General features: G+C 37.9%; 1 long non-coding RNA gene across 1 annotated transcript; it reads right to left on the bottom strand.

The window, feature by feature from the left end:
- Positions 1-29,033: 29,033 nt before the first annotated feature.
- Positions 29,034-97,388, bottom strand: LOC140524155 (uncharacterized). The gene is made up of 3 exons (XR_011973584.1): positions 97,277-97,388; positions 68,471-68,639; positions 29,034-29,349 (listed from the first exon to the last, which is right to left on the bottom strand). It is a non-coding gene; the product is annotated as an uncharacterized lncRNA (long non-coding RNA).
- Between the last annotated feature and the right edge of the window lie 6,789 nt (positions 97,389-104,177).

Below are 104,177 nucleotides of genomic sequence, written 5' to 3' on the forward strand. Positions count from 1 at the left end.
TAAACAAAAAAAAAAATGTCCTTTTACCTACTCAAAAAAAAAAAATCAATCTAGGAGGGGAAGACCTTAGGGCTTTTGGCCAGAACAGAAATAATTGCTATTTACACTCTGTCTGAGCCAATGAAACACAAACAATGACCAACTGAGGCTTGAGTTGGGAACCCTTATTGGCCAATCAGTGAGAGCCAGAGCAATTTGGATTTTAGGCATAGTCAAGTACCTCCAATTGAATCTGAATGGGTTTTATCAAAGCTTGGTTTAACTGAGCTGTATTTCAAGAAATTTATATTGCCTTGCAGAGTGCCCCCATGCAAGTGTATGATTGCCCATGTGAATGGAGGGAGGGAGGGAGAGCAAGAAGGAGAGAGGGAGGGAAGAAGAAAGGAAGGAAGGAAGGAAGGAAGGAAGGAAGGAAGGAGCATTGTCCAGCTGGAACTGGCCAGGTCAGTGTATACGCTCCAATCACCAAAGGAGATGAAGGATCTTGTAGGTATGTGTCACGTTCTTTCTATTCAAGGCTTGACTAAGTCGTTAGCACCACAGACACAGACACAGACACAGACACAGACACACACACACACACACACACACACACACACACACACACACCCCTTGAAATGATTAATATTCACTTTATATTCATTTTGAACTTACTTATATGTGTACATGCTGTTTCTCCCTGTAGACTATCAATTCATTAAGGCAGGGACTAATTAATTTTTTTTCTTTATATCCCTAGTGCTCACAGTAATGCCTAAAACATAGCAGGGATTTAATAAATTCATAGTGAATTGAAGTGGAATTGTGTCCTTTAAATATTTGATAGAATTTACTTGTAAATCCATCCAGGAAAGGAGTTTTAATTGTTTTTCTCCTCTTGAGAATTAATTTATTATTGTGTGATTTATCTTTCTGAGGTTGAGTTTAAAGCTTCAAATACATATTTTTTTTAATCTGTAATTTTACATTGTAACACCAACTCTGGGTTGACCCTGCTAATTCACACTTCCAGACTGGATTGGTTTCTCTCCATAGTTTAACTCTCTATAGCTATGGCTAACTCTCAACTTCAACTCTCAACACCCCTCTTCTTCTGCTTATACTCACTACCGTTTGATCCCTATTGGATGTAGTGTCTTCTGTTGGGCAAGCAGTTCTCCTGGATGATGTGGGGGTGGCAAGAGAAAAAAATCCCTTTCCTTCTGCTCCTCCCCAGGGAAAGAATGGTTCCCCTGCCAGAAGCCAGGTTCATTTGCTTACATTCCCCCCTACCTTGCCTCTATTCCCTTCCCCCACCAGCAATTCATTCAAGCTTAAGACAAAGAATTTTTTAAAAACAGAAAAAACTCTGAAGAAACATATAATATGTCAAGGAAAAAAACTGACATCTTATGCAATATTCTTCTCTTGTGGATTGCCCACTCTTTAGAAGGAGTGGCAAGAGGTGTTTCGAGGTACTTGTACAACTAATTCTCTTTGATCAGAATGTACACTCTGCAGAGCACTCTCGTGACCCAATGTCTTGCCTAGAATGTGTCTTGATTTTTAAAAGTCAAGAGGGTTGTGAATATTTCTTAAGTCATTCAATGATTAATTCTATCAATTTTAACTAGAGAAATTCTTCATCCATTAAAATGGAGTAGCAAAGTATAGACATTTACTTGCACTTTGTTTAATACTGTACCATCTAACAAAATCAATTGTCCAAGGGTGTCTTGATCAATTCACCTCACTACTATTGGAAGTCCTGTACACAACAGACATTTATAAATAGATCTGGAATGTCCTACCAGGGGTAGCGAGCCCATGACCTCCAGGCCACATGTGAACTTCTAGATCCTTGGGTACAGCCTTTTGACTAAGTCCAAGTTTTACGGAACAAAGCATTTTAGTAAAGCGATTTGTTCTGTGAAGTTTGAATTCAGTCATGATTGAGGACCTTTTTTGCGGGGAGCAAGAAGGACATACCTTTGCAGGGAGCAGGAAATCAGTTGTGGCTGCATAATTAATACCTTCATCACTCTCCTCTCTTCAGAAAGGATTTTCTACTTGGAATAATGTCTATCAGTCAGATATTTGAAGTCTAGTTGCATGATTCTTTTGGAATTCAGGAAAAATAAAACTACCTTCCCTGTTTCCTTAAGGGGGAAGTCACTCTGCCCTCAACCTGAAGACTAATAATGAGCTTAATATTGGGTAGGCAGTTTAGCTACCCCTCTATACCCATGATATAGTTATTATACAAAAGACAATCATGGAAGCAAACATATTTATCAAAGCAAGAATTAAGACAAAAATCAAGGAAGACATATAGATCAATGCTCAGTAACCCTACAGGGAAATGACACCTCAGTTCAGTCAGAGGGATAACAAATACACCAATGCATTTTTTGCAGTCTGGCATCTCAGGTAATAGGAATCAAAGGATGGTTTGGGGTGTGACTTCTCTCCATATGTCTGCAATGGGGTCTCCTGTTCACCATTCAAAGTTCATGCTTTGTCTCCTTTTCCTGTCCTTTTCTAGTTTTCTTTATAGGCAGTCTCCTAGCCATAATGAAGCCACATTCCTTACCATACACTTTGTCACCAGACTGCATCCAAAGGACCACCAAGCTCACCTGGAGTTGAAGCTATTTTTGTATTGCTTAAAATATATATTCATCTGCTTCCTTTAAATTCTTGATTTCATTGGCATCTAACTTGGAATTCTGATATTTTTTTTCTTATTTCCTCTTCATTTCTTGTTAATTACTTTATATCAATGGATCTCTCTCTGTCTCTCTCTGTTTCTGTCTCTATCTCTCTCAGTCTCAATCTCTCTCTTTCTCTTTCTTTCCCACTCCTTCTCCTCCCTCTCCATCCCCTTCTCTTCTTTCCTCCTTTCCCAAATAAGTAATTAGTTAACAATTTATCATTTATCTTTGGTAAAAGATCTCTTTCTTTTATATATAAACTCAAAAGTCTTTTCATTTTTAATTCTGCTTTGCTTTTAACTTTCAAAATGTCTACTGTTTTTCTTACTTGAGTTTCACTACTTTGTTATTTTTCTTACTTTACTCAAGTCTTCTCAATAGAGAAAATGTACTTTCAGACTCTCAGAGTCCTAGGTTTGTTTAAACTTTCCAACCTTCATTTTCCTCATGTAAAAAATGAAGATAATAAAACCCATACTATGTTTCTTGAAAATTTATCACAGAATTCAAATGAGAAAACGATGCCAAGGGAGGCCTTTGTGTCTTCTTGTTAGGAGGCTCAAATGAGGTAATAAGTCCAAGGAAAGCATTTGTATGCTAAAGGATGGGGACTGAATGGTCAGATCATGTGTGAAGGTGGAAAGGTCACATAAACAAAAACACATAAATATTAATGTATCATTTACAAACTTTAATATAATAAACAAAAGAGAAAGTGAATAAAAATAACTGACAATTGTATAGGACTTTAACGCAAGTTATCTTATCTAAGATAAAAATTGTTCTCTAGACCATTTTAGTTGTATGCTTTAATTTTTGTCTTATTAAAATTTTATTATGTATTAATCCTACAATTTCTTCTTGACCTACAATATTGTTTACAGGTAAAAAAAATTCTTTACCCTTTTGAGATAATGAAGAGAATAAAAGCACAGATATGACATCTTGCACAATCATTTGGCGGAAGATTTTTGTGGGTATGTGTGTTTGTATTTACATATATATGTATAGATATATATTTCTGATTTAAAAAAAGAAAATGGATTTTACACTCTAAAAATAGACTAACCCAAATGGCAAAAGAGATCCAAAAAGTTAATGAGGAGAAGAATGCCCTAAAAACCAGAATGGACCAGATGGAAAAGGAGATCCAAAAGCTCTCTGAAGAAAATAATTCTTTAAAGATTAGAATGGAGCAGATGGAAGCTAATGACTTTATGAAAAATCAAGAAATTATAAAACAAAATCAAAGGAATGAAAAAATAGCAGACAATGTGAAATATCTTATTGGAAAAATTGATGACATGGAAAATAGATCCAGGAGAGATAATTTAAAAAATATGGGACTACCTGAAAGTCATGATCAACAAAAAGAGCCTAGACATCATCTTTCATGAAATTGTCAAGGAAAATTGTCCTGATATGCTAGAACCAAAGGGTAAAATGAATATTGAAAGAATCCACTGATCACCTCCTAAAAGAGATCTGAAAAGAAAAACTTCTAGGAATATTGTAGCCAAATTCCAGAGTTGCCAGATCAAGGAGAAAATATTGCAAGGAGCCAGAAAGAAACAATTTGAGTATTGTGGAAATACAATGAGGATAACACAAGATCTAGCAGCTTCTACATTAAGGGATCAAAGGGCGTGGACTATGATATTCCAGAAGTCAAAGGAAATAGGACTAAAACCAAGAATCACATACCCAGCAAAACTGAGTATAATACTTCAGGGGAAAAAATAGTCTTTCAACGAAATAGAGGACTTTCAAGCATTCTTGATGAAAAGACTAGAGCTGAACAGAAAATAAGACTTTCAAACACAAGAATCAAGGGAAGCATGAAAAGGTAAACAGGAAAGAGCAGTCATAAGGGACTTACTAAAGTTGAACTGTTTATATTCCTGCATAGAAAGATAATATTTGTAACTCTTGAGACTTTTCTCAATATTTGGGTAGCTGGAGGGATTATACACATATAAACAGAGAGCACAGGGTGAGTTGAATAGGAAGGGATGATATCTAAAAAAATAAATTTAAGGGGTGAGAGAGGAATATATTGGGAGGAGAAATGGAGAAATTGAATGAGACAAATTATCTCTCATAAAAGAGGCAAGAAAAACCTTTTTTCAATGGATGGGAAAGGAGGGAGGTAAGAGGGGGAAAGCGAAGCTTACCCTCATCACATTTGGCTTAAGGAGGGAATAACATGCACACTCAATTTAGTATGAAAATCTATCTTACATTACAAGAAAGTAGGGGAGAAGGGAATAAGTGAGGAGTGGGAGGGAATGATAGAAGGGAGTGCAAAAGGGAGGAGGGAGCAATCAGAAGTAAACACTTTTGGGGAGGGACAAGGTCAAAAGAGAGAATAGAATAGATCGGGGGCAGGAGAGGATGAAGGGAAATATACTTAGTCTTTTACAACATGACTTTTATGGAAGTCTTTTGCATAACTACACTTGTATAACCTATATTGAATTGCTTGCTTTCTCAGTGGGGATGGTTGGGGTGGGAGGAAGGGAGAGAAGTTGGAACTCAAAGTTTTAGGAACAAATGTTGAGAATTGTTTTTACATACAACTGGGAAATAAGAAATGCTGGTAATGGGTATAAAAATCTATCTTACCCTACAAGAAAAGAGAGAAGATGGGGATAAGGGATGGGAGGGGTGTGATTGAAGGGAGGGCAGATTGGGGGAAGGTTTAATCAGAATGCATGGTATCTGGGGTGGGGGAGGGGAGAGATAGGGAAGAAATTTGGAACTCAAAATCTTGTGAAAATGAATGTTTAAAACTAAAAATAAATAAATTTTAAAAAGATAATACACTAAGGATGGAGTCAGTAATCAGCAAGTTATTGATAGGTTAAAATATTGAGTCTATTCCAATAAATGACATTTAATGAGAATGTCAAATCTGAACAAGGCATTCAAGTAGTTGATTTCACAGGAATTTAAGACAGTAGAAAGAAAATTAGCTCTGGAATTAGAAAACCTTAAGTTTCTTGAGAGAGTTTTTTTTTTAAATTTTTTTCATCTTTGTGTACACAGCTGCTGTTTCATAGTAGGGTCTTTATAAATGCTTGTTGATAGCTGACTTGATTCATATCCAGCTTCTGATACTATTGGTATGAACTGGAACAAATCAATTAATTTCTTTGTTTCCTTGAGCCTAATATGCAAAATGAAGGGCTTGCATGTAGTAGATGACTTCTTAGGTAGATTTCAGCACCAAATCTATGGTCCTGTCAGCCTAATTTAAGAGGAGAGCCTGGGAACTTTAAAGTTCTCTCACTGTGTCTAGATGAGAGAATGGTGGGGAGGGGAAGGCGGGGAGGAGTAGCAAAAGAGGGAGAGAGTGCTGAAGAAATGATGATCTGCTAAATAAGTTCATCTGGCAAAGTAAGTTTGTGTGACAGGCTAGCATCATGGCAGCTCCACTTTATGGAATAAATTATCATCTTTTATTGAGAAATGTGGCCAATGTGAAGAAAGTTTTCTCTTTGTCCTTCCTCCTTATGCCTAATCATTGTCAGCTTGTTTTCCCACATTTCTCTAAGCTGGTTTTTACCCTGATTTTACCTTTTATCCACATAAAATGTATGATTTCCTATGAATGCGGTATGTTTTCTGTTTATGTATACTGTTAATACTCATATAATTATGTTTTCTGTTTATGTATACTGTTAATACTCATATAATGTGGGAAAGCTAGTGAATAATTTGGCCAGTAAGTCTCATTTTCTAGCCTGGATACTTATGAGCTTGTACTGCTTTTTTGTTGTTAATAATTGGTGGGTATTTTTAAAAGTTTCTGATCTTTGCAGAGAAAAAAAGGTTATCTTATCCACCACAGGACAAAAGCCATAGATGTATCTTCTAAAATATTTCACCTAATGAGATTGCTGAATGGGACTAGTCAGATCCACTCAAGGGGAAAAGAGAAGAAAGTTGTGACTAGAGGGAAGGCTCCACCCACATCCCTATAGAGAGCAGGGTGGCATAAGAGAACAGGCTGAAACCTTTCCTTTTGGAGAAACCAAACTATACCCTCCACAGAGTCATTTGCTGGCAATATCAAGACAGATCAACATTGTGATAATGTACCCAAGAAAGCTAAGGCAATCTTAAGCAACATTATGACATGTAGCATTCCAGACTAGAAAAATGAGAACTCTACTATATCACTTGAAGTATTTGAACATTTTCCAGGTATGTTGTTAAGGGAATTCTGGTTCAGATATGGATGAGGCTTAGTAGAGAGTATCCGAGGTGCTTTCCAAAACAGATTCTGTGTCCAAGGTGGGAAAAGAAGTGATTCTATAATCCAGAGACCTTGATATGATTCCCAGTTCTCACATTTAATAGCTATATGATTATGAACAAGTTAAGGTTTAAAAGAGGGGGTAACACTATTTGCATTATTTTCCTTACTGGGATATTTGAGGAAAGCATCTTGTAAACCTTAAAGCACTATAAAACTACAAATTACCATTATAACTGTGAAATTCTTTTTATTATGATGTTTTGGCCTATATTTTTAGAAAGAGTAATGAATATATGAGACATCACTGTTATAGTCATTCCATTATAGAAGGGACAGACTGGAAGGTTTACATTTTTTCCCCCTCTTATCCTTCTGGAACATGAGAAGAAACTACTTTATAATTGGATGTGTTTGTGTTTCAGTGCTTTATAATATTGTTATTATAAAGGTGTCCTTGTCTGTTCCTTTCTGGTATTTTAAAAAGCTTTCATTTACTGTTTGAGCAATTCCAGGAACTACTCACCTGTGGTTCATGGTATTGAAAGGGCTTTATAATGCAGTCCAATTTGCAGGGTGATTGCAAACCTTTGTGCAATTTTCCAAGAAAACTCTGGTGTTACACTGTGATGGACAGATGCCCAGGGTCTCTTTTTGATACTCTCAGAGGGAGATACTCATGACAATATAACAGCAAGGATTCAAAGTAATATCCAGGAACTGGGTGAAGAAAATGCTTCAGAGGACAGTTATATGGGAAACATGGAATAGAAGGAAAACAGCTGCTTGCAAAAGTGGTAGGGTACCATGCGTACACCCAAAGGTTACCTCTAATCCAGTCTAGTTAAGGGATGCAAGCTTGGGCAACTTCTAGAAGTACCAATTCTAAATCTACCTAATAGTACTATGAGGTTGTATTATAATAAAAATGATAATAATATAACAACAATTATACAGCGATTTCCAGTTAGCAAACCCTTTGAGGAAATTTAATTCCACTGGGATATGGGGAAGTAGTTACAACATGTACACAGATAATGGAATACAATACACATTCAAAGCAAATTCAGGGTTTATGGAAAAGCCTAAATGACTGGAGGCATCGGAGAAATTCTTATGTAGGAGGTGCCTGACTACTTAGATGAATCTTGAAGGAAGCCAGATTCCAAGATGTAAAAATAAGGAGAGTGGATGTTCTAGGCAAGGGGACAGTCTGTGCAGAGGCATAGATATGAAATAGAATGTCCTCTGTGAAGAAGAACAAATAGGACAGTTTGGCTGGAATGTAGAATATGTGAGAGGGAGTGACGTAAAGTGGGTCTGGAGGATAGGCTAGAGCCAGATTTGGAAGGAATGCCTAATAGCAGACTTTGTATCTTCTCCCCAAAGCAATGGGAAACCACAGAAGTTTCTTCAGCAAGAGAGTGACAGGGTCAGACTTGTCCTTTAAGAATGCCAGTTTGGCAACTTCTACCCATAATTCCTAGTTCTGCCCTCTGGGACCAAACAGAACAAATCTAATCCTCTTTCCACCTTTAGAGCTGGGACTCCTAAGTCCCAGATCCAGTATTTGCTATTATCTATGAACGTCACAATCTCTGATCTTCAGACTTCTTATCTGTTTTATAGAGATAATCCTATTTGCACTGCTTATATCCCTGAATTGTTGTGAAGAAAATCCTTTGCAATGCTTAAGTATTATTTAAAATGAGTTAAAATTCTTATTGTTATTATTATTATGACACACACAGCTATTGTGTGGCAGTGTATTGTGTCCATTTTTTCATGGCAATAATCTTCCTAACCTATACTTGCCATATTATGAAAACTTGATACTAGAATCCAAAAGGGGTAAGAACACAGCCCCATTCCTGACCTTGGACCATTGAGCAACCAGCCAAGTATATTGATAATGCATATTTGCTTATTGTTAATATAATTTTGCTTTTTAATAGGAAGGTCTTTCCCATTCATTGATAGGCCCATGTGACCTGTTTAAGTCACATGGAAGCCTGAGTCACATGAATCAAGTCACATGAAACAGGAAGAGGCAGAGCTGCAGCAGAGCTGAGAGGAAGTTAGTCAGAGAGCAATCAGAGTTGGGAAAGGCAGCAACTAGCATGAGTGGGGGAGCTGGTTTGTGGGAAGCCTAGCGACTGGTGTTGCCCTCTACATTGTTACTATATTTAGATGTCTTTGTTACTATGATGGATGTGGCTTTCTGGTGCCTGAATAAATGTTTTGGTTCTGTCTTCCATGTGGAGAGAATGTTGTAGTTCATGATTCAGAATTGCTCTGGGATATTCATGGCCCGCCGTAGGTTCTGTGAATATTGTGTTGGTGCTACACCAAGTCAGCAAATCCTAGACCAATGAACACAAACATGGGACCAATTGTAAAATATGAGAGCATACATTGATTAAGGATGACAAGTTTAAAGAGATTCAAAATCATGGAAGACTCTCTTTTAATACTACAAGCATGATTGATAGAAGTGGAGAGAGATTAAGTTCTGGATGAGTGATCTCCTTAGTGTAAGAAATTCTGAGCATGGAAACTCTATCCACTGATGTACATGATCAACCCTCTGTAACTTAGATTTGTAGACAGTTTTCTGTTAATATTAATTAATCCCACTAAGTGTCTTTTCCATGGTCATACAGTTAGTATGTGTGTATTTCAATAATCACAGGGCCCAAAGACAAGTGGGAGCCAGGTGGTGCAGTGGATACACTTCACAGTTTGTTTACAGCTTTTTTCCAGTGATGTGGACATCTTAAATATGGTCATTCACAGAGTAAGGAAAAACAAATCACAATTGGTCTGTAGCTATTTTCCTGGTGCAGGGGATCAAACAGGAATTTTCCAGGATGCTTGCCTGGGTTATTGAGATGACTGGGCCAGTCTGGGCTAAACCAGACTATCTGGTCACCTTAAGTTACCCAGATGATGTTGAGTAACTCCCTTTTGTCAATGTAGCTGAGTGCTAGGAGTCAGAAAGACTCAGCTTGGTGATTTCAAAACTGGCCTCTGACACTTACCAGATGTGTGACACTAGGAAAGTCACTTAACCCTGTTTGCCTCAGTTTCTTCATCTATATAATTAGCTGGAGAAGGAAATGGAAAGTCACTCTAGTATCTCTGCCAAGAAAATCCCAAATGGGGTTATAGAGTCAGACTTTACTGAACAGCAACAAAGAAAAACAATCAAATGCCATTCCAGGAATAACTAGCTGCTGGTCTCAGGGAATACTGCAACCATTGATGCCAGAAAAATTCTAGAAAGAAGCACAGTTAAACTCTATTGGGTCCCACTGTCATCTCATTTTATCTTCACAATTATTATTATCCATAATTTATAGATAAGGAAAGTGAGTCAAACAGAGGTTAAATGATTTGCTCAGGGTTACTAAAAGGTGGGATTTGCAGTTAGGTCTTCCTAACTCCAGGTCCAATGTCCTATTCACCGTACCACTTAGCTAAGCCTTCAGGATTGGATACCTTGGCTCAACTTCTGGTTATCTTCACTTTCATCTCCCATCTGGAGCCAGGTCTCCAAGCAGTTATGGGGTTAGATGGCACCGTTTCATACTTGTAACACTGACTGGCCTATAGTGCCAATGTGGAAGTGCTAACTTTGACTCAGGATCCCCATTTACATGAGATTCATATGCTATGGCATATATTCAACTGTTCCCCTTTACTTCTCCTAGCTCAATGATGATAAAATGAATTCTGCCCAAGCAAATCTGCTACTACACAAAATTTCTAGATGAATAACTAGTTGGAGCTGGTATAACTGTTCTCTTTAACTGAACACTACCCCCAAGCAATCCCTCTAGAGTGACAGAGTGAGACTGAAATATTTAGATTGTATTACTGGTAAACTTCTCATAGACTCATTCAGTCTCAAACGCAGATGCTGCGACTTGAGCCTTCCCACCCTAGCCAGGTCTTCTGTGTTTCTTTCTAGAAAATCCATGGGCCTCAGAAATGTGTCATTCAGATCTAATATCTCCTATAGCTTATTATCTAATTCATTCAGATCTAGTATCTTCTATAGATTATCACTATCACCATTCATATACCATAATTTGTGCAGCCATTCCCTAATTGATGGGCACCTCCTGAGTTTCTAATTCTTTGCTACAAAAAACAAAGCAAAAACCTCAAACCCTGTTATGTGGATTTTTATGTATATGATTACTTTTCCTCTTTCTAAAATCTCTATAGGACTAATAATAGTATTATTAGGTCAAAGGGTGTGCATATCTTAATGATTTATCAGATGTCAGAAGGGTATAAGACTCCATTGCTTTAAGAGTAGAATATAGACTTCTTAGAGGTAGAGTTTTGTCTTTGTCTTTCTATCCACAGTTCTTAAATAGTCCCTGTCTTTTAACAGGTACTTAAATGCTTGTATATAGATTGATTGGTCAAGGTCAGGGGGCAACATAGCTTAGTGGATAGAATGTTGTGCTTGAGCCAGGAATACATGGGTTTGAATCTCACTTCTAGTACTGGCTAGTTGTGTGACAAGGGCAAACCACAACCTTTCTGAGCTTCAGTTTCTTTATCTGTAAAATTAAGGGGTTGAATAAAGGTTAAATGGCCTCTAAGGTCCCTTATAGTTCCAAATCTAAATCTCAAAATCCTATAATATATGATTTGATCTTTGAGACTAAACTAGAATTTGTGTATGGTAAAGGGCAGCTAGGTGATGTGGTGGATAGAGCATCGAGCCTAGAGTCAGGAACACTCTTCTTTGTCAATTCAAATCTGGCTTCAGACTCTTACTAGCTGTATGACCCTAGACAAATCAATTCAATCTGTTTGCCTCAGTTTCTTCATCCACAAAATGAGCTGGAGAAGGAAATGGCAAACCACTTCAGGGTCTTTGCGAAGAAAACCACAGTGTCACAAAGCTTTTGATATGAATGAAAACAAAATTAACTGAAATGGAGAGTCAAGTCAGGGTCTGCTAAGATACATATCCAAAGAGTAGGATTTCAGGCAGGGCAAATAGAGCTGCTCCTTAAAATCTGCAAAGTTACCATTCTTAAAGAGGTAGGGAGACAAGAAGTTGTCAGAGAAATTACAATTTATTCCATGCATTGTGATATGATGGAAAGAACCCTAAACCTGGATACACAAGACCAACCAACCAAATCAAAATCACAGAGTTGTTGTCTCCTACTTGGGTAAACTCTGGGAACTCTCATTTCCTCATCTATAAAATCTAATTTACTTCAACATACACCTACATTTCTGATGACCTACTTTGTGCAAAGCACTGTGCTAGGCAAAAATAAAAATAAAAAGTCCTGGTCCTCAAGGAATTTCATTCTATGAGAATAAGGGATTATATCTAGATTATCTGAAATTACCTTAAACGCTTAAACCTTATGGTCTATGAACTTTCTTGCTAAAGAAGAGTTTTATTTTTAATGTCAAGGAGTTGGTTGTTCTTTTATTTTGTTTTGTTTATTTGTTGTTGTTGTTATTATTACATAGGGAGCTGTGGAATCAAAACAAGATCTTGCGAGAATCAAGGTCCTTGAGGGTATACTTAAATACAAAACAACATTCAGAACCTAGGACTACATCATGGTTTGTATTCATCAATCTCAGACTATGTTTTCATAGCTGCAGAGACACATCATTTGGACCTCTTTAACTGGCTGGCAAGATGGCAAGTCATCTGGTAGGCAGACAACATTGTTGCACAAATAAGCACAGAACATAAATAACTTGGTGTAATTTGTTTATTATAATTAGTGAAGTCTGAAAATATATCCTTTTCTTGCCTGACCTCATCTACTAATCCGCCTAACAAAGACTGATTATACCCTGGAATAGTTAGAAGAACCTATGTCTGGTTGTATGTCATAAATTATGATAGAAAAAAAAAATCTAAGGTGCAGAACCTTTTTGGAATAAGAGAATAACTTCTTATGTACAACAAACATTCCAAATGCTGAGAAAAAAAATGTATGATTTTGTGACCTGCTGTTTTTGAAAAGTAGGATTCCAAATAGCTATTAAAATGTTAAGATTAAAAAAGGAAAAAAAGAATAATATAATGAGTTTCTTATAAAAATATTCCTCTCATTTATTATATGATTTTACTTCCTTGGTTATGCTGCTTCCATTCTTAGGTTCTCAAGATCCATCTGCATAATTTTTATTACAGGTATTGTATATTTTTCTAAATGATGAGAATATTGTTCCCTAATATTAAAGGAGGTGTGCTTCACAGAAGCATACAGTTCCAAAGTTGGAAAGTACCTAAGAATCCACTTATTCCAACTCATACAAATATGCCTCCTTTCTACAACATACCAAACAGTCATCCAACCTTTGCCTGCAGACCTCCAATGATGGGGAACTCACTGCCTCTGCAGGCAGCTCTAATTATTAGGAAAATTTCCCCTATATTCAACTTAAATTTGCCTTTTTGTGATTTCTACCAATTGTTCCTAGTTTTACTGTTTGGGACCATATAAAACAATTTGAATTTCCCACATAGCCTTCCAAATACTTAAAAACAGCTATTTTGTTTGTCATTATTTTTTTTACTCCTCAGATTAAATGCCCTATTTATTGATTGATTTTTTTTTACAATCCCTCTACCCGTTGTAAAATCTTAAGGGTTTTTATCATCCTGGTTGACCTTCTCCATGTTCTCTGGCTTATCAATGTTCTTCTTAAAACATAGTGCCCTAACTTGAATACAGATATTCCCTCTACATCGTGACTTTCCTCATTGCAATTTCTATATTGTTTCTATATTGAGTTGGCATAAGAAATTAAATGGGAATTTTGGGGGAGTTTTGTGGAAGCCAGGCAACACAGAAAAAGTTTAGCAACTCAAAAATGCATAAAATATATATGACATTGTATAATATCAAGAGATTTTATATTTTAATACCATAATAATTCAGACTTTTTCTTAGGTACAATGGGAGAGCCAAAAAATTGTATACAGATTTTCCAGATCACAGGGACACCAGGCCACTAACACATGTGATGCGGAAGGGATAACTGTACCATTCTCCAGCTGTGGTATGCAAAAGGCGGTAGAAACAGATAATCTGATATTCCTCTTCCTAGGCCTAGATACAGTAGTCTTAAGTAGATTCATGACTTTTTTTTTTTTTGGCTCACATATCGTATCTTGTGATTACAGTGTCCTGGAACCATCAGATAACTTTCAGATAAAGTTTGTCCACCCATGCCTACCTAATGTGGTACATGTGAAATTTATTTTTTTTAGTTGAAGAGTAACACTTTTACATTTACCCTTATGAAATTCCATTTTCCTGGAGCTATCAAGTATTCTGGCTTTGTTGACACATTTTTTACATCACTCTGTCATCCTTTGTGTTAACTGTCCCTCCTAAATTTGTGGTAAATCTGTGTACCTGACCTGTAGTCCTTCATTTCCCATCTCCATGCATTTTCACTGGCTGTCTCTCTTGTCTGAAATACTCACCCTTCACATCTCTATCTCATGGAATCCCTTTCTTCCTCTACGACTTAGCTCAAGTGCCATCCACTATTTAAACACTTCTCTGATTTTCCTCAGCTGCTAGTGCCTTCCTCTCTTAATATGCTTTATTTAAATACAGTATTCTGCACACATTTGTTTTTACATTTATGATATATTCATTTATGTATGTTCTTTTCTCCTCTGTTAGAATATAACATATGAGTGAATAGAAAATGGTTTCATCCATTACATTTGTATCTGGCACATAGTAAATACTTTAATTAATGCTTGTTGTCTGAATGATTGATGACATGAAACCTTCATGTACACTTTGGGAGATTTTCCTATTCTCCTGACTCAAAATCAACCCAGGAAACCTAAGAAAATGGATCACATGCATGGTATCCCCCAGTATACTGAAGGTAAATCCCCATTTCTCAGGGTACAGATCACAAAATTGAAGACATAATTTTAAAAATAAAAGCAAAACAAACAAACTCACAACAGATCTCTCAGAAAATAAATGCACCACACAGTGAGCATTCGTCCTTCAAAAATGTCCACAATGTCTTTCTCACAGTAAATGAGAAGGAAGGTTTCTTACTGGCTTCTACCAGCAAACTTGGCATTCTCAAACCTTCAGTGTCTCTAGCAGCTTTGTTCAGATAATTTCTTAGTCACAGTTAAACTTAAGGATGCAATAAATTTCTATTCTGATAAAGCCTTTGTATAGGTGTGCTGTGTGTGTTGTGTTGCTCATGTAGGTTATATGGATTTACATGAGTTTGTCTAGATGTGACTCACAATGACGTGGGGGAAAAGGAAGAGAAAGGAAAGGGAGAAGGGGGGGAGAGAGAGAGACACAGAGAGAGAGAGAGAGAGAGAGAGAAGGAGGGAGATTCATCTGCTTCCTTGGTGCCAGAGGCTGGTCGCTAATCTCTCCTCAGAGAAGTTTGCACTGGGCTAGAATTACATCTATATTCCCCCTCCACAAATAGTGATAGTGTTGGGGAAATAATTTTAGGTTCAAACTGTGCCCTTGATAGCTATCCCTTAATGGGGAAATAGTACTCCAAGCTATACATACAAGGCTTGACTCCCTTCTCACCAAATGCTAGTTACCAAAGACCACATGTAGTGAATAGAAAATAAACTCATTTATCCAAGATGACAGCAAACAGAAATCAGAGGAAGTACACAAGTAAGGACATAATAGACAATACACAAAATGAATGGGCTCTCCCACTGGGTGTAAGATAGCTGAACTTAACCAAGAGAAAGAATCCCAGTTCTCATCCAAAGGGAAATTCTCCAAGTCTCTAGTGTAGTAAGCTAGGGAAAGAGAAATGACTGAGGAGCTAACTCCTGTATAGATACACATATATGCATATATATACACATATATACATATATACACATATATATACACATATATACATATATATATTTATATATATACATATACACATATATAGAGAGAGTGCTCCCTATCTGATTGGGGATATGATTCTCTGGTAAAAAACAAACAAACCTATTAGACTTGGAATTTCTATTTGTGATTATTTTGTACCCCTACCATTAAACTTGGCTTCACAAAACATTACCCAGGGATCAATAATCCTCACCATATGTTAAAAGAGTACCAGTCACTCACTCCAGATTCTGGTATGGTGACTATGAATTTGCAATACTTTTCCACTATCAGATGTCCAGAGTGAAGGTTAGTCTTACTAGTGAGAACATGGGTCAGGTGGACCAATATACTCTGAAGAAGGTGGGGGGTGGGGCAGAGCTGAGCATTCCTACTGACCCTTCCTCTTCTCCTCAGAAAAAAAGCCAGGGCGGAGCCAAGATGGTGGAGTAGAAAGACGCACATACACATAGCTCCAAACCCACAACCCATAGAACATCTGTAAAAAGGAACTCATGATGAATTCTGGAGCAAGAGAGGCCACAGAACAGTGGAGTGAAGGAGATTTCTGTTCCAGAGGGACCTGCAAACTTCTCGCAAAAGGTCCTTCTGGGCACCAGGACTGGGAGCCAAGCACAGCCCTGCCGCGCCCGCGGCACCGAGAGGAGCAGATCTGAGCAGGCTTAGGGACGGGATTTCCAGCAGCCACGCGGGTCCCTCGACCCACAGGTGACAGGGGTCAGTGAGAGGGTCTCTTTGGTGGGTTGAGAGGGGAGTGGGGTGCCCCCATAACTCAGGCCCCCTCGGGAGGCAGCAGCTGAGGCAGCGGCAGACCAAGGCTCCCCAAGCAGGCAGGAGCCTGGATCCATTGTTGAAGGTCTCTGCATAAACCCCCTGAGGGAACTGAGCCTGAGAGAAGGCCCTGCCCCAACCTCAGCACCTGAACTTAATCTCACATTGAATAACAGCCCCACCCCCACCAAAAGCCCTGAGGCTGGGAAGCAGCATTTGAATCTCAAACCCCAAGTGCTGGCTGAGAGGATCAGGAGGCGAGGTGGGTGTGAGGAGAATATTCAGAGGTCAAGTCACTGGCTGGGAAAATGCCCAGAAAAGGGAAAAGAAATAAGACTATAGAAGGTTACTTTCTTGGTGAACAGGCATTTCCTCCCTTCCTTTCTGATGAGGAAGAACAATGCTTACCATCAGGCAAAGACAGAGAAGTCAAGGCTTCTGTATCCCAGCCCACTCAATAGGCTTAGGCCATGGAAGAGCTCAAAAAGAATTTTGAAAATCAAGTTAGAGAGGTGGAGGAAAAGCTGGGAAGAGAAATGAGAGACATGCAGTCAAAGCATGAACAGCAGGTCAGCACCCTGCTAAAGGAGACCCAAAAAAATGCTGAAGACAATAACACCTTGAAAAATAGGCTAACTCAATTGGCAAAAGAGGTTCAAAAAGCCAATGAGGAGAAGAATGCTTTCAAAAGCAGAATTAGCCAAATGGAAGAGGAGATTCAAAAGCTCACTGAAGAAAATAGTTCTTTCAAAATTAGAATGGAACAGATGGAGGCTAATGACTTTATGAGAAACCAAGAAATCACAAAACAAAACCAAAAGAATGAAAAAATGGAAGATAATGTGAAATATCTCATTGGAAAAACAACTGACCTGGAAAATAGATCCAGGAAAGACAATTTAAAAATTATGGGACTACCTGAAAGCCATGATCAAAAAAAGAGCCTAGACATCATCTTTCATGAAATTATCAAGGAAAACTGCCCTGAGATTCTAGAATCAGAGGGCAAAATAAATATTCAAGGAATCCACAGACAACCACCTGAAAGAGATCCAAAAAGAGAAACTCCTAGGAACATTGTGGCCAAATTCCAGAGTTCCCAGGTCAAGGAGAAAATATTGCAAGCAGCTAGAAAGAAACAATTCAAGTATTGTGGAAATACAATCAGGATAACACAAGATCTAGCAGCCTCTACATTAAGGGATCGAAGGGCATGGAATAGGGCATTCCAGAAGTCAAAGGAACTAGGACTAAAACCAAGAATCACCTACCCAGCAAAACTGAGTATAATACTTCAGGGGAAAAATTGGTTTTTCAATGAAATAGAGGACTTTCAAGCATTCTTGATGAAAGACCAGAGCTGAAAAGAAAATTTGACTTTCAAACACAAGAATGAAGAGAAGCATGAAAAGGTAAACAGCAACGAGAAGTCATAAGGGACTTACTAAAGTTGAACTGTTTACATTCCTACATGGAAAGACAATATTTGTAACTCTTGAAACTTTTCAGTATCTGGGTACTGGGTGGGATTACACACACACACAAGCACACACGCATACACACATAGAGACAGAGTGCACAGAGTGAATTGAAGAGGATGGGATCATATCTTAAGACAATGAAATCAAGCAGTGAGAGAGAAATATATTGGGAGGAGAAAGGGAGAAATGGAATGGGGCAAATTATCTCTCATAAAAGAGGCAAACAAAAGACTTATTAGTGGAGGGATAAAGAGGGGAGGTGAGAGAAAAACATGAAGTTTACTCTCATCACATTCCACTAAAGGAAAGAAGAAAATGCACACTCATTTTGGTATGAAAACCTATCTGACAATACAGGAAAGTGGGGAATAAGGGGATAAGCAGGGTGGGGGGGATGATGGAAGGGAGGGCATGGGGAGGAGGGAGCAATTTGAAGTCAACATTCATGGGGAGGGACAGGATCAAAAGAGAATAGAAGTAATGGGGGACAGGATAGGATGGAGGGAAATATAGTTAGTCTTATACAACAGGACTATTATGGAAGTCATTTGCAAAACTACACAGATTTGGCCTATATTGAATTGCTTGCCTTCCAAAGGGAAGGGGTGGGGAGGGAGGGAGGTAAAGAAGTTGGAACTCAAAGTGTTAGGAACAACTGTCGAGTAATGTTCTTGCCACTAGGAAATAAGAAATACAGGTAAAGGGGTATAGAAAGTTATCTGGCCCTACAGGGCAAAAGAGAAGATGGAGACAAGGGCAGAGAGAGATGATAGAAGAGAGAGCAGATTGGTCATAGGGGCAATTAGAATGCTTGGTGTTTGGGAGGGGGAGGGGAGAAAAGGGGAGAAAATTTGCAACCCAAAATTTTGTTAAAATGAATGTCAAATAAATTTAAAAAAAAAAGCTTTGAAAAAAAAAGAAAAAGAAAAAAAAAAGAAGGCTCCAATTACAGAACAGCTATCTATCTGTACTGGAAGCTCCTAATACAGCTACATGGGTCAGTGATTTCAAAAATAAAATGGGTAACAAATATAAAAAAAAAAAAAAGCCAAAGTTAGCAGTCCTTTATAGTGGCTGCCATGTAGTGACCATACATTTTAGGTACATATATGAATGTAGTAGAAAGAACACCAACTCTGAAATCAGAAGAGCTAAGTTCAAAGCTTTTTCTCTCTCACTGTGTCTCATAAGTCACAATGGGAATTAAGTGGGTGGTATTATGGAGAGCACTCTAAATCACCAACCTATCTAACATGGAATAGGGTAAGTGGGAAAATTGTCTACTCTTCTAGCTCTCTATAATATTTTCTTTCTAGGACATTAATTCTTTGGGAGAGGAGGAGTAGTTTTTCTATTGCTATGCTAAGATGCCTTCTTAATCACTAGATGCCATTGAGCACAGATTTCTTTGTAATATGGAGACTTGCCTTATTTATGCAGCTGCTACTAATAAAAAAAAGTGGAATCCTTTTGTAATGCTGCCATTGGAGACAGGATCATCAGGTTTATTTTCCCATGTGTAGTGAATGGTTCTATTTCAAGAGGTGTTAATTTGACCTCTGTTTAAGTCAAGTCTGTGAAATAAACTGCAGAAAAACCTTGTTCTCCCCTCTATTATTTTTCCTAGATGTGATGATCCAAAAAGAATCCATGAATTACTTGGGTCATTAAATCATTCTCTTCTTTCCCTGCCCCTCAGCATAAAGCATTTATGGATAACTTAATGTCTAACACTCTCCTGTATCTACAGAGGGCTTTGTAAAGCAATGCTGTCTGTGACTGGCACTGTGAGGATTTAGTAATAATATTTTGGATTTATAAAACTCTGACAGTTCCTACCAAGCTGCAAATGCTTCATGTATAGCTTAGGAAATGGATGGACCACATGTGTGTCATCTGAGAGTCAGCCTATGTATTTTTGAGAGACTTATCAAAAGACTGTTGGTCACCAAGTGACAGATTTTCTTGTATAATCATTTGTAGAAGCTCCCTTTTAGGGCTGTTGTGAGAATCAAATCAGTTAATGCACATGTGGCAGTTGATAAAATTTAAAGCACTCTACAAATATGAATAATTATCAGCTGAAAGATAGTCTTCAGGCTGCGATTTGCTTGACAGAATAAAAAAATGTCTTATTTTCGGTAATCAACAAACTATAAACATAGTAAAATCTTACATTTGCTGTACATTTCAGCTAATTACGTCACTGTAGAGATCTTAGAGATTGCTGTAGGAAATTGTTCATGAAAGCCTGCTGTTCTCCTCAAGTCTTCTTCAAGGATACCAAGTATGTATACAGATCATTCTCAGAGGTTTCATGAAGATGAGTAAGTGGGAACATGGGTTCATATTGAAAAGTATGCTTTGATAGGGCTAATAATATCTTCAAATATTTTAATATCATCCCCTTCCTGAGATATTTTTATGATTACTCACTATATTATCTTGGTCTGATTCAGCCCCACTTTCTTACTTCACATTCTTTTCAGATTCTACTTTTTGTACATTTGAGATTGAGTTATTTAATATTAGGGTCCAAATGTTATGGTTTCATTGTCAATGAAGATGAAAATAATCTTTATAGAAACCCAGATAAATTTGTTCCATTTATCATATTTCCAGAACCGGAAAGTAGCTCAGGGAACATCTAATCCTATTCTTTCATTTTACAGATGAGATAACTGAGACTCAAGGAGGTAGTGACTTGCCCAAGATATGTAACAGAAGTAGAATCTATTTGTTGTCCTCCTTCCAAATTTATTGATGAATATTTACAGTATGATGTGTGGCTCAGTTAGGTCTCATACAAACTTTTCTTGTTTTCTTGTTTCTTGTAGATTTGTTTTTACACATAATGTTTTTCACTGTTATTATTCATAGTCCCCTGCCTTTCTTTTTATATTTTACAAATGAGGTTGTATTAAAAATTGTATATACCTTTATTGCCATATTTTTATGTCTGGCAAGGCCATCAAGTGTTTTCTTCTTGAGGAAGTTTTTTGTTTTTTGCTGGAGGGGAGGCCGGTAATTGCTTGGTCTTTCCATTGTATGAGTTAACATTTTGTGGGAAATGGTGATAAGAAGGCCTGTTTTCTTTTCCCTTTATTTTACGAGTTCTCATTTTTAAGATCAATGATTTATTGGATATGATTAAATAATCTATTATTTGCAAATTCTCATCTTTATTCTTCTTATTTGATTTTGATTTTTACTTTAGATTTAGATTTTTACTTTAGTCTGAGGTTTCACTACACAAGCTGATTATGATATGAATCCCACAACTGTAACTAGTCATTAACTCTCATTAAGGAGAATGAACATCTAGAAAAAGAAACAAGGATTCATCTCTTTTAATATATTTATTTTATATTTTCTTGCCTAGTACCATCTTCTTTTTCTGCTTCTTTTTTGACTCCTTTTTTCACTCTCCTTCCTAATCTAATCTGGGATTCTGCACAGGAATAATAGGAATAAAGTTAGAAAGGACTTAAGATACTATCTAATCTAATCTCTTTATTTTACAGGTGAGGAAACTGAGGCACAGAGAGTTTAAATATTTTGCTCAAAGTCACAAGTGGGAGAGGTTAAGATTTCATTCCATATCCTTTGACTCAAAATTCATTGTTCTCCCACTGTACCAGGCTGCCTCATTGTGTGGAAACTTTCAAGATAGAAACTGGTAGTTACAAACCAACAAATGGTTTCTTACTACTTCCATGAATGTAAACTCAAAAGAAAGAAACCCAATCAGTTCTGTTTGAAAATTCTAACCCTCCTGTGCCATTGTAACTGACCTGATCTTATAGTTGCCCTGAAAGAAAGAAGAGTTTGGTTTAAAAACTTGCCAAGTCCTGGGATTAGCCTTTTGTCTATCATGCATTCCATCCTTCTGCCAAGGTATTTGAAAGTGTCAGCACTGACTCTTGTGTATTTTTATTGTATTTGGGGGCAGGGGGAAGGAGGGTAAGGTATCCCAATCTAACCATATCACTTGTTTCATCACAGTGTGGTGATAGGAGGGTTGATTCTTCTTTAGTACACTTCCTGCGTTGTTCTGCCTTGCCCTCCATTCTCCGTTCAATGTGTCTGGTGAAGCCACTTGACCATTCATTAGGCATACCAAATAAAAGGGTCAATTGTTTTTTAGTGGAGCAGCACAGTCAGGACATTTGAAAGATCATGGGAAATAGAAGAGGTACCATGTCAGAGAAGAGCAAATGTCACACTTTTTAAAAAGGGATGCAACCATAATCTACAAATTATAATTCAGTGAGTTTGATCTTGATTTCTGGAAAACTATAGAACTGAGCATTAGGTGGTTGATGAATATCCAGAAAACAAAGTAGTGATTTTAAAAAATTAGCATCACTTCCTCAAGAACAGATTCTACCAAACCAACTTCATTCTTTTTTGGGAAGAGATTACTAAGCAGAATACTATGGATATCATAGTTCACTTAAATTTTAGTGAAGTTTTTGATAAAATAACTCATATTCTTTTTTTTGAGAATATGGAGAAATATGGATTAGATGACAACACAATTTGGTGAAATCAGAAATGGTTGAATGACTACACTCAAGGATGTATTGTTAATTGTATAATGTCAGCAAATTAGGAAATCTCTAGTAAAATATCCCAGGAATTTGTACTTGACATTAAGCTCTTTGACAGTTTTATCAGTGATTTGGATTAAGGGCCAGATGGCATATTTATCAAATTTCCAAATGACTCACAGTTGAGAAGGATAGCTAATATCCAGAAAAAGAGTCAGGTTCCAAAAGGATATTCTTAAACTTTTACTTTTAAGTCCCCTTATGTTCTTAAAAATTATTGAAGACTCTCTGCAAGAATGTTATTTATGTGGCTTGTATCTATCAACATTTACCATATTAGAGAGGGTCATCTCCAATCATCCTCACCTATATCTTGCCACTGGACCCAGATGGTTCCAGAGGAGTAAGTGAGGTTGGTGACTGCACAACCCTCCCTCACTTAAATTCAATTCACTTACATGTCATGGCATCACCTCCCTGTTGTCATTGTACTCTTCTAGAATGAAGGAGAAATGATAATAACAATACCACCATATTAGAAATTAAAATGTCATAGTATTCCTGCTCTGAAAATAGTTTTTTAGCTCACTGATCTCCTGCAATTTCTCAGGGACACCAGGGAACCTTAGCATTCTGTTTGAGAACCACTAGGCTAGAGAATTTGGCCAGATCTAATAAGATGAAATGCAGTTACAGCTAAATGTGAAGTTTTGTACTTGGGCACAGAAATTAGTTTCATAAGCCCAAGATGGTGGAAGCATAGTTACGAAACCATTGTTATAGAAAGGATAGAGAGGTTTTAGTGGACTGTCAGCTTTATTTTGGGCAACACTGCTATGACATGCAAAAATATATACATCTTGGTCTACGTTAAGAGATATAATGATATTTTCAATAAATAGAGAGCGTGAGAGTGGATGTCCCACTGTACTGTGGGCTCATCAGACCTCACCTGGAGAATTGTCTTCATTTTGGGGGTATCACCAAAGAATAAATTTGATAAGCTAGAGAATATCCACTAGAAGGCAACCATGATGTCAAAAGTCTTTCTTGAGTCCATGTTCACATGCAGATCAATTGAAAGAACTGGGCATTTTTTAGCCTGGAGAAAAGAAAATTCAGAGAGAATATGATAGCAGTATATGAAAGTTCATCATGTGAAGCACTGATTAAATTTCTTCTATTTTGCCCCAAACGATAGAAAATGAGGAGCAATGGGTAGATAGAAAAGGAAACCAGCTTAGTTTTGATGTTGGAGGAGAACCCTAACAATTAGAGCTGTCCAAAAGTGGAATGGATTGCCTGAAAAGAAGCAGTCATTTATCCTAATAGAAGTCTTTAAACAGAGGGTGGATTATCATGTGTCTGTTATGTTATAATGGTGATTCTTTTTATGTTTGGATTGAACTAGATGACCACTGGAGTATTTTCCATCTCTTAAATTCTGTGATTCTCTTACTCTATGGATGGTTGCATAGCATGAGACTATATATATGGGTTGTGATCTTTACATTTGGTATAATGGCATAGTTGATTCACTGAATTATATAGGTATTGACAAACTAGAAGATAACTAGGATGGACTGGATACTGTGTCACAGAAAGATTGGCTGAAGGACCTGAAGAAGAGAAGACAAGAAATTTATGAAAGATGCCTTCATGTATTTGAAGAACATCATATGGAAGAGGAATTATAATTGCTCTATTTAGTCAGAAACAGAAGTAATATGAGGAAGTTGAAACTAGATCTATTTTATTAAAAAGCAAAACTTCCTAGAGTTATCCAAAAATGGAATGGATTCAAATCACTGCAAGTCTTCAAGTGGAGACAGAAGACTGTTTGTCATAGAAGTTGCAGAGGGGTTTCCTATTGAAGCATGGATTAAACTAAACAACCTTTGAGGTTCTTTCCAGTGCTAAGATTCTTTTCCATTTTTGATTTATTGTCTTTTGCAACTCACAATGAGACCAACAGAACTTTAGATTAACATACGTGAGGTTGAGCCAACATTCCAATATCATGATCTACTAATCCTGCGAAAGTGACTACAGAAACCTGGCAAAGTGGTGAGCTTAGAATCATTCTTATCTGCTTACTGAAGGTGGCTAAGAATCTCACTGAATTTTTCGAAGAAATACCACCACAGGCCAAGAGTATTTCATGCCAGTGGCAATAGAATTCCAACAGGTTGATGAAATGTGCTTTAGACCAGTAGTTTTCAAAATAGTGGCTTTCCAAGTCCCTCTAGGTGGTCTTGTGAATAGTTCTTAAGCTTGCCACAAATTTCTTTTCTTTTCTACAATAAAAAATATATTTTTAGAACTAATGTATTCCATCATCTCTTTGATTTTACATTTCAAAGCACAAACATAAATATTACAAAAATTTTAAAAAGGAATCACCAAGTAGAGATTAGATGTCTGGGTTTAAAGAGCTGTTAGACAAAAATCTGTTTTCCAAGGGTGGTAAGTAGTGTTTCTGATTATGATCCAGGGCCTTTAAGCTGATCTTTCAGGAATGTTCCTACCATGGTTATGGCAACAACCTATGGAAATATCATTAAGGCATAGTATGTTGTGAAAACACTTAACTTGGAGTTAGGAAATACATTTTCAAGTTCTAATTCTACTACTTATTAGCTGAATGAACTTAAGCCAATCACTTAAACTCTGAGCCCCCGTTTTCTCATCTGTAAAGTGAGGGGATTTGACTCAATGTCATTTCTATCTGATTCCTATGATCTACTTTGTGCCTTGTAACAGTCCTGTTCTGTTATTATTATTTCCATTTTTTCAGATGAGGAAATTGAGGTTCAGAGTGGTCAATGGAACTGCACAGAATCACCTTGTTACTAAATGTTAAAGGCAAAATTTGCACTCAGGTTTTCCTGATTCCAAGTCCCATACTCTATCTACTACTATTGCTTACCTCACAGGGTTATTGTGAAGAGTGAATAAAATAATCTTTAATATTTCTGGGCATCATGCAATTTTATCTACATTCCAATGGTGGTATCTTCCAGAACTTGTGTTGCACTTTTGTTCCATGTATGGAGAACCAGCCCATACTTTCAAAAGCCACATGGAGATAACCCCAGTTGGAAAACATAAAGACATCATAGCATGTGTCTTTAAAATCATTAGTCCTCAGATTTCTTCTTATTATTATAACTGGGCAATTAATACATATTCCTGTGGCTATAAAACTAGGATGCTGTATTTAAAACTGGGTAGGCGGAATGTCAATGCTGTCTTTAATGGGAACAGATTCAGTTCCTTGTAGTTTTGAGCTGAGGATGGTCTTTAGGGTAGACTAATACTTAAATGGTGTGATGAGCAGATTACTTGGAATGTCCCCCTCCCCCAAAATATCTCCTAGTTTAATAGTATTCAGACCTGAAATTCCACCTTCAGAGATTCATTTCCTTGGATCTTTATTGGACCTTGAACCTCTTTTATTTTATTGCTTCAAACCAGAGGTCTTTCCATCATTGTGAAAACTTCCTCCACTGACATAGATTGTAACCCCATGGTCTTCATGAGCTGCTGTGGCCAAAATCATTTATCAGCTGGTAGGTGAACTCATAATGAACATCTCCAAGTTTATCTCTGCTGGGACTTTGCTGCCAGATACAGATTTTATCACCATACTTGAAACCTGTCCAGGAGACTGTGTAATGCAATGGAATGAACATTGAATTTGGAATCAGACATGCTAAGTTCAAAATCCATCCCTGCTATTTACTCCATGTGCAGTCCAGGGCCTATTTCTTACCTGTACAATGAAGAAATTGAGTGACATCACCCCAAAGGTCCCTTTCAGCTCTAAATCTATGGTCTTCTGGCTTGCCAGAGCTTGTGCTTTACTAACATATTCTTCCAAAATTGTCCCTTCTCTTACACAGTCTAACATTATGGTAGGATTTCAATGGAATGGGAAAATATATTTTTTTCAAATGGAGATAACCCAAAGAAGACTGATCTCTTAAGTAATTATCCACCAAGACACTAGGAAGATCAGTGTAGCTCATATTGACATAGCCCCTTGGGACTGGTGCTGGATGGGACCAGGGAGAGAGAGCCAGTTCGGAATCTTGGGAATGCTATTAATGGAAAAGAGTGACATATTCCTTTAATAGGTGGACACAAGAGCAGGGTTAAAAGGGCAGGATAGGGCAATGAGGGCCTTTAGGAAGAGGATTTTATCTCAGAGGAGAAGGAGATGAGTATCCTGACTAGAAGCAGAGACGGGAAATGGGTGAAGCAAGAAGTCCCATCAAAGAATGAATTAATTAAAACATCAGTGAAGTGCTTGGTTGTTGGGATTGGAAGCTCAATTCCGTGTGGACAGTCTCGGGCTGGTAAAGGTGGGAGCTTCTAAATCTTAGAGCTCTCATGAGACCCCCCCCAGGAAACGGCAGGGAATCGAGGTGAACCAAGCTATCTCGAGTAATTCCGCCTCTTCCCGTGAGAAACGTGATGGGAGAGAGATCTCCCCGCCCTCGAGATTGTCCCGGATCTGGGCACACCTAGTTACCTAACAGCACGGTATTCAGATGCAAACTATGCGGTTGAAGGTTAAGTAGGATTGAGGAAGCCTGAAAGCGCTCTTAGCACGTGAGGAGCCAAGAGGACAGTAGGCTCCGGTTTTCTTCTTTCCTCTCTCCCCTCCCCCTCTCTCCCCGCTTGTACTTCTACTTCCAATCCCTTAAGATCCTAGCCTCCTTAGGAAATCTCCCCCTCTTCCTCCTAAGGAAGACCCCCCTGCACTTGTAACTGAGACCCTGAAATAAAGCTCAACCCTTGTTCGACTCTGGAACGTCCTTTCTCTCATATGAGCATCCGGTTTTGGCCAACCAAAGACCTCGGAGGTGAGGTAAGAAGACTCAGGTAGCCCACACAGGCCTCTAGGCCTGGCACTTGGTATTTCCAAACTACTATGCTAAGTACCAGGGACACAAAGGACTGCATATTTGTTAGAAGGGTTTTGCTTTTCTTAATGTTTGTGAAATGAAAAAAAAGAATAAAAATGAAAATAAAGAAAAGGAAAGGTAAGAGAAGTGAAGGTGGATAAAGGAAAGGAAAAGGAAGGGAAGGAAAAAGGGAAGGGAGGGATACATAGTGAAAGAAAGGATTCCATATTAGGAGGGAGTGGGGAGAAAAGTAAGAGAGCCCTTGCTCTCAAAGCTATCACATGCTAAGGGGGAGAACAGCACACACACACACACACACACACAAAGCAGACAGAGAGGTCCCCTGGTTCTCAGGATGCAGCAGCAAAGCAGACCTTATTACTTTAGTTCTTTCTTTGTTGTACTTTCTTTTTGTAAAACCCTGTTCATTCTCATGTTTAACCATTTGCTGGGGCTATGGATTTTAATAGTAAGAACATTTTTTTTCTGGATCCTTACTTGCTGCAGCTGACAAAGACTCAGGGCTGCAGCATCTGGAGAGGCAGGGGTTAGGTCATGTCACTACCAAAGCTGCTTCCCTGGAGGATGGCCAGGCTGAGTCTAAGGCTGGTATCCTGAGGCTTGGTATTGCTTGAGCTTGCTTCCCTGCACATCAGTGACATGTGGATGGTGGTTGGTGTTCATGGTGCTGAGAATGGAGCTCCCCATCCCCCATTTCCACTCCCATGGACAATGTCTACAGGCCTAGGGAATACTGCCCTTCTATGCACTTTTGGCCTTAGGGTCCTGAGCTGTTATCACTGGGTTTCTGAGGGGAGATGGAGATTGTCAAGACAGTAGCAATGGTTTGGTCCCACCTAACTCTCTCCCTAGGACACAATGCTTCTTGGGCTAAGCTTATTTGTCCATGTGTGGTGCCAGATGGATGACTTGTACTGTTAATTGTGGTGGGCATGGAAGGCCTATGTTCCCAGCGTCACTTCCATCCTCTAGAGGCTAGACTGAAAGCAGGTTTGCTCAGGGCTCTCCTCCCAATTTGTTCACCTTTAGACATGAATTAGGTCTGAAACCCAATTTGGAAAGAAGGGAAAGACCTCTATGAAAGAAGAAGTCATCTCCACATTACAGCAGAGGGGACAGAAGCCATTATCTTTGCTGCAACAAAGAAGGTAGAAATAAAGTATAACAAATCAGGAGAGTCAAAACTAGTTCTAATGTCAATGGGCATGCACTGAAGTGTAAGTCAAGGTCACCAGTCTAAGTAGATACAATAGCAGTTGAACAAGAATAATGTAAAGATGACCATGAATTTTCCGTATAAAAACAGCTCAGTTTTATAGATTGAGCATTGAAGCACAGAGGGGTAAACTGACTTTTCCACAATCATGAAGCCAGGGAATACCGGAGCCACAATTCAAATGCAAAAATCCTTTGATGTGGAATCTTATGTTTGTTTTTTATTTCTCTCTTAAGGCAGCTAGGTAGATAAAGTGGATATATTGCTGGGCCCGGAGTCAGAAAAATTCGAGTTCAAATGCAGTCGTGGATAATTTTTAGCTGTGTGACTCTGTTTGCCTCAGTTTTCTCATCTGTAAAAGAAAATAGCAAACCACTCCATTATCTTTGCCAGGAAAACCCCAAATCAGGTCACGAAGAGTTAGGCATAACTCAAGCAAGTGAACAACAACAAATGCATATTCCCTTTTCTTCCTTTTTTCTGCCATGCTGCCCCGACTCCTAGGTAGAGCTGGAGCTGAAAAAAAATGAAATAGGATAAAGTTGAAGGGTTCGGGATTATTAAAAAATAACAACTGCCTTTATACATTGCTTCCTCCCATTAGTGGTAGACTGTTGAGTACCTCCCATTCCTCCTCACTTTTATAAAGACAGACTTCTTAGAATATAAAAGTCCTATAGCCCAGTTTGCCCAGCAATTTTCCCCAGGTTTAACCTTGATTTCAGTGCATAGGAAGAAAGATGACTAAAGCCTAAACACAGCTGTTTCCTTCGCACACTCAAGCAAGCCTGGGAGTCCTTTCTGGTACTAAGATGAATGTCCCCTGGAAACCTGGTAAGGGGATTTCCTAAAATGGGAAGGAGCAGAAGGAGAGAAGCCCAGTTTTACAAACTTGATTTGGGAGTTAAGAGTCTTGAAAGATATCACTTTCCAGGAGCATTTGGAATTTATTTGGACTTTATGACAACAATGCTTGTCTTTGACAAGTTACCTTATACCTAGTATACATGTGACTATTTTCACTCTGGATTTGTTGATTTACTGTACAGCTTACTTCCCTTAATTTTTCACACTAATGTAAAGTTCTGAGAAATTAAGCTTTTGAGAGAATATTTTGTTTATCATTAAAACACTGATCAGACTTTTTTTCTCAAACTATACATTTTCTTACTTAACAGGAGAAATCACTGGGCTTAAAGAAGACCTGTGTCCAAATCCCACCCCGACAATTGTTGACTAACCAAATCATTTCATCTTTCTGAGTCTCAGTTTCTTTTTCTGTAAACTGAAGATCACATTTCTCTCAAAGGGCAAAGTTAAAGTGTTAATGTTTTAAAGTATTTTATTTTTTTAATTTAATTTAATTATTATCATTTTTTAATGTTTTACAATCACTGCCATAAAATTAAGATTTTATCCCCCCACGCCTACCGCCCACAACCCCCCTCCCTCCCCACGACAGCATACAATTCTGTATAGATTCTACATACACTTTCCTATTGAGTACGTTTTCACTATAGTCATGCTATGTAGTAGAACTAAAATAAATGGAAGAAATCATATAACAAATCAAAACTTGATACAAAAAAACACACACACACACACACAAACATCATCTACTACATTCTGTGAATGACTTCCATATTTCTTTCTCTGAGTGTGGAAGGCATTTTGCCTTAGAAAACCACCATTGGGGGTTTTTTTAAAATAAGTTCTTGCGTTATTGCGAAATTCCAAGTCTACCAGAAAAAACTCTCCCACACTGTGGTCGTTACTGTGCACAAAGTTCTCCTGGTTCTGCTCCTTTCACTCATCATCAGGTCATATAAGTCCTTCCAGGCCTCTCTGAAGTCTTCTTGTTCATCATTTCTTATGGCGCAATAGTACTCCATTACATTCATATACCATAATTTATTCAGCCATTCCCCAATTGATGGACATCCCCTTGACTTCCAGTTTTTGGCAACTACAGAGTGCTGCTATAAATATTTTTGTACATGTGGGACCCTTTCCCATTTTTGTGACCTCTTGGGGATACAGTCCTAGTAGCGATATTACTGGGTCAAAGGGCATACACATTTTTGTAGCCCTTTGGGCATAGTTCCAAATTGCTCTCCAGAATGGTTGGATGAGCTCACAGCTCCACCAACAATGAATTAGTGTTCCAACTCTCCCACATCCTCTCTAGCATTTATCATTTTCTTGTTCTGTCATGTTTGCCAATCTTATAGGTGTGATGTGGTACCTCAGAGTTGTTTTGATTTACATCTCTCTAATCAATAGCGATTTAGAGCATTTTTTCATCTGATTATAGATATCTTTAATTTCTTCCTCTGAAAATTGCCTGTTCATGTCCTTTGACCATTTATCAACTGGGGAATGACTTGTATGGTTATACATTTGAGTCAGTTCTCTATATATTCTAGAAATGAGGTCTTTATCCCCGAGTTTAGCCATAAAAATTCTTTCCCAATTTACTACATCCCTCCGAATTTTGGTTGCATTGGGTTTGGTTGTGCAAAAACTTTTCAGTTTAATGTAATCAAAATTATCCATCTTGCATTTCATAATGCTTTCTATCTCTTCTTTATTAAAAAATTCTTCCCTTCTCCATAAATCTGATAAATACACTATTCCTTGCTTTGCCAGTTTATTCATGGTATCAATCTTTATACCTAAATCATATACCCATTTGGACTTTATTCTTGTGTACAGTGTCAGGCATGGGTCTATGCCTAGCTTCTGCCACACTGTGATCCAGTTTTCCCAGCAATTTTTGTCAAACAGTGAGTTCTTATCCCAGAAGCTGGGGTCCTTGGGTTTATCAAACAGGAGGTTGCTATATTCCTTGCCTACTGCATCTTGAGTGCCAAGTCTATTCCACTTGTCTACCTCTTTGTTTCTTAGCCAATACCAAGTGGTTTTCATACTTGCTGCTTTATAGTACAATTTGAGGTCTGGTAGCACTAGGCCACCTTTTAAAGTATTTTATTTTTTTTTTATTTTATTTTTTTTTATTTTGTAATGTTTAACAATCACTGCCATACAATTGCGATTTTATCCCTCCCCACCTACTCCCCACTACCCCCCTCCCTCCCCACGACTGCATACAATTCTGTATAGATTCTACATATACTTTCCTATTGAGTATATTTTCACTATAGTCATGCTATGTAGTCAGACTAAGATAAATGAAAGAAATCGTATAACAAATCAGAACATGATACACAAACACATACACATACACAAACATGATCTGCTACATTATGTGAGTGACTTCCATATTTCTCTCTCTGAGTGTGGCAGGCATTTTGCCTTGAGATCCTCCATTGGGATTTTTTTTTTTTTTTTTTTTGGTAAGAAGTTCTTGTGTTATTACAAAAATCTAAGTCTACCAGAAAAAACTCTCACACACTGTGGTTGTTGCTGTGCATAAAGTTCTCCTGGTTCTGCTCCTTTCACTCAGCATCAGGTCATATAAGTCCTTCCAGGCCTCTCTGAAGTCTTCTTGTTCATCATTTCTTATGGCACAATAGTACTCCATTACATTCATATACCATAATTTATTCAGCCATTCCCCAATTGATGGGCATCCCCTTGACTTCCAGTTTTTGGCAACTACATAGAGTGCTGCTATAAATATTTTTGTACATGTGGGACCCTTTCCCATTTTTATGATCTCTTGGGGATATAGTCCTAGTAGCGATATTGCTGAGTCAAAGGGTATGCACATTTTTGTGGCCCTTTGGGCATAGTTCCAAATTGCTCTCCAGAATGGTTGGATGCGCTCGCAGCTCCACCAACAATGAATTAGTGTTCCAACTTTCCCACATCCTCTCCAGCATTTATCATTTTCTTGTTCTGTCATGTTTGCCAATCTTATAGGTGTGATGTGGTACCTCAGAGTTGTTTTGATTTGCATCTCTCTAACCAATAGTGATTTAGAGCATTTTTTCATATGATTATAGATAGCTTTAATTTCTTCCTCTGAAAATTGCTTTTAAAGTATTTTAAAATAAATTATTTTGCTCACTTAAAAAGTGACTTGATTGTTCAATTTCCTAATTTTTTTCTTCCTTGATATCCCATCTCTTTCACTTATTACCTTTGTGTTAGGGGTGTAAACTCAGTTTCATGAGGACAGTCTCAGGCAGGTAAAAGTGAGGACCTCTAAATCTTAGAGTTCTCATGAGGCCCCCCAGGGAACAGCTGGGGATTGAGGCGAGAAACACAGGCTATCTTGTGTATTTCCACCTCTTCTCAGTGGAAACTTGCTGGGGAAAGCATCCCATCTGTGAGGGGCTGAAAATGGACCCCCTAAGTGGGAAGGAGACACCCTGGTGTTGGGACCCGCCCGAACCCTGGACTGCCACGTCGCGAAGGCTACGCGGCCGCCGAGAACGGGTGCTGGGGAGGCACCATAAAAGGAGATGGCTTCACCCTTGGGGAGGATCCGGGACGGACCCTGGAAAGAGGAAGGTATATAAGACAACGCCCTAGGGAACTCGGGGGGACTGGACTGAGACACGCCAAATAAACGCTTGCTCTACCCTACTCTGGTCTCTGCTCGATTACTGCTCCCTTCCCTTGTTCCCCGGGAGGGAGCCCGGAGTCCGGGTCCGAAGCCGCGGTGTGCGGAGTGGAGAAAAGACCTCGCTCTCAGGGATCGCGAAGGTGGTCGGTGGTCGGTGGTCGTCGCCCGGCCCGTGACAGCTGGCGCCCGAACAGGGACCTGAAAGAGACCCCCGCGAACGAGAGGAGGTGAGTTATACCCAACCCGCTGGTCGGGGTGGAAGGATCGAGCAGCCTAGGAGAGCGTAGGAGAAACCGAGAGTAAGGACTCCACGCGACACGGTCCTTCCCGGGACTGCTCCTAGAAGGCAGTTAGTTATGGGGCAGTCACATGTCTCTGCCCAGATCAGACCAGAGGACAAGGGAGTTATAGCCTGCCAGCTCTACAAGCTGTGCAAGAGTAATGGGATAAAACTACACATAAAAACCTGCCGGGACTGGGTCGAAAAAATTCAAATTATCAGTCCATGGGTAGAGCATACAGGTATCGACCCGGCTCGCTGGGGCGTGGTAGGACAGCAGATGGCCTCTTATCATAAGGAGGATCCATCATTAATCACCCCCCAGGATTTTGTCATCTACTCGGCAGTAGGTGCAGCTTTAAACCCGCAGCCACCCCCCATTCCCAAGGATTTCGCCGCCCAGGTCGGCGACTCTCTCTGCGGCTCCGATGATGAGGAGGAGCCACCGCCCTTGTACCCATGGGACAGCCTCCGCAGACTGGCAGAGAGGGGCTTAAACCCCCCACCGACCAGCCTGCGCGAGGAAATAGAGGAAGTAGACCAGGGGTCCCGTGGGAAAAGCAGAAGTACAGGGACACAAGGAGAGACAGGGGTAGGGTCTCGCGGGAAAAGCAGAAGTACAGAGCTTGAGAAAAGAGGAAGTGAGTTGAGACACAAATCACAAAGACCCCTCCCCAGAACCGTCTGTGAAAAACAAAAATATGTCAGTGTCCTCCAGAGGAGTTTACAGGGGGCAGTAGAGGATGGGGAGACAGTGGATTGGGATGAGTGGAATGCGTTCCCTGTCTTTATGCAGGTAGGGCAGGATGGCCAGCTAAATCGGGTACACAAACCATTGCCATACAAATTTCTGAAGGATCTCAAAGAGTCTGTGCAAAAATACGGGGCGGGATCGGCTTTTGTAAAAAGGCTCTTCACCTCATCTGTAGCGGTGGCGGGGTGGATCCCCTATGACTGGATCGAGGTTACTCAGGCCGTCCTTGATCCCCCTCTGTTCATGACGTTCCGCGCCTATTTACAAAGATGCGCCCGTCACTACGCAGAGGAGATCAATGCTCAAAATCAGGACGAGCTGGTCAATCAGATCACAGCCTTTGGGGAGTGGGACGCAGCAGATCGGCAGCTCACTTACAATGAGGACCTTATGAGGGCAGTGCAGATAGTACATCTCAGGGCATTGGCAAAATTAGGCACCAAAGGTGGCAAATCTATCCAGAATCTAAAACAGAGACCTGGGGAGGCCCCGATTCAATTTATTTCCCGAGTTCAGGAAGTAATAGAGGCCCAATACGGAAGATCCGAGGTTGCGGTACAGCTTGCCATACAACTGGTGAAAGAGGGACTAGCCCCCAAGTACCGAGGAATCCTCGCCACCCTCCCTGCCGAACCCACCTTGCAGGAAATTATAGATAGATGCCTAGATGTGCAGGAAGAGGACCCCAAGGCCATGGTGACACTCTCCGATGCGCTTTCCCTCATGTCGGTCGGCCGGTCGCAAAACAAGACATGCTTTAACTGCGGAAAATCAGGACATTTCCGCGCGGCCTGCCGACAGCCAAAGAAGGGAACAAAGTGTTATAACTGTGGGAGGGAAGGCCATGTCTCCCGATTCTGTAGAAACAGAAGGAAGCACGGACCAGGCAAAGACAATCAGGCTCGGGGAAACGGGGGATCGGGGGTCCCGCAGGGGATGGGACCCCCGACGAGACTGAATCCCCGCAGCAATCCCTTTACCCCAAGAAACTGAGAGAGGAGCTCTATGCCGTACAGGCGTTGAGCTTGAGCCCTTGGACGACGGTACCTGTTAGAGTCCTACCCTCGAAATTCCCCAGATTGGTAGTGGGCTCGGAGCTCCATCCCGAGGTAATTGTGCACACACAATATCTGGCCCCGGGGAAGAGAGAAATATACATTACCAATCCACATTCCTATTCCGTGCCTTTAGAAAAAGATAGAGAGATCGCCCAAGCCATCCACCTTCCCTGGATGGATGCAAATCACAGCCCCGAAAAACGCCAGCCCTTTGTGGCTTGGACAACCGCCATAAGGCGGGAGAGACCAACCCTTGTAATGGAGATCGAGGGCTCATCCCTAGAGGGCATGATTGACACAGGAGCGGATGTCTCTGTCATAACAGACAGGGATTGGAGGCCCCAGTGGGAGAAACAAGAGGACGCCCGACAAGTCTCCGGGGTTGGAGGGAGCCGAACAGCCTACATCTCCGCCCGCCTGCTTCGATGGCGATGCGGCGATGCAGACGGCTTATTTCGCCCCCTCTGCCTGGTCGGCCTCCCCCTGAACCTTTGGGGCAGGGACATCCTCCAACAAATGGGAGTCCAAGTTACTACAGATCCTTTAAACTCGTAGGGGCCACACTCACCCCCTATAAACCAAAACCTATACAGATGAATTGGAAAGATCCTAACCCTATCTGGGTTGAGCAGTGGCCCCTCACTAAAGAAAAGATACAAGCCCTCCAAGACATTGTCCAGGGCCTACTGGCCGAGGGACATGTCGTACCCTCAACAAGCCCATATAATTCCCCCGTCTTTTGCATAAAAAAGAAATCAGGAAAGTGGAGAATGCTTATTGACCTCAGACAGGTCAACGCCGCCCTTGAGCCAATGGGGGCGCTCCAACCAGGGCTTCCCTCACCAACCATGATCCCCAAGGATTGGGAAGTTATAGTGATAGATATTAAGGACTGCTTCTATAGCATACCCCTTCACCCTGCTGATGCCCCGAAGTTTGCCTTTTCTGTTCCCTCTATTAATCTTCAAGAACCCTATGCCAGATTTCAATTTACAGTTCTCCCCCAGGGCATGGCTAATAGCCCCACCTTGTGCCAGATGTATGTAGCAGCGATCATTCAGCCGCTTAGAGGAAAATACCCTGAAACATATATAGTCCATTATATGGATGACATCCTGATTGCTCACCCTGAAGGAAGGAGGGTCGAAGACATACTAAGAGAGACCATCAGGGAACTAGGGAAGTACAATCTAGTAGTGGCCCCAGAGAAGATCCAGAGGGGAAGAGAGTTCTCTTACCTTGGGCACACAATACAGGGCAATGAGGTTTCTAGGCCCTTCCCAAAAATAGATACTAACAAAGTGCGGACATTAAATGACTTCCAAAAACTTATAGGATCCCTACAGTGGTTGAGGCCAACCTTACCCATTACCGATAAGGAAATGCAACCCCTCTATCAGATCCTATCAGGGGATCCCGCACTTAACTCCCCCCGTCAATGGACCCCTGAAGCACTGCAGACAATAAGAATTGCCCAATCTAGAGCTAATCAAAAGGTGCATAGAGTAGATCCGAACCTCCCCCTTGCGGTCACTATAATGACGCAGGAACGAACCGGAGAGATCGCCGCGATCTTTCAGATTCAGGGAGTATTAGAATGGATTTATGGAGAGAAGAAGAAAAAGTGCATCCCCAATGAGATAGAGGAGAAAGGGAAGCTCCTATTAAAAGCTAGTGAGCGAGCTAGGCAACTGAATGGACAATACCCAGTTATCTTCTTGGGAGCTACTCCTACGCTCCTTGAGGAGCTGGCTCAGGAACATCTTGTCTGGGCGATATTAGTCACCCGGCAGCAGTTCACTCAGGCGGCTTTGCCACCGGCCTTAAGGGGCTGGAGAACTATTCCACTGGTCAAACCCCCTCCAATAGTTTCCACAGAACCTGTAGAGGGCGTCAACGTGTTTACGGACGCCACAAAGGCCAATCGGGCAGTAGTGTTTATCCCTGAGAAGAGAATTTTGAGAATTGTACATACCTCCTATGATTCTGCCCAGAAGAATGAGTTATTCGCCATCTATTTGGCACTTCAGCTTTTACCTGATGAACCCTTTAACCTTGTTACAGACAGCATGTATTGTGCCCTGACGATTCCAGAGCTCCCAAGCGCAAATTTAACCACCTCTTCCTCCACCGTCAGAGATATTTTAACAGACATCCAAACCCTCCTTCGATGCCGACAGCATTGCATTTATGTGCTACATGTCAGGTCTCACACATCCTTAGAAGGACCCATATATCACGGCAATGCAATCGCTGATCGAGCACTAACCGAACCGGTGGACATATTTTACAGTTCACCTGACCTTGCCCATAAACACTTTCACCTTTCTGCACGCACTCTGCGACATTTGTATGGTCTCCCCCGCGAAGCAGCGCGAAACATCGTCAGACGCTGTGCCCACTGTGTTCCCTTTCGCCCACCTCCCCAAGATCGAGTAGAGAATCCCCGAGGCCTCTATCCAAATGAGCTTTGGCAAATAGACATCACACATTACCAATCCGCGGTCATTCATGTGGCCGTGGATACCTTTTCGGGGTATATACTTGCCACCTTGCAACAAGGTGAGAGCACTCGCTGTGCCATTCAACATCTCATGGAGTGCTGTGGCAAGGTCGGACCCCCCAGAATCATAAAATCTGACAACGGACCCGCCTACAGATCCGCGGGCTTCCGCAAGTTCTTAGAGGAGATGGCCATTACACACATTACCGGGATTCCCTATAACCCCACAGGCCAGGCAATTGTTGAGCGAGCCCATCAAACCTTGAAACGCATTTTGCATAAACAAAAAGGGGGAATCCCAGGGAGATTAACAAGATTGCTCCTAGCAAAAGCAGAGTATACAGCAAACTTTCTTAGCTTTAATGATGTAGGTATATCCCCCGCTATGAGGTTCTTTACCCCACCACAGAAAAAACTCGAAGACACTCTTTCACAACCGGCTTCCACAGCAAACCCCTCACCCTCCACCTCCCAGGCTCGGGAGCGGGTGTGGTGGAGAGATGAAACCGGTAACTGGCATGGGCCCCACCCCATAATGACAAAAGGGAAGGGATATCTTTGTGTCTCCACAGGTACAGGCCAGGATGGACGAGATGGACACCGATGGGTCCCCCTCCGATGGACGAGAGCAGCAGGCCCCCCTGACCCGACAGAAAAGGAAACGAGGCCGGAGGATAAGGAAGAACCGCACCCAAAGGGCCCTGCGAGACAGACTCATTGACAGCCTGGTGACGCTCGCGCAGCTGCATCTAGTGTTGTGGCCACTGCCTAGCGCCAAAGCTATCCCGTGGGAACACGTCTCCATTGGGGAGGCGACCCACTGGGCGCTGACACCCCTGCTCCCGATACCCCAGCTAGTGACCTGGGAGCACGAGGCCATACCCCTCTATGCTGTAGGCAACATCTCGGTCCTGGTCCCGGGTGCCCGCATACTAGCCCCTGTAGCTTACAGACGTCTAAATGCGTCAGTCAGCTTCCCAGCCTGGTCCCTTCCCATCTGTATGGGGAGGGTAGATAGGAAATATTGCGCCAAACTGGGCCCCCTTACCATCTCCCAGATCCCACACGGCTCCCGTGGTACATACCCCAAGCAAACCCCCATCTTCCCAGGCAATATGGGAGTAGAGCTAATGTCCTTTTACAAAGGGAACATCACGGCTCCGCACCCTTACCAAGGGTACCTGACCGGCCACGGCGCCTACCTCTTTTACAATACCACCACCAAAGTGACTGGGTGGCTCCAAGGAGTGGGGCCTTCACCCTTCCCCCCATGCACCCCCACTCCATGGGTCCTCAGTCCCATCCAGACATGCTCCTCTGGGTACCCACGGATTGGACAAAATATAAGTGGGACACAACTGTATTTCTGGGACGGGGCGCCCGTCCCGAACCTGGTGGCGCCGGCTCCCGTTCCTGTTCCTGGACGGCCACAGCCACACCTTTGGAAAGTCGGACTTGCATTCGAGGACACGAAGGTGTGGATCCAGACTTACTCAGCGTCAAGTGACTTTTTTGAACATCCCGACGTTGTAGCCAAATGGACTCACGCCCTCCATTCACCACCCTGCGATAATAATAAGAAGGTCTGCGCCAACTTCACCGCGCAGGTGCAGACAGGCCCCAATGCATTCTTTATGCTCTGTAATGACACTGATATCGGGGAGAGTAGCGGGGTGTTCAATGTTACATGTAACAACGGCGCCGCCCTTACCAACACTATTAATGTAACCACTTTGGCCGAATGGGGGCGAAACCTCACGGTGTTTCTCCTCCAAATCCCGCACTTCACCGCTCACCCGGTGAAAGCCGAGAGATTTGCCCTCTCGAGAGCCGATGCCCTGCTGCAGGAAGTGGTGGAAATGGGGGGAGCGGGGAAGGGTTGGAGGAGGGCACGAAGGGACTTGGGAACAACGGACGTTCTGGCACTCATTAACCTAGCCATAAACATCATTGAGGAGATACAGATACACGAGCTGCAAAACCAGGTCGCGTATGTAGCCAGCACACTCCAAAAGTTTATGCTAGATAATGGGTTAGCTTGGAGACACCAAGAGCACATTGACAGAATGATACTGGAAAGGCTGGACGCCATGACCGAGGTGCTTGAAATTATGGCCCAACAACAAGCCCTCATGACCAGATACATGAGAATGCCTTGTCACTACAAATATTACCCAGTTTGTGTTACACCCATTCCATTCAATGACTCGACATTTGAAGAGATAGAAAAAATCCTTAAGAATATCACCTATACCAAAAACATCACTCAGGAGCTCGAGCAGTTAGACAAGATAATCTTGGCTATGGATAATGCCACGCTCGAATACTCAAAACGTTGGGATCATGACATATCATATTCTATTTTTGATTGGATAAAGGGATTGACCCTCAATGACCTACTACATTATGCATTGTTAGGCCTAGGGGGCATTGGACTCCTCATGGTCATGCTTTGCTGTTTGCCCTGTCTGATGTCCCTCCTGATGAAGGCCCTCCGAAGGTCCCTAGAGGCAATGCAGGCAGACCTAACCCCCTTAATTAAACAAAAAGGGGGAGTTGTGAGGGGCTGAAAATGGACCCCCTAAGTGGGAAGGAGACACCCTGGTGTTGGGACCCGCCCGAACCCTGGACTGCCACGTCGCGAAGGCTACGCGGCCGCCGAGAACGGGTGCTGGGGAGGCACCATAAAAGGAGATGGCTTCACCCTTGGGGAGGATCCGGGACGGACCCTGGAAAGAGGAAGGTATATAAGACAACGCCCTAGGGAACTCGGGGGGACTGGACTGAGACACGCCAAATAAACGCTTGCTCTACCCTACTCTGGTCTCTGCTCGATTACTGCTCCCTTCCCTTGTTCCCCGGGAGGGAGCCCGGAGTCCGGGTCCGAAGCCGCGGTGTGCGGAGTGGAGAAAAGACCTCGCTCTCAGGGATCGCGAAGGTGGTCGGTGGTCGGTGGTCGTCGCCCGGCCCGTGACACCCATCCTTGAGATTGGCCTGTGGTCTGAGCACACCTGTTGTTGACCAGCTAGGGGCTGAGAGCAGGCACGGTATTCACGTGCAAACTATGTGGTTGAGAGAGCTTAAGTAGGGACAGGAAAGCCTGAGGCGTTCCTTTTGCACTGAGGGGCTCTTAGAGGGAAGAGGGTCCCTCCCCTCTTCCACTCCCATCCTCTTGCTGTACAATCCTTGCCCCTTGGGAGGGAGAAGGAAGATTCCTCTCTCCTGAGGAAGAATTCACCCTGCACATGTAACTAAGACCCTGAATAAAGCGTAACCCTTGTTCAGCTCTGGAAAGTCTCTTCTCTCAACACGTTTATCCGGCTGATCTCCAAAGACCTGGACGACAGATAAGAAGGCTCGGGTAGCCCTTCGGCCCTTCAGCCAAAGGCTGAACACCTTTGTGATCCTGGACAAGTAATTCAAGTTCTGTCAGGTCACTCCCCTGCTGGAAACATTTCAATGAGTTCTAGTACTTGGTGACTAGATTTCAAGCTCCTTACCATTGAACCCTGTTCCCTCCCTTGTAGTTTTCCAATCTCATTTTATACTATTCTCCTTCAAATATTTTGTGCTTTAGCTAAAGTGGTCTACATTTCCCTTACTTTCCCCTGTACATACCTCCAGAAGTCTCCATAATTTTTGCTCATGGTATTTCTTATACTTGTGTAGTATCTCCATTTCCCCAAAGTACACTCCATCACAAATTTGAGCCCCAGAGGGCAGCTAGAACTTCCTTTGGAATTCTAGGAATAATCATGAAGGGCTAGAGTGTTTGATACTATTTTTCATGAGCCCCCAATAATGTGCTCCCAATTAATTATCAGGCAAACTTAACTTAGAGAAAAAGGTATTTACTAAAACGTTATATTAAGAACAGTAGTTAAAACTCTCCCCTCAAGCCTGGGGTTATACTTGTGTCTTCTACAAACAAAATAACTGGAGCAAGTGGGTGCAGTCTTAGATTTCAAAAATAGTCAGATATATTTAAAGGACACAGAGGATACTCTCAAGGTTTCACTTGAGAACTTAAGAATTGATTGTGTGATGTGGGAGACACTGACATAGGAATGCCTAGCATGGCGTGCCCTCATCATAGAAAGTGCTGTGCTCTAGGAGCAAAGCAGAATTGAAGTAGCTCAAAAGAAACAGGAGAAGCACAAATTTAGAGAATCTACCCCAAATGTTCACATGGACTATTTGTGCCTGACCTGCGGTAGAGCATTCCAAGCTCATATCGGAGTAATTAGCCACATACACCTTGTAACTTGACTCTAACATAGTGATGTCATTTTGGTCCTCCTTGAGGCCAAAAGATAACAACCAACCAAAGGATCCAAAGAACTGAAGGGTATCTCAAAATTCCTGGTCCTCAGATCCTGAAGTCCTTTTCTACTTTTATAGACTCCAAGTGAAATTCCATTAAGGTGTAGCTTTCTGCTGAGCTCCAAGCATTATTAATTGCTTTTTATAGTCTATAGCCAACACTTCTCTCTGTCCCTAGAGTTCATGATCAACCATCACCATCCTTCCTGACTGTCTTTTCACATCTGTATATAGATGACCTGTTTATCGACTTTTATCATTCTACCAGATTCTCTTACAAATTCTTGCTTCTGGTGAGACCTCTGATGCTTTGCTCTGAGGCTTTGCTTGTGGATGTTTTTGAGTCGTGCTCTTCTGGGTTTGTGTCTTGAGGTCCTCTGCCAACATAACAGTTCTTAATAGTGAATTTTGTTTGTTTACCCAAGCTTCCAGGGTCTTTCCTAGTTTCAGACTTGATTTGAAGGCTAGGTTCTACAGTACTTCTGGAGGGAAGGAAAGACTGGACTGGACCTGTTGTTGATTTCTTAGGTTATTGAGTATATTATCCCAGGATCTCAGGGACAAGCTGAGGACCTGTGAGCTTTTAGTGCTCCCAGAGTATTCTGTTTCAATGCAAAGTCTGATTGCCACTCCTCTGTTTTGAGTTCTACCTGCCTGAGTTTAAATCAGAGCAAGGATGAATTGCAGCTGGAGTCAATCCTTATTATCCAGCTGGAAAGTTCTGTTCTGGAAAGTTCAGAATGGCAGAATTGTAGGCTCCCTCTCCATTTTGGGCAACAAAGCCACCAGTTTATAGCTATCTAATACTAGTGTCCATTATGGGTTTGGTGGAACCCCAGTATGAGTCTTCACCACTTCTATGAGTATGAGGTGAAACATAAATATTAAGAAATACTTAAAACAAAGTGATATCAGAAGTAGCAGTGGATGGAGTGTTGGGCTTGGAGTCAGGAAGACCTGAGTTCAAATCTGCCCTCAGACACTTACTAGCTATGTGGCCATGGACAAGTCACTTAACTTCTGTTTGCCTCAGTTTTCTCAAATGCAAAATAGGGATAATAGCACCTATATCACAGGGTTGTGGTGAGGATCAGATGAGATCATATTTGTAAAGCACAGCATTTGTACGTAGTAGGTGCTGTATAAATGATTATTCCCTCCCCTTATATTCATATGTGTACATATATATACATTTATGCACATTACATATGCATGTATAAATATATAAATACATGTGTATATGTGCATATACATGTAAACACACATGCATGTATATGTGTATGTGTGCATATGTAATATATCTATATATCTCCATATATACTCACTCACATGCATACGTGTGTGCATATTCACCTAGTATATTCTCCAGGGAGGTAAGGTCAAATTTATATGACCAACAGAAATTTCACAGTCTTATAGGTATTATCTGAATGATTCACAAAGTTCAGATCTTCTGGTCACCTAGGCATGGCCATTCAGTCTCTTTGGGTTTAGGATAGTTAGACATTTCTCCTTCAATAATTTAAGTAGTTGCAGAAACATCTCTCTATGACCAACTCAGAAACCCAGGAATCTTAAACTCATGAGGTAGTTACCAGATGGAAGCTTCCTCTCCTTGTGACTGCTATTTAGTGACTTACCTACCTGATTTCTGCATAATGTGTTCATAGTTGCCCCAGTTGCTGAAAGGTTGGTGAGGAAATAAACCCTTCCCTTCACTGGAAATCCAAAGGGAGCTTGGACTAGACCTGTCCCAAGAAAGGCTAGCCCAAAAGAGAGTCTGAGTCTGAGAGTCCTCTGAGGAGATTCCTATACCAGAGCCAATCTTCCACAATGCTCTGTGGTCAATCCTCTTTGAGTTGACCAAAAGTCATAGGAACACACAGGGACCAATCAGAAGTTACAGTATCACCTCAACATAGTGAAGTTTCTGATATTGCCAAGTAGCTGGTATGCATGTTCATCCCTATAGGATCATTATTTGAGATATCTCTTTGGCTAAACAAACAAATAAGTAAAGCACTCCAGGAGTAGAATGTGAGAGCTACTAATCAGCGCCCATCCTTTTAAAATTTGAAATTTTGGCTTTTGAGCCTTCCCTGTGGTTACAAAACAGAGCTCCAGGGTGATATACTAGTGAGCCAAGGAATGCAGTGACCACAAGAACCACAGGGGAAAACATGTCCCCATAATTTTTCTTTTTCTCAGTAACACCTGAATGAAGTCCCTAGGGCAGAAGAGAGGAGACTTCTTGGGCATAAGAAGGAGGAGGACAAGCAAGTTGTACTACCTTGGTAAGAACTGTATTCCTCTAAGCAAAAGTACTGGAGCAGATGAGACGATACCATAGAGAGAGTCTGGGAGAGGGTCATAAAGAAGTCCCATGCTTCAGGGCAACCAAGTCATTAGACACAACTCCTTCTCTCATACTAGCTCCTTCTCTCATGCACCAGAAAGAAGCAGTAGTAGCTACAGTTGTAGAAACCAGAGGTCCTCAGAGACTGGGAACACTGTACTACTCTCAAGAGACTTAGGGTCTCAGGTCACCCCACCAGTGGCAAATGGTGCTGTGAGTATACCAGATGGTATAATCCACATCAATGTGGATAACATCTGTGAGATTTAAGAAACTCCATGGAACACCACATGGCAAAGATCAGGAACGCAGAAAATACAGAATAAAATCACAGAATAGAATGAGAGGAGGAGTTTACTATATGTGTACCTGCCTGGTGGCCTCTGCAAAATACATTAATTTTTACTTCTAACTACTTTTGAGGGACTTGGAAGGGAAGGCCCCACAACAGGGACAGAGCCAGAGCAGTGTCCTTCACAGAAAGAGCTTATGATCCCTGGCTTTCACCGACTGTTAGTAAAACTGTCATTGTGATTTTGAGTGCGTTCGTTCCCTGATATAAAGTACAAAATTCAAGGGAAGCTCTATTTCATTTTTATGAGGAAAGAGGGCAGGGAGAGGGCCTGAACGACTATTGGTGCCAACACATTTATCTTAGCAACCAAAGGGAGAAGGTTTGGTTTTCCAACTGAAGTAAAACCAGCGAAAGGGATCTCTGTTCTATATTTGTGCTGTCTTATTCACCCATTCATTCATTTCTTTACTTGTTTGTTTGTTTTTAGAAGAGAAATAATCTTTTCTCTAAGGATCCCTTTGCCCATGGGTACAGCATGGTTCCCTTTTACAAAGCTATGCTATTTGCTATGCTAGAGCACATGTAGCATGGCCAAGAGCTTGCTTTTCCGCCACCAGATTTAGTGATTGAGATCTAGCAAATTTTCCTTCTGTATCCTATCTACCTCAGGTCTAGTCTTTTCTCCTGCACTATCTGTGTTAGAATTACTTTTCAAATGCCTGAAAGCACTTGTTATGACATTCAGAAACCCTTTGAAGAGGCAGTGTTATAAGAGGAGCTGAGGGATACGTCTAGAGACTACAAGCTCTTCTAGTAGAATGGGAACTTTAAGAGGGAAAGTATGTTTGTTTGTTCATTTTGAGTGTAGCATTCTCAGTTTGCATGCAGTAAGAGGAGCCTCATAAATGCTTGTTAAACTGCATTTGGATTACTTCAGTTCTTAGCATAGCACCTGGAATATAGTAGGCACTTAAAAAATGCTTGTTGAATTGAGTCAGATGGGATGTCAGTATTCAAGTTTCAACTCTGTCACTAATTCAGTATGTCAACTTGGACATGTCAGAGTGGACAACAACAGTACCATCACCATTATTATCATCACTAATGCTATATATTTTATCATTATATAAACTGATAGATAATGTAATGTCATTGTAATATAATAAAATGTAACATAACATAATGACATGACATGATATAATACACTAACATAAAAACTATAATATATTATATTCATATGTAATTATGATACTATATAATTATTATTGTCATTCTAGCAGCTAATATCACATAATATTTCATAGCACCTTAAGGTTTGTGAAATGCTTTACATAAATTTTCCATAGGCAGTATGATGCAGGTGAAAGCATCCTGTACTTGTTAGCCCCTAGGTACCTGAGTCCAAATCATTTTTCTTACCTAAACTAGATTAATGACCCTGAAAAAAGTCTTCATTTAACCTCTCTGAACCTCAGTTTCCTCAAGTTGAAAGTGAGAATAATTACACACACACACACACACACACACACACACACACACACACTCACACTTCTAAAAGGAAAATAAAAGTTCATTATGAGCCTTAGAGCGGCATGTAAACGTGAGCTAATATTATTATGGAGACTGTAAGACTGCTCTTCCTGGTAGTGGGGAATGTGTGTGGGTGTGGAAACATTTTGGCAATCTGGTGAAGCTTATGCATCCCTTCAACAACCTGATTTTAGCTCCCTGATAGTCCTTTCCTCTTCTGTCAGATTCTTCAGTCTCTTCATCACACCAGCTTGAGTCTCTGTCTCCCATAGTATTTACTGGTTTAAATAAAATGTTCCTGACTCTTAGTGACTCATCTTTCACTTGAGAGATAACCCCAAATTTCACCTACAAAAATTGATAATCACTTTAAAATCATACCTGAATCTCCAGATAATTATTATTTCTCATTTTTTTGTTTTATCCTCCTGAATTGTAGAGAGTTATTTGTAAATGAACTGTGACCATAATTCCCTGTGCCTCTAAAGTCAAGAACATAGTCCCAAATCTCATTCTGTATCTTTGAAACTATTCTTTCCCACTCAGATTTTGCCACTTTTTAATAAATAGAAGTTCTCTCTCTGTCTTTTTAAAGCACTAAACCATTTAAACCATTCAAGCTAGGCTTCATCCCATATCACTTATTGGGTGATACAAGTATATAATATATATATATGTATATATGTGTTACAGTTCATTTTCTATTTTAAACCCACCAATCTCATATGAAAACCATATTTCTTTACACAAGTATTTTAGCAGTTTTTATCAGACCAAAGTAGTTTTCCATTTATTTTCAGTAATTGAAATCTACATCCGTAATAGCCATAGTATATTAAAGCTTTAGCACTTGATTTAAATATTTTTCTTCCCAAAAGAATTTGTTGCCCTTTTCGGTACTAAAATTATTTATATATTAAAAAAAAAAAAACCCTTAAAAGAACAGCACTTTAAGCCATGAAAAAGCAAAATGACACAAAATAAGGGTTATATCAGACAATTTTAGAGAATTAAATAGTTAACATTCTCACTCACTCTCCCCGTTCCTATCCCACTCTTTATTCTGGGCAGTCAGTGAAAATATCCTCATTAGTTTCTATTTCAGAGTTTGGTTGTGGTTTCTCATGTTTTATTCTTTCACAAAAGGGATTTAAACTACTTCACCTCTATTTCGCATACAGTGGAAAAGGCTGATTTTGCATTGCACGTGAATCGATCTGTATATGGGAGTGGAGGTGAGGACTGGAAGAAGAAGCAGAAGTTACAACATAGACCTGGCTAAAGAAGAAACATTTTCTATAAACTAGGGTAAAAAGTCTAGAAAACTAATCAGGGTCAGTCTTATGTCCATGGAGATGATATATCTAAGAAGTATTATGCTAGGGGAAAAAACAAACCAAAGAACAGCAGTGGAAATAAGATTTCCACAGATTCCCCAAATATCATGGTTTAATAGCAAGAAAATCCAAAATAGTCCAAAAGAGAAATAAAATTCTTAAAAGAAGATATCAGCATAGCAACGAGACCATAAGTCAGGGCCTTCATGTGAGAACCAACAAACACAGAATGGAATAGTTAGAATACACAATGGAGTCTATTTCCCAAGGAATAAATAATGATATATTTGGAACTTAAAATTATAGAAGTGGAAGAAAATTTTGGAAAAGATAATTAAAAGATAACAGCAAAACACATAATGCAAACAATTTCTATATTAGCCAAAGTGACTAACCTTGAAAACAGGATAGCTACATATAACTTAAGGAAAATAAGCTTTTAAAAAATTAATAAATGCAGAAAAACTTGATTGCAGCACTACAGTAAATGTGCAAGAAGACCTGCTTCACAGAACTTTTGGTGCATGTAACTGATTGATCAAATTTATCCATCACAAGAGGAAAAATGTTTAAAATTTCATAGTAATGAAATTTTAGTTTCAACATCAAATAATAAATATAGTATCCGTGTAAGAACAAGTCTTCCATCTATAAAAGAATCTCCTTTCAAACTATCAAGGATTAGTTTGTATCCATCAAATAATAAGAGAAAAATGGAAAATAATACTTTAAAAATCAAGAAGCTCAACATGTAGTTCAAGCTAATAATAATATACCTTGAAAATCTGAGTTTGATCACCAATGAAAATATATGGACCTTCAACAAAATAATTCATTACAGTTATTTTATAAAAAAAAAAAAAACAACTGAACAAATTATTTGGTTTGCAAAAAGCATGAAATCAATTATTTCATAGAGGCTACTCTGTGTGTGTGTGTGTGTGTGTGTGAGAGAGAGAGAGAGAATGAGCGAGAGAGAGAGGGAGAGAGAGAGAGAACAGAAGAAGAAAATTAGGATAAGGAAGAAGAAGAGAAGGAGGAGGAAGAGGAAGGAAGGAAGGAAGGAAGGAAGGAAGGAAGGAAGGAAGGAAGGAAGGAAGGAAGGAAGGAAGGAAGGAAGGAAGGAAGGAAGGAAGGAAGGAAGGAAGGTGATCAAGTGCTAAGATAAGATCAAGGAGAAATCATCAAAGGAAAAGTATTAAAAGAGACAGAGTCAGGAGAAGACAATGAGGAAGATTTAAATTAATACGCTAGGCATTAACTAAATTCAACATTTTTCTTTAAGTGAAAGAATATCACCTGTATGTAAGTTTTGGGGGAAAGAGGATAAGAGTGGGAAGCCATTTCAGTGGGGAAGGGGGAAAGTAAGAAACAGAGGGGAGCCTGAAAGTGAATAAAGGAGCGGTATTAATTGTCTTGGTGTCTTAAAAGGTGTGTAGGTCTGTGAGAAAGTAGAGAAATGGAGGGAAGGAACCAGAAGAGAATGGATGGAGAATAGAAGGGGTGGTCTCATCCTAGAAGGGGATATGAAAAATGTGCTGCTAAAAAAGAAAAAAACTTCCGTGAATGAGATATCATGATGACTTGATGAAAGACAGGAAATTTATAATAGTTTCATATGAGAGGAATGGAAATAATGTAAGCTTGCCCTTTCTAAACAATACAAGGTTGTTCTTCTTTCTGTAACTCATTCCCTGAAGGTGAAAGTATAGATTCCTAATGATAGTTAATACCAAGTTTTGTAGGCAAGAGACCTCATGGTATACAGTAATAAGTGTGTTAGAGTCTGTGAACCTTGGATGAGACTCCACCTCTGACTATGTCATGTGGCTTTGGAAAAGTCACTATATCTCCATAGAATTCACTTTTCTAATTTTTAAAACAAGAGGGTTGAATCTGATGAACTTTGAGGTTGCTTTTAAATTTAAATCTATGATCCTATAATATATTCCAGAGATAGGACATTTAGTTAGCAAATATATAGAAATATATATAGTAAATATATAGTTAGTAAATAATCATTGTAAAAGAAAGATATAGAAGGTAGAAACAGAAAGGTATAGAAACTCATTTTATTATTCATCATGGAGTGATTTCTATCATACTTCAGAAACTCATATTTCTAAGAGAGATATGGCAGAAACATCGCTTAACTTAAGCAACCAAATTGTGATTGGTTGTTCAGATTTTTGAGTCAAACACTCATCTAAGTGAAGAGAGGAATAGTTCAAAACAAAGAAATAGGTAAAAATTTGTTTACTTAATATATGGATAAATGAACAAGATTTTTAACATATGATTTTTTTGAAGATTTTGATCATCTTTGAATACAAAGAGCACACTGATATACAATGACACACAGTAGGGTTTTCCCTTGGTTTTTCTCAAAGGCACAGCCCCTTCTCCTTTTGATCTAGATTTTCCTTTTCCTATTTGTATATAATTCTAAAATCAGCCTAGCCTTATAATCTATACAGCATATTCTTCTGCTTGTGAGATTCCAATTTTGTTGTCAATTAGAAATAGTGATTACTTTTAACCTTTTGTAGCATGAATTTGCAGCAAGGCTTTGAGGCTAGAATTATAAATCACATGTTTTAGAATTTGTTTGTGCATTATATTCATTTAATAGGTGGAATTAGATGCACTATGCCAGCTCCTGAAAATTTGGGACATTTCCCTCCTCCCCAAAATTTCCCAAAGATACTACAATATCTTCCACTAGTAGTTAAGGGGGTAGTAGCAGTAGAGTATATATGATGAACTCTGCTAGTGTGGTAAAGGAGAAATTAGCCTTCTTGAATATTAATGAAAAGTATATCTTTGAATCAAGTGACCCAAAAAAGGATATCAATAGAACAACTAAAACACAAAAGGTCTTATTATAAATATATCCATAACTTAAGCACAAAACAAAATAAAACTCACAGAGATTTACAAGTCTGAAGCTAATATCTGATTGTCATGGTAATTTTAAGAGCTCCCAAGAGAAGCTGCTAACAAGTGCTGCCATGTCTCCACTCTACTGCTTCGTCTATGTATACAGCTACATTATTTCCACAAAAAAATAATGTTTTAAAATTTAAATTTAAATCCAGGTCTTATTTGGTTCAGACTTTCATCTAAGAGGTCATCTAAGATCATGATTAGTAACAATCTTTGGGAGTTAGCATATTTCTATCTAGTAGCAACACAATGGTACTGATAAATTTAAGGATATATAAATTAGTGGAGAAGCTGTCACCTGTATGGCCACAGATGCCATCTGCGGACCAATTGCCACCAAGAACAAGGTATCCAAAGAACCCAGGACTAGGCACTGAGACACCAGTCCTGTTGACCATCCTGTTTCCTGCAGCCATTGTCCAGACCAGTAACACTTGTTGAAATGTGACCTGATGGACTAATGATTATAGAGTCTGACTTCTCAACAGCCATCCTCTCCTCTTCTCTGCTCTCCTCTCCCCTCCTGACCAAAAGCTGCCTATTTTTCCTTTGGGTTTACTGGCTACATTTCTTGCTCAAAGACCTAGAGTTAAACCTAATTCACTCTGGAGCATCATAGACTGGACACGTCCCCACCCACCTAGCACAGAGTGAATTCAATAACTAAATAGTAATTGTTTCTTTTACCCAAGAACCCTGAAGGTCTTCCCCTCCCAGTTTGATTGTTTTGTTGTTTTTTTTATTAAAGGGGCCACCCTCGAGTAACTTAAAGAAGCCTATTCATTGAATGGGCGTACCTCAAGCAAAATGAGAATGTGATATGACCTTAGCTTGAAAAGGCCAGGGTCTCCAGTTGCATCCTGAGTCATCTCCAGTCATCCTGATGAATATCAGGCCACTGGACCCAGATAGCTCAGGACAAGAAAGTGAGGTTGGTGACCTTGCACAGCACTTCCTCCCTCAAATCAAAGTCAACTGCAAGTCATGTCATCATCTTGATGTCATGGTCCTCTTTGAGAACGAAGGACAAACACAAAGTTCTGAATTGATAAGATTTTTGTTTTTCTGCAACAACATTTTGGCTTAATTTATAAAGTACTTTTGTTCTACAATGGTGTCCTCCACCTGCCCCGATGTTGTATGCCACCTCCTTGCAACCCTGAAAATCCTGTGGTCCAGGTTAAAAACTTCTTCTTGTATTGTGGTTGTCATCTCCGAATCCCTCCTGTGCTCTTTCCAGATCCTCCCTAAACAGTATCATCAGAATTGTGAAGTAGACTAATCCCTGAATGTAATGATCCTTCTGCAGAATGGAAGTTTCCAAAGGAGAACCACTCACATCGCTTCTTTTAAGTGTGTGTGTGTGTGTGTGTGTGTGTGTGTGTGTGTGTGTGTGTGTGTGTGTACACACACATAGGTATAGACAGATATAGACATATGTACATATACACTTGTATGTATATATGCATATCTATGTATATGTAATGTATACATGTATATATGTATATATGTACAGCTCTTAGCTACACAGAGAGATTTATGTGCAGGACAGATAAAATAGATATAATTGATTTATATTTTTTAAAAAGCCAAAACTTTAAATAATCTAAGCATAGGAGAACTATTTGAATAAATGTATATATACCTAAAATCAAACATAGCCTTATTTGAAATAAGGGAACTGAAGTACCTTTCCTAATAAATGTGAGTTTTGTAAGGATGTCTTCTTTTCCCACTACTATTTGACATATGAATGAATGTGTGAAAAAGTATTTTTAAGTGTTTGCTATGTGCAAAGCACTGTGCCATCACTAGAGGTATAAATTAAAGAGTCACCATGCCAAAGGACTTCACATTCCAGTGTTATAGGGTACACATATAGGAGGTTGTAGCTATAAGGTTCATTGAAGAGTCCAGTTGGGCTTAGCATATAATCACAGAACAGATAGTAATGCTTCTTCTTTAGTTTAATTTCTATTGACAAAACTGTGTCTATATTTGATATTAAACCATCTGATAAGGCCAAGAGCTTTGCAGGTGAGACATTTTTTTTCTGAGTCTTCAGTGACTATGGCTGTTGAGAAGTGAGAGACTCTATAATCATTAGCCATCAGGTCACATTTCCACAAGGGTTGCTCTTCTGGACAATAGCCACAGGAAACAGGATGGTCAACATGGCTGGTGGCACAGTGCCTAGCTCTAGGTTCTTTGAGTACCTTGCTCTTAGTGGCAATTGGTCAGCCAATGGCATCTCTGGCCATGGGGGTGACAGCCCCTTCTCTACTGGAGTTGAAGCCCAAGGTGATCAGCTTTTGGGCCAGGGTAGAAGCAGGTTTGGTGGTCTGAGATGCTGTTCATGTATATAGTGCTGGTTCTTTCAGGATCTGAGATTGTTTACTGTTTCTTGGACACAGAGTAAAGTAAGTAGTACCACAAGGATAACACACACTACTACAATATTGTTATATATACCCACATATATACGTGTATATATGTATATATACACGTATATATGTGGGTATATATATGTATATATATACACACACGCACACACACACAACTGCATTCTGTTTTTTAAGTAATTTGGACCCTGAAGAAAAGATGATAACATGTAGCTCCCTCATTTCTTTGAGAAGTAGGGTACTATGGGTAAGATCAGACACTGGTGGATATACTGGATGTGTTATTTAATTTGGCTGAAGTTTTTTTTTTTTCTTTTCTACTACAAGGGAGGGCTCAGTCAATAAGGGGGAAGGAATAGTTGGTATTGAGTGAAGAAAAAACAAAAAGCATAAATAAAACTTGAATAAAAAGAAAATAATTAAAATAAAAAAAATTAAAAGAGATGAGTAGAAAAAGAAAAAGAGAATAGACAGGGAGAGAGGAAGAGGAAATACAATAGACCTTGATGTTGTGTTATACATACATTTTTGTCCGAATTGTGTTTGACATAAAGAATTTCTTACAAGACACTATTTTCACTTGAAATGGCTATATCTAAAGAAGCTTTAGTAGTTATCAGTCAAGCAGCTTCTCATATGGAAGCCAAGAGGAAAAAAAAGGAATATTTGGGTTAGGAAGGTAAGTTTCAGAAGTTATATTCTAATGTACATAGCAATCATTAATGATTTTATGTCTTTTTGCATTTAATGGTTGGGGGGGAATAGCATAGCTATATGCTATGGACTCTGGCTAATTAATACGTAGCTATATTTACTAGAGATACAAGGACAAAATTGAAACTTGCCTGTCCTTGAGGAGTTTAATTTATTCAAAGAGATGACTTAGATATGTAAATATATACCAAATAAATATAATTTCATTTTGAGAGGGGGATAATGGCAGCTGGAGGGAGAAGGAAAGGATTCATATAGAAGAAGATATTTGAGCTGTGTCTTGAAGGAAAGTGGGGGTTCTAAGAGGTAGAGGTCAGGTGAGAAAACTCTAAGCATGGGGGATAATCAGTGAAAACTCAAGGAGATAGCGATGGAATAACACACATGAAAAACAGTAAAAAAAAAAAAAAGCCAGTTTGACATGACTATAGAGTACATGAAGGGGAACAACGTATGTCAAGACTGAAACAGTGGGTGAAGGACAGGTAGTAAAGGGCTTTTAACACTATAGAAACAAGTCGTATTTGCTGCTAAAGGTGATAAAATGTAATTGGAATTTATTGAGTAAGGGAGTGACAAAGTCAATCAATGAGTCCAAGAAAATCACTTTAGCAGTTATGTGGAGAATGGATTGGAGAGGAAAGATATTGGAGTCAGAACATTTAGGTGTCTACTGTCACACATTCTTCAGTTTATAAAAAGAATGATGGTCAGAAACTGTGCCCAAAAGGTTATTAATTGTGCATGTTTTTTGACCCAGCAACAACTACTACTGGGTCTATACCTCTAAGAAATCAAAGAAAGAAAAAAATGACCCATGCATATATAATATTTGTAGCACCTAAGGGAAAATGAAAGAATACATCATGATATAAGAAGGTAAAGAATGTCATTGTATTGTGAGAGAAGAAGAAAAACATTTCAGAGAACCCTGGGAAGCCTTTTATGAAATGATGCAGAGTGAAGGGAGAAGAAACAAAAGATCAGCTTATAGTTTAACATTAATATTGTAAAAGCAAACAATTTTGAATAACTTCAGAACTCTGATCAAAACAATGATCAACCATGAGTCCAGAAGACTAATAATGAAGAATGCTACCCACCACATGACAGAGGACTAATGGACACATTCAGAATGTGATAAATTTTTTGACATGGTCAACGTGGTAATTTTTTTTCACTTGACAAGTTTATTTGCTGAAGAGATTTTGTATTTTTTTTTCCAATGTGGGTAAGGTGGAAGGGAGAAAAAATGGAAAAATAAAAATAAAAAGAGAATGAAGGCCAGAGAATCTGTTCTTCCTCTGACAATCACAGATCATCTGTGCCATTTCCTGATGAGGGATGCCAGATGTGAAAATCTGTGTTTCATTTTACATAATATTTGTTATCTGATTATTACATAGGCTCATATTTCTTGAATGCTAATGTTATTTTACAGTAACTTAAGATACCAAAGAGTTCTCCAACGCTTTAGCCTGACAGTGTTCCAGTGATTTAAACATACTATTTAGTTTTATGAGAAGAGGAAAAAAAGGATATTGCTTAAAAAGGATATGAGTTAATAGCTTTGCTACATGATAAAATAGTCCAATAAATACCTTACCTCAGGATGTTCACATATACATACTAATAGCATATACCTCTTGGCATTCTTTTGCAGCATCTCTGCCCATTTATAAAAATTTTTCCATATGAGGATTTATTGAAGGGATTAGTAATTTTAAAAGAATCTGAAGAAAAGAAGACAGACAGGAAAGGAGAGTGGTAAAAGCATTCTTTAAATATTTGAAGGTTATCTGTAAAAAAAAGAAAAAAAAAAGAGGTGGAGGTGGTGGCAATTAGACATATGGTGCATTGCCCCCAAGGCAGACCTATGCCCAGTGAGTCCAATTTTCTTGGTTTCAATTCCTGAGAACAATATGTCCCTCTCAAGAAAAGATAATCACTTCTAATCTTATCATCCGGCTAATTCTAGCCTAGATGCCTCCTCTTCAGTCTTCTCCCCTCTAATTAGAAGCTAGAGGGTGTTGTACTGAACTCCTCCCAATGCCTTCCTTTATACGAGGTAAAAATTGGACTCCCAGATCATTCTACTTTGCATCTGCAGCTGTGTGATTTAAACATTGTGGAACAAAATGACCCCAGGATGTACCCCCTGGTGTCACCCTCTTCTCCCCATCACCCTGCCCCTTTCCACTTCCTTTCGTGTTGTCTTCCCCATTAGTTTGTGAGCTCCTGATGTTCAGCACAGTGCCTGGCACATAGTACATACTTAATAAATGTTTATTGAATTGAAGTGTAGGCCCAGTCTAGAGAATTATATAACAAAAAATGTATTCATTTTTCAGTTATGTCCAATTCTTCATGACCTCATTTGGGGTTTTCTTAGCAAGGTCACTGGAGCCATGTCCTTCTCCACCTCATTTTACAGACAAGAAAACTGAGGTAAACAAGGTTAAGTGACTTGCCCAGGGTCACACAGCTTGTAAGTGTCAAAGGCTCAATTTGGACTCAGAAAGATGAGTCTTCCTGACTCGTCTGACACTATCCACTGTGCCATCTAACTTCCCCCAGAAATGTTATTAATTGATAATACAACCAGAGATTTAGAGATGGAAAGGACCTTATAGGTTTCTAGTTTAACCTCTTCATTTTAGAGAAGAAGAGATGATGGATGTTCAGGGAAGTGGGGTGACACAACCAAGGTCACCAAGGTTGTAAATAGCAAAGCCAAAATAGGAACCCAACTTTTTGACTGGAAATCAAGGGCACTTTCTATTGGATTATTATCTTGCCAATCCCCCAAGATGGTAATCTAAGTATCATATTCAATTTCTTATTTTCACTTACCCAACCTGTCATTCCATCAGTTACCAAATACTGTTGATTTTACCTTAGCAACATCTCTCACATACATCCACTTCTCTCCTCTGATACTACCACCAAGGTGCCTCAGTTTCCTTGTCAATAAAATAAGGTAGTTTTGCTCAATGACTTCTAAAGTCCTTCTAGTTCTAAATTTAAGAGCCTATATATCTAAGAATGAAGCCGTCTAGCTAGAGCATAAGAAATCATATATATAATTAATATATCCTAGTTTGTATTCTTTTTCTCTTTATCTGTTTTTGTTTCTGTCTCTTTCTTTTTCTCTTTGTTTCTGTCTGTCTATCTGTTTCCTTTCTCTCTGTCTAGGGAGAGGTCAGGGTGTAATCCTGAGTTTCACCATCACCATCAGTGTTCCATAGACTTAGAGGCTTTGATTAGTCTTTATATTCAAGAATCATTTTAGTATAATTAAGATATCTTATGTGAAAGTAAAATGAACATGTCACAAGTCATTGGTAAGAAAATATACTTATGTCACACCTGATAGGTGCTCTGATTTTCTAACCAATCAGTGCTTAAGATCTTGACTATAGTATACTACAGATTATTGCAGTAATTTCAGACACACTAATTAATAAGCTACATTTGTTTTTAATATACCATATTCATATTTCCATGTTAATGTAACAGTTTCATATCACAGTCTGGAATATATGTTTCTAATAACATTTCCTGAGGTTATGGGAGTATCTGTCTATCTCATCATCTATCTATCTGTGTACACACACACACACACACACACACACACACGTACACACACACACACACACACACACACACACACACACACACACACACACAAATTTGTCCCTAAAGATCCATGGGTTGTGGTTGGTCTGCATAGACATTTTGAGATTGAACTGGTGAGACCAGGCTAGTCAGCCTCCTTTGTTTTCTAGTAGTTGAACAGACTGTCTGCAGATTCAATCTATAAGTAGTTTAGTTAGACAGTCAGGCACCACTATGAGAGTCATTGCTTGATTATGTTCATGGATTAATGTAGTCACAACGTGTGAAAGTTGTTTCTAGAGCTGAGGTTTTGAGTTGTGTGATCCACCATGGTAATTGCTACTGCTATAAATTGGCTTGAGACTTACACAAATGGAATCCTTATGGTTACCACTGATGGAGACCCAACAAATGAGTTTTTTTGTTTGTGTTTGAGAAAATAAATTATTCTTGTGTGTCAGCAATTCTTCCAGGTCTTTCAAGTCACAAAACATCTCCCTATATTAAGGGAAGAGACTATGAATTAGGTCTGCAGAGATCTCAGGAAGGTGTGATAACTAAAGATTCAATTTCCTTTTATCTTTGAGTTTTTAAAAAGTGATTATCAATTAATCAATCTTTCTTTACTCTAAGGAATAATGTTTTTCTTTCATTTCTATGCCTTTTTATCTCTGTAATCTTATAGGAAAATGGATAAGGATTCATTAGATTAGTCCTAGATTTACCCGCTAATATTATTTTCTTGTGTTGATTTTCACTAGTGGTCAAACAGTATCAAGGAAAGAGCATTACCTTGGAGTGAGGAGGGGGACCTAAGCTATACTTTGGACTTTCAGGCATAGAAGAGATATAGCTACATTTCTGGACTTAAGAAATATAGAGAGGGGGTGATTATGGAAGTAAAACATCAATCACTCTACAGGGTATACTCCTCACTCTTTTGATTTCTCCACCACCCTTTCCCCTAGCTCCCTTACTTTCTCCACCACTTTTCAGTTTCTTTCAACCTGTTGCCTTGCCCCTCAGAATGTAAACACCTTGAAGGGAGGGAGTGTCTTTCTTCCTGCTTTTATTTGTATTCCCAGCATTTAGCACATGTGGTTCCTGGCACATTGTTCCTGTTCAATCAGACTTTGTGATCACATTTGGGGTTTTCTTGGCAAAGATACTGGAGTAAGTGCTTGATAAATGCTGTTGACTTGGCTTGACTTGATACATATGTAGTGTGGGAATTTTCTTGTCATGTTAGTCTCTAAGAGTGTGTTTCCTCATCCGTAAAGAGAGAAGAGTTAGAAGACCTTCCTTATGTACTTTTTCAGTAGAGTAATAACAACAAAAGAACAGCATTTCAATTTACTTGCACTAAACAAGAATTCTTCAAATACCTACTATGTGCCACAGGGGCAATGAGGATACAAGGTAAAAATGAGAGATTTTCACCCTCACAAAGCTTATAGTTAGCCAGTTACTTAGTGCTACATATATAGTTACATAGTATTTTAAAATGGCTTCCTCCCAACAATAGTGTGATTCCTATTAGTACAGGTGATATTTCTATTTTACAAATGAAAAGGTTGAACTTACATGAAGTAAGACATTATGCTAAGAACTAGGGATATAAAAGAAAGACAAAAAATAGTTTATTTTCTCAAGGAGTTCACAGTCTAATGGGAGAGACAACATGCCAACAACTCTCTACAAACCAGATGTATGCAGGATAAATTGGAGGTAATCTCTGAGGGATGGCAATAGTATTAAGATTAGAGAGAAAGGTTTTTTCCTGAAGGCGAGCTTTTTAGGTGAGATTTGAAGGAAGCTTAGAAGGCAGAGTTGAGGGGAGAGTGGATTCCAGAAATGGAAGACAATGAAAATGTGTGGAATGAAGAGATGATACGTTTCCTGCAAAGAACAATATGGCAGCTTGTGTCACTGGATCACAGAGTATACTGAGGCAGGTGGTGGGGTGGGAAGAGTAAGGAATAAGAAAACTGGAAAGGTAGGAAGGGACCAGGTTATGAAGAGTTTTGAATGTTAAAAGAGGATCAAACTAACCCCCAATAAATACATAAATGCATTTAAACAGGGCCAATCACTCCTGTTACGTATTATTCCTATATCACATCAGTGGCTAGGTAGCTAAATTGGTTGTTGACATAAACTGCTAATGAAATAAAAATCATCACATCTCAGGTCATGTGCTGGATCTCCACATGAGCCATTTGGCTCCTCTGTGCCCCATGGGTACATGTTATTACCTTAACACAAGCAATTCATTTCAAAATGCATGCTATTGGTCAACAAGAAAAATAAGCAAAAATGCTTAGCTGGATCAGCCTGAATCTACAAGAGCCACGGCTTAATATTCCAGCTCTTCAGGAGCTGGAACAGGAGCAAAATCTTCATGGGATAAGTAAAAAATGCCATGATGCCTTTTTCAATTTAGTGAACTCATAGTAGAGCTTCAGAAATCAGAGACTATTATTTGTCCCAGCTTGGAACATGTTCCCTAGGCATCTGAAACGACTTTCCAAATTGTTGAATTTACCCTTAAGCTGACATTAACATGCTAATTGAGCTTATTTTTAAATTAAATGTCTAGCAAATAAATAAATAAGCGAAATATACCCTATAATTAAATACATCTTTTAATATACTTTACCATTCAAATGCCATCTGCTGCATTTTTTTGAGCAACCTGGATTGATGTTAAACAAAAAATCGCCTTGGAATGGAATCATGGAGACTAAAAAGTGTGTTTACTTTCACATCATATACTATGTCAAGCACAGGTCTTTAAAACTGCTAAGCAGCAAGATTCTCATCAGAGAATTTTTATACCCTTCTATTCATGCTCAGGCTTTGCTGTCTTAGAATTCAAAGGGCCCCCTCTATTGCTGTCTTCAACAACAAAGAACTTAGAAAGAAACTGTGGTGAGGTACATGTGGACAAAGTCTTAAACATCTACAAGAAATAATGGGATGTTGGGTCAAGGAAGGAAGGCAAGTCCCTTACCTAGATAGTATTTGTCCAAAGATTTTCAAGAAGCTGGTAACGTGACTCCTTAGGTGTACGGTTAGGTTCAATTCAACAATGATTTATTAATTCCTCTCTGTGCATTAATTTTATGTGTGTTTTCAAAAAGGCTTATAGGATCAAAAATAAGGTTATAGACATAAGAAAACTCACTAGCAGGTGTGCTTTTCACTTCATCTTTTTAGTACATGGAACATTCATCTTCTTTACTCAGAAAAGAAACCGTTATTGATCCATAATTGATATGAACTGTCTCTGTGATTCAGGTGAATAACCAGGAGCCAAGTCCATATGATGAAGTAGGAATCTTGAGGTTGATGCCTTTTAGAACTGTGAAGAACCAGTCCTGGGGCCCGGGTCCTGCCATGTTAGGAGTGCACAGGATACACAGGACATGGTTAATTGGCTGCTTGCACTACCAGTTGAAGAAGGAGAGGCTGAACTAGTCATTGTGCATGGAGCTATAGGGGATGGAGAACAAGGTCCAGTTTGTATGGATATTTAAGCTTTGGCCTATTTGAGTGATTATTGATCTTATTTTCCCTAAAATGGTGTGACCCAGCTATATAATCTCTCTCTCTCTCTCTGTCTCTCTCTCTCTGTCTTTCTCTCTCTTTCTCTCCACACACACACATACACACACACCCATATATATACACATACATATATATATATATTCACATATATATACACACACATACATATGTGTGGGTATGTATATATGTACGTATGCATACTTACATATATATGTATGTGTATAAGCATTACATACTAGCTGGCATTTATAGAGCTCTTTAACATTTGCAATAGGCTGAAGATATTATCTCATTTTATCCTCACAACAATCCTGGTAGGTAGGTAGGTAGGTAGGTAGGTGCCATAATCAGCCCCGTTTTACAAAGGAGAAACTGGGATAAACAGTAGTTAAGTTAGCTTGTTCAAGATCAACACCTACTAAGTATCTGAGGCCAGATTTGAAATCAAGTCTTCCTAATTCATGTCTATCATCTAGTATGCCACATATACATAAGCATGTGTGTGTGTGTACATATACATGGATGCATATATATGTATATACACACACATACACACACACACACACACACACTACTATCTTTTATTTCTGTAAATAGGGTTTTATAGTCGTTATGTAAATCCTGTATGTGTTTTAGTAAATTAACTCTTGGTAACATACTTTAATAAGTTTAGTTATTTTGAATATAATTTCTATCTCTTCCTCCTGAATTTTGTTGATAGTAATATAGGATCATCAGTTAAGAATTGGAAGACTTTAGGAGTCACCTAATCCAATACTTTTGTTTTGCACATTAGAAAATTCAGAGGAATTAGATTACACACTTCATTCTTAGAAGAGTTAAGATTTGAACTCAGGTCATCTGACTTCAAACTCAACACTTTTCTCACTGAACCTTAATACCTCTTTTTTTGCTGTTGTTTCTTTTTTGTAACCTGTCCCTTACTAATGCTCTTAATAATAAATAATTATTTGTTGTTGCAACTTTGTGGTTCGCTAAATAAATTTTTATATCATCTGTAAATAGAAATAATTTTGCTTTATTTTGGCCCAAAGTTATTTCACTTATCTATTTTTCTTTTATAATGGCTATACTTATAATTTCTAGCACCATATTAAATAATATTGGCAAAAATGAGCACCTTTGATTTACTTTGATCTTACTGGGAAAAATTTTCTTTTTTCTTCAAAAAATGTCTCCAAATTCTTTCTTCACGCCAAATAATGCAAATCTTTGGTTTTATAGATTTTTAGCTTATATTTTTAAACATTTTATAATAATTTTTTTTTGTCTTTTATCAAATATTCCCTATGTGTCAAGTGATATATTCCTGGGGCTTTTCTTTTTTTTGCTGCCAATACGTTTGATTTCCTCCAAAAAGTCCTTTCCTAATACCTAATTCTGGTTTGTTGGTAATACTGGGTTCTCAAAGACTATGCTAGCAAAATTCAAGCTTTGGCATATTCTACTATGCTGGGAATGCAACTAATGAGATACTGGCAACAGACTTTGTCTGACTTCTGAGGACCATCCTAAGTGCAGAAAGACTTATTACTAGTAAAAGCCACTTGGTGATGAATTGTAGCCATTACAAATCATGAAATTAAAAACAAACAAAAAAAAGTTCTCAGTCTCCTGTGTTACCTTTTCATTTCTGGAGTGACAGAGATGGAGTCAACAAAAGGAGACAGGAGGTTCTAAGAATGATCCCGTTTTAAGACTGTCTGTAAACATTAGTTTAGCTATTGACACTCCAGATGAGAGTTCCTTATCGAGTGTCCAAGTAGCTGACCTATTTGCACTGAAGGAACTGAACTGTGTCAGTCTTGACTTCCTTACTGTAAGGATGTCAAAGGAAAAATTATAGCCAAGGGGAAGAATGACTCCCATGTTCTTATTGGAGATTTACATAAAGGAGTTGACAGATCTGGTTTTAACATGTTGTTTAACAACAGCACCATAATTTCACAGAATATTCAGTTATCTTGTATTGTGGTACCCATGGTAAATATTTGCAGAAAGAATACCATGGAAATAATTGCAACTTATACACCAATACTTGTTGGAAAGGATGAAGAAGTAGTGAAACACTTCTAGGAAGTGCTTTCTGACAACCTTCAAACAAACTTAACAAACACTATGATCATCACTAACTTCAGAGAAGGACATAATGAGAATGGGAAAACATATCTTGAAAATTATGTTTCAGGAATGATAAATAAGAAAAGATTAAATGTATAGATCACATAGAAACTCTCTACCTAATTAAAAAAAAAATTCTTAGAGAAAGAATCAGAAGGTGCTTGACATGACAGATAGAGTAGAGTAGAGTAGAGTAGATTAGATTAAAAGAAATTATTAAGTACTTATCTTGTGCCAGGCCTAGGGCTAAATGCTGAGAATGCGAATAACAAGCAAAAAGAAATATTCTGATAGAGGAAGTTAACACATAACAGATTGCTAAAATGATTGGGGATGGGAAGTAGAAAGAGACAGAGTCAGGAATTGAGCCAGTATAGGAGGGATCATGTATAATAGAGGCATTTTCTCAAATGGAGGTTCTAGGGAAGAACTCACCATTTGCAGGAGGAGGTCATAGGAGTAGAGACCTATCCAGTATTTAAAAAAAACAAACAAACAAACAAACATTGGAGAAGAGATAGAGAAGTAGTTTGAAGGGTGCTAAATAATACTCCAGTAAAAAATGAATGTGTTTAATTTTAATGGGGATGATAATCATTCATTATGGATGTGAGAGCTATTCCTAAATCATCTGTGTGCATAGTCAGACAGACCATTAGTTTATGAAAGGAAAAAACAACATTTAATCTAAAACTAAAAGAAATCACAAAAATGAGGGGGAGAAGCATACTATGTAATTAAAATTACTCCAATTGTATTGACTTAAACAAGTTATTTATGGTGGAAAATGGGAAATGGATACATGAAAGGATACTGACAGAATAAGAACAATTTCACAAAGAAACTAAACTAGTCCAGGTGTATATCAGGGAGATCCATATTGCACCTTGCAGAATTTTGAGAGCATTGAATAATTTTCTAGATATACAAATAAGGAGGACACAGCAAAGTCACGGACAAAATTTTGGGTTTTATTACTACCCACAGAAAACAACCAAAAGAAACTCCATAACTATCTACTTATATTCATGTTTCCTAGCTATATAAAATGCCTATGAAAATATTATCCACATACATAGAGTACATCATTGATGAGTTTATTAGAAAGTAACAGGCTGACTTTTACAAATGATAGTCTACATTAGACCATAATTCTACCAATAAATAATTGAGTGAATTATGTGGATAATAAAATCCATCACTGCGATAATTATTTGTTTTATCATAAAAGAATCTGACTCAATAGAGAAAAACTCCAGTTGAAATTTTCTCCTTAAATAAGTTGTCTCCCATGGATGTGATAAATGTTTTTCAAAATTTCATAAAATATGTATCAATAGAGATGGTCTGGTTGAAAGACACTGGTTATAAATGATAAATCATACAACAAGATGTGTGCTCAATAAGGGCATTTGCAAAGTTTAGGGAGGAGATCCATCAAAAAAGCAGGAAATGATAATAATGAGATCTTACAGATTGTATCAAGATCTGGATCATTACAGAGCCTACTACATGAAATCTATAATCACTCAAAAGAGTTTGGCCTAACTATTCATACTTTAAAACCTAAGTGGATGATAGATGCCTAATATTTAGATCATGACATGCACTTGGATGAAAAACCTAGGGTTTATCCATAACTATTGTTCAATATTAAGAGAAATGTAAATTCAAAGTGCTGGGAGTTTTTCTTTTGACATTGTGAGGACACTAATGGAGCATATTAACTGTAGATCAATTATCCCTCATTCTTGCCACATGACCAACCCATCTTTTTCACTCATACATTCCTGGGATAATGTCTTTTATACCATTTCCCTCTTTAGTTTGTTTTACAAATAAAAGTAATATCCTTTATGACAAAACATTCAATACATGTTTACCTTAAAAAAATAAAATTAAGTTGACAAATTTTTATTAAATATTGCCTATACACCCATGCTAAATGCTAAGGATACAAAGAGAACTAAAAGATAGTCCTTACCCTGAATGAGTTTACGTGCTAATGTAGGAAGAAAATACATAAGAGGAAGCTGAAAAGGTGGAGAAGAGGAGGGAAGAAATATTCATGTGGGGGGCTTAGTGGAGAAAGAGGTCAGGAGACTCAAAAGTGGGGCCTTCTGAGAGATCTTTAATCACTCAAAAGAGGTTGACCTAATTATCTATACTTTAAAACCTAAGTGGATGACAAATACCTAAGGCCTAAATCATGATATGCAGTTGAATGAACTAGAGAATAAGAAAGAAATGGAGTATTGAACCTAATTGTACTGGGGGACCTTACTTTAGACGGAGGTTTGAATCAGAAACCACCAGAGGAAGGAAGGATCCACAGTAATAATAGATGGATCTTTCAGGAAAATACTGCTAAAGTATGGCAGTGAATGCAGCTTCCAGGGTGGGAAGGTTGCTGGCTCATCATGAAGAAAAAAGCCTGGAGAACCCGATGCAGGACCCAGAGGGGAATAAAGGATATCCATTCCTTGGATGTACACTCTAACAAAACATACTACATCCTACCTAGTTGTACATAAGTCCCCTTCCCATCTTCTCAGTTTGCTCTGTCATGTCTCTGCCCTCCTCCTTACTCAAGCTGTTATACTCTGTACAATCTAACCTTTACTGCCAGTGTTTCAGAATAAGTTTAGAATCACCTTCTTTGCTTCAATCCTCTTCAGTCTGGTTACAGATCTTAACACTTTACAGAAACTACTCATTCTCAGTCCCTTTTTGATTGCATATTTCCGTGGTCTTTTTCTCAGTTCTAATCATCGTTAAACTTTATTCAGCATTTGATACTAGTAACTATTCCCTCTATCTTGATACCCTTTCCTCCATAGGCTTCTGAGGCATTCTTTTCTCCTTCCTCACCTCCTAGATTGCTGGCAGTTCAATCTTTGCTCCCCTTTCATGGATTATCTTCTTCTTCCAGTCCATAAGTGTATCTGTCCTCCAAGGATCTACCCTTAGTCATTTTCTTTTCTCTCTTTATTACTCCTCTCTCCATTCTTTTATTTGGCTGTACTTACCCATTCCCATGACTTGAATTATCCAGGATACTGAATCATTGAACTCTTTTTTTTACTTTGGTTCACTAACATCTAGTATAATACCTGGCACGTAGAAGGTTTTTTAATATATGCTTGTTCAATTGATTTGAGCTAAACTGAATTGAACTGAATCCCCTCCATATGGACTCTGCAACCAATGAACTGAACACAACTATAAATGAAATGCAAACCATTTGTATCTTTCAAGGACCCAACCAAACCAATCTAGTTTATTTTACTCCTATTCTACATCTGTTTTATGTGTTATCACTCTTCCTCACCTATCCTCCTTCCCTACCTGGGCTTACTTGAAAGTGGATGGGGGTGCGGGAGCCACAGAGAAGGGAAAACTATTGCATAAGGATAAAAAAAGAAACAAAAAATTGAGGCAAATGTCACAAAGCTCAAGTAGCAGAATCCAGACTCCTGGAATCCAGTCCATTTTTCCCTAGGCTACACTGGCTTCCAGCAAAGCAGATGCTTGAATTAGATTTTCAAAAGAGCCATTGTTCAATTGAGGTTTAACATGCATCTGTTGTTCAAGAATTTCAAATAGGCACTCAGAATGGAGGGTAATGAATTTAACCAGACAAGGAAGGGAGGGTCTTAGAGTATAGGGTATTCTCTAGTAAATGTAGAAGCTTTTCAAGTTTTAATTCCCTGGGAGGATTCTGATGTAAGTTGGAAAGAAACTTGAGAGAAGTTGGAGAATTCTGGTGTCTTTTGATACAACTGACAGAGTAAGCTGTGGGACATCATTTATTATGCTTTAAGAAGGGAAAGTATACTTTAACCAAGCAATCAGAGGGAAAAAATTACATAAAATCATAAGGAAATCAATTGAATAGGATGTAATTATGTAAATATTGAAATATAGATGAATATACATATATATGGTTTATATATGTGTACATATATAATATGTACATATAATAAATAGCACTTACTTCACAGAGGGCATATATAATATGCATGTGAAATCTGCATGCATACATGTGAATACAGGATTGGATTTGAATGCAGGAAGGTGTGAGTTCAAGTCTAGCCTCTGATAACATAATCTTGGGTAAGCAACATAATCTTCAAATGCCTCTAGGCACTTCTCTAAAAGTTTTTGTTGTTGTTTTTCAGTCCTTTCAGTCTTTGTGGCTAAAATGTACTGATGAATAAATGGATTGCTAGACTGCATCTGAAGAAAGAGTTTGCACTCCTGAGAATTTCCATAACAGCGAGATTTTTAAAATCTAGACCACGCGCACACACACACACACACACACACACGTACACCCTTCATTAAGGTAAGTGAATGTTCCCAAAATCAAATTAATAACAAAGATGCCTATGAGGTCCTTTTCATCAGTGCGTGCCACCAGTCTCTGAAGCTACATACTCCCTTGGAAAGCCTTCATGGATAGTTTGATTCTACTGTAACCCAGATTAAATGGCATTTTAGGGTGAAAATTCTGTTGCATTTGAGGAAAATGTTCACTTGGAGGACTGCAGATCAGCAAAGGAAAGAGTAGATTGGATGATTGGTCATGTGAATACATAAACATTTTTTTCACATCCATTTTATGAAGCCTTAGAAAGGGTAGATATTTTCAAAAGCAGTTAAGGTTATCAAAGATTTTAGTAAACATTCAAAACTTGAATTAAAAATATTTAGATTTGCCTGAGAAGAAAAACCTTAGGAATGGTGAATTCTGTGGAAAGTTTTGTTTGTTTGTTTTTTACCAACTGATTTTAAGCAGCATATCAAATCTGACACATACATCAGTGTGGTTCCCTCCATTCCACGCAACCCCTAGGATCTAAATTGATTGAATTAACCCCTTGTGATCGGCATAAAGTGGCTAGCACTTCTGTCAGAGTCAAGGAGTACAAACAGCATAAAGCAATTTCTACTGAAACTAAATTACATTATCCAAAGTATGCTTTCTAAATAGAAATCATATTTTTACATATTTAATTATCCAAGATAGAATTCCTTAGGCTACCATAAACCCATTTGCAAACACTAAGGAATTGATCCAATCTCTTGGAAAGATTTTAAATAAGACCACTTCACTGACTATGATGTAGATCCCTGAATGCAGTATCTGGCTTCTGAGTGGTGTTATATTCTTTGATCAATATACATAGTGCAATGCAGTGCTGATTGCATTAGGAGGAGAGATGTCTATAATTTCTATAGTTCTTTATTATTTGCAAAATGCTCTACTTACATCACATCGTTTGATCTTCACTACCACTGTGGGAGGCAGATGCTGTTATGATCTCCAGAAAACTGGAGCTGAGCAGTTAGGCAGCTTGATCAGGGTCATATGGGTAGTTGGGTGGCTGAGGCACGCGTCTTCCTGACTCCACGTCCAGTGTTCTATCCACCAAGCTGCCCTGGAATGGGGGTGTAAGAGGCACTCAGTAAGCATTCTTAATGATAATGATGATTGCTTCTTATGCATCAAGCAGTCATGATTCCTGTGTTAAATATTGCCTGAGGTAATATCAAGTCAAGTGATATTGAAAGGGATGCATAGTAAAGTTTCAGGACATTAATGGCTCCATCTCAAGACAGGCTAGATGAATGCTGATGAGTGGACTGGAGATAATAGAAAGGGCAAATACTCTTGCTGTGAAATGCATTAGAATTGCCTACAGCTTGTGCATGTTAATTAGGATAGAGCAGGTTGATTAGATGTCTAGGTATTCGAGTTTTCTTCAAGGAATAGTTTCCTGAAGCTTAAGACAAACTAATAGCTTGTCTTTTGGTAACACCTTTTTTTAACTTTTGCTTCTTGATATTTACTAAGTCACTGTGATAGATGATTCATTTCACGTAAAGTGGGAATAATAATACCCTGGATTTGCTTTGGGCCTTTCATAATTGTGGAGTATTTGTCATGAGACTGAGCTTTATAATTTGGGGAGTGATCTCCTTTAGATCAGAAATTTTTAACCTTTTTTGAGCCATGAACTTCTTGAACTGCTTGGTGACAGCTATAAACCCCTTCTCAGAATATTATTTTTAAATGCATGAAATAAAAAACATAAGGTCACAAATAAAATCAAGATTGAAATATAGTTATGAAATGTTAAAAAAAAATGTTCACAGATTCCAGGTTAAGAACCCCTGATTTAGGTCTATTTTAGAGTACTTCCTTGTCTTCCGTGGGACTTTCAAAGTTTCCCTTAGTTCTATAATAGAGACAGCATGTTGGTGTGAAAAGTGTTCTGGATATGACGTTAAGAAAACTCCAGTTAAAATCTTGTGTCAGATACATTAGTTATATTATCCTATACAAGTTTTTAAACCTCTGTGCCTCAGTGTCCTCATCTGTAAAATGAGATGATTGTTCTTGGTGGACATTATGGTCCTTTCTAATTCTCTATGAATGATTTTAATCACTCCAAATGCCATTTGAAATACATTGGTGTGTGCCATACTATCAGATTCAAACTAGAAATTTTTGTACCTGGGTCAAAGGCTATGAAACACACCCTCAGTGCAGAGGGTGCGGAATAACTCACTCTGCCCACCATCTGGTGGTTTCCTATTTTTAGTAATTACTTTTGCTAACTCAGTGCTAAGTTCTATTTCTATGCGGATAAAAGACTACAAGTGCTATCAGTTTCCTCTGAATCCCAAACCCTCTAAATCCAGTGCCCTGGAGCACAGAACTAGAGTCCTGGCCCAGTTATGTGCTAAAATATCTTTCTGAAGGACAAAGACCAAATACCCATAAAATTATTTTTCACTACCAGTTTCAAATGGAGACTTGAAACTAAAATGGAAGAAAAATGGAAATTATGTCCTAACTGACCCCTAACGTCTCTTCTGTGCTCTCTAAGCTACCTTCCAGCTAAATGTTACTGAATTTAAGTAATGGTGTGTCTCTGCCCCTCACAGTGCAGGTTCTTCCCTTTGCTCAGAACTGCAAGATTAATCACTTCTTGAGATGTCACCAGTGCAGCAACAGGAATTGTTCTGTTGTCATAAATTCACTCAGAAGGACTTCATGGTGAAATCAAAGGGCTCACAGTTAACGAAGAAGGGATGTGTGAAAGGAAGCTTTCATTTAAACACCATAGTTTTGAACATTTTCAAAGGCAGTCAAAAACAAATGCATGTATGATGTCTTTTCAAGATGCCTCCAACGTGAGAGTATATTTGCAAAAGAAAATATGCCCAGACAATAGCCACGTAAGCCCTTAGAAGAATGGGGACATTTGGAATTTGGGTTTCTAATGAATGTACAATCTGCCTGAGGACACTTTAGACAATGTTGGAACCCTTTTGGCATAATTACAGAAGATTGTTATAGTTGATCATCTGAATTCTCCTGTTTTAACTATTTTTTCAATCAGAATATATGAGTTTTTCTGGTATCTTAATCAGGAATTTATCACACCCATCCCCCTAAATAATTTTATACCAGAAAATTCTTCACAGAAAGAAGTTGTATATATTACTAAAAATAAACACTTTGTTTTCATCACAAACTGTTGTTCTGCTGGAGGAAAAAAAAGAAAGTGGAGAGGGAGGGAGAGAGAGAGAAAGGAAGCAACCATTTATTTAAGTATTCATGGGTTGCAAAGAAATCTGAAGGGCTCTGCTTCTAATACTCCACATCTGTCTTTAAAAACATATCAATCACATGATCACTAACAGCTGTTGCATTAGACTTTTAATCAGCCATGATTTTCAAAAGAGAGAAAGAATGCCATTGGAACGGCCGTCGGAAAGTTATTGCTTAGAATGCAAAACCCCGGCCCTGGCAACCAGATTCCAATTTTAAAGAGACAAAACTTTACTAAGCATTGTAAAAACTGTTCATGTGTAAAGCACTTTGCTATAAACAGCATAAACTGTACCATATGCAAGAAAGCAAAGGGAAAACAATGAACATGCGAAACTTATTCAAAATGATACACTTAATGTGATATGAAGTATATATAAAATGCAGCCGTGCCCAAGCATCTGAGACCAGTGAAACACCCAGGCACCATGTCTCTTTAATCACAGTTGATACTGAACAGCTTGAGCATCCTCAAACACTTCGGATCTGTTTCTTCCACAGGATATATAACTCCCACAGATATTATTGGAAATTAATAATCTATGTGGGGGTGGGAAGCTTAGAATGTGGTGATTGTATAAATGTTAGAAAAGAGTGAAATGACTCCTCCCACTTTTCATTAACTTGAAGATTTCTTGGAGGAAGTTGACTAGGTCTGGGTCATTTCCCTTTCAGGGATAAAACATTGGTGACAAAGTGGTAAAAATACATATATTTTAGTACTGTAAATTTTTCCAAATTCAGAAGGGAACTTCTTTCACCCTAAGTACAAGATGTTTTTTCAGCATCCCCAATGTTTACTGAAGTTACTGTTCACAAAGGATTTGCCAATGTTCACTTAGATTGAATGGGAGACTAGAATTTACATGTGACTTTCTGGTAAAATCAAGTTATTTATAGTTCCCCAGGAATGTGTAGCATGAGGGGTTCTCTCCCTGTCTGCAACTTGTTGTGGCAGCATCAGGAAAAAATAAATTCAGAAATGCTGGTTATAAAAATAATTGTGATCAAACTTCTTTTGGAGACTGAAATCAGATTTAGAGTATGAAATAGCATATCTCTAATTATACAGACAGCAAATTAATCCTTTCCTTTATATGAAAAATGTCAAATTAGAAATACCACAAATACTAATTTCATATAATAGTTACAGCTCTGTTTTATCTTAGGAAAATGTTGTGGAATTTGGGAAGTTGTAAATCAATCTCCTAAGTAATTTCACTATTTGCAAAAATAGGTCAGTAGAACTTATTATAAGTTATTATTATGGACTAATTATGTACCAATATTATCATATTAATAACATATTGATCACATAAATCATATATGGGGACTATATTAACAATAGGAAAATAATAATAAATTATGGGAAAACTGCACAGAAAAGAAATTATGCAATATAAGGATGCTCTAGCAAATGTATTAGTTGAGACACATCAAATTCAGGTCAGTTGCTGTCTGGTAATAGTGATATTTTCTCATACTTCAGTTCAAATTCTCATAGAGGTAGAGAACTATCTTAATATGATAGTGGTACTGATGGCATTATTTCCAAATTTCCATCCCCAAAAGTATTATCAGAATGTATTTAGCAAGTAGGAAAATATTGACATAATAAATGTTACAGATTCAGACATTTTTATTATGGTATACAGTATCATGTGTATGTATGGCATTTACATGCTATTTTCCCCACCAGAGTTCAAAAAATTTTGTCTTATATCACCTTGCCTCATACCTCAGGGTAAAGATGAGAAGACACTGAATAATTTTAACAGCTTTAGCCTAGCTTATTCAAATAAGTTACTGACACTGAAAAAATGGGAAACTGAAAGAAGGCAAAGGTATGAACTTTAATTATCACTATTACCTTCAAAAGCTTGACGAGTGTAAAAATAATCACCACAATAAGGAGGCCAAAAGAGTTACAAAACTATACTAACCATCAAATTCTATAACCTAGCCAAGCAAAGACAAATATTAACCTTCTAGGCAAAACTGGTTTGGAATAATAACTTCAAAAAGGCAATAAATGTAGGCTCTCAACAATGTGGATATGTTCTCCCCAAACCTCATCCCTTAGAAAGTATATAGATGAAAATTAATCCACAACTTCTCATCTTGGGACTTCAGACTCTCATAAAATCTTCCTGGAATTTCAATGGGGGGAGACTTTTCTGTGGATGCCAAAACATTATGTGAGTAATGACAAGCTATCCATCTGGCACCCCTCCCTCTCAGTATATGACCTGGTCATTTATTTTTCTAGTCATATATCTCTCTGATATCTTTTATTTCACTTCATGTGCATAATTAGTTATTCACAATATACTGTCATCCATTGATACCTGTCAGGCTTCCCTCTATTGCCCTCTAAGTGATTCATAATCTTAATTCATCAGAGATTTTAGCATATTCCATGAGTTTATATAACATAGAGAAAGAATATTCACATTTAAAAGATGGAGTTTTGTTTCAAGAAGAAATCTGGGGTAATTAAAATGCCACACAATTTCCCAAGTGCAATTCAACCTGCTCTCTTCCTATTATTTGATTTTGAATACGAATGCATCTCATTTAAGAATCTCTGGCAGTGTCCTAGGTTTTGAGGCAATAAACACATTGTCATCTGCAAAGAAGAGATTCTGTACATCCATAGGGAATCATTACTCTTCCATTTGGAGCGGACATGCTTGCATGACAATAGGGAACACCTATAGCAAATACATTTTATGAACACTATCTGGCAAATAGTAAGTACTTAGTTCTTGATGACTTGATTTGCCTTGATACTGATAATCAAAGATCCATCAAATTTTTATTGTTGTCACATATTGTATGATTGTGTTACACAAACACATAAACATATGCATACATACAGAGGTATATGTAATATACATACAAATACAAATGTATGCATGCAGGCACGTGTGGGAAACACTTTTATGAAGAACCTTTAAGGTTACGTTTCACCTTACTCAAATCTTTTCATAGTTGCTGTTTAGTTGTTTTCAATCACATCTGACTCTTCACAACCCCTTTGGTGTTTTCTTGACAAAAATACTGAAGTGGTTTGCTACTTCCTTCTCAAGCTCAATTTACAGTTGAAGAAATGAGGGTAAATGGGGTTAAGTGACTTGCCCAGGGTCACATAGCTAGTAAGTGGCTGAGGCTGAATTTGACTCAGATCTTCCTGATTCCAGCCTGCTGCTCTATCCACAGCCTCACCTACCTTCCCCTTCATAGTCAGTAAACAGTTAACAAATAATAATCACAGTGGAATGCGATTTTTTTCTGCATCTTTCAGTAAATTGTGTAACCATAAAGATATGCTTGACTATAGAGTATCATTTGTGAAAGTCTGGCTCTTCCCTTTGAAAGCCTCTGCCAAGGTTGTCTTCAATACATGTGTAAGTTCTCCCAAAGGTTTTGTAAAGATTAGAAATTAGGTATATGGATCAATAATTGGTGATTTTTTTCTTAATTATTTTTTTTTTGATAAAAGAAGTATCTGTCATTATACTTCCTCTCAGAAATCTTTATATTAGATTCCTCAAATCCATCAAAATTATATTATTTCCAAAACAGAAATACTTTTGAAATATCTGGTCTGGTCCAGCTGCTCCTCTGCCTTTGTTTTATTTGGTGCCATTTCAATATCTTCATGGAGCACATCTGGGACTGTGATGTTGGAGTCCAAATGTGGTGGTTTTACTATTACTAGTGAGGCAAAGGGTTGCTAACACTGTTAGGTATAATTTCCTTTCTTTTAGATTTTTAGAATACAATGTCAATGTAAAATGCTATGGAGGTACTTTAGGCAAGACTGCTGAATGTGAGCTTCTATCCAAACCTTACTCCCAAAATATTCACCTCAAAATAACAAGACGTACCAACTGATGCAAGAAAACCAAGATGAAAAGGAAGGGGAAAATTATCCCCTAATGTAATTTCAACAGAAACAAAAAGCAGGAGTTCATGATAAGAGCTTTCTTTCTCCTTGATATGCTTAACACTTTGCAATCCTCTCCTGTATTTGTCAGGCCCATATTTCTAAGCATACTGTGGCCCTAGAATTGCCTGTCATTATATCTTCCTTTTACTTTTCCTGCCAGACACTTAATATTCATTAATGTGGGGCTGAAAGGCAGAGGTGGGATGGACAGACAGACAGACCCAGACAGAGACAGAGAAAAAGACAGAGACAGAGATAGAGAGAGGGACAATGAATGAGGAGAGAATTAGTTCAATTTGCCTAGGCAAAGTAGTATGTATGTTAGACAGTAGGCTAAGACAGACATGTAGCCATGTGGGGCCCATTAGGATGCTATGTGATAGAGTAAAAAAGAAAAAGAAAGAGATTTTGGAAAGAAGATCTAGACAAACTTTTGGTACAGCTCATATTCTGCTCAGCACTCTATAATAGCTAAAAAATATAAAAAGTAAACTAAAGGAATGAAAGAATAGCAAAATTGTGAAAAAGAATCAGGAATTCTGGCAGAACAGCAAAGTGAGAGCTTTGGTTTAAAATATAACTCCTTCACAAAGTAGAAGCAATGAGTCCCCGAAAGTAAAAGATAATAATAAACAGAAAAGAGAGTAAAAAAATGAAGACATGGAAGAGAGGACATTACAGATACCTCATCAGTGATAATGAGAAAGGAGGAAAAATGAACAGGTAGTCTAGAAATCGTTACTATAAAATAAATGCCCCTACAGAATAAAGCAAAGTGACTTAGAAATCTCTGATGGAAAGGAAAATATAGCAGCACATTGTATGACACACCCAGAAAAGTTGAAACAACTTTTAGAGACTTTAAAATTATTAGACAAAATAACAATGGGTGAAAATTAAGGTAGAAATAAGATTTATCAGAATATTTTTTAAGACAAATAGAAGAGTAAGAATTTAGAACCTATAATATAGGATGATTGTAGGACATTCCATATTATAAATTGTAGATATTCTGAGAAAGATGATAATAGATTTGGTATTAAAAATACAAAATTTTAAGCAAAAAAGAAAGCCAAAAGTAAAATAATGGCAGAATGTAAATTACATACAGAAGGTAAATTAGCTAACCTTTAATATAAAATGCAAAAAGACAACTTCAGGACAGAAGGCCTGAAAAACATTGTACATAATAAGTCACAATAACTTAATTAAGGAAATCGTGCATGAAAATTGCCCAGAAATACTGGAAATTGGACGAAATTCACATATTAAGGGAATTCACTCATTGTCAGAGAGAAACCCTAAACTGTAAGCAAAAGAAATGTCTTGGAAAAGGGAGAATTCAACCTCAAATAACAATATTATAGGCAATCCAGGAAAGATTTTAACTTTCAAAAATTTACTTGTAATCACCTAAAACCACTTTTCAGTTGTGACAAATCAAAATTAAAAAATGGCATATGATATTCTGAAAGTCGAAGGAGGTAATTTATATCTTCAAAATAACATCCAACAAAGTTGAACCTTAAGAGAAAAATTTGAGAGGGCATAAGTAAGAGATTAGAAAATAAACTTACATGTGCAGGTTAAAGAATGGAACAGAGATGAAAGGAAAAAAACCTTGATAATTGATGAGGGAAGAAGGAGAAAAGAGGGAGATAGAAGTGAGAATAATTTGTTTCAATTATAGATCATTAGTGTTATGCACACTCCTCTTGCCCTACCTTTTTATTCTTTTTAAAGAGAGCAGAGTGGGGCAAACAGAGGAAAAAGCACAGGGCCTATAGAATAAAGAGAAATATATAATTAAAAATGAAGAACATAGGATGATGTCACCTACAAAATGGAAAAAAAAATAAAGAAGTGGTTTAGAAAAAAGAAAAAGAATCCAAAAGTGCATCATTTATAATAAGTCATACACCTGAAACATAAAAATTCCCAGAATCTAAATGAGGGGCTATAGTAAACTTAAAAAAAAGAGGTAGCAATTATGATCTTAGTGACAATAATTATAAACATTAAATAAGAGGCAAGGTAAATTATATTATACTTCAAGATAATAAACCTGACAAATCAGTAGTGATAATTTTTTGTGTTTGTGTGTATGTACTGAATGGAACAATGTAATAAATGGTATCTAAATACTTAATGGAAAGTTAATTGAATTGCACAAAGAGCTACAAAGTAAGATCACAATGGAAAGAGACTTCAATATACTACTTTGAGACATACATACATCAATAAATAAGAAAGAATATTAGGACTGGAGTAGAATTTTTGAAAAGTTATATATAATGGGTCTCTGGTGATTTCAAATGGTAATAAAGAGTTTGGAATGTGTGTATGTGTATATGTGTGTGTGTGTTCTTTTTTCTTTGTTTCTCTAGTACATGACACTCTTTCAAAAGCTAACCATATCTTAAAGGCGTAAAAAAGCTCAAATACAGAGAAAAAAATGCAGAGAAGCAAAAATATAATTTACCAATGATAATGCAATAAAGGGCCTTTGGAATGTCCCACATGTACAAAAATATAGCAGCTCTCTTTGTGGTGGCCAAGAACTGAAAATTCCCCATCATTTGGGGAATGGTTGAACAAGTTGTGGTATATGAATGTAATGAAATACTATTATGCAATAAGAAATGATGAACAAGAGGACTTCAGAGAGACCTGGAAGGACTGACATGAAGTGATGCTGAGTGACATGAGTAGGACCAGGAGAACATTGTACACAGTATCAGTCACAATGTGTAAGGACTGTTTCTGGTAGACCTAGCACTTCATAGCGATACAAGGACCTAAAACATTCCCAAAGGACTTGAGGCAAAATGCCATCCATGTCCAGAGAAAGAACTATGAAATCAGGACACAGAATGAAGCAGAATATTTTCTCTTGTGTTATGTTTTGTTTTGTTTTGTTTTTTCTCATGGTTCCTCCCATTTGTTTTGATTCTTCTATGCAATATGACTAATATGAAAATGTGGTTAATAAGAATGTATGCATAGAACCCATATAAGACTGCATTCCATCTCAGAGAGAAAGGGGGGAGGGTGTGGGAGAAAAATCTAAGACTTATGGAAGTGATTGTAGAAAATGAAAAAGAAATAAATTTAAAAAAAAGAATTAAAAAATAAAGGACCTTTGGAGAAAAATTAAAACTTGATCAGAGACTTAATACTACAATACAGTACTATAAAAATGCTGAGTCAAAGAACATAAAAGGAAATTTCATCCAAAAATATGCCAACAATGACACAACATATAAAAAAATTGCAGGTATAATCAAAATAATTATTAGGTAGAATTTCTACCTAATAACTACTACCAATAACTAAAAAACTAGAAAATAACTAGAAAAGCAACAAATATGTCTGAAACCAAATTAGAATTTGACAAAATCAGATATTTTACAATTTTAAGAAAACTCTACTCAATTGATAAGTAAAATGAATACCTGTTTTTTTTAAAAATGTATGTCATATGAGAGAGAGAGAAAGAAAGAAAAGAAGAAAGAAGGCAAATGAAATTTTCAGCATCAAGAAATATTCACAACTAGTGAAGATAAATTGGAGGAATCAATTATGAATTATTTTGCCCAATTATCTGCAAATAAAACTGATAACTTCTGTGAAATGGATGAATATTAAGAGAACAAGCAGTAGATGAATTAAATAACCCAAACTCAGAATAAAAAATTGAACAAGTCATAAAACTCCCAAAGGAAAAGAAAACTCAGAACTGGATGGATTTATAAGTGAATACTTTCAAATTTTTGAAAAAGTTAATTTCAAGTTAGGTAAGCTATTACTAAAAATAGGAAAAGAAGGGATCTACTGAATTCCTTCAGTCATATAAACGTGTTCCTCATACCTAAACCAGGGAGAGACAAAGTAGAAAATGAAAACAATAGAGCACTGCTCCCATAGTAATACAAAAATATTAAATAAAATAGGAAAAGCCTATAGAAGACTGAATAGGAAAAGTCTATAGAACATTAAAAAAATTATACACTGTTACCAAGTTGAATTTATACAAGGAAAAAAGGGTTGGTTCAGTATAAGGAAAAATATGAACTGAACTTGAAAACCAACAGTACATTGGAGGCAGGGGGGGTGAGAGAGAGAGTAAGGGTAATAGGAAGATACTTAGGTTGCAAGTTTGAGTGACTGAGAGGATAGAAGTAACCTTGACAGTAAGAGAGAAGTTAGGGAAGGGTTTTTGGGAAAAGATAACGAATTTAGTTTTAAATATGTTGAGTTTAAGATGTAGGTCATCCAGTTCAAGATGTCTAATAGACAGAAGTGTAAGAGAAAAGAAGATCAGAAAAGAAGTTAGGGTTGTATAAGAATATCTAAGAGTTATTTTCAAAGAGAAAATAACTGAAAGCAGGGGGAAATTGCCAGTTGCTTGATGGGCTACAAGAAGGCAACATTAATAAATTGGTAGTTGCGGTGCGAATTGGTCCAACATTTCTGGAAAATTTCGACATACTCAAAAAGTCTTTATACTGTGCATAGCTTTAGATTCAACAGTACCACAAATAGGCAAATAGCTCCAAAAGATTCACATTATTATATCATCATTTGTTCATTTTCCAATAGGTACACAGCCCCTCAATTTCCAATGCTTCCCTTGGGAAACCAAAAGAATGCATATCTACTGGGCAATAGGTAAGCAAATAATGTTATATTGGTCCTTTTTCTTTAATCTCTTGGAGGTATATGCCTAGTAGTGTTATTGATGGATCTATAGGTATGCACAATTTAGTAACTTTTTTTGAATACAACTCCAGATTACATTCCAGAAGTAGAAATTTTGGGAGGCAGAAACTGGAAACTAAGGAAGTCTATATCAATTAGGGGATGGATGAAGAAAATATAGTTAATAATAATAATAATAGAGTTTAAAGTTCTGCAAAGCATTTTACAAATATTATTTCCTTTCATCCTCACAATAACCCTGGTAAGTATTGTCTCTATTTTATTGATGAGGAAACTGAAGTAGGCAGAGGTTAACTGATGTGTCCAGAATCAACCAATAAATGTTTGTGGAGGGATATGAACTCAGTAATATGTCTGTAATGGAATATGATTAAAAATAAGAAATTATTATTAAAAAGGTTCCTGTAAAAACTAAACAAATAAGCAAAAAACTTGTAGGGACTGACATATTATAAAGGGGCAAAATGTTAAAAATTTATACAATTACAAAGTTATAAAGAAAAACACCTTTGAAAGATGTGAGCACTTTAAATCATGGTTCCAGAGTACAGATGATGAAATATGCTATCCCCTTTCTAACAGAGAAATGATAGATGAAATTCAATATTTGAATGAAATTCAATATTTGGTCATGTCCAATGAGGCTATTTGTTTTGCTTGGCCATGCATATTTATTATAAAAGTTTTTGTTTTTCTTTGTTCTTAAAGATAGAGTAAGAATCATGTTGATGTTCAGCTGTTTTCAGTCATGTCTAACTTTGTGACACCATTTGAGGTTTCCTTGGCAGAGATAGTGGAGCGGTTTGCTATTGCCTTCTCCAGCTCATTTTATAGTTGAGGAAACTGAGACAAATAGGATTCAGTGACTTGCTCAGGGTTACACAACTAGTAAGAGTCTGAGGCAGATTAGAACTCACCAAGATATCTTCATGACTCCATGCCCTGAACTCTATCAACTGTGCCAGGTGGTTGGGAATAAGGTTGCAAAAAATTAAGAAAAGAGAATCACGGAAACATTTTTAAATGCTCAGAAGAGAACAGAAGGAAATCCAGAAAGAAATAGACAAGTGGAACAAGTTACCCCAAAGTCGCATGATAAATTTATTACATACTCAAAAAAAGCTTTTCTGCCAGCTTGCAGCTTGTGGGCTTTGGATTTGACATTGTTCTCCTACTTCCATTTATTTTGCTCTTCATTAGCGCATACAAACCTTCCCAAGTTACTTGAATTCTTCATATCCATCATTCCCAAAAGAAATTCTAAAGACACCAAGAAAAGCAATTTCAATGGGCAGAAAAAGGAGAAAAAATGGAGGAAATTGAGATATGTCTTCAAGCAATTGAAAGGCTGATGTGTGGAAGAAAGACTAGCCTTTTTCTGCTTGGCTTTGGAGGGCAGAAAGTGGATAAATTGGTAGAAGTTTCAAAGAGGCAAATTTTGCTTTGGAGCAGACCTAGCTCTGTTTCTGACTCTGAAATTAGCCACCATATTCCCCACCTTCACCTCACTTCCATGATAATCATCCTGCAACAATGCCCTTTTTGATCCATTTTGTGTTGTCTTTTTCCATTAGAATGTTAGCTCTTTGAGTGGAGTGCCTGGTTTGGGGGGGAGGAGGTCTTTTTTTGTTTGTTTATTTGTTTTTTGCTTCTATTTGTATCCCCTGTGCTTAGCATAGTGCCATCACATAATAAATGCTTAATAAACTGCTGATGTGTTGACCTAGAATGGATTGCCTCGGGAGAGTATTTTCTTCCTTCCCTTGTGGGCTTTGAACAAAGCCTCACTGCTGACGTTTGCGGAAAAAAGACTTTGAGTTGTAGACAATTCTCATTCAAGAGTGAGTTGGATTAAATGATCACTGAAGTCCCTTCCAACCATGAGATTCTGTGATCTTGTGAGATCCAGAAAAAGTAAATGTGATGCTTCCAAGGTAACATGAGCAGAAGTAGGATTTGATGTCTGATTTTTTCCAGTGCAAAATTTAGTTTTTTTTTCTTTTATACTATTCCAAGTTCCTTGATGACAGGAACTGTTTATTGTTCATTTTTTTTTTTTTGCTGCTCTTTAAATGATTATTGAATTGAATTAAAAATTTGTCTGAAACATCTGAGAAGCTACACTCTCCATAGACTTTTAATAAGAAGAAATTTTCATTTCTAATAAGGCACATTAGCATACTAGGAGTAATTGACTGAAAAACAGGTTTTAGGGACTTCAGGGATCATTTTCAACAGATGATCTGCCAGATATCTCATTAGCTTCAAATGAAGCAGATTTTTAGGTGTGTTTCCAAGCTCATAAAAGCTTTGGCTATTTACCGCCAACTAATTTATTGGTTATATGTTAATAAAGGGTTTCCATGGCCAAAAAGATTCATAGCCATGAGCCCTTTGCTACTTAGCTAAGCTGGTCCCTGGACAGTATTTCAAGGGGCATTTTTAGAGCATTTCAAACTTGGAAGAACCTATAAGAGTGGGCATTCCACTGGTATAGCTTTTTGGGAACCACAGTCACTTCCGCATCAAGATGAGGGGTCAACATAGGATTTGTGTGAGGAGGTAAGTTATAGCCAAATACTAATCAATGAGACCATATGGGTGTGAATCATAAAACAAAAACAAAAACTTATTCAAAAGATCCAAATTCTAAATGCAATGAAGATGTACACAATGAGTGTAAAGATGCCGAAGATATCACTGATTAAGGAAGTGACATAAAATACATTAAGGACATTTGTCATTGAAAAGTCAAGTGGCCTAGTCATTCAACTTAAAAAACATAAAAAGACACAGATCTGGGGTTCTTATGCTTTCTGTATGAAATAGAACACCTTGATAGTCTAATGAATATAAACCATAGGATTACAAAGTAAATCAAAGATTAGTGAAAATAAAGAATGACAAGGAAGTCTATTTTTTCCAGTAACTGTAGCATAGTGAATCAATGATCTGTTTAATTATTTCCAGGCCTTTGTTGTTGTTGTTCAGTTGTTTCAGTCATGTTTGCCTCTTTGTGACCCCATTTGGGATTTTCTTGGCAAAGATACCGAAGTTGTTTGTTACTTTTTTCTCCATCTCATTTTACAGATGAGGAAACTGAGACAAACAGGGTTAAATGACTTGCCCAGAGTCACACAGCTAGTAAGTGTCTGAGGCGTTGTGTTTAATAAATGTTTATTGAGTTGAGTTGATTCCCACACATCAGGATCATTCAGAGATCTTCAGTCCCTACTCCAGGAGAGCAATGAGGGGGTCTTTCAGAAGGGGAGGGATCACAGATACAGGCTCCAGAACTCCCAAGTAGGTTAGAAGTACCAGATTGTACAGAGCAGATCTGCTACTCAATTCTATGTCCAGAATATTTATTTTGGTCCAGTAACATCATCTCTCTGTAGAGGAGATAATGGTCTTGACACTAGACTCAGAGCAGTGTGAGGTCGGCATTGACTCTCAAGTGGATTAGAGATAGTCCTAGGCTCAGAACAGGGTCAGGCCAGTAGTAAGGTTGCTCTAAATCTAAGGAGCATTTCATCTAACTGTCATTGGCAGAGGCAAAGTACTGTTAGACCAAGTAAGTCTAGATCAACACTGAAGCCTCTAAAGTACAAGAAAACAGCTATCAGACCATGCCCTTGATTTGACTTCTTAGAGTGCATGGAATATTTACAATGCCCTGGCTGATCACTTCCGTGATGCTTGAAGAACATAGCTATCAATAATTGAAGAACATAGTGACAGGACCCCAGAAATGACAAACAAGACCAGAGATTTTATCTGAGAGGTGAAGAAAACCAGAAGGCGGATGTGAGGAAGGAGGGGATTTTAGATCTGGGAAACTGCCAGTGAAAAACTTAGCCACTGAATAGGGACATGAATGATGGAGTGTTGTGTGCACAGAACAGCCAATGTCACTGAATCACAGAGTATTTGGGGCAGAAGCAATGAGTAAGGTAGAAGACTGGAACCAGATTATGAAGGGTTTTGAAAGCCAAAAAGTGGATTTTACTTTTGATCCTGGAGGTAATAGGGAGACATTGGAGTTTATTGAATAGGAGGTTGACATGGTCAGACCTATGTTTTTGGGAGATTAAATTGACAGCTGTGAGAAGGCTAGATTGGAGTGGAGAGAGACTTAAAGCATGAAGAGACTGAGCAGTAAGTTATTGCAACAGTTCAGACACAGGCCCTAATGTGCTGCCATGCCTCATTAAAAATGGAAATTTATGTCCTTAAAAGTCCATGTAGAGTGGAACTTAGCAGGTCTTTACAGTTATGGCCTGCACCAGGGTGTAGGCAGCATCAGAAGAAATAGAGGATGTATTTGGGAAGGCAACAATGGTGGTTCTGATAAGACTTGGCAATTGATTGGTTATGGGTGGGAGATGAAAGGGAATAAGGAGTTGGGATTACAGTTAGATTATAAATCCCAGTGACTGGGCAGATGGTAGTGTCCTCAACAGTAATAAGGAAGACAGCAAGGTTTGGAAGGGGAAAGAACAAATTCAGTTTTGGATATATTGAGCTAAAGCTATTGATAAAACATCCAGCTCAAAATATCCCAATAAGCAATGGGATATATGTCACTGGAAATCAGGAAAAAAGACTGGGGCTGTATAAATCTGATAATAATGTGCATAGAAACACTTGAATCTATGATGGCTGATGAAATCACAAGCAAAATAATATGGAGGGAGAAAAGTCTTGCCTCTCAGGGTAGACCCTTGACAGCAGGAGTGAAATGCATTAAAGATCTAGCAAAGGATATTGAGAAGGATTAGACAGACACATAGGAGGAAAAGCAAGTGAGAGCAGGGGTAGGGAACTTGAGGCAGGTCATATATGGTCCTCAATTCAGTCAAAGGGTCACACTCAAAGATGTAGAGTGTCATCTGTGGCCGCGAGGCTGCAGCCTCTTTCCTCCCCCACTCGATGCCTAGAGAAAAGAGAATCCCAAAGAGTTGTTTGACAGTTTCAAAGACTACAGAGAAATCAAGAAGGATGAAGACTGAGAAAAGAATGTTACATTTGGCAATTAAGCCATAACTTTGGAGAGAGAAAGTCTAGGAGAATGATGAAGTTGGAAGTTGAACTGAGGAGAGTTAAAAAAAAGAGTGAAAGGAGAAGTGGAGGCACCAAGGGCAGGTGATTTTCTCAAGGATTCTAACCACAAAAGGAAGGAGAGCTATAGGGCAAAAATTAGCAGGGAAGAATGGATGAAGTGAGGGGTTTTTGAGGACAAGAAGATACATGGGTATCTTTGTAGGTATCAGGGGGAATCATCTAGGAGATGAGGAGAAATTGAAGATGGGTGAGAGAGTAGTGATGTTAGAAGGAGCTATCATAAGGGGTGTGTTAACTCCTCAGCTAATGACTGAGGGGTAGACTTGAGGGCAGGATATGAGTGCAAGTACAACTAATGCTGGAAAGGGCTGTTAGGCAGTTGTATTAACTGGAGCAAGTTAGTTCTAAGTATGTACAAGAAAGTGGGAAGAGTAAGGAAGGAAAAGGTTTCAGATGAAAACAAGTTTGTCACCTCCAGGGGAGGGAGTACTTCAGAGAGCACAGTGAAGGTGTAGGTAGATCTTGTATGGGATGTTTTATGTGGGAGGGTCAAGCTAAAGAGAATGAAAGTAAAAGAGAGGACAGTGGGGCATGGGGAATGGCACTTGGCAGTTAGTGGTTCAGATTCACTGTGATAGGGCAAGTTGGAGTGTGAGTGTACGAATAATTTAGGAGGGTGCTCAGATTGTTTTTTTTTCCCCAATGGGGCAGGTAGTTGGTACAGAGTGTGTCAGTCTGGAAGGTGATCTAAAAATGGAGAGTGAGCAGGATGGTGAGACCTACTCATAATATGGAGATTCCACTCTCAGTCATTGAATTAGCCTCAGGGAAGAATGATTCCAGGGTATTAGTCAGTAGGGTGTAGGAGCAAGAGGATGGGAGGACAGTTTTTGAAACCTAATACATATAGAACAAGGCAACAAGGCTGGAGCTGGAGTAAGCCAGGGAGTATCTTACAAAGGTTGATTATGTCAGTTCAGTCCAATTAAGTTGCATGCTACAATCTTCTTATTAGAACCCAATGCTATACTCATCTGTCTCCTCTATCAGAGAGATGAATATCATGTCTATGTACCATGGATATTCTGTCAGCAAGAGGATATTTGGAAGTAGAGAGTGTCTGATCTTAATACATGAATAGCAATTCATCTCCACAGTTCAGTCCCTATGAATCCATTGGGACCACACCTCCAGATCAAGGTGATCCTACACAATCAAGCAATGGGAAGTCTTCCTTTCAATCCTGTGACCCACTTGGGAGCCATCTTCACTGACTGGAGGTAGGTGGAGAAAAAGAGATTTATCCCATTGCTCTCCTTCCCATTCCAAGTGATCAAAGGTACCAGTTGCTAACTCCTAAGGTTAAGTATGTAAGGAGCTGAGGTGATCCTCCCCCCAATACTATTCAACTGATGATATATGTTCTTCAGTGTCTAACTGTAAATGCCAACTTCCTTTTGGAGTCTTTCCTCATTTCTCACCAAAGATAGGATTGGTCCCTCTTCTAATCTCCTATAATACTTTTTAGTCTGACTCATTAAGACAAGGATCACATCTAATTTCCTTTGCATCTTCCTGACCCCCTAGCTTAGTGTCTAATGTAAAGTAAGCCCTCAGTGAATGCTTGTTCAACACAATAATGAAAAGCATCAATAAATCAGTCAACAAGTGGTTTATTAAGCACCTTCAAGGTGCCAGGCACTGTGTTAGGCACTGCAGAAACAAGTATAAAGACTGAAACGATCCCTAATTGTCAGGAGCATGCATTCTCAAGACAAAGTCATCTTCACCCTCTAGACTTCCAGGGATTATGTCTCTATCTTTGATAGCTTTTGTATTTTTTTTTTTATTGATTCTCTGTAGCCATTTCCACCAGATGAATTTAAAGAAAAAAAATCCACCAAGGTATTTTTTCCAACAATTTTCTTCTTGAAGATAAACAAAATTTTATTTATAATTGAAGTCCCAGAACTTGAAGATAAAGGCACAGATTCCAGGAAAGCTCATTACTTAGAAGCATTTTATATCATCAAACACAATGGCTCTTTCTTAATAGTGTTCTAGACACATACACACATACACACATACACACATACACACATACACACATACACACATACACACACACACACACATACACATACACAATTATGAGAATTGCAACTCAAGGCAATGCTTAAGTTGTTTTGCATCCCAGTGAATTAGTGACGATTGAAACCAAAATGAACAACCACAGAAACAAAAAAAAAAGGCATGGTGAGCTTCCCAAAGCCAACGAGTTCATATAAATTTGCAACTAAGCACTAGAGAAAGCTTTGTAAGTGCCAAAAAAAAATAATTCTGGGCCAGATTCAGACATGGCAATTATCAACCCAGAATAAATTTTAGGGCCATGACACAAAAATCTATGAATAACCACATGGAATAAAATGAGTGAGAAATCTGTCTCTTTGGAAAAGTCACCACTTTAAGGAGTTTGGACATTTAATGTCATCAGAAGGTCCCATGTAGACCCAAACTTGGGTTTATGCATGGATTCTATAATATTAAAGTAGCATTTGTGACTCCATTTTTCCCTTCTCCACCATTTTGTAAGGTTAAATTTCAACATCTTCTAAGCCCCTGATTTTGGTAAAGTCACAAGATGAGAAAGTCATGAGACTAACTTCTCCTTCCCAACTCAGAGAAGCCCAGATTCTCTCCATCAATAAGGAACAAGATGATTCAATCTTGACATGCTAGTTTTTGCTCCCTTGAATTATATAATAAATGTAGAAACCAAATGAAGTGTCAGTGAAGTCACTATAAGTCTGAAGAGACACTTGTCCCCCCCAAAAAAAACTGCAATTATTTCATAATTGTTTAACTCCTTCAAATTGTTAAAATATATTTACCTTTTAAGTTTCTCTCAGCTCCTATGTTTGCACTTCAAACTCTTTATTCATCTCTAATCTTTTCATTAGGAACATATTGAAAGTCTTCTATAAAAGTTTAATCCCTCTTTCTCCATAGAATTATACTCAGTTTTGCAGGGTGAGTTATTCTTGGTAGAAGCCTTTAACTTTGCCTTTTGAAATATTGTAATGGTAGCTGCTGCCAAATCTTATGTAATCTTTGCAGTAGTTCCTTAGTACTAAACTCTTTTTTTCTTCTAATTGTTTCCAGTATATCTTGTTTGATTTGGAAGCTCTTGATTTTGACTACCACATTCCTCAGTTTTCATTTTTGAGGTTATTTTAAGAAAGCTGTTGATGAGTTTTTGTTTTTTTAACTCTTCCCTCTGTTTCTAACAAATCTGAACAGTTTTCGTTTATAATTTCTTAATATGTTCTGTCCATTTTTTTCCTCTTTTTAAATTTGGTCATGCCTTTCGGAAACTCTAATTGCTCTTATATTTTCTCCCCATCTTCCCTTTTTCCCCAATCCAAGTCAGAGTTATAGCTTTGATGTTCCCTCATCCTTCAGTTAGGCATTGAGTGTCTGGTAATAGTACTAACAGACTCATCACTGGATTGTCTGCAAAGAGATTAATCTTTTTAATCACAACTACTCATTGATTATCTACTCCAGCACTTCTTAAACTGTGGGTCATGATCCCATATGGGGTTGTAAAAAGTTTGGCAACAGTAAAAGGTTTCTGAATGCATAACGAGAAAAAATTAATTAAAAATAAAACCCATAATGAATCCAAGGTGTTTCTGGCAGCGTTTGCCCATGTTGCATGGCACCACTTCACTGTAGCTTCAGTTCTGAACAGGAAGCACGCACATTTTGCACTCTGTGTGCCCTCAAGCCATGCACCACCAACACCAAGGACACTCAAAAAGGAGTCACAAGTGGAAAAAGTTTAAGAAGCCCTATTAACTAAGGTGCAGAAGTGTTGTGATGTAAAGCAGTAGAGAAATTATTCAGGCCAATGAGATTAAAGATTCCCAAAGAGCAGGTGGGCAACCCAGACTCAAACTCAAGTTCTGTCCATATACACTGTCCCCACCCAGCCTAGGGAAACTGCAGATGAGTTAATCAACATTTATTAAACACCTACTATATATCAGGTACTGTGCTAAGCACCAGGAAAACTGAACTAAAAGACGGTCCTTGCCCTTAAAGACTTTATAGTCTAATGTGGAAAGACAACACATAAAAGGAAATTGTAATGGGAGAAGGCCAATGTCTGGCATCTGGAAAGGGAACACAATAAAGTCCAGGGGAGTGTGTCTAGGTAGGAAATGAAGAGATGTCTTGTCCTCCTTTAAAAGGAGATTCTAGGAAAGGCTTCTGATCTCTACCCTCCTTGCTCTTCAATCAGAGATGACCAAAGCCTCAGGCCCCAAACCCTTGCTCAGCACCAACAACCTTTAGAAACTGTGAACATTATAACTGGCCTGCCTCTTTTAAGGTATAAACTCCCACCACTTATTTCTTTCCCTCTCGCTGTACTGTTCAATCGTTGCACACCTGGGAACAAACTACTCCATCATCTTCATCTTTTAAAACCCTACCCAGACCATGTCCCACTCCAAATCTACCTACTTTACCCATTATTCTCTCTGGAATTCCTGTTCACTTTGATCCTTTGCCCATTAAACTCTCTCCTGCTTGTGCTCATTAAGATCTGACACTAATGACGCTGAATCTCTTGCCATCCTCTCTTGTGCTATCTATACCTTTTTTTCTATCCCAAGACACTGATGCTGGTGGGAGAATTGGAATATTTGTTCCTCACTGCCACTTTCTAATTTTCCCGTTGACCCCATCATTTCTCCTCCTTTGAAGTCTGCGGTATCAACATTTTCTACGTATTCAAATTATAGTGGCTGTTGGGTAGCAGTCACCATTTTGCCTCCCCATTCCCTGGACCAGCAGGCAGTATTACACTTTAAATTCTGTATACACTTATTGATTCACATTTTGCTTTTCCCCAATAGACTATAGGCATCAGTTGGGTAGAGACTTTGGATTTTTCTTTGTATCCCTAGGACCTAGAATAGTGCTTGGCACATAGTATGGGCTGAATAAATGTTTGACATATTGAGTTAAATCACTGATCTGCTGTGAAATCAAGTAGACCATTTATATGATTTCCTCAAATCATAAAACAAGCTTCATTAATTATTATTATTGATGGCTGCATAAAGAAAATTATTTTGTCTTCAACATTACTGCTCACAAAGTACTTTTCCTTGAGGTGGGAGTTTTCTTTACTCACCACAAAACCCTTTTATAACCTACAATCCTAGAGAACTATCTAAGACTCAGAGGTTAAATGACTTTTCTATCATCACAGAGCTAGTACATATGAAGGACAAAACTGGAATCCACACTTTCCTGTCTTTAAATCCCATGTATGATATACATGCTGCCTCAAAGCATAAAATATTTTCATAAACAAGTATCAAAATCAAAGTAAATTTGCATTGAATTTGCACAATAGAAACAATCAATCAATCAATCAATCAAAAGGCACTTCTTTTGCGCCTGGTATGCACCCTGCCACTGTGCTGAATACTGAGGATACAAAGAAAAAATGAAACAGCCTCTGACCTCAAGAAGCTTACAATCTAATAGAAGAGACAATGTGCACACACAGGTATATACAAAATAATTTGGGGGAGGGCCTTCGCAGCTGGGGGGCTTCAGAAAGGCTTTATGGCAAAAGTGGCTCTTGAACTGTGTCTTTTAAAAGCAAGTGCTGCTATAGAGCCTAAGGAGGAAGGGGAAGGCCTAAATTCTTGAGGAATATAAAAATGGTTCTACTTGTGAAACTTAGATTCCTATGCTAATGAATGCAATGCTATTTTTGATACTGTTCTGTATGTTTATGTAAAATAGGAGAGAATTTTCTAGCCAATTAGTGTCTTGCAGACCCTATACTTTTTTCCAGCAAGAGCAGAGCTTGGCTAACTCGAGAAGTTAATGCAAAATTCATTGGCAGTGAATCATGCGGTTTGCCTGATTGGAGGCAACAAAGGTTTAACATGAATTGGCTTTCCTCGTTAACAGAAAAACACGTTCTGTTTGCTTTAGTAATATACTTCTGTTGGTTCTTTTAATTTGGGGGCAAATTTGGGGAATTCCAGTGCTCATATAACTGAGAGACCAAGTTCAATTAGAGCCAGCCTCTGTGTCAACACCCACAAACCTCTCTTTCAATGCACCCCAGTCTTGGATGACAGAATACTGCTGTTATCCCTGGGTTTCTCTTGAACCTAGAGTGCCAGCTCCACAGAGATTTTTGGGTGGTCTCAACTAGATTCAGATCACCAAAATGGTGCCATTTGCTCTCCTCTTGGCATACTTAATGTCTGAGTGTCTCCAAGCACTTAAAATCATAAAATGTTAGTTGACAAAGGGAATTTTGAGATCATCCCTAGTCCAAATGTTCTTTTACAGATGAGGAAATTAAGGCTATGATTTAAGTGGCACATCCAAGTCTTCTGAACCCCAACCTAGTAATTTTTCCAGTGCGCCATATCGATTTCTTATGGTTGTAATGTGTCACATGAAGATCAGTTAAATAAACTGAGGAAGTGCCTCCCAAAGCTCTATCTTAGGCCCTCTTCCCCATCTCCTTCTATTTTACTTAGTGATCTAATCAACTCTCATGTATTCAAATACTATGCCTACATAGATGATTCAATATCTGGCAAATAGTAGGCACTTAATATTTGTTGACTGACTGATTGACTTATTCCAAGAACTATATAGCCAGTCCTAATTTCTCTCCTGAATTTCACTTCTACATCAACCTTTGGATATCTCAAATTGATTGTACAAAGTCATTTCAAATGCAACATATCCCAAACAGAACTAATTATCTCCACACACACACCTTAAACTCTATCTACTTCTCAATTTTTCTATTACTCTCTAGAGCATCACCATTCTCCCTGTCAACTATAAACAAAACCTCAGTGTTATCTTCAAACTTTCATTCACACGCATCCCACATATCCAATTGACTGCCAAGTTCTATCCTTTCTGTCTTCATAATATTTCTCATATATTTCCCCCTCATGTCCACTCATACAACTATCACCCTAATATTGGCACCCATCATTTTCCACTGTGATTATTGAAATAGGCTTCTATAGATCTACCTCTTTCTAACCCATTATCCACTCAAATGCTAAAGCGATTTTTGTATCACACAAGTCCAATCATTTTAATACCAACATACAATAAATTCCAGTGACTCCCTATTATTTCCAGGATCAAATACAAAATCCTCTATCTGGCATTCCAAGCCCTTAACAGCTTGGACCTTTCTTATCTCCCTTGCCTTCTTATACTTTCTCCTTTCTGGGTACACTATGATCGTACACCGGTATACTTGATAATGAGTTTAAATGACCAGAATGCTCTTATACATCACTTCAGACTTCTAGCTTCCATGGTTTCTTTCAAGACTCAGCTTAAATCCCATCTTCTGCAGCAGACTTTCCCAATATTAACACCTTCCTCAACCCTAGTGTTTTTTCTCCCAAGATTATCTTGCATTTACATTGTATCCATCTTATAGGTACATGATTATTTTCATGTTCTCTCTTCCATTACAATTTGAGCTTCTTAAGGGCATAGACTCTTTGCATGCTCAGTGCTTAGCAGAATACCTGAAAATAAATGGATGGAACTTACTAAAAGGGAGAATTCAAGAGAGAGAAACAGAATGATAGAAATAGAAAGAGGGAGGGAAAGAGAGAGAAGGAGAGAGCATGCTTGGGCTCAGTTCAAAGATTTTCACAGGAACATCTGTTTTTGCAAAAAACGTGCAAACATATTAAATGTTCAACAGAAGAATGGTTAAATAAATCTGAATACATTAATGTAATAGAATATATAGAGGCCATACAACTAACAAATATGGGGAATGTAAAGAAATTTTAAAGATATTTATAAAAGCCCCAGTTAGTAGGACTTTCTCTAACCTGAAATTGCTTGAAAATTATTTTGTATTCTTTAAATTTAATTATCTCTGCTTACATATTATTTTGGTAGAATGAATATAAGGTCTGTGAGGGCAAGGCTAAGGCAATGTCATATGGTGCAGCTTTGGAATAAGTTGATTTAAAATACCACCTCTGAGATTTACTGCCTAGAAGATGTTGAGTAAATCACTTCACTTCCTTAGGCTTCAGTTTGCTTTTGTGTAAAATGAAAGGGTAGGACCACATGACTTCTAAGTTCACTTCTATCTTTTAATCTGTGCTTCCACAATTTTTTAAATTTTGGTTTTTGTACCCCCAGCACCTAACACAATGCCTTAAACATGGTAGGTGCTTGAATTTTTATTGATTTGATTTACTTAACATAAGGAAGAAATTAACAGTAAAAGTTGTCCCACAATGCAGGGAGCTTTCTTTTTGTTTCTCTTTAACCTAGCATTTATATGGTGCTTTAAGTTTTGCAAAAAACTTTACAAATATAATCCCATCTTATCTTCAAAACAACTCTAGGAGATAGACACCATTACTGTTGAAATTTTACAGAAGAAAAAAAAAACTGAAGCCAAGAAAAGTTAACCAAGAGGTCAGCTCACTTCTTAAAAAAATGGGGCTTATTTTCAAAATACAAAGCTTACTTTATGGGGAACAGATAAGGAATAAATAAAATAAATGGGAAAGGGCCTGTGATTTTCTGTTTTGCCTTGTGTGGCATCTCTGCTTTAACCAGCATAGGGTTAAAACATGAGAGGAAGATGTGAAGTAGTGCAGTGGTTCCCAATTATAGGTTCATAACAATGGTCCAAGGAGTTTGTGTTAAAAATTCTTTAATGCTGTCTTAAATAGTAAATAATGGCTCAGCTGAGCTACAAAACGTATATTCTCCTCTGTGATAGCAAGCATATGCATGATGAAACATTATAGGTTTGTTTAATGATTGACCACTGGCATAACAATTTTAGTCCTTACAGAGTGATTACATCAAACTCTCACCAGTTCTCACTAAGACCTACATGCTCTTTCAGTTTCTCAACACGTAATCAAATTATTCTCAAATAACACTGGACCAGAAACAGATTCCCAATGGATAATCAAAGATATATGTATAGTCTTATTTGCATTCTGTATACCATGCCAGAGTAGATGCATCATTTCCTTCCATTTCCCACAATCAGACTTCATAAACTGTGTAATCATGTGATCAGGGTGTTATAGACATTTGCTTTCTTATTACATCAATATCTGGCTGTTGGAAAACCATGATCAATGGGCATGGACTTCACAAGCAATCTTGAAACCTTCAAAGACTATCACAAATGTTCTGTAGACACAAATCTTCTAGTTCCTCTAATTACAGTATTAAGACTACTTTTTTATTTAAATTTATCTTTCTTTTATGATATTATTCTTCTTTCTGGAGAGTGTTTTAATGAACTAGTTAACAGCACTGGTCAGTCATTCAGTAGAGTTTCTATAAAAATGCTGTTGGTGTGGCAGAGGTAGAAGAGAAGAAAGTCACCTCTGAAAGTGAGAGAAAGATTCTTTTCTTACAAAAAAGAATAGTTTATGTATGTTCAAAATGAAACAATAGGTGAAATTGAATTTTAAGTATATTTATTATTTAACACAGTTGCTAGTCACTAGTAGGAAACTAAACATTTTATATCATAAACTAGCTATTCATTTTTTATCTTCTCAATAGGTGTCTCAAAATTAAAAAAAAAAAAAGAATTACTTCTCAGTAAAAGAGCTTGAAAATTCTCCTGACATTTTCCATGATATATTTGTGTGAGCCAGCACTTTCACTTTACTCTTGTTTTATATCAAAACACAGAAATAGATTTGATGTGAAACCAGATTTAAGTTTGTATTTGTCTGGTGTTGAGCCAGATAGCACAAACCTTTGTTCAAATATAAAAATCCAACATCAAAACTAAGCTTACATGTGATTATTATATTATGTTAAACATCTTTCAAGTTGTAATTCAGTATGTCAAAATGTTATTTAAATACAAAATAATTTCCAAAATTTTGTTGAAAATAATGATAAAGAAATTTAATTTTATACATAAGAGTAAGCCTATGAGGTCTTACAAGATTATTTCTTTTAATTTTTATAGACCATTTGACATAAAATATTCATCATTATTTTATAAGCAGAGTTTGGTAATTTTATGTTTAGAGTTTTAGAACTATAGGTAGAAAAGATATTTTATATGTAATATATGTAATGAAAAATTATATTTAGAGCTTTTTATGGAAAATTTATCATTGTAGTTATTGTAATACTCAATGAATATATGTAAAAGAATATTATGAGTAGTAATGAGTAGTAATTAAGGTAATTTTTTTTGCTGTTGTTGAAAGGAATTTACAGAACAAAAACACTGGAAACCACTCAGTAGTTGAAAGAATGGTTATTTTGCATTCAAGACCTAGTTTCAAATACCTCTTAGTCATACAGGGTATGTGATCTTAGACAAGTCACTTGTCAGTTTCCTGGATAGTGTTCTATAACAATGAGATGCAGAGTAAGCATTGAAGTGTTCGAGGACATTACCTTATCAGGCACTGACCATTCCAATGAAATTAAATCTCTGGTTAAAAAAAAAAAAACAAATGAGATCATTTTAGGATCTGAGAAATTTATATCTGGAAGGGACTTTAGAGGTAATCTGATCCAACTCTCTCACTTTACAGATGAGGAAACTGAGGCCTACAGAGATGAAGTAACCTGTGATTATTCAGATAGCAAATGGCATAGCCAGGATATAAATTTAAGTCTTTTTATTCCCAACATTCTCTTTGCTATACCACACTGCTTCTAACTGGTTCTTGCCCTTTCTTACATAAAATTGTGGATTTGCATTATTTTTTCTCCAAAATTAACTAGAAGATAATTTTTAATTCAACACGTCTAATTATCAAAGGAAGCTATCTAAGGGAAAGAGTGCTGGATTTGAAATTAGAGGAACTGAGTTCAAATCCTGATTGCCAATTAATATTTGTATCAACTTGGACAGCTCATTAAACTTCCTTTACTCATCTGAAAAATTAAGGGTTTAGAATTAATGAACTCTAAGGGTCCTTCAAAGCACAAATCTATAATCCTACAAAAACTCATTGAAAATATCTATCAATTATGAATGATAATTACTTGATTTTTTTAAAATGCAAACTATTTTTTGGAATTTTTAAGTACTGAAAATTAACAACAATAACAAAAAAAAAAAACCTATGATTTTTGACATTATTTTGCATTTTCTTGGCTATTACAAAATCATCTAACTTACCAAAACAAAGATAAAGACCAAATACAAAAGGAAAGGTCTATGACACACTCCTGAAGCAAGAGGCAGTGTGCGAAATCTGAGTCTTTTCATTTTTGAGAAAGACAAAGTTCCTGTTTGTTAAGTTCTCCATTAATGTTGGATGACTAGAGAAGGGATTCATGTATAAGGCAGAGTTAAATTTGATTAGTGATCTCAAACTTGAATCCAGTGTTTTACTTTAATATTATAATGATTAGTAATTTGAACAATGGCCTTCCATCTCTCTCTCTTCCCAAAGACATGTCAATACATGAAAATATTCATCAGTATAAAAGGGCACAGCGTTGTAAGGGATGGGGAATCTGTGGCCTCGAGGCTACATGTGGCCCTCTAGGCTCTCAAGCATGGCTTTTTGAATTGAAGAGGCTTTTGAGTTGAAGGGCCACACTTGAGGGCCTAGAGGGCCAGCCTTGGGATGAAAGCTCCCCATCCCTAGGGCTCTTCAGGGTTTCAGCGAGTTCCACAGGCCAGTGACCAGCAGATTTCTGTCTTCTGTGCTTAAAATGGATTCAAACCTTACTTTTGCCTATTCAAATTTCTTCCCTCAGAATATGTCTCAGTTTTCTCCTCCTACCCAAGACCTTTCATGATCCCACCAGTTGTTAGGGCTTACTCCTTCCTGAAATGATTTTTCCCCACTTTTATTTAGTTTTCTCTTTATACTGTATACCACTACATCAGCCTTTAAAGTATAAGCTGTTTTAGGGGAAAGAATATTTCATTTTTGTTTTTACATGTGCTGCATCTAGAACATCTTAATAAATGTTTGTCGAGTCCAATTGAATTGAAAGTGAACTGATGATCTCAAAGGTTTCTTCCAACTCTGGAAGCATTTGCTTTTATGATTAATTTGGCTAGGCAAATAGGTAAATTCCCACTGAGTAAAGGCTGTCTAACATGAAAAGCAATCCAACAATAACACAAGAAAGTATACATGCCCTCAATACAGAAGACAATTTAGGTGGAAGTCAAAGGGAAAAAATAAATCCTGAAGTACTAATATTTCTTTGGCTTAATCTAGATAACCCAAACACATGTTGCAGCTAAGCTTTCCAGCTGAACTAAGGCCATCCTGCTTGGTGGGAGGTCTTCTAGTCACTATAGCTTCTTCTGAAGAGTGGTTTCAGCTTTCTTATATGGTTATATATGGCAGCACTCCATAACAAGGACAGTCACTAACAGGGCAACAGGGAGACAACATTAGAAAGATGGCTGGATTTGGAGTCAGTTGATATGGGTTCAGTTGCTAGCCTAGATTCTTCCTTCTGTTTCATTATCTGTTAAATGGGGTGGGTAGGTAGGTGGGTATTTGGATAAAGGCCTCTGAGATACTTGCCAGTTCTAAACCTTTGATCCTGCAAATTTAGCACAGGATTTAGTATCACTGCTTTACCAGTTTCTTAAGGGCAGTCACCTACCCTAGGAGCCATTTACTTACCTCTCTTTCTGTACAGCATGTTCTCCCACTCCCACCTTCAAGAAAGGCAGCCCACCAACACTGTCCTTATCCTATGTCCCTTGTGAGTCTTTTCCCAAAACTCAGGCTGCTTGGCCAGCTTAAGTCACATGACTAACTGCTCACTTCTGTTTGTGATGTCTCTCAGCCAAAAGGAAAACCATTAGGTGTCAGATTGCAGACAAAAAGCATCCAGGCAGCTGTCTACTACAGGACAATTTCTTGCCAAAGAACCTTAAATAAACTTTGGGGGGAAAATTGCTCAAAATGATTCTTTTCTGTTTGCATTCTATTTAGCCTTGGTTGGATTAATTCATAGAACTTGCTTTTATGTAACATTTTTGGACCCTTCATATTAAAAAATAAAACTCTCCCTGCCATGTGGGTTTCTTTTAAGCAACCACCTAGTCAATTTACCACTTAGGACAAAGATAATCTATAAAGAATTAGGTAACTGTTAAATTATTTATATTTTTAGCCAAAGATGATCAGAAAAGTCAATTAATTTCTGTAAGAACCCATTACTGTATTGTGAAGAAGGCAACGAAATCTAACTCACAATGGGAAAAATCAATACACCTGAAAAATAATAATTAAATACATAAAATGTTTTGCCTCCATTAAAAATTGAATGTGTTTAATATTCTTCTTATAGGATGACATATGAAGAGCTGCACATTTTTATCCTTAAAAAAAAGATCTGCAAAACCACTCAGCTCCTCTTTTTTCCATGCCCTAATGCATTCCACTTCTGGATGAGATAAACACCAAAAGTTCCGCATGATGTAAATGACGGCAATAATTTGTGTAGTGGGGAAGAAGGACAAAAGAAGATGAAAGAAATGGGTGAAGAGACATTTCTCCCCCATCCTGCAGAGTTGGCCTGTTTGCAGAAGGAAGAACTGCAAGTGTAAATTCAGGGAAGAAGGAGTCAATGTTTTTCTGATCTATTGCACTTAAAAGGGGGATTTTAGCCAAGAAGTTGGATAGAACAGACCCCAACTTTCCCTTCCATACAGTTACTTGCCAAAATATCTTTTAGGAGAAAAAACAGGATGCTTTCCCACTCTCTTAGATTCTCTTAAAGGTCTTCAGAGGAGCCCAGGTGAAACACCAGGTTCAGCCCAAAACAAGGACAGGCACTAAGACTAGGCAGGTAATAATTGTACGGGGTCATCTAGTTATCAAAAGTAGGAGGTTAGAGGGAAAAGCAAATAACACAAAGAAGAAAGAGCAGAATATTATAGAAGGAACCAAAAAGTACAAGCTTAGGAATTTAAGCAGTTAGTTGGCATTTTAGGTACTCAAGTGTTAGGGAACATATATGTACAGAAACTAAGAACAGATAGATGTTCAGGAACGTAGAGGTAGGTAAGCCCTAAGTATCAGAAGTCAGCAAAGGAACAAAATACAGAAAGAACAACAAAATGAAACAGAATGTTGTATAATCATAATCAAGTTTAGACCAGGAAAAGAGTTAAGAAAAACATACTTCTCTGCCTTTATTGCAGGAGTGATATAAAGCATTGGATATACTGTCAAATGTGATAGGTGAGTTGGTTGGTTTTACTTAATTTTTTTCTTTCTGTTTTGAGTGTTTGTTACAAGGGAACCCTTTCCAGGCAGAGGAGGAAAGAAAGGATATAAAAAGGTCACATAATAAACAAGTTAAAGATATATAGAAATATTTAAGTATCAACTCTATAGAGGAAAATTATGATGAAACAAGGGCAGAGAGGATCACAGAAGATTAAAGAAGAATTTTGATTAAGTAAAATGGAAATAAAGCTAAGATTAAATTGGAAACAATTAGCTGGGGGGTGGGGGGGAGGAGGGAATCCTTTAGTAAATTTCTCTGATAAAAATCTAATTCCCAAGATATATAATTAACTAATTCAAATTCATACAAACAAGAACCACTTCCCAATAGAAAGTGGCTTAAGAATATGGAAAGCCAGCTTTTAAGGGAAGAAACCCAAACTAAGAATATTCATAAATATATTCATACCCTGCATCCCCTTCAAAGAAAAAAAAACTCCAAAATCATAGACCAATACAAATTAAAGTAATTCTGAGATTTGACCTCTTCATACTCATCAGATTGGCAAAGATGACAAAAAGGAAAATCATGAATGTTAGAGAACCTGTGGGAAAATAGGCATATTGATAAACCTGTAAATGAGTTCAACCATTCTGGAAAGCAATTTGGAATTATATTCAAAAAGTTACTAAATAGTGTGTGCCCTTTGACCCAACTATACCACTGCTAGGCTTATACTCAAAAAGGATCAAAGAAACAGGAAAAGTCCTATATGTACAAAAATATTTATAGCCCCCTAAGCTGGAAACTAAAGGGATAACCCTAGATCAAAGAGTGGCCAAATAGGTTGTGGTATATGAATGTGATGGAATAATTTTGTACTTTAGGAAATGAGAAAATAAATGATTTCAAAGAGACATAAAAGGCTTACGTGAAATAAGCATATAGGATCCGGAAGGAAACAGAGTTTAAGGGAATAAGTAAGGGAATATATTTTGTTTTTCTTTACATATCCATTACAAGTAATTTGTTTTTCACTGAGGTGAGTTCTAGGAAGGAGAGAAAATAGATTTCTGTTCATTTAAAAATATTTTTAAAATAGAGTTTGAAGGTGCTAGGGCTTGCACGGAGTGAGGATGAACTAGAAATTTTTGTAACATAAAAACAAAACATCAATAAAACTTAAAATAAAATAAAGTTTAAAAAGAAATGAATGTGATATATAGAAAAAAGGTACCAATTAAGTTAATAATGAAATAAAGGGATGAGTTGTTCAGAATTCTGGTTGTGGTGGCACTTAATTGCAGGGATTTAATAAAAGTCTATTGAATTGAGATTCTGTAACACAATAGTTACTTGATTCATAAAATGAGAGGATTGTAGTAGTAATGCGTTGGACTTGGGAGGAAGTAGACTTGAGTTTGAATGTTAACACCTCAGACAGGTATTAGCTTGGTGAATCTGGACAAGTCACTTAAAACTTTCTTAACCTCAGTTTCCTTATCTGTAGAATGGACGTAACAATAGCACCTACCTCACATGTTATAGTGAGGATCAAATGAGATAGCATAAAAAAGTGATTTGCAAAACTTAAAGGCACTACATGTTAGCTATTATTATTGGGGCAAATAACCTCTGAAGTCACTTCTAGCTTTAAGCCTATCAGAATCTATATTCTAAATATTCTAGTAGAAAAAGAAGTTGGAGAAAGGTGCCAACATCTGGTATCTGCGATTGGGTGAAGGCTAAATCTGCTATAAACAGGGACTCCTTATGTGCTTTGTCAGGATCCTTGAACACTGACATATCTGAGCCCACTGTTATGAGTGAAGAAGTAGCTATATCGAGTTGGAGATCAAGCAAGATGGTCAAGACTGAAGGTAGCTTTTGGCACCAAAGATTCATTGCCTGTTTCCTTGAGCTGGGTGATGATAGCAATGAGAAATGAGTGGACTTTGGTGCTCAGTGCATTTGATTTTCTGCCTGATGCTCTAAATATATTATCTCTCACACAGAGTTGCATTCACCTGAAAATGATGCTCTATATTAAGATTTATCATTTTCACAAATAGGAAAGGACAAAATTCCGCCCTCGGAAAGTAGCCCTCAGGTGTGTGAATATTAAGTTGATAAGAATACATTTAATTTAGGTAATTCAATGTATTCAATTTATGCAAACAAACAAAATACAAACAAAAAAATACTTAAACAATACAAAAACAAAGTAATGAAATGCCCCCTATGTCCAAGGCAGTTATGTAGTACTGGGCAATATAATACAAAAGTGAAGAAGGAGAATTTTTGTTCTCAGAGGGTGATTAAACATGCATCATTTATAGATAATAGTAGGATATGTACACACTGTAGAAATTTGAATAGATGGCCTCTGGTAGAGAAAAATTATTTGAAATGTTTTAGCACAACCTGCTGGACATGATAAATTGATGCAACTTGACACCATTCAAACATATCTATATAAAAACACTTTGTGAAAAAACTCCTCCACAGCAAATGGCAGTGATGCCTGTGAAAGCAGCTGTTGTGGAATTGTCTCCTTATGCACTTCTAATTATCCATGAGTTTAGAAAAAAAGGTATTTATAAAATGCACAAAATCATCAAATATGAAAGGATCAGAAATGCTTTGAACACTATTAGCCTCAAACAACATTAAAAAAAAGTGGAAGGGAAGATCACATCAGGAGTCTCCTTAATTTCACTTTTGTCCTCCAATTAGGAAGAAGATAAGTACAATATTTAGGGATTTTGTTTGTCTATCTTGTCTTATTAACTTGGTTTCAAAGCCTAGCTCTGCGATCTAGTAGCTTTGTGACCTTTAGCAAATCACTTAACTTTTCTATCCTTGACTTTCCTCATCTTTAAAAAGAAAGCGTTGAACTAGATAATTTCTGAAGTTTTTTCCATCTATTATTCTATACTTCTTTATTTGGCCCAAAGAATCCTAGATTTAGAATGGGAAGTAACTCCAGAGAGTATCCATACAGATCTAGTAGACCAAACTTTTCATTCTACAGTTGGGAAATCAGAGGCCCAGAGAGACTTTGTCCAAGGTCACAAGGGAAAGGGAAAGAGCCAAGACTTGAACCCATTTCTTCTGACTCCAAATCCAAGGCTCTTTTCACTGGACCATACTTCCTCTTGAGAGTCTCGAAGCAGAATTAAATGAAATTTTTGCAGAGGAATAATTGCCAAAGGTAGGGAAAGCTAAAGAGTTAAGATAAGAATTCTAGTCATGCTGAAAGGTCTATGAAAAAGAGGCTCTCAAAGAGAGATCCAATTTCAACTCTGAATATTTGAGCATTTTTGCTTCATTAAGTAATGCACATTCCATTTATAGGAATAAAATATAATCCAAAGTAATTTTATAAATTAGTGGCCTGATCCTCCAACTCCTAAGTGAAATTCCCATTGAGTCCACATATACCGTGTATTAAATTTCCTAGTTTAAAAAAAATGATTTTCTCTTCTAATAAAGCAAAGAGAATCTTAAACACTTTCTAGTAAACTTTCATGGGCTCCTTCTGAGTTGGAAATTTAAATTAGGGCTAGAGCTATGCAAGTCCAAGAATGTTAAGCTCTCCTCCAAGATTTTCTTTATGGCCTTTGAGGAAATTCTCCATCTTAGAATTCTACGAGCAAAGCCATTTGTGACAAAAACTGAGAGGCATATTGAGTCCCTGGATATACCGTAGGATCTACATATGATTATGTAGATATGTATGTGTATGTATTTATGTACATGTTATGTATATAACTATATATTTATGTACATATATCAATAAATATATGTACATGTGCCATCTGTTTAGGATATAAATATATACTTGTTATATAGACTTCTAAATATATACATATAATATACACATACATCTATGTGTGTAATATGCATTAATATAGCATGTATGTGATATATGTATAGGTATATAGGATATAAAATGTAACACATAAACACACATATGTATGGTGTATATATGCATATACATAATATATATATGTATACATATCTACAAGTATATTGCCCTACGATAAATCTAGAGACTCAATCTGCCTCTCAGTTTTTGCATAAATGGCTTTGCTCGTAGAATTCTAAGATGGAGAATTTCCTCAAGGCCATAAAGAAAATCTTGGAGGAGAGCTTAACATTTTTGGACTTGCATAGCTCTGACCCCAGTAATACACACACAGACTCACGCACATACATTTGCATAGATGGGAAGATAGATAGATAGATAGATAGATAGATAGATAGATAGATAGATAGATAGATAGATAGAGATAGATGGGCATTGATCTAAAGAGAGTATTCTCAGATCCCCTTACCTCATTGTAGCATGTTGGCTAAAAAATTTTATAGAGAGACATTGAGTCATAAAACATTGATAGCTTTTTTCTTTCCAAAGTTAGTATTGAGTTTTTGTTTTATTTTATAATCTCTGATTCCAGGTAGTCCTAACTGTATATAAATCATCATCAAGCAAATTATTTATCCTGTAAAGATGACAGTTCCACATAATTTGGGAAGGATATCTGCTCTATTCTTTTTATGTTTGGGGAACATGAAAATTGCATCTTTACTAACAGACAGAAGTTACCATTATCATGGTTTCCCAGAATTCACTTTATTAAAATCCTCCTTCCTTTCCCAGAATATTGGAAACTCATCTTTGTAATGGATGCACAGGATAGTGAAATGGTTGTTTGTTTGGGATAGGGAGGTAAGAAGGGAGAGAATAAGTATTTTTGTAGCTCCTACAATGTGGTAAGCATTATGCTATGTTTTTTTTTTTTTAACAAATATCATTTCATTTGACTCAAACAACCACCCAATGAGTCGAATGGTATCATTACCTCCATTTTACAATTGAGGAAACTGAGGCAGAGTTAAGTGATTTTTCATAGTCAGACAGTTAGTATCTTAGCCTGGATTCAAATTTAGGTCTTCCTGACTTCAAGCTCATCACACTATCCACTGTATCACTGAATGACTTGAACAGCCAACTAAAAAGATGGTGACGCTCATTCCTCTCTAGAATCTGCACTTGTAATTATTCATATTTTTAACTTGCCCATGTCCACCCAGATAGAAAGCCTCAAGAGAATAATTTGAACTGAGTTGAGTACTCCACCCCATTCTCTGTGCTGCCACTTCTAGAGAGCTGTTCATTCTGTAATAAAAATTACTTCACTTGTACCTGGTTAAATTAGTGAATGTTCTAAGAAAACTCTGTGGGTACAAAATATTTAGATTAGTTAAGATAAAATTTCTAGGAGCACATTGGCCAGAAGGATGATTTTTTTTTTCATTATAATGTATTATCAGTAC

This window comes from Notamacropus eugenii, chromosome 2 (assembly GCF_028372415.1).
Source record: "Notamacropus eugenii isolate mMacEug1 chromosome 2, mMacEug1.pri_v2, whole genome shotgun sequence".
Lineage (NCBI taxonomy): Eukaryota > Metazoa > Chordata > Mammalia > Diprotodontia > Macropodidae > Notamacropus > Notamacropus eugenii.